This window comes from Mobula birostris, chromosome X (genome assembly GCF_030028105.1).
Source record: "Mobula birostris isolate sMobBir1 chromosome X, sMobBir1.hap1, whole genome shotgun sequence".
Lineage (NCBI taxonomy): Eukaryota > Metazoa > Chordata > Chondrichthyes > Myliobatiformes > Myliobatidae > Mobula > Mobula birostris.
Window position 1 is genome coordinate 37,666,351 of NC_092402.1, and position 144,179 is coordinate 37,810,529.

The window sequence follows — 144,179 nt, forward strand, 5'->3', positions numbered from 1 at the left end:
CATCCACCTTATTACGAATGCTCCTTGCATTGACACACAAAGCCTTCAGGCGCTCCTTTACAACTCTCTTAGCCCTTATACAATTATGTTGAAAAGTGGCCCTTTTTAATGCTTGCCCTGGATTTGTCGGCCTGCCACTTTTACTCTTCTCCTTAGTACTTTTTGCTTCTACCCTCACTTTACACCCCCCTGTCTCTCTGCACTGGTTCCCATCCCCCTGTTGTGAACTAACCTCCTCACACCTAGCCTCTTTAATTTGATTCCCACCCCCCAACCATTCTAGTTTAAAGTCACCTCAGTAGCCCTCGCTAATCTCCCTGCCAGGATATTGGTCCCCCTAGGATTCAAGTGTAACCCGTCCTTTTTGTACAGGTCACGCCTGCGCCAAAAGAGGTCCCAATGATCCAAGAACTTGAATCCCTGCCCCCTGCTCCAATCCCTCAGCCACGCATTTATCCTCCACCTCATCGCATTCCTACTCTCACTGTCGCGTGGCACAGGCAGTAATCCCGAGATTACTATCTTTGCGGTCCTTTTTCTCAACTCCCTTCCTAGCTCCCTATATTCTCCTTTCAGGACCTCATCCCTTTTCCTACCTATGTCATTGGTACCTATATGTACCACGACCTCTGGCTCCTCACCCTCCCACTTCAGGATATCTTGGACACGATCAGAAATATCCCGGACCCTGGCACCAGGGAGGCAGACTACCATCCGGGTCTCTGGACTGCGTCCACAGAATCGCCTATCTGACCCCCTTACTATTGAGTCCCCTATCACAACTGCCCTCCTCTTCCTTGCCCTACCCTTCTGAGCTACAGGGCCAGACTCTGTGCCAGAGGCACGGCCACTGTCACTTCCCCCGGGTAAGCTGTCCCCCCCAACAGTACTCAAACAGGAGTACCTATTGTTAAGGGGTACAGCCATCGGGGTACTCCCTATTACCTGACTCTTCCCCTTCCCCCTCCTAACCGTGACCCACTTGTCTGCCTCCCATGGCCCCTTGTACTTCTTCCTCTCCTCCCCCACCTTCTTGCTTTGACTTCTCATCTTCTTTTCCGGTCCTGATGAAGGGTCTCGGCCCGAAATGTCAACAGATTACTCTTTTCTATAGATGCTGCCTGACTTGCCTCCAGCATTTTGTGTGTTTTGATTGGATTTTCAACATCTACAGATATCTTCGTGCCATATAATCATATTTCTTCATTCAGGCTTCCACTTTATTTTTTTTGAAATTGTGCATAGTTTCCCATGTGCAATAGTGAAGAAATTTGGAACTCACATTGCCCGCATGCACAGCTGTTTGCATGCTGTGCTTCTATGAAATCCTTCTGAGGCTGCAAAGCAAGAACTAATACTGTCCGACTGCACAATACATTCCTACCTGCCTTTCAACACACACTGGAATTTACAGCCCTTGATCTCAAGTTTGTGCATAACCATTTATTGCTGTGAAGGATAAATTAGAATTCTCATCTTTAAACATACTTTTTAGAATATCAACTTGAGTTCATAAAGTAGCAGTCTTATATTATGTTCCAATACCACAGCATGACGGTACAGTACAGTATAGTACGGGCAAACAGATTAGTGCAAGCACAAATGTTCTATCAGGTAAAACCATCCTGTAGTCCTCAAGGCCAGAGATACACAAGAGGAATGAAGATTAAAAGATAAAATGATAGCACTCTATGTATCCCATGCTTCCAATGTTGCAAGGGAAAAGATTAAGATGTGGTATTGATCTGCTTTCAAAACCACCCCCTCAGAAAGCGTATGGGATCACTGACTTACCTTAGAGTGCTGTTCTCTGAGCTCTGTACCATTTAAACGTATCCTCCTGCTGAGAGACTAATTATCGAATTTGTGTTTGAAGCTGCCAGTTTCTCAATACTTTCCAGAACCTCGTGTGGTAAGTACGCGTGGCCGTAACTTGTGGCACATTTGTGCAATAGGAGAAGCCCACAGTACACAAGGCATGAATATTTTAAGAATAAAATTCAGGCAATATCCTTTTCAGTTTATATGTTATATGCAGTTTATCAAAATGGTATCAGATGAAAGAAATTTAAAATTTCCTGATTAAATTAGCAACATTAAAATCTATTTTTAGAGCAAAAGCTTTGGTTGTTTGTTTTCATTTTCTTTGTCTATTAGTTGTGCATTGGTAATCAGAAACCACCCCAAGATAAATACAAAGACCATTAGAAAGAGAACAATGCATTTTATTACAAATAACAGCCCAAGAGCAGAGAAAAATGAAATTTTTAACATACCTGAGATGGACCATTAACACTGGAATGTTACTTCAAATATCAAAATGTCATTAATTAACACCCTACTTAACTACTCCTGCTGGGTTTGAAATTTTGATAGAACAATGACAGTAAAATGCTCTTGCTATCCTTTTTAGCCCACAAAGGCCATGAAGTTAGCTTTCAATTCACTGAGTTATGTGGTCACTCATTATTCTGGGAAATTCTTTCCAATCAACAAGCACATAGAAGAATATGGAATCCTGTTAAAAAAAACAGCAATGCAAGAAGGCACATGGAGAGAAACCAATTCAAAAAACAATTGAGATTCATTTATATAACTATCTGAGTTGTCTCAAGTAATAATAACTTAATAGGTTATCACCAGTCATAGACTGAAGCTTTCAATAGACTGGTGTTTAGTTACATCTGATAGCATTGTCCAGGAATAGTTTACTTAGCCAGTCACTGTATTTTGATGGCTGTCATATTTTCACCACAACTACAGAAAACACAAGTTAATTCCTTTCTAAATGTGTCCCTGTTGCAAACTGCAAGGTCTGCAGTGCCAAGTCAACTCTAAAGAATAAATTATGTGAAGCCTCTAATCGTAGAACAGCTGGCGCTGAACGTAATCAATATCTTGATCATAACACTTCAAAACAGCCTATGCAGTTAAATAACACTTCAATCCTATTAGCTGAAGATACTTCCATAATTAATAGAACAATACGATGAACAGTAAACAGATGAGGCAGCAAGAAAATCAGTAAAGGAATGCAAATCATTTTGAAGGTTAACCCATCAAAAGTGCTGACAGACCTTAAAAAAGTTAAGAGCAGGCTGCGTTTAACTTAAGAATGACTGTAGCTCACATCTCGGTCAAGCTTGGTAACAGTATTGGCAAGATTGATTTTATAATTTATCTTTCACTCAATGCATTTATTTCTCTGAAAAAAATTACCTCGCTTTTATTGGACAAAGTTGTTAGTTCTGATTTTTCTGATCTTTTAGCAATCTATATTTTCTGAGTAAATTGACCTCTATTTGCTTCTCAATAGACTCTTTCCTAATAGATCAAAACAAGAAAAAACGTACTGATAAAGAAGCCAAACTGTGTAACCTTTATAGAAATTAATCATCTCTTCTCACCAATTAGGATACCCAATTCATAAAACCATTCTTTAATCTAGTCACCCTTCATCTACAGGGAGGCATGTAGATATCCAGACCACCTAATATTCTTCATCTGCCTATTGATTTGGTTGACATCTTATCTCCAATTTAACAGTTCATATGGCACAATCATTGTTTGTTTTGAAGTGAGGATTGTACTCTGTTGTAACACTTTGTCTTTAGTTCATGCTCATGAGAGTGGACTTCAGGCAAGTATGCATCTATAGAAATAAAACACTTTCCACGTATTATACTGACCTACATAACAGTACTGGTCACTTACAAGATAGGTTTTACTGTTCTAATTAGCTGGAGAATTAATTTCTCTTGACTGCATGAAACCTTATAGTTAATTATTTCCTCATAGAGTCATAGAGCACTACAGCCCATCTAGTCTGTGTTGAACTATTAATCTACTTAGTCCCATTGTCTTGCACCGGGACCATACCCCTCCCATCCAATAATCTATCTTAAATGTTGAAATGGAGCTTGCATGCACCACTTATGCTGGCAGCTCATTCCACTCTCTCACAACCCTCTGAGTAAAGAAGCTCCCACTCATGTTCCCCTTAAACATTTCACCTTTCACCCTTAACCCATGGCCTCTGGTTCTCCCACATGAGGTCCTGTGAAGTAATAATGCCCAGGAACCTCAACCCAACCTCAGTGGAAAAAGCCTGCTTTCATTTAGCCTATCTATATACCTCATAATTTTGTATACCTCTCTCAAATCCCCCCTCATTCTCCTACTCTCCAGGGAATAAAGTTCTAACATATCCAACCTTTCCCTATATCTCAGGTCCTCAAGTCCCAGCAACATCCTTGTAAACTTTCTCTGCACTCTTTCAATCTTATTGATAGCTTTCCTTCAGATCGTTGACCTAATTGTGTATACTTGGTAGGGAGTGAAGGTAATTTTATTGGCAGCACAGTGTAATGCTGCATCCTCACAACTCTGGTGAGCCAGGTGCAGTCCTGAATTTGGATGCTGTCTTTATGGAGTCTGCATGCAATTTCTGTAATTGTGTATGTTTCTTCTCTGATTTGCTCCCATTCATAAAGACATAGATTGGTAGCTTAAGTAGCAATTATAAATTATGTGCTAGGTCCCATCCGCAAGCTTCCTCTGTGACAGGAGGCAGGATGTGAGACTGAGCACGTCTCCACATCCCGCTCAGCCAGCACTACCGTGCTACAGGGCTTTCTCCCGTCTCTTATTTTTGCCATACACCAATTAGTGTGCCTCCAGTGATTGTGGTTGACACCATTGACATTGGACTCCAGGTGTGATGAATCCAAGTACCACCAGGAAGTAAACAGGCTAGTGTCCTGGTGCAGTCACGATAACTTGGAGCTGAATGCCCCCAAAGCCATGGACATGTATATATTGACTTCAGGAGAAATGTGTCTCCTCTCACACTATACAAAAACTACAGCAAACTGTCAGGTCAACTGTAAAGGTCATTGGCTGCAGTCTACCATCACTGCAGGACTTGTATGCACCTAGGACAAAGAAACGGGGAGGAAAGAGCATTGTGGACACTACCCAACCTGCAAACTGTCTTCTCCAAAAGCTCCCTTCGGAAAGCACCATCCGGTGATTGAAACAAAAACTTCATCTTAAAAGTTTCTTCCCCTGACAGTTAATCTGATCAATCATTCTAGTCAGCCCCACCCCACCCCTGTCTCTGCATTACACCATAAACACTTTAAACTACTTTCTATAATGCTTACATTGTAAATACAGGTTGGTATTTATGTATTTACGCACATCTTATTCCACATCCATACTTTAACTTCTAACTTTATATTTTATATAATTCTTTATTCTTTATGATTGTTGAATGCCGTTTTTTTGTTGTATGTCGAACTAACACACCACAGCGCATTCCTAATACATGTAAATGCAATGTATATGGCGAAAAAAGTTGATCCCTGATCCTTACTTCTGGAGCAGGGTAATCAGGGTGCAGTTGGTGATAACGGGAGAGATACACTGGAGATTACAGGCAGATAATTTAGGAGATCGGATCAGTAGGGGGTGACTGCGCCTGTCTGTTAATGGAGTAACTGCAATTTTGTGTTGCTCTTAGTTTTGTTTCTCTCCCCCTAGTTTAAACTTAGAATTTAAAATTTTTAATTGCTGATTCTTGAGGGGGAACAATATGTCTATGTCTACAAGGAGTGGGAAGAACTTGTCTGAACCTAGTGATAAAGGTAATGGGAAAGGAAAGATGCCAAAGAAAAGATCTGATGAAATGCCACCATGGGCTGAAGATATGGTCTGGACACTGCATTCAATTAAAGATCAGAATGGATCAATCAACTGGAAGAGAATAGTAATGAAATGAAGTCATTTCTGGGAAAACTCAAGATGTTGCATACGAAGAGGAATTGAAGATAACTAAGCAAAAATTGTCTGAAGCTACAACTCGTTTGGAGAGATATCAAAATAAGATTATAGACCTGGAAACTAGGTCTCGCTGGAGAAATATACAAATTGTTGGACTCCAAGAAGGGGTTGAAGATGGAGATTTAACTGCTTACTCATACTTTATTTCCTACTATATTATCAAAGCCACCTACTATAGAAAGAGCACACAGAGCTTTTACGTCGAAATTTAAAGATCCAAATAGACCAAGGTCTGTTTTGGTCTGTTTTCATCATTTTAAAATAAAAGATCAAATAATGCGACAGGCAAGAAAACAGGGAGATTTATGGAATCTGAGCTCCGTTTTTATTATGATTAACTGAGGGAGGTAATGGAATAAAGATCAAGACTTACTCTGGTAATGAAACAGGCATATGATAAGAAACTGTTTCCTTCTTTGTGTTACCCAACAAGAATTAAAGTTTTTGCTTCTAACTCTCCTCCTTGTACATTTTTTGATCCAAAAGCTGCATTGGAGTTCGTTCAAACTATACCTGCCGCCGTTACCGAATGAATTGTCTGAAATTGGTTATTTGTATATTCTTGGCATTTCGGAAGGAAGATTTATGAAGGTTACTTGGATATATTATTAAAGAAGATAAGGAGAGTCATTCGTTATTGCATATTATTGGTTTTTTCGGAAAGAAGATTTATGGTTCAAGTATGACTGTTTAAATCGTTACTCAGACATTCGACTTGAGAAAAAGAAGATAAAGAGACGTCCCTTTAACCTAATATTTGATTTGATGCCTTTTTTTGTTTCTTTCTTAATTAATTAATTAGTAGTTTTTCCTACTAATGGGGCTTTTTTAAAATATATTTAGGGGAGGGCTTAATTACTTATGTTATTATTAATTGGTATTTTTGGAAATTCAGTATGGTTTAATATGCTATTAATTTTTTTTCTGCTTTATTATAGCGTCTTATAATTGAATTTAAAGTTTTTTTAGAGGCATAATGTTAAACCTAAAAAAAAGCACTGGTTTTTCTCTTTAAGAGATAACATTATTGTGCTGGAATGTAAACACTTTGCTGAGACTTTATTGTTCCTTTCACAAGGTCAGTCATTTTTTTTAAACTGGAGGGAGGGAGAGATAATCCTTTTAAAAATGTTTCTCCTGAACAGATAGGACAGTCCCCAGCTTTGCATTCTATTTAGTCTGCTTGCCTTTTTCGGGCTTTTGGGAGGGGGAGGGGTTAGATTTAGGAATTTTTCCCCATTGGGTGGTTCTTGAGCATGCGTATTTTTTATGTGGTTGTATTCTTCATCACCGCCATTTTTGATCATCCCTTATTGGTATGTGCTCTGTGCATGTGTAAAGTAGAATAAAATTATAATATGGTATTTAAATGGATTAATGTAATAAGTTGGAATGTACGTGGTTGGAATCATCCTATCTAACGAAAAAAGACTTTTAAGATTATTAACTGATTCCAACCTGATACAATTTTTGCTCAAGGGACACATATCAGGGCGGGAGATCAAAATAGATTTTTTGGATGGTGGAAAGGTTTGCAGTTCCACTCCACTTTTCAGAGTAAGACTAAAGGCGCGTCCAGCTTTATTAAATGTAATATATTTACTCAAGAGGATATTGAGTCAGATTCTAATGGTGTCATAAGGTCACGGCTGGGAACGGACCCAAGTGCAAGACACAGACACTGACTAGGATACAGGGCGATGGCAAGGACATGGACAGAAAAACCAGGAACCTGGAACAGGACTGAACAAGAGAGCTAGGAGCCTGGGCTTGGATTCTGAGCCAGAGACTGGACAAGGACCCAGTACCTGGGTCTTGCCTCTGACTCGGACACCATAAATAGGCAAGGACGAGGCTTGGCAGGCAGGCAGGATGAGGCTGAAGTCTTCAGGCTAGAAGCTAGAGGCTAGAGACTTGGCTTGGCTTGGCAAGAGGCTCAAGGCTAGAGACTTGGCTTGGATTGGCAGAAGGCTAGAGGCTAGAGACTTGGCTTGGCTTGGTGAGGCCAGAGGCTGGAGGCAGGAGACTTGAGGTGAGGCTGGAGGCTGGAGGCAGGAGACTTGAGGCGAGGAGAGGCTGGAGGCAGGAGACTTGAGGCGAGGCTGGAGGCTGGAGACTGGAGACTTGAGGCGAGGCTGGAGGCTGGAGACTTGAGGCGAGGCTGGAGGCTGGAGGCTGGAGACTTGAGGCTGGAGATTTGAGGCGAGGTGAGGTGAGGTGAGGCCGGAAGCTGGAGACTTGAGGCGAGGTGAGGCCGGAGGCTGGAGGCCGGAGACTTGAGGTGAGGCTGGAGGCCGGAGACTTGAGGCGAGGTGAGGCCGGAGGCTGGAGGCCGGAGACTTGAGGTGAGGCTGGAGGCCGGAGACTTGAGGCAAGGCTTGGCAGGCTTCTCCTGGGCAGGGCGTGGATCACCACCCGACAGAGGCAAGGGACAGGAAGGGACAGAACCAACCCCAGGTAACGGCAAGACGGCCTGGCTTTCCCGACGGAGGCAAGGGACAGGAAGGGAGCTAGGTACAGGGTGGCTCCAGGACCAGACAGCAAGACAAGGCAAGGCTACTGGCAAAGCAAGGCAAGACGAGAACTTCAGGCGAGGCAAGAGTTACTGGCAAGACAAGGCAGGGCCTCAGGCGAGGAAACAGAAGGCAGAGGAAGGGATACAAGGAGTAAGGACAAGAGCAGTCCAGCAACCACGCCCTGGTCTCTGGAGGTATTTATCCAGCCAGCCCCAACTAGCATCAGCTGCCTCAATTAGCTCAACAAGGACAGAAACAGGGTAGATAGGAAAACCTGGAGCAAGGGTCGATGGACCGGACCGTGAACCGGAATACAGACTTCACGGACCGGACTATGACAAATGGTGGACTTTTAGTTGTTAAAGAAGTGATCTGTATTAGAAAAGTTGTTTTGGTTAATTCGTATGGTCCTAATTTACATGATCCTTCTTTTTTTAAAAAGATATTTGCTTTACTGCCTGATTTAAATGAATATATGTTGATAATGGGTAGGGATTTTAACTGTTGTTTAAATCCTTTGATGGATAAGAGCTTAGCCAATCAGCGGCTTCCAAATCATTCTGCGTCACTTATCAACTCCTTTTTGAGCGAGTTTGGATTGATTGAATTCTGGAGGTATCTACACCCTGATAACAGAAAATATTCTTTCTTTTCACATGTTTATAAAAAATATTCGAGGATCGATTATATTATAATTGATCCTCGCTTCTTGCCTAGTGTTAAAAATTGTGAATATGATGCTATTGCTATATCTGATCATGCGCCTTTGAACTTGTCTTTTGAATTTGATGATGTCATTCTGGCTTGTCCACCCTGGCGCATATCTCACACATTATTACAAAATTCTGACTTTGGCAGTTTTATTAAAAATCACATAAAATGATTTTATCTTTTTAATGATCTAGGGGGTGGATCTAAATTAATTATATGGGATACATTTAAAGCATTTTTACGTGGTCAGATCATTTCTTATTCAGCTAAGCTTAAAAACAGACTAAGGGATCAGTAGGAGTATACTAATAGCTTTCACAGACTCAATGGGCCACTCAACATCCTATTGAGCTCTGGATATTGGAGCTTGATTTTGCACTTGCTGGACCTACTTTCTCCTTTCCTCCTTTGGAACAGAGTTCTAGAGGGCTTCTTGACCCTCTAAATACTGCAAAACAGAACAAATAATTATCTTAAGTATAGCATGAGGTTAAAAAACACCAATGCCAATTTGGTTGATTTACAATTTATGGTGCATATTATTCCAGGAGTTTATCCAAATATGGTAAAGAGAGGACCCAGGGTTTGCTTTGGAGAGAGGACTCTGACAAATGAGGCAATGTGCAGGTCGAGGTGACACATGTGAATGTGGAGTGTGATTTATGATTCATTGATATTGTTAATCGGCAGGTGAACTGAGTGGATTAATGAAGCTGTATCAGAGACAAGCTCTGTGATTTGTAGAACATGGCATTAGGATACATTCAGTGACCCTGACCACACATATAAAATAATTAAACTTATTTTTACAGCACTGAATTCTGGATATTGGGGCTTGATTTTGCACTTGCTGGAGCTACTTTCTCATTTTCTCCTTTCCAATAGAGCTCTCTTGGGATTCCTGACTCCCTGTAGATAGAGGGTAACTCTTCTGCATTGTACACCTAAAAAAAAGCTCCAGAACAACCTTGAATCTTGTCTTGTTTCACATTGTGTCACACTTCATTTTTTCTAAGGTCATGTTCATTTTCAGCATCTCTGCTACAGCCATCGCCCATTGTCTCTTTACAAGGTCCAGGCTGACTGTAAATGGCGCTAGCAAGCTATGATTTTCTTCCTCATGGGTTGGTCCTCGCTGAAAACAGAAATCAATACATTTAACAGTCAGCATCAAGCTGGTCTGCTGGCTGCATTGCAATTAACAGGCACAATGAAACCAAGCTTACAGGTCCTCATGTTGATTTCAAGGGGCTTTCTAATTTAGCCAAAGTTTTGTACAATGGACAAGCAGAAGATTTCTTCTCAGTTAAGTGTTGGGTGGCTCTTCTTTCTGCAACATCAGTATTTGATTACTTTGCAGGAAATTGCTTTACAGGAAATTGCTTTGCTTCACGTTTGACAGACTCTTTGTTGATGTTGATCAACTACATAGGTACACCTTGCACCAGTGAAGGATCAGATAGGACCTGTTACATGTTTTGTTAGCTTTTTGCAGTGTCCTGATCAATAAGCTATTGTTTTAGCCATTAAAAGGCAACTTTAATTTAAACCAGAGGTATATCAGAACATGCTAATGAAAGAACCTACTCTAAACGATTTGGTTAAAGATGCTTGTTTCAGATGAATGAACTGGAACTAACATCTGTGCAAGCAATTTCATCTCTTTGAACTAAAATTGCCCTTTGAAAGTCAGATTTCTGAAACAACATGTTCAAGTAGGTTCAATTACATGGGACTGATTTTCACAGGGATTACGGGAGCACAGTGGATGACTACTTCATTTGCCTAATTTTTCATTTTCACAATATTGCAGGTGATAAAGTTTATCTGTTCATCTTTCAGCAAGAATTAAAGTGAATTTAAGCCTTTTGCAGTGTGATAGATATTCACTTTTCAGGGTCCACAAGGCTTATTGCTAATCTCAGCTTTCTAGCACAGCAGCATGACCTTTCCAAAAGGTCAGAGTTGTTTGTGACAAAGTTAAATTTCTAACAAATATTCCTTGTTCAGCTTCTTTTTATAAACAAGAGCCTGTCTTCAGTTCTTAATGTAAATTAAAAGCAGCAATCAGTTTGAAGTTAAAAGAACATCTTTGCAAACAGCATTGTTAGAGAGCATAGGTTGCTGGTCCACATCAGGAGACTGGCTGCTCAAGAGATGTGGCTTGCAAAGAGAAGTGACCATGACAATTCTGGGACTGCATTAGCTAAACACAAGAAAATGGGGTTTATGTCACTTTGCACTTCCCACAATAGTTAGGATATTTGTGTACTCATAGAGTCAGCCCTCACAGCATTAATATAAGGTGTTTGGGCTCTCTGTCCCAAGAAGTTTTTAGACCAGTGGTTCCCAACCTTGGTTAATGGTATTGGTCCATGGCAAACAAAAAATTGGGAACCCCTGTTTTAGACCATCTGTGTGAATTACATTGTCCCAGTAAAGGTACCTAAGAAACATCACATGCGAATAATGTCAACCAGTAGCAAAATATTAGAAAGCATTGGGATTGTTAGGAATGACAAGGACAATGACAGAAAGACAGTATGACAGAAGGAAGAACTAGAATTCATTCCTCAACCTTCAGTTTCTGTGACAGATTGCTCATTCATCCGCAACTCATTGGTATGTTCTTTTTGTTCATAAGAGTTTAACCTGTGTTTGGAAACCCTTTGTAGTTTATAAATCTTCTGTAATTTGGAAATCTTTTATAAATCAGAAAACCTCTGAGAGTGTTAAATGTGTGTTAAGAACTATTTGCCTAAATTTAAAGGTGTATCATTAAAAATAAAATAAACCGTGTTTAATCTATTTCGTTAGCTAAAAGTATCACCTCCTTGATAGGGGGCGGGGGACCCACCACACAACCAGTGGGTATTGGCAGCTAGACCTTGCCACAGAGACTAGATGGGGAACTAAGCTGGTCTTTGAAGAGAAGGTGGGTGCAGTATAACATCCCTATAGTGAGGCTACCTGTAAATATTTATATCGGATAGAGCTTAAAATTTTCTTTTGAAGATAGAGCTTTGCAGAGTGAACACAATAACATCACAGCAGGTTGTATGCAAATATCAAAAGTCAATATGAGTTCAGCATCAAGCAATCAGCCTTTATCAGTAAATAGATTTATTATTTTGCAAAATGGGATAATTGTGCAAGAAAATATTACCAGATTGAAATTGAGAATGTAGGAATGACAGAAAACTGTTTAGCCCCTTGAATTTCAGAATGAAATTTTGACTGATCTGTGACTTGCCCTGATCTTGATATCTTTGGTGAATGAAGATCCTTCAGTCTCAGATTTAAAAGTAACATCTGATCTCACATCAAATGCTGAGCGTGTAGAGGAGAGTTACAAGGATGTTGCCTGGATTGGAGGGTGTACCTGATGAGAATAGGTTGAGTGTAATTAGCTTTTTCTCCTTGGAGTGACGGAGGATGAGAGGTGACTTGATCAAGGTGTATAAGATGATGAGGGGCATTAATCGTGTGGATAGCCAGAGGCTTTTTCCAATGGCTGAGATGGCTAACACAGTGGGGGCATAGTTTTAAGGTGCTTGGAAATAGGTACTGAGGGGATGTCAGGGGTAAGTTTTTCACACAGAGTAGTGGGTGCGTGGAATGCACTGTCAGCAGCGGTGATGGAAGTGGATAAAATAGGGTCTCTTAAGAGCCTCTTAGATAGGTACATGGAGCTTAGAAAAATAGAGGGCTATTTGCTAGGGAAATTCTAGGCAGTCTCCAGAGTAGGTTACATGGTCAGCACAACATTGTGGGCTGAAGTGGCCTGTAATATGCTGTAAATTTCTATGTTCTCTGTAAGTTCTTAAATGCCATTTGGTATGAGGGTTTCTACCACTGTCTGCATGTAGAAATAGTTCCTAACTGATTCCTGAAATTTTTACTGATAATTTATTAGTCCATACCCTCTAGACCTGGAGTCCCAAATGAGCAGAAATAATTTCTCCTCATCTGGCTTTTTCCCTTTAGCTTTCCAAAAATTTTGAGAAAATCACACTCAAATCTCCAAAATTCCGCTAAATGCAACCTAATTTATTTAGGGCACAGGAACAGGCCTGTTGGCCTAATTGTTTTGCTGAACTAATTAAACTAGTAATTAAATGCCTAACTAAATCACTGCCGACAGAATACCCACATCCTTCCTTTCCCTGCACATCCGCGCTGATCTAAGAGCCCCTTGTGTCTTATCTTTGCTCCCACTACCACTCCCAGTAGCACATTCCAGACACCCGTCACCAAAAAAGAACTTGCCCTGCATGTCTTCTTTAAACTTACTCTCCTCACCTTAACTGCATGACCTCTATTATTAGACATTTCAACTCGAGTAACAGCTAAAGGCTATCTGCTTTATCAACGCCTCACATAATTATATAAACCGCTATCAAGTTTACCCTCATTAAATTTATCTTTGTAATTTAACAAGGCATCATTCCAGTAAATCTATGTTGCTTGGGAGGAAGCTTAATTAGCATGACAATCACATAATACTAGCTATGATTTTATAGATATTAAAATGTTGGATTCTTTGAAAGGTTAGGTAGAGTTACTTATGCCAATGTAAAGACAGCCATTCATTCACTCCTTGTTGAATAGAATGCCTAGTATTTACATCAAAGGTATAAAGGTTTACTTGGAACTGATATATGGGATTGTTCATTGATACATGAATTTTACATATCCTATAATTTATACAGAATCAAATCAGAATCAGATTTAATATCACTGGCACATGTTGAAATTTTTTGTTTGGTGACAGCAGTACAATGTAATAATAAATAAATAAATAAATGTACTGTAGGCCTCCACACCAGATGGTGATACAACCAGTTAGAACGTTCTCCATGGTACATCTGTAGAAATTGTTCTTTGGTGACATACCAGTTCTCCTCTCTGTAACACAACCTTCTTGAAGGTTGTCAAATTATAGCATCTCTGAGGACCTCTTCCCATATATGATAGATGGTGTTGCAAATTTGTCACTGAAGTTGGATTGTTTTAGCATATTAATAGAGATGTCATTTACAACCAAGCCTTTGTTGTTTATCACTTGCAATTTGACTTTATTGACACCATCAACTGAAGGGGTCTCTGGACCATCTTCTCAAATTGACTCCCAGTAGAAACCCGCCTCACAATGGCTTGTAACTCGTGATCTTAACCAACACAGCTGGACAAAAGATCCAATCTTAGTGCAGATTGGCATTAAGCAAGGCAGCTTGATTGCTTAATTCACAATCTCTCTTGCTATACTTCTAAACCACTTCCTGTTGTAATGGAAAAGATTAACATGAAACCATTCTATCTCTGATACTTCCACTCCAGATTCAAGATCATTGCAACCCCAGTTATTGAGGTGAATTGCACAAATACACTTGTCCATTGAAACATCCGCAGAATATAGGGCCTCTACTCAGTATGTCCTCATGAAAAAACACAGCCCAATGACAATAAAGGGTCCACTCTGATCTCATGGAAAACATAGGCTGCTTCCCATATCTTGGGAGCTAACTACAAAGGAATGTACAATAGACATCATTGATGAAACTTACCATCACCATTAGCACAGCAGCAGGGCCTGTGACTATCTGAGGAGAGTGAAGATGAATAGCTCAAACTTAGAATAAAGTTTATGTCCTGTTGGACAGTATTGATCCCTTTCTTGTTGTGTTCCTCAGAGATATGGATACACATAGTAGTTACTTCAAGCACTAGAGATGTACCACCAAGGAAATCACTGCAAAATTTCTCAATTTTGGGTATTGTTATGTCAAGAGACCACTGGAAAGATAGAGTAAAAAATTCAAAGGTATTCCCAACTACCATTGGATACGATTCCCATTAGTATTCATGATTGTTAAAAATGGAGAGAGAACAATTGCATCAGCATTGAGAACCTGACGCGCATTGGGTTCACAGAGAAGATGAGTGACAACTACAGGAGGATGTCAGTTCCCAAATCATTGCCATTCCATTCATATCCATTACCACCCATCCCAAAGTCTGCATGTCTCATATTGATCTCACCTGCTATCTTAAATCCACAGAACTAGAACAGAAAAATAGTCATCCTCAATCTTGGGAAGAGAGGATTGCCATCAAATCATTGCCTTTACTACAGACTCACATAAGTACTTTGAAGCAATGGAGAATGAAGGGAGATCTGAAAGATGTATACAAAATTATGGGGGGTATAGACAGGGTGAATGCATGCAGGCTTTTCCCCTTCAGGTTGGACAAGATTAGAGCTAGAGATCAAAGGTTTAGGGTGAAAGGTGAAATATTTAAGGGGAATCTGAGGGTGAGCTTCTTCACTCAGAAGGCGGTTCAAGTGTGAAATGAGCTCCAGTGGAAGTGATAGATGCGGATTTGATTGTTACATTTAAGAGAAGTTTGCATAGGTACATAGATAAGAGAGGTATGGAAGGCTATGGTCTGGGTGCAGGTAAATAGGACTTGGTAGAAAACTAGGTCAGCAGAGACTAGATGGGTGAAGGGACTGTTTCTATGTGGTAATGCTCTATAACTAAATCATTTTTATGAACTATACAACTTCAAAGCGGAGTGAAGTCAAGTCTGTCATGGTGCAGCTGGTTTGTGGACAAAAGCTCTCACAAACAATAGTCAGATTGTTAGTTTTATTGATGTTGATTGAGAGTTGAATATTAGCTGGGACACTATTTGGCCTTTCTTCAAAACACAGCCCCAAGTCGATACTGTAATTGAGTGTCAGAATGGATTGCAGCTCTGTGCAGATCTCCTGAATTAGACAAACACACAGCATCTTCAATTGTTAGTGCCCACTGCCACTGGTCGAGCAATCAAAATTCAGAATGGAACAGGTAGGTAGTATTTCAAGAAAGAAGCCTGCCTCTATGGTTTTGCAATAACATCCAAGCAGGAAATTAGATTTGATTAATTCAAACCAGCTAATTACCACCACATCAGTGTACACTTAGTCATTAACAAAATGAAGGATGGTGTCATCAAATGTGCTAACGTTAAGAATGAATTTTAAAAAGCTTGTTTCATTGGTTGTTATTTATCCAAATCTTTTAAAAGAGCTTTTATTCTTCTAGAATTTTATTCTGACAATGTTCCATTTATTTTTCTACCTGGCCTACAAAGCTCTTTCATCAAGATAACTTGTGTGAATGCTGGATAAATTATTTCAAATTATTTTGGATTATATTGTGTTCCTTAATTAATACCAACACCAGCGGTACCATACACCAAGCATAGACTTATTAAATTGTGAATATTTCTTAATAATTTCATTGAAATTCCAACATATTCACAGAATAAGGACAGGTCACAGCCCCAAGAGCTGGTATTGCCCTGCAATAAGATTATGGCTGAACTGTTAACTAATTCCACATGCATACAGTATCTCTGTGCCCTCTGGCTTGCAGCAGTCAAACAATATCAGATCTAAACTTAATTGAGTTATCATCTGCAATGGGTGAAAGGTTCTAATGTAATCCATCATTAGCATGCATAAGCCTCTCTCAAGTTTTGTCCAGAATTACTCTGATTTGATCCGTTAATCTTCCATTCTCCTACTTGTCGACAATGATTTTCACCAGCAACGATGCCAATTCATTTCTAACTCCAAACATCAAAACATGCTTAAATTTTTGATCCTTAATTATACATGCTCAGATTGTAAAGTTTTTCCTCATAATTGAACTCTGCATCCCATGGCATATCTCCACTACACACTTCAAGGCCAATGCCACTTCTATAAATCCAATCAGTTCTTTTGAAGGTACAGTTTCCATACGTGAGCTAACTAAGCTTTGGTACAGCTGTAGTAAACCTTTTCCCCACCATCTGACGTTTCAGTTCTCTAGATGTGAAACCTTACATTGCAATAGTATTTTTGATCCTCTTTATTCACTTGGCCACTATACTTTAGTGATTAGCAGTTAACTTCTCTCTCCGCAAATGATGCCTGAGTATTTCTAGTATCTGCAATTGTACATTTCAATGATCTTTTCTCATGGCCTCTAACTCTCTTTGAAACTTTACAATTCGAGACTTCAAAATAAAATCATGACAAGAATGATTAAGCTGCAAATTCAATGTCTTCAAGAACAATTTTTGTTGAGAGGAATTTGCCTGTTCCAAAATCCAAAGATTTGAGTTTACCAGATTATTTCTTATTTTTTTTCTTTAAAACTCATTCTCTGAAAATAAAATGACCAGATTTGACACAGTGAGGACAGCTTTAGACAAAATTATGTTATGTTTACTCCAGATATATATTAAAATTTTAAGAATAAGTAGCAAGGCAAAATATTAACCTTCAATCTGCATTTAGAAAATCTATTGGTTAAAAATTGGAAGCTATAATCTGATTCACGTGGTTTCATTTACGTGATACAGATCCAATCAAATGTTTGTGAGGTTTCCCCTGGTACTAATGCAGTTGATAGCTGGCCCTAATCAAAGGGATGACAGAGAAAAAGGTATTTCAGTGATAACAAGTACATACAGGTAAAGTGATAATGGAATGTGATATGGGCAAATCTGCAACGGTGCACTCTGAAGTAAATTTGGCAGCATGGACATAGTTCTGTATATTTACTGCACTGTATTAATTGTTTGTTTTACAAAAGGCCATTATTATAGTTGTTGATACTTTCTAATGTATTGTCCCTGAACAGGAGCATATTTTATCAAATCTTAACAGAGGGAGAATGGCCTGGTCAAGCAATTAAGACCATAAGTGCATAAGACTTAGGAACAGAATTAGGCTATTGGGCCCATTGAGTCTTCTCCACCATACTATCATGGCTGATTTATTATCCCTTTCAGCCCCATTCTTCTGCCTTCTCCCCGTAACATTTGATGCCCTGAGTAATCAAGATCTTGCTATTTAAATACACCCAGTGATTAGGCCTCCATAACCATCTGTGGCAATGAATTCCAAAGATTCACCACCTTCAGGCTAAAGAAATTCCTCCACAACTCTGTTCTAAATGGATGTCCCTTTGGTCCTAAACTCCCCCACTGTACAAAACATCCTCTCCATATCCATTCCATCTAGGCCTTTCATTATTCAATAGGTTTCAATGAGATTCTCCATTCATTCTAAACTCTAGTGAGCATAGGCCCAGGGCCATCAAATGCAACTCATACGTTAACCCTTTCATTCCCAGTTATTTTTGTGAACTTCCTCTGTACCTTCTCCAATTCCAGCACATCTTTCCTGAGATAAGGAGCCCAAAACCGTCCACAATACTCCAAGTGCGGTCAGACCAATTACTTATAAAACCTCAGCATCACATCCTTGCTCTTATATTCTATTCCTCTCGAAATTAATGCTGACATTGCTTTTGCCTTCCTTACCATTAACTCAACCTACAAGTTAACCTTTAGGGAATCCTGCACAAGGAATCCCAAGTCCCTTTGCACCTCAGATTTTTGAATTTTCTCCCAATTTAGAAGATAGCGTATGCCTTTATTCCTTCTACCAAAGTGCATGACCATACACTTCACTACACTATATTCCACTTGCCACTTTTTTGCCTATTCTTCTAATCTGTCTAAGTCTTTCTGCAAACTTCCTGCTTCCGAAACACTACCTGCCCCTTTACCTATCTTTGTATTGTCTGCAAACTTGGCCACAGAGCCATCATCCAAATCATTGACATATAATGTGAAAAGAAGCAGTCCAAACACCGACCCCTGCAGAACACCCCTAGTCACTGGCAGGCAATCACAATAGGCCCTCTTTTAACCTACATTTTGCCTTCTGCCAGTCAGCCAATCTTCTATCCATGTTCGTATCTTTCCTGTAATACCATGGGCTCTTACCTTGTTATGCAGCCTCATGTGTGGCACCTTATCAAAGGCCTTCTGTGAATCCAGGTAAACAACATCCACTGACTCTCCTTTGATTATCCTGCCTGTTATTTCCTCAAAGAATTGCAACAGACTGTCAGGCAAGATTTCCCTTAAGAAGCCATGCTGACTTTTGCCTACTTTATCATGTGCCTCCAAGTACCCTGAAACCTCGTCCTTATGGAGGATATTCAATCTGGCCCAGGTCACTTATCTACCTTCAGACATCTCAGCAACCATCTCATTAGTAATAGCAACTTCTGTCCCCTGACACTCTTGAATTTCTGGCATATTGCTTAGTGTCTTCCACAGTGAAGATTAATGCAAAATACTTATTAAGTTTGTCTGCCAGTTCTCTGTGCCCCATTGGTACCTTGCCAGTGTCATTTTCCAGTGGTTCAATATCTGCTCTCACCACTCTTTTACTCTTGAAATACAGTATCTGTATATAGTTGGATTTTCTGTGGATAACTGGGAAGATGAAACGTGCAGGTATATTTTTGGCTCGCTTACCTGCACATTTAATCTTTTCCCTGCTTATGGCTCTTTCAGTTGCCCTCTGTTGGTTTTTAAAAGCTTCCCAATCCTCGAACTTCCCACTGATTTTTGCTATATTATACACCCTCTCTTTTGCTTTTATGCTGTCTTTGACTTCCTTTGTCAGCCACAGTTGCCTCATCTTACCTTTAGAATACTTCTTCAACTTTGGGATGTGTCTATCCTGCATCTTCCCAGTTGCCCCCAGAAACTCCAGCTATTGCTGTTCCGCCGTCATCCCTGAGAGTATCCCCCTTCCAATCAAATTTGGGCAGCTCCTCTCTGATGCCTCTGTAATTCCACTGTAATACTGATACATCTGACTTTATCTTGTCCCTCTCAAACTGTCGTGTGGATTCTTTCATATTAGGATATTAGGATCATATTCTTATCCACTTTTATATTCGTTAAAAGCGCCAATACTTCCTCTTCTATAATTATCATAGTTTCCATAACTTCCCTACCTGTTTCCCTTACCTTACACAATTCAATATCCTTCTCCTTAGTGAATACAGAAGAAAAGAAATTGTTTAAAATCTCCCCCATTTCTTTTGGTTCCACACATAGCCGTCCACTCTGATTCTCTAGGGGACCAATTTTATCCCTTACTATCCTTTTGCTATTAATATAACTGTAGAAACCCATTGGATTTGTTTTCACCTTACTTGCCAAAGCAACCTCGTATCTTCTTTTTGCTTTTCTAATTTCTTTCTTAAGATTCTTTTTACATTCTTTATATTCCTCGAGCACCTCATTTGCTCCATGCTGCCTATATTTATTGTAGATATCTCTCTTTTTCCAAACCAAGTTTCCAATATCCCTTGAAATCATGGCTCTCTCAAACTTTTAACTTTTCCTTTCAACCTTTCCTTTCAACCTAACAGGAACATAAAGATTCCGTACCCTCAAAATTTCACCTTTAAATGACCTCCATTTCTCTATTACATCCTTCCAATAAAACAAATTGTCCCAATCCACTCCTTCTAAATCCTTTTGCATCTCCTTAAAGTTAGACTTTCTCCAATCAAAAATCTCAACCCTGGGTCCAGACCTATCCTTCTCCATAATTATATTGAAATTAATGTCATTGTGGTCACTGGAACCGAAGTGCTCCCCAACACGTACCTCCATCACCTGACCTATCTCATTCCCTAACAGGAGATCCAACACTGCAGCTTCTCTAGTTGGTACCTCTATGGATTGCTGTAAAAAACTATCCTGCACACATTTTACAAACTCCTAACCATCCAGCCATTTTACAGTATGGGCTTCCCAGTCTATGTGTGGAAAATTAAAGTCTCCCACAATCACACCCTTGTGCTTACTACAAATACCTGCTATCTCCTTACAAATTTGCTCCTCCACTTCTCGGTCTTCATTAGGTTGTCTATAATACACTCCTATCAGTGTTACTACACCTTTCCCATTCCTCAATTCCACCCACATAGCCTCCCTAGACGAGCCCTCTAATCTATCCTGCTAGAGCACCGCTGTAATATTTTCTCTGACAAGCAATACAATACCTCCCCTCTTGTCCCTCCGATTCTATCACACCTGAAGCAATGAAATCCAGGAATATTTAGTTGCCAATCACACCCCTCCTGCAACCATGTTTCACTAATAGCTACAACATCATATTTCCAGGTATCAATCCATACTCTAAGCTCATCCACCCTTCTTACAATACTCCTAGCATTAAAATAGTTGCATTTAAGAAACTCTCCACCTCTTACTCTCTGTTTATCACTAACGGTGCAAACAACTTTACTCTCTCCTTTTTCTTCCTTCTCCCCTACATCTGTTCCTACACTCTGGTTTCCCTCCCCCCTTGTATCTAGTTTAAATCCACTGGTGCCTCTCTAGCAAACCTACCTGCAAAAATATTTGTCCCCCTCCAGTTCAGATGTAAACCGTCCCACCGGAACAGGTCCCACCTTCCCTGGAAAACTGCCCAATTATCTATAAATCTGAAGCCCTCCCTCCTGCACCATGTCTTCAGCCATGTGTTGATCTGCGCTATCTTACTATTTCTAAACCCGCCTGCACGTGGCACTAGTAACAATCCTGAGATTGCTACCCTGGAGGTCCTGTCCTTTAACTTGGCGCCTAACTCCCTAAACTCACCTTTCAGAACCTCCTCACTCTTCCTACCCACGTCATTGGCCACAACATCTGGCTGCTCACCCTCCCTCTTGAGAATACTGAGAACTTGATCCGAGATATCGTGGACCTTGGCACCAGGGAGGCAACAGACCATCCGGGATTCTTGATCTCTCCCACAGAACCTCTTATCTGTCCCCCTAACTATCAAATCCCCAATCACGACTGCTCTCCTCTTTTCGCTCCTTCCCTTCTGAGCTGAGGGTCCCGTCTCGGTGCCAGAGACGCAACCACTGCAACTTGTCCCTGGTAGGTCATCCCCATCAACAGTACCCAAAATGATATACTTCTTATTGGTGGGAACGGCCACAAGGATGCTCTGCTCATTCTGTCTATTCCCCTTCCCTCTCCTGACAGTCACCCAGCTACCTGTCTCCTGACTCTTAGGGGTGACTATCTCTCTGTAACTCCTGTTTATCTCTGCCTCTGCATCCCGAATGATCCAAAGTTCATCCAGCTCCAACTCCAGTTCCCTAACTCAGTTTGTCAGGAGCTGCAACTGGATGCACCTTTTACAGGTGTAGTCATCAGGGATGATTGTGCTGGCCCTGACTTCCCACATACTGCAAACGGAGCACTCAACTGCCCTAACTGCTGCCTCCATTACCTACTCCTAAGGTAATTATATTACTTAAAGGAACTTACCCGGCTTGGAGTGAAGCCCGGCCTCAGCCTCTGCTTGCCGAAACCTCTCGAGCCAAAGCCTTCCTACTCTGTCTCCCACTACTCCGTCGCCCGCTCCATTAATCTGCTCACTTTTTAACTCTCGCGCTGCCTCACGATCTGACTTTCACACGCTTGCGCAGTCGTGCCCCGTTCAACTGCCGAAGAGGGGGCTCTTTGACAATAGATGCTGCCTGACTTGCTGAGTTCCTCTAGCATCCTGTGTGTGTTACACACACATCCCAAATCTGATGTTCTACTTGGCAGTATCGATCTCTACTCTCCTTCTTTGTCTCTGAGGCTTGCTGTACTTACATCAAGGCCACAAAGTACTGGAGAGTGAAGCAACTACCAGCTGTGCTATTGTGCCACTCTTTATTTTGAATCAGAACATATTTCTCAACTAGGTTAATAGAATGCCTGGAGCTGAGGTGGGCCATTTATCCCCTCAGCTGTGCCCCATGTTTCAACTCAATTATATTGCTCAACTTTATTAATTCATCTTTGCTTCTTACCATTAGATACTGTTACCCAAAGTAATTACAATATTCCTGACAAAAATTTTATTGCAATCATGTGCTAATCTTACATTTTAATAAATATATATTAATGAAAGTAGTGACATTTGTAAAGTAACCAAAATACTTTCATTGCTTCACTAATTGTATCTGTCCCATGAATCCACTTTTTCCAGTTATCTCTTATCCAGTGGAGTTAGCTCCAACTCCACTGAGGTTTTGGAAAGTAATCAGGGTCAAATCATTCCCCAGTGAAAGAAAAGTGTAGTGCACCATTGAAGGATATTCCCCAAGTCCCTGTCTGCCGCCTGCCAAAGGGAAAAGTGGCATTTCTCATAGGAGCAGATTTGATGTTAAGTCAGCCAGATTTGATGTTAAGTCAGACAGTCAAACAAGAACAATCCTAGGCTACCAAATGTTGTAATGACAAGCATTTTAGCCCTCCCCTCCCCCACGTAATTTTGTACAATCTACTAAATGAAATAGTAAAGCATCAAGATGTATATTTTATTTATTTCCTTGGTTCACTCTCATTCTGAATGAATTAATTCTTCCAGTGCTGTTTCATTTTTACATATTGTGTATAATTATGTCCATATAAAATCATGCAGTTACACAAGGTGCTCATTGTCAGAATTATACTCACTGAGGATTGCTATACAATTTTATGACTCTAGTACCAAATGCCTTCAAAAATTAATGATGAAGCTGAGCTACAGTTACAAAGCCAAAGTTAGGGGAAATGCAGGAGAGGAAGTTTATATTCAAAAGGCATATTCTGATGTATATGGTATTGGTCATAAAAGGTTAATTGCTGTCACAAGGTTCTGAGGATTGATGGATCTCTGGATTGAAAAATTGTAAATGCTTTTAGGTGCAATCTGGAGGAGCCATACAAGTTCATCAAAACTGTTGGAGCTCTTGAGATTTGCAGTGATTCATTGACCAATGGTCAGAGGACCTAGGTAGTACAAACACAAAAGAACAATCAGACATAATATTCCAATCTGTCCTATTGCTCCTTTGTTACTTGACCATCATTTGGACACTTTAATCACTTGATTTAGCATGTGATTAAAAGGGACACTGAAGAACAAATAAGTAGGCAGACTTTGGAAAGGTGTAAAAATGTTCTATGTTTTAACAGTGCCTTTTATCTTCAGTGAAAACAGCAGTTTGGCAAGCATCATGTTGTAAGAAAGTGATTAAGGTGTTCTTGAGATTATATTCTGATGGAAAATTCTGAAAATATTCTGGCTATTAATATTAACAAAGATTAATGGAGTTGAATGAGGAGATGTTTGAGCTGGAAAGTACATGTGTTGGAAATCTGAGCCCAAAACATACAAGTATGGAAGTTCAGTTCAAGGGATATTGAAAGATGGATGCGATGTTTCAGAGTGAGGACCTTTCATCAGAACTGAGGAGTATTGGGGGATATCAGGTAGGGGGATTGGTGATTGGCTGGGTGGGATCTGATGAGGCTTTCAGAAATAGATGGTTGATACCAATGAAGAAGAAATAGCTGGCTTGGATAGATGGTCAAAGCAGAGTCAAGTATGTAAATAACTTAAAGAGGACTGACCCAAGCTGGAGTCTCAGCATTAACTTGGGACGTGCTAAGGGAGATGTCTTTTAAGATAGATGAAGTAGCCCTCATACCCATCAATGAAAGCCATCTTGAACAATTGTGCACAATCTGAATTGTGTAGACGTAACTGAAAGTTACAGAAGACGCCTTCAGAAATAGAATCCACATCCATGTCCATATCTAATGTCCTTAGAGCATTAAATAACAGTGGATCTTGAATGAGAAATCAAAGATTTCTTTTAAGAAAAATTCCTATTAAGTCCCTGATTTTCGATCACATTTCCATCACATTTTTCTTTTGAGAAATTCACACAGTCTGGAAGAGGACAGGTAACATCAATTGTCTATTTCAGTTATTAAAAAAATCTAGTCAAACTAACCATTTCCTTATGCTAAGTTATGGCTGTCTATAATTGTCTGAAATCTGCATTGTGGCTGTGCTGTTTTATTTCAGTATAGAACCATCAACAAAGAGCATTCTCAGTCAAACAATTTCTGTTGGATTTGCAATTAGGGCACAGAAATAAAGTAATAATTTTCCAGCCTACAATGCAATGGAAATACTTAACAAGAAATATCTTCAAACCAGTAATTTTCATCGCAAATTCATGTCTAAGGATGAAAAATGGTACCTCAAAATGTTGCTAAAACTTGATGCAAAAGACAAGTCTGCTATTCCAAGAAAGGAGAGAACAAAGATCTTCTGACATAACTGCACCTGAGGACAGCAAATATCAGAAGTAGCAGTAATGATAATTATGGCAATCAGAAGTTAGAAAACATTAGGCTTAATTACATGTCAATTTTATAAATCAGAATATTTCTACTGGGTGTTGGACGAGGTACCCTTCAAATTTGTTTTTGGTTATGGATGGCTACAGTGGACGAGTATAGAATTGAGCTGATTCTTTCTTTGTGCTGTGAATTTGCAAGGCAACTTTTATTGTATAGATGTGTTATTGACATTGATGTTGGAAGTCAACTGGGAACAAAAGGAACTAGCATTTGTTTAGGGTGGCTTTCCAAATGGGCAAATATGACATAAATTTCAAGGCACAAGAGATGGCCAGTTACCTACACAGCTGACCAACAGCCCATCCAAGACGGACAACCATGCAGAAATGGGAATAAACCCTTCAGAGTAAATCTTGAATACAATGGGTGAGGGAAAGTTTGCAATCTCCTTTCCATCTTTCCTGTTATTTCTTCCTGAGGTTGCTAATATTGATTGAACACGATCGTCTACCACTGTTGCTGCTACAGCAACATTGAATTTTTGTAACATATTTAATACTCTTCTGTAACAATTTTAATATTGTGTGACAAAATACCAAGTTATCAGAAGATTGAGGCCGATAAGAAAGACAATGGGGGAACATTCAGAAATGTTAATGGGAGACGAAAGAGATTAGTGAAAGGAGACACAGTTCTGAGTATTGTCAGAGACCGGTTGCTTTGAACCTGAACTGTTTGAAGTTTGATGGACAGGCGATACCCCAGCAGGGGGAATAAAAGGATCAGGTGGAGAAGTGTACCCAGCAGTGAGATTGACAAGCCAGCCTGCCAGCATTAAGGCCCCGCCCATGGACTCACAGGTTTATCCCATTTGCGCAGTGACTCGGCGTATGTCCAGAAAGGCTGCCGAAGTGAATTTAGCTGAGACGTTTCTACCAGCCTTTTACCAGGGGGAGGTAGAAAGTGAAAAGAAGGAGCGTAGTGAAACAGGAGGAAGTGAGGGAGTTGAGGCTGACTTAGCATTAGCAAGGAAGGAACTTGTACAGGGACAGGAGCGAGACGAGGAGCTGATGGTTTCGGCGGAGACAGCTCTCTCTGAAGCAGAATTAAAAAGGGAGCCAGTGGGCTATTGTGTGGAGGAGGGAGTACTAAGGAAGAAATGGAGACCAAGTACCGTGCCCGCAGATGAGGAATGGGAGGTGGTGCCAAAAATTTATGGGGATGAGATTCTTAACCTGGCCCACAAGATACCCCTCGGTGGACATTTTGGGGGGAGGAAAGCAGTCGGCGGAATCATGAAAGAGTTTTACTGGCTGCACAGGAGGAAGGATGTTATTGACTATTGCAGACATGAGTTAACACAGTTAGAGGCTATTAACATGTCAAAAGCTCACCACGATCAGAAAACAGATCTAGCTGGTGATATCATGAAAATTAATGAGGCTAGGGTGCCACCTGATAAGGGGAGGACCCATTTTGAAAAGATAAGTGTGGTGCTGACCAGATGGGAGAACTCTATTGTGTTGACCAACTTTGCTGATGAGTTCTCTCACTTAATCCCCGAACAAAGTGACCCGCTAAGAGAGCTAATTAAACGGCACGCACACGTAGGTTCAGATGTCCCGAGGCGATGCAAAGAGCCGGGACATGGGATTGTTGTCACATCAGGTCAGCCTAGTGAGTAACACCCCTATAGGATGATTAATTCAGTGACAAAAGGGCTAAAGAACACAGAAGTGTATATTGGCGATGTAGTGGTCTGGAGTGACACGTGGGAGGAGCTGTTTAAAAAGCTGTTTGAAGCCAGCCTGACAGTGAACCTCGCAAAAAGTGAATTCGGCCACGGAAAAATCACTTATCTGGGATTTGTGGTAAGACAGGGGCAGCTGGCTCCGATGCAAGTTAGGGTGTGGGCTATCTCTGACGTCCCAACCCCGACAGACAAGAGAGTCCTGAGAAGGTTCTTGGAGATGGGGGGGGGGGGTATAGGAAGTTTTGCAAGAACTTTGCAGATATTACCCACCCTCTTACTAAGCACTTGTCAAAGAATGCTAAGTTGGTATGGGACGACCCTTGTTATCTTGGTCCAGGACGAAAACCACTAAGAAGTTACACTGATCACAACTCATTAGTGTTTTGGCCACTATGAAGTTTGCTAAGTTGGAGCCTGGTCTTAGAGGATTACTAAAGTAACACATATAAAAGGAACGGAAAATGTGATTGCTGACTGTCTGTCAAGGTGTTGGCAACTTAAAATTCTCTGTATTTTAGCCAAATGGCTGATGAACATGTATATTTGTGTGTATCTAATAATGTATTCACATCTATAATTTTTACCCCAGTAAAAATCCTTTGAAGGATAGGGGTATGTGACAAAATACCAAGTTATCAGAAGATTGAGGCCAATAAGAAAGACAATGGGGGAACATTCAGAAATGTTAATGGGAGATGAAAGAGATTAACGAAAGGAGACACAGTTCCGAGTATTGTCAGAGACCGGTTGCTTTGAACCTGAACTGTTTGAAGTTTGATGGACAGGCAATACCCCAGCAGGGGGAATAAAAGGATCAGGTTCGCTAAGGCAACAGGCACACCACGACACCACGAGATAACGAGACCCTGGAAAAGCAGTGTGCCCCCACAAGTTATTGGGAGTTTTGGAGGTCTGGTCGCGGGACCAACCATAGACGCACAGGGTGAGAAGGTACGATCGGCGGGAACCTGGTGTGTGTGTCCACCCTTGCCTGGGTGCCGGGTTCACCACAAAAGAATGATCGTATCCAGAACGGAGGGATCACAGTCAGTGACCTCAGAAGACATTACAAAGGGCTTGCGCCGAAAGCTAACTGCGAGGAATATCAAAGGTCTGTTGAATCCGATTTGAATATCAGCATTCTCTCTCTCTCTCTCTCTCCTCAACGGCACAACAGCGATTACTGCGAACTGAACTGAACTGAACTGAACTGAACTCTGTGTCACTTGAGATTGATCATTTTACCCCTAGACTGCGATAGAGCTTGATTGATCCTATTATCCTAGTTCTGTGTACGTGTGTGTTTTATCATTGCTAATCTGTTGCATTTATATCTTTACTATTAGAGTACTGTGTTACTTATTTCTTTAATAAAACTTTCTTAGTTCCAGTAATCCAGACTCCAACTAAGTGGTCCATTTCTGCTGGTTTGGCAACCCAGTTACGGGGTACGTAACAATTGGAAAAGGTGGCTGAAGTGTATTATCAAACAAAATCTGACATTATACTGAAAGAGAGAAAGAACAAGTGCTACAATGTTAGGGAGGGCAGCATTATGGTCTCATAAATATAACAATTTTCAAGGCCAGGAAGCAGATGTGAGAATTTTACAACTGAGACATGTTGAACTAAAAGGTAATACTTCCAATCAGTGACATGTAAAAGGGAACTGCAAGATTGATAAAGTGGAGGCAGTTTTTGATTACGTTTTCCTAAAACAGTGTAGAATTAATGAGTAGATTGAAGAGATAGCCAGGAATACACCAGATTTTTTGTCTATGCATGTTAGAGTTGTCACCTGCAGCTGAGAAAGGCAGCAACAAGGTCTTCTTAGGAGATAAAGACAAGAAGGCAAGATCCATCCCATTTAGCTTATGGAAAAGATAGTTTGAAAACTAAAGAGAAATACAACAATTGCTTTTGTGAGTTTTTGGTCTGAATTTTGACATTGAAGTGTTATATGCTGTGAAATACAGCAGATAGAAGCAAATCAGTTTAATATGAGCTATTGTTTACTTACAAAGTTGTCATTTTAAATATACCTCTATGCAGAAATAGAGTATCAAAATTGAAATAATAGTGAATAAAGAACATATTGCAACAGCCTTCCTGATACTTTGAAAATGTAATCTTGGGGCTGTGGGAAATAATGAGTTTACTACCAAAGTGATGTGCCAAAGTTGTTAATATCTGTCAGTTTTGGCAGAAAAAGTCACTCATTGAAAGCTATTAATTTTGCTCAGGGTCCCTCAGGTTTTAAAATCAAATACTCAGGCAGCTGCTCTGACTGGTTCAGTCACAAGAAAAGCATTTTATTGTGGCAGTTTGCTCATTAAGATTTCATTGTTTCAGTGTCAATGCTAATTAAACTTTTAAACATCTTGCAGTGGGTTTCTAGGGGAAACAGAGACCTGTGAAGTCAGTGACTGCAATTAATCAAAACAGTTCATCAATCCATGAGGAAGGAGTGGGTGGACAGCAAAATAAAGTCATGCAAAACATCCAGGAGCACTTGCCTTTGGGAATTTTATTCAGCAACAATCAAGCTCCTGAAGGAAATTAGTGGGTTGTGGAGGGTCCAGGTGCAGGGCATCTACCTGAAATATTGACAATTCTTTTCATCCCTCAAATGCTGCTCAGCCCATTGAATTCCTTCAGCAGATTGTTTGTTGCTCCAGATTCCAACATTTGCAGTCTTGCACGTGTCCAGGAAATACTTTTAATTCATTCCTTTGATGTAATCCCATCCTGAATGATTAAAATGTACAAAAGATTGGGAAGAGAACTGGAGCAATAATATAGCCTTTCTTTACTCCTGTTTGCAATGAGATTGTGTCAATGTTCAAGATCAAAGCTTGTATATGTAGAATGATAACGCCTTCCTGATAAGAGTCAAATTTGTGAAGGATTCTCCACAATGTCACTTGGCTAATGGAGTCCAAAGCTCCTGAGAGGTCAAGAAAATACCTGCGTGGCAATTGGTTCTGCATTTCTCTCCACATGTTGTACATTGGAATAGTCATCTCCAGAGGCACAGGCACAGGTGAAGGTTTCATTAGCAGATGGGCTGAGGCAAGAAAGGGAAACCCATCTCTGTAATTCTTTCCAGAATGTCTATTCTCTCACAAACAAGATTCCTGCCATCTCTGTCCTTACTTAGATGACGTCATTCACAACTGGCTTTGGCTGAGACATGCCTCACCACTGAATAGTATTTGTCTATAGCAACTCCTTAACTACAAAGTTAAGATCAGCATGACTTAATATTATTCTAGATCCAGTTCATATTTCTCCAGTCCTACCTCCCTTCTGAACCCTCTAATCCTCTAACTCTGAACATATTATCTAGTATGAAATACTCAGAATTCATTTTCTCCCAGAAAGTTCATTGCTTAAGCAGGGAAAAAATCTACAGATGGTAGTAATCTGAAACAAAAACAAAAACAGAAAATACTGGAAGTGCTCAACAGGTCAGAGAACATCTGTGGAAAGGGAAGGAGAAATATGTAAATGTTAGGATCGTTCCCTGCATGATTCTGAAGCAGCTTTGATGTACCTCCTTTTGAAGAGATCCAGCTTTTCTTAAAGTGGTGTTGGGCTCGCTGAAATGAAACTTACCACTTAGAATAAGGAAAAGTATGTGAGCAAAACTTGATGTGTTTACTGCAAATACATAATCTGATAGTCAGGGGGTGCATCCTAGATTGCTGAGAGAAATGTGGAGAAAATGATCATAATTGTCCACTAGATGTAGGGAAGTCCAAGGACTGGAAAATGACAAATGTCACACCCTTATTCAAAATGAGGTATAAGGACATCACTGACAATTATAGATCTACACAAAATGCTGGAGGACCTCAGCAGGTCAGGCAGCATCTATGGAAAGCAATAAAGAGTTGATCTTTCAGGCCGAGACCCTTCATCAGACTGAATTCGTCCTGTTTCTTACTGTGTTACTCTGGATTTCCCGTGTCCACAGAACCTCTTGTGCTTTTCAAGTACAAATCCAATACTTTAATTGTGGTACAAGAAAGCCTCAAGCAATCATAATGAAAAAGTGGTCAGTTTAAACATTTTGAGTTAGTACAGAAGAGCCATGATGGATATGTTATAAAGAAATTGTGCTTGATGTCATTTATTTGGATTTTCAGAAGGCATTTGATGAAGTCCCAGAAAAGATGAGTTAATAATATTGAGGAGATAACAGACAGAATTAAAAGAAAAATACTTAAGTCAGAAAGCAGAAAGCCACAGTGGATATTTGTTTTTTGAGACTGGTGGCTATTAGTGATATTTCCCAAAAGTCAGTAATTTTTAATATATCTTAATGATTTAGATGAGTCATACAGGATAATATTTTGAACTTTGCTAATGACACCACACATGGAAGTGGTTGTGAACAGTGACGAGGGTAGTCATAGGCTGCAGGAGGACATGCATTGACTGGCAAGGTTAGGTAGATAGATGGCAAAATGGGCAACCACGTGAGCACAGGGCATTAAATTTAAGTTATTGGACAAACAACTAGCTTGGACTTATTAGATCAAACTTCAGTCAATGAGCATATTTTTCACGCCTCATTATTGTTACTAATAGCTTGCCCCTCACAGAAATAAATTATAGGGCCTGTAGTTGCCAAATATGACTCAATGTTCCCTTATGCATAAGGTTATGACCTTTGCCATTTTCCAGTCATTGGGCACTTCCTTTGCATCAAGAGTGGATCAGAAGATTAAGATAAGCCCCTCTACAACCTCTGAACCATTGATACAGAAGTATGAATCTGAATCCCAATGAGGCAGCAGGGCAATTTAAGTTCAAGTAATTAAATAAGTCTACAATTTAAAAAAGTTGGTTCCAATAACAGTAATTAAACCATCTCTCCTCAGCTCGTCTAATGTACATGTTGACTCTTAACTGACTCCCCATTGTAAGGGTGATTAGAGACAGTCAATTAATGGCAAGATACTTGAAACCCCCACATCCTGTGGATAAATAGAACAAATATGGAACTTAATACAAAGAATTGTGGAGTGATTTTGTTAGAAAGGAGAGATGGAAGAGATTAAGTGAGTGTCATGGTCCGGATCGAGGTCCCTTTAAATTTACCTTGTTTATGTTACAATCCGAACCGTTGATTCCCTGTTTTCCCGTGTCTTTCGACTTTGGTGATTAGAGGCAATTAACACTCGACTGAACCGGTAGTTTATAGTCTCCGGCTTTCAGCCGTTCAGCACGGGATCGTCTGCAAAGTCATCAAAGGTACGGTGTGCCGATGCCATCTGGCTGGAGCAAGCCTAGTCTCTGCTGAAGCGAGTGCCGGTAATTCACCTTTTCCTCACCAGAGCAACCCTGTCCAGTTACTTCGCCAAAGCGAGCCTGTAAAGTTTCCTCACTGAGGTGGGTCCGTCAGTTAACCCGCCGGAGGGAATCAAGAACCGCTGTCTACTGTTCCCGGGCCAAGTCGAGAGCTCGCCACTACCCGGAGGCTCCAAGTCAAGTCCTGGCTCCAGTGGCATTCAAATTCCAAGTCAAGTCCCGGGCCTGGCGGCATCCAAGTACCGAGTCAAGTCCTGGCCTTGGCGACATCCACGTTCCGAGTCAAGTCTTGGCCCTGGCCGCATTCTAGCACCAAGTCAAGTCCTGGCCCTGGCGACATTCTAGCACCGAGTCAAGCCCTGGCCCTGGCGGCATTCTAGCACCAAGTCAAGTCTTGGCCCTGGTGGCATTCTAGCACAAAGTCAAGTCCTGGCCCTGGCGGCTTCCCAGTTCTGAGTCCAGTCCTGTCCCTGGTGGTCTGTGATTCCTGTCCTACCCCCTTGTCTGAATCCCTTCTCTGCCCCTCTCGCCTTTAGCCCTCGTCTGCAGCCCCCGCCTGCACTTCGGTCTAGTTCCATCACCGGAGCTAGATAGGTACTGTCTGGTGTTCATTCGTGTTGGTCTTGTCTTGTCTTGTCCTCGCCTCCGTGGGGTAAGTCAGGCCGTCTTGCCGTTGCTCCGTGGGGAGTCGTGTCTTGTCTTGTCTGGTCCTCGCTTCCGTGGGGGAAGTCAGGCCATCTTGCCGATGCTCCGCGGGGAGTCATGTCTTGTCTTGTCTTGTCCTTGCCTCTGTGGGGTAGGTCAGGCCGTCTTGCCATTGCCCCGTGGGGGGTCATGTTCTGTCTTGTCTTGTTCTTCCCTCCCTGGGGTAAGACAGGCCGTCTTGCCGTTGCCCCGCGGAGGGTCATGAGTCCCAGCCCTATGTCTTGTACCCAAGGAGGGGTCCCGGCTCTCTGTTCTGTGTGTGAGTCCTGGCCCTATGTCCTGTACCCAAGGAGGGGTCCCGGCTCTGTGTTCTGTGTATGTGTCCATAGTTCCATGTACCTGCTCTCCCGAGATCGAGGCTCTGTGTTCCCATGTTCCTCCTCTCCCTAGCCCATGTCATGTCCATGCCTGGTTCTGGGGTCCGAGCCTGAGGCAAGACCCAGGTACTGGGTCCTTGCCCAGTCTCGGGCTCAGAGTCCATACCCTAGCCTCTTCATGTTTCCAACAGTTCTGGGAGGCAATTCCGAGTCCTAGCCCAGACCCTTGGTCCCAGCCTAGTCGTAGTCCTCAGTCCTTGTCCAGCTCGCTACTCCTGCTCCTACCTAGCTCTCCTGATATCAAACAATAAACTAAATTTAATTAACCTCACAAGATGTGTCTTGCATTTGGGTCTACCCTTGCTCCCTATGCCCCCACCATTGTGACAGTGAGATAGTTCTAAATGGTGTGCAAGAACAGAGAGCTCTGAATACACCTACACATAAATCTTTGAGAGTGCCATGACACTTTGAGAGACTACAAGGAGGTTGTTGTCCACTGGTTAGACACAATTGTCGCATCACATCCTTCTGAGCCATGATAACACTATAATTTGAGGTTCACCCTTTCACTAAACGCAGTACAACACTGAGGAGATTATCAGTTTGCCCTGTGGATATGAATGAACTAAATAGCAATTGGCAATAGTGCATTAATAAGTGGCTGCTGTGTGTAATTCAAAACAGAAAAAAAACTTGACTTTTTCAGTAAGTAAATAATTTTTTATTATTTTTTTCCATGCATTGATACATTAGAGAGCAACAATTTTGTCACACTACAGGTTAGAGTGAACATATATTCTGTTTAAATGATTTTCCAGTGATCTTAAATTGGACAAAGCATGAATTAGCAATCAGAACAATACAACTATTTCATAGATAGTGGCAGGAAAATTCAAGAGCATGGAAGTGGCATTTCTGATGTAAGTTTTGGTGTGCAAACTAGATTATTTGAGGAATAGTGGAGTCACTTCTCCAAGGTTTGAATATTTCTGCAAATCCTTGAGATCATTTCTTGAAGCATTCAAATCACTGTTCTGTTTGCTGGCCTATTTCCTGTATCACAAAAGTCATTGCATTTTAATGTGTATAAATTAAATTTCTTCAGTTTTATATGAAACCCAAAGTTCCAGTTGAACTTCTTATTTAAATACAAATTTCTTCTGGTTTGTTGATGTACTTCTCCTTATTTTTTCCCATTTTCTCCTCACAGCATTGGTTGAAGCTCCAAATTTTAATAAGATTTCCATTGATATTGTTGCAATAGTACTGAACAAATCTGATGATTCTCCTATTCCTCAAGGACATAAAATAGTGGCAGGTAATTTTTTTGTTTTGTTTTAAAAGACGGGGTAACTGAACAGTATACAGGCACCAAAACACAAATATGCTCCAATAATGATGGGTAGCAGTTGGTACATTAACAGATTTGGGAAAGAATATCTGTTTCTATATTTGACAGATTCTCAAGATCAGAGCATCCATTGGCCTAAGTTTCAATTATTCTTCTGAAAATTATTTTTTTAAGTAATTTGTAAGTTGCATATTTCTGAAGGCTCACTGAGATTGGAGGCATGCTAATTGGGACAGTTTTAAGGAAAGTTGATAAAAGAAGATATTTTCTTTTGTAGTCTAAGTTCCTAATCCTCTCATTTACTCATTTTCAGAGGTTTTACTCAAGGTTCGTTATTTTAAAAACATGATTTAGAAGTGATACTGCCTGGAAATTCAATAGTTACTCTTACTTTCAGTGCTGCACTTAAGGTGGTTATTTTTTTTCAGAACCAGAGTGTACATGCATTGAGTTCCAAATTGAATGACGCCAATCCAGAAATTCAACCAGGCACATCACTATCACTGAATGCGTTTGAACAAATGAGATACATGTGTATAACTCACTGTCATTCTCTGGGCAATACTCATTGAGAACATTATCATGAAATAGTAATCCTTGTGGTTTGATATACACCATTCTTTGAGCAGTTTTATATTAAGCAGGGCTTTATAGCATTGCCCGTGGGTTAAGGGGTCCTCCCCGACCAGATCCAAACCTAGCACTGTGAACTTAAAATAGCAAGGATCCAATCAATTTATTTACTTACCTGATCTCTTCCAGGCCTTCCCAATCACCAACCACCTCTTCATGGTACCCAGTTTTCATAAACACATCACACTTGTCCTATACATGTTGATTTTGAAACCTCTTCTGAACATGTGCCTCTGAATCACCAGCCTTCCCCAACTCACCTCATTCACGTTAATCCCCCTGTCTGCCTGAAAACAAAGCCCCCACCACCACAGATGGCTAGCAACAAGACCTTGCTCTAATCCCTCATTACACTCCCTCTCTGCTCTTGCCGCTTCACACTTAGCTATGGTCTTGGACTTATTCAAGCTCCCTTAAAAGAACTTACATAATACTGTATTCAATCACACTAAACAACTTAAGGACTGAGTGGTACTGAGCTTACAAGCAGGGGGCCCACATCCAAACTGATCCTTGGTGCATTATCCCATTGTAGGCTCCAGTGAATTGCTAGGCCTGTATTCTTCTGATACACTCAGAAAAATAAACCAGGTCAATTTTCCAACATCAGCCCTAGCAAAAATTTAGAACCAAAGCTCACCTGTCTAAGACAGTATCTAAACTGAAATGTACACAATGCCCTCAAGGCTTCTATAAATCTGTTAAGGACAAAAGGATAGCTTGGGGGAAATTTGGTCCCCCTAAGTGTCAGTGTGATCATCTCTGTGTGGTGAAAGCACAGCCTTAAATGAATACTTCTTGTCTGTATTTACCATGAAGAAGGACATTGAAGACGGGGAGTTCAGAAGAAGGAACAATGATATGCTGAAGCATATCAACACTATGAAGAAGGTGGTGTTGGTAGTCTTGAAGTGCATGAAAATGGGGCTCGGCCAGGTTTATCCTAGGGTGTTATTGGTAGCAAGGTAGGAGATTGTTGGGGCTTCGGCAAAATTTTTTAATATTTTTGTTAGCTACAGTTGAGGTTCAAGAAGACTGGATTATAGATAATATAAGAAGGCAACACAAATAAACCAGGCATGCCAGTGAGCCTTACATCACTGTTGGGAAAGTTAATGGAAAGGATTCTAAGAGATGGGATTTATTTGCAGGAAAAGTAACGACTAATTATAGAATAGTTATCAAGGTTTTGTGCATGGGAAATCATGCGTGGTGACCAATGTGATTGGCAAGGCCTTTGAGAAGGTCCATCATGGTAGGTTTGTCCAGAAGGCTAGGACACATGGAATCCAAGGTGAACTAAGAAATTGAAGTCAAAGTCGAGTTTATTGTCGTAATCACAAGTACAAGTATGCACAGGTGCAATGATAAACTTACTTGCAGTAGCATCACAGGCACATAGTATCATGTAACAACATTCACAAAGTATAAACATAAATTAAGCACGATTTTACAAGAGAAATCACAATTAGAACAATGTCCATTTTAGTGCAAAGTGATCAAAACGTTTGTGGTGTTGCTAAAGTCCAGTGATTCAGGCTGTGCAGATTGGTTCATAAACAGAGTGATTGAAGGGAAATAGCTGTTCTTGAACTTGGTGATATAAAATTTTGGGCTTCTGTACTCATTTCCCAATGGTAGCTATGAGAAGATGGTGGTGATCTTTGATGATAGATGTTGCCTTCTTGAAACAGCACCTCCTGTAGATACTACCGATGGTGGCACCAATATAGTCAACAGAGGCCACTTTTGGATTAAATTGGACACAAAATTGTCTTGGTGCTATGAGGCAGAGGGTAGTGGTGGAGAGTTGTTTTTCAGATTGGAAGCTATAATGAGTGGTGTGCCACATGGATTGATGCTGTGTCTTTTGGTTGTTTGTCATGTATGTTAATAATTTACATGACAGTTTTTTTTATTATTTATTAAGATACAGTGCGGAATAGGCCCTTCAACTTCTCCAGTATTATGTTTATGAATATTTATTTGCTTCATTTCCTCCTGTACAAAACTACATGGTTTTGAAATTACTTTTTTGAATACATAATGTTCCAGGTCCTCAGATCCTACAACTCGGAGTACTGCAAATTTCTCAGCAGTTATACTGCGCCCACTTGTACCAGTCCTAGGTTAAGCCCACAACAACCTAGCAAATTCATTCATCTGAAATCACAGAAATACTGCAAGAGAGGGGAGAAGTACAACTTTATACTTTCTGAATTTCATTGTTAGGTGTACCTCACTGAGTTCCTTTTAGTACATGCAATTGTTTTCAAACATTTCTTATGTTTTAGCTTTTTAACCATTAAAAACATTCTGTGTTTGGTATTGAATACCTTCAAATATTGTTAAACATTGTAGAAAAGGGCATTCTGTGGTGAGGTTTATCTCTTCTAATAGGAAAGGCTCTGTACTGCAGCAGGCTGAGGCAATCATCAGATTGGAGTCTGAAGACTGACTCCAAATAGGAAAAAAAAGACAACCTATTAGAGATTTTGCATGAATTTCTATAGGATGAAAGGTTTCTTTAAAAATTAATTTATCTTCTAAGACCTAGGCATCTGTGATAAGACTGGTATTCTTACCCATCCCTAAATGCTCCAAAGAAACGGAGATGAAAATACTTCCAAAGTGCTGTTGCGTTGGGAGTTTGGGTCACTGTTTAAATCAATTTGAACACTTCACTAAACATACACATAAATGAAATATTGCTTTAAAGACATGAGTAAACTCAGTAGAATAAATTAATGTACATTTTCTTTTGAAAATATTGCTTTCATCCATTTAATTTCCTGTAAAACTAATTTCCGCTTCAATGACAACCTGAGGCATTGCCTAATGGATATTGTCAGTCTGTAGCTTCACTCCTATTATTACTTCTGTTCAAATATAATGCAGGCACATATTTCTGGTAAGTTTTCAAATATTCACTATTTGTGAAAAAAATTAATTTCGTTTTCTTCTCTAAACCTCACAGAGAAGTCATCCAATTGATGAATTTGGTGTTTGATACTCTTCCTAGTTTCCCTGTTTGCTTTAGAACATACTGTAAGTCATAGAAACAGAGACCAGAAAATCCCTGGAGTGTGCTCTGACGCTCAAAAAGTTGATGGCTGATTACCTCAAAACCACTTTCTTTTCTGAACACATGCTTCATTGTCTAAATTTAATCCATCTTAGCCTTGACACTCAACAACAAAATATCACATCACTCAGGGATATAGAAATACAATGATTTACAAACCTTTGCAAAAATAATATTTTCCTCATCTTGACCCTAAATGGCTAACACGTTATCCAGATCTGTGCCCTTGGTTTTGGATTGTCCACCTAGAGGAAGTAACTTCTGAACTTCTTTGCAGTCAATTCTCCTCAGACTCTTTTATGATTAATGAGATAGCCTCTCACTTTCTCAAATCCAGTGAGTATAGAGCAAATTGAATCAATGCTAAAACATGGAGACCAAAACTGTACACTGTGTTCCGAATAAGATTTTATCAAAGCTGCGTAAGATCTCAGCAAGACTTTTTGAGTTTTGTAATCCAGCTTTCTTGCAGTAAATGCCAACAAATTACTTGCCTCCCTAATTGTTTGAAGAAGCTGATTGTTTACTTGCAGCACTTCCAAGAACCTGCACTGTCATAGTCCATTATAAATGAATAATTATTAGTCTCTTATCATTTAAAAAGAGTTCTATTTTTCTCAACTCTATGATAGTTAAGTTCCTTGAAACTCAATTCCATAACGCTATTTTTTCAATGTGATGCAAATAAGTATCATTTTGTTTTAGTGAAATACAATAATCAACATTTCTGAGATATTTCAACTCACTCTAGAAATGTGATCAGGCATCCCTGTTGGGATTTCTGTGTCAGTCACATGTGGATAAGGTCATTCTCTGTGCTGTATGTTCTTGGAAATTTGGAGAGGAACTTAACTTGTTATTGTTCCAAGACCAAGCATTAATGGGCTCTCCAGACACAGTCATGCCCTAGTGTTGCAGAGGTGCATTTTGAATTGACTTAACCAAATACATTAGTCACTTCTCCTCCTTGTGCTCTCCCTATAAAACACAGCATTCAATGTCATCTCCCAGTCTTGTCCCAGACTCCTCACTATTCACCTTCACAACCTGAAATTCCAATCCTTCTGTCCTTTCCTGACCTCTTGGCCCTCTGACCCACAACTATCCGATCTTGTCAACCCCTGACTCCACCCCCACCCCCCCGAACCATTAACTCAATGATCCTCTCAACCCCTCATCCATAAACCACCATTTCCTGATTACGTAGTCTTCATGTCCACTCAAAACCTGACTCCCATGAACTCCACCCCCATCCGCACCACCACAACACCCGCTCCCCCTGCCGTACGCACCAAGGATCTTGATGGAAGCCCCGATAACCACCTCCCAATCAATGCCCTTATGCAGGCCTGGTTAACTGATGCAGGGTTTTAGCCTCCTATTTCAACAATGTCTTTGCCCCCCACAGATGCCGCTTGCCCCACTGAGTTCCTCCAGCAAGATGCCCTGTTGCTCTAGATCAGTTCAGACCCTTATTACCCACATTAATCACTGCAGAATCCACCTGACTCCGGGCCAATTACCCGTTTATTCCTTTCTATTTGGATGGAGTCTGATGTTTCCAGCTGCAAGAGGAACTCACTCAGTCCCTTGACCTTGCTCCACCATTTAATAAGAATGTGGCTCCAATTGTAACTTCAACTCCAGATCCCCATCTATTTGTGTTAACCTTTCACCCCCTTTGTTATCAAGGATCAATCAATTTTACCCTTAAAAAGTTTCAAATACTCTGCTTCTAACTCCCCTTGAAGAAGCAAGGTCCAAAGATTCATGATTCTCTGAGAGAAAAGTTTTGCTTCATGTTAAATTGACTTATTTGGCTGCAACAGTAGTGTAGTGATTAGTGTGACACTATTATAGCTCGGCGCATCAGACCCGGAGTTCAATTCTGGCGTGCTCTTTAAGAAAGCTTGCACGTTCTTCCCATGAGTGAGTGGGTTTGCTCCGGGTGCTCCGGTTTCCTCCCACATTCCAAAGACATACTGGTTAGCTGGTTAATTGGTCATTGTAAATTCTCCTGTGATTAGGCTAGTGTTAAATAGGTGGGCTGCGGGGTGGTGCGGCTCATTGGGCTGGAAGGGCCTGTTCCACACTGTATCTCTAAATTCATAAATAACGATGCATGCATTTGGATTTAGTTTCTTCTCCAGATCTAAAATATCAGCAAGGTGTTATATTGAAGGATTTTTGCATTGAATATATTAAAATATCAAAGATAGTTTCACAGTTTCCATCTTTACCTTATTCAGAGATGATTTTTTTTTATTATTAAGGAGATCTCCTCTTCTCCTTTGCCATTATAAGCCAAGCTTTGGAGTAGGAAGAAGCGTAGATTAGAGTGGGCCAACAAAGTGACCTCACTTCTGTTGCCATTGCTGCCTCTGCTGCCAAGCTGCTGACTGACTCTCGCAGCTTCCACCTCTTAGTTTCCTGCAGTTTAGTAAAGGAAAGGTACAAGTGGGAAGATGAAAGAGGGAAAAGATAGAAATAAATGTAGAAGGAAATCATAGGAAGGGTGCAGAGGAGATTTACAAGGATGTTGCCTGGATTGGGGATCATGCCTTATGAAAACAGGCTGAGTGAACCTGGCCTTTTCTCCTTGGAGCGACGGAAGATGAGAGGTGACCTGATAGAGGTGTATAAGGTGATTGTGTGGATCAGTATAAGATGGGGATGTGCTTTGATCGTGTGGATAGTCAGAGGCTTTTTCCCAGGGCTGAAATGGTTGCTACAAGAGGACACAGGTTTAAGGTGCCTGGGAGTAGTTACAGAGGAGATGTCAGGGGTAAGTGTTTTACGCAGAGAGTGGTGAGTGCATGGAATGGGCTGCCGGCAACAGTGTTGGAGGCGGATACGATAGGGTTTTTTGAGAGACTTTTGGATAGGCACATGGAGCTTAGAAAAATAGAAGGCGATGGGTAACCCTCATAATTTCTAAGGTAGGGACATGTTCGGCACAGCTTTGTGGGCCGAAGGGCCTGTATTGTGCTGTAGGTTTTCTATTTTTGTATGTTTCTATGAAAGAAACAAATGTTGAAGGACACGGCAGGAAATCTTTAAAAAACAGGATAAAAGAGAAGTGAGAGGTACTGGTAAATAGGAAAGGAATAAACTGAAGAGGACAAAGTATAACAGTCACAGTCAAAGTGAAAGAAATAGGATTTGAGTCTGTGTGTTGGCTAGTGATTTTATATAGAACATCAATGGCAATTTAATCAGATATTGATTGTAGCAAAATATACAAAGCTCTGCTCTGAAGGGTTATACTCATTTACAGTAATATATTTTCTTCTGAGGTAAGCACTGATACAGTTTTAGTGTAGTTTTTGTGAACAATATGTTTGATGCAAACATTGGGTCTTCAATATGAGAGGAGCATTAGGAGCACAGAAACGTGTGGCATTGTATTGGCTAATCATGTCCATAGTAGTCTGACAAAGAGATAATGAGCCAAACCCACATGCCAGCTCTTGGTCCTCAGCCATACAGATGAAGACTCAAAATACATTTCAATTATAGTGAAGAATTCTGCCTTTGTCACCCTACAGGCACTGAATTCCCCACTTCTCACACTTCTGGGGTGAAAATAATATACCTCAAATTACCTCTTCCTAGAGATGCTGCCTGGCCTGCTGCGTTCACCAGCAACTTTGATGTGTGTTGCTTGAATTTCCAGCATCTGCAGAATTCCTGTTGTTTACCTCAAAGTCTATCAGTTATTCGTTATGCTAATATACACTCTACTGTAATAATTCTCACTGCTGATGGTATGAAGTCCCTTCTTTCCACTCCACCTCTGCGCTATTGTTTCCTAGATCTAAATTTAGTGTCCAAGTTTCCATGGACAGCAACCCCAGCCTATCTAATCTAACTTCATAACATTTGTTACACTTTCACAACTATTCTCTGCACTCTCTTTGGTGCTAATATCCCTATTATAGTAACCAAAATATTCCTCGGTCAATAGTTCCTATATGACTTTCATGCTCTTAAAATTTCAGCTTAAGCTAACAAAACCCTACTGAGTTTTACTAATTACACTTTTTACCTCTCCAGTAACCTTCTGGAATCAATGAACACACATTCTAAAGCCTCTGTGTTTGCCTGAACATCTTGATATACTATCAGTTATGTGTATTATCTTGTACCTTTCCAGTTTAAATTCATACATCACATTTCATCCCACTGACCAATCCATTGATACCTTCCTGCATTGTACAACTTACTTCCCCATCATCAGCCTTCGCAGAAATTTGATCATCAGGAATCTGCATTCAAAACTAGACCATTGATACGTACCACAGAAGGGATGCAATCTAACAGTAATCAATTTAGATAATATCGCAACAATCTTCTAGTCATTTAAACAACCCTCAACCTCTACCAATTTCTGAAACAATTTTGCATCCAGCGTTCCAAGAATCCCATGGGATTTTATTTTTCTGACTAATTTATCATATGGGATCTTAGCAAAACCATACTAAAATCCTTGTAGATTGTCAACAGCACAATATTCAACTCTCTGTTACCTCCTCAAACAATAATTCATTAGTTAGACATGACCTTCCTTCATGAAATCCATGCTGACATTCACGGTCAATCTATGCCTACCTAAACAATGATGTTGTCATCCAAGATATTTACCAGAGCACTGCACATTCAAGATATTTAGCATTGTCATTGTGTCCTCCAATTTATCTAACAATCTCTTTGACCCCCTACCATCAGGCAGGTGGTACTGTAGCAATAGCACAAGGACTGTTACAATGGGAAAGAGCTACTGAACTACCACCACCACCCAGGTCTCACTACCTATGAAGCACCAGTAGTGTTATACTCTTCACTTTTTTTAATTTGTGTTGTAAATGCACCTTATTATTTGTTAATTTATTTGTGGTAATATTACTTTACGTGTTGTGTGTGAGTTGTATGTACTGGGTTGTGCACCTTGGTCTAGAGGAATATTGTTTTGTCTGGCAGGGTACATGTTCTGTATACAGATGAAATGACAATAAACTTAAACTCGAACTTGAACTTGAATGTTTTCCTTTCCTCATTTTGAAACATTTTACCCACAACTGATATTAGGCTGATTGTGTTAGGGTGCAGAGGAGATTTGCAAGGACGTTGCCTGGATTGGGGAGCATGCCTTATGAGAATAGGTTGAGTGAACTCGGCCTTTTCTCCATGGAGCGATGGAGGATGAGAGGTGATCTGATAGAGGTGTACAAGATAATGAGAGGCATTGATCGTGTGGATAGTCAGAGGCTTTTTCCCAGGGCTGAAATGGCTAGTACGAGAGGGCACAGTTTTAGGGTGCTTGGAAGTAGGTACAGAGGAGATGTCAGGGGTAAGTTTTTTTACGCAGAGAGTGGTGAGTGTGTGGAATGGGCTGCCGGTGATGGTGGTGGAGGCGGATATGATAGGGTCTTTAAGAGACTCCTGGACAGGTACATGGAGCTCAGAAAAATAGAGGGATATGGGTAACCCTAGGTAATTTCTAAGGTAAGGACATATTCGGCACAGCTTTGTGGGCCAAAAGGCCTGTATTATGCGGTTGGTTTTCTATGTTTCTAACAGCAAACATTTTCTTCTTTTTTAAATGGTGGTACCACATTAACATTATTCAACTTCACAGCTGGACTCAGAGAGGATTGAAAAATGATGGTCATATCATTCTTCTTTGCTTCTCTTAACATTATATCTGGGCCTGGAATTATGTACTTTTAAAGACATTAAATTAGTATTCCCTCTGTGTCCACATTTATCTGTTTATTGACCTCTTTAAATATTTGCATTGCTCTTTCTTTTTGAAAACGAACACAATCTATTTAGTGAGAGCCATACCCATGTCTCCACAGATTTTCTTTTTAGTCTCAAATCAATGCCTTTCTTCATTTTGTATTCCTTTATGAGGGTGGCTGCTCATTATGTGACGTGTTGTATGATGTGGGTGATTATGGTCTTTCATCTGTTCATGACCATGATTGGGCTTGACAATTTTTTCTACAGAAGTTGTTTGACATTGCCTTCTTCTAGACAGTGTCTTTACAAGACGGGCAGCCCTCCTATTATCAATACTGTTCATAGATTGTCTGCCTGGCGTCAGTTGTCACATAACCAGAACGTGATGTGCTCCAGTTGCTCATATGACCATCCACCACCTGCTCCAATGGCTTCATGTGACCCTGATTAGGGGGTGGGGGGCTAAGCGGGTGCTACACCTCGCCCAAGGGTGACCTGCAGGCTGGCAGAGGGAAGGAGCACCTTACACCTCCTTTGGTAGAGACCTATCTCCCCCCTGCCACCCAATTCTCCTCATGAAATATCTTCCACTGACAAGAGACTTGCAATGGATTACATCTTGTTCCAGATGAGATGGCTTTATTTTCCTAGTCAAAATTAGTTTGGGGTGAATAATTAAATCTATTTGAACTATCCTGTTCTCGTTACTACCATCTTTTCTCATTATTGCCACCAGGGAGGAGGTACAGGAGCCTGAAGATCAACACTCAATGTTTTAAGAACAGCTTCTTCCCCTTCATCATCAGATTTCTGAATGATTCACCAACACTACCTAAATGTTCCTCCTTTGCACTATTTGTTTATATATATTATTGTAACTTATAGTAACTTTTTATGTCTTGCACTGTACTGCTGCCACAGAACAACACATTTCACAACATACACCAATGTTAATAATAATGATGATGATAATAATAATAATAATAATAATAACAACAATAATAATGAAGTTATTATTTAGAAATGTTATTCTACTTTCACACAGAGGGTGATTAGAGAGTGGAATGTGCTGCCTGAAGAGGTGATGGAGGCAGATACTTTCAAACCCTTTAAGAAATATTTGGGTAAGTACATGAATCACTGAGGCACAGATAGCTGTAGACCTATTGTGCATAAATGGGATTGGTGTAGATAGGTTCAACAGACAGCATAGACATGTTAGGCCAATGGGCCTGTTTCTGTGTTGTAAGATTCTATGACTATATCAAGCATTATCATACATTATAAGCACTTTCCATATTGTGCCTTACATGAGGAATAGTTACCAATAGGTTCCGTCACTAGTGAAATCAGGAGCATTATCACAAATGACTGAAACCGAACTTGAATGACCATTAATTCCTTCACATATACACTGGTCAATTTTGCTGCACGGGGCTTCATAAGGTTACAAGTCCAATTTAACTTAAATAAGCTTATTCTAGGCCACTACAAACTGGTGGACAGCATTGCTTTGTCTTCATTTTTTTTTGCTTTTCATTGATGGAAATGCCACAGGTACAATCAACCCCATTGAAAGTTTGCAGAATGAAACCAATATGGATTCAGTTTCAAATTAATACAGCAAAACTAATCCAAACTCTTGCATTGTATAACTATAGATTTGTTTTCATTTCAGTAAAGGCCTTTAAAAATATTTTATTTTTCTCTCTTACAATGTTGACTTACAGCTCAATAGGGCTGCCATTGGTCAATTTGGCTACCCTGGATGGAAAAGTCTCTTTAGTGAATTCCGCCCTGTGATTTGCTCAGGCTACAGCAGAGCCACCCCTTTTCAGATCACTTGTCAAATTTATGAGTGTCAATAGAGTTATTCAACTCAATGCATCCTCACCATCTCCAAGACTAAGCCCCAGTTTGTGCCCTTTCTCCAATTCCTCTTTGAAAATTGTAATTAAATCTGCCTTTTCAGCTCTTTCTGGCATCACATTCTGTGGAGTGAGAAAAAAGCAATACATTAAGAAAAATGTTTTCCTTAAGTCATCGCTGGTTTCTGGTCAAGATGGCACCAGCAAACAACGATTCCTCTGGCGACATCTTACAGATAGCCAATCTTTTCAATTATTTCACTTTTTATATGCCTTCTGCTTGCTCCTTTTGGTTGATGGTGTCTTGGAGACTGTCGGAGCCTGTGACATGCGTTTTGGAGTTTGATCAAGTGATCTGCTGTCCCCGGAGAAGATCGTGGGAACGGGCAGCCTTGTGCAGAAGACCAGAGACAAGGCGCAAGGCCATTATTGACTCCATTTTGAAGTGTCGAAGAAGACTGAAGCATCAAGACGAATGCAGAGGAGATCAACGGTCACTCTCCATGGAGGCTATGGCTCGGCGGCATTTGGAAGGCTACAGATCGGCTGCATGACAGTTGCTCTTTGCAGAAGGGCTGAGTTTGAGTGACTGCTCTCCTCATTTCTGACAGGAGGATGTTTTTGAAATTCTGAGATTTATGTGATTATTGGACTGCAGTTTATATTGCTTTCGTTCAGTTTTCTGTGTTTTCTTTGTTGTTGCTTGGGCTTCTGGGTGGGCGATGTGTTGGTTTTTGTGTGAGGGAGCAGCAAGGGATTTGGGGTCTAATGTTCTTGTTGGCGTTCCAGTCTGGGCAATCGGTTGTTTTTTATGTGTGGGAGAGGGGGTTGGGGTTTGGTGCTGGAGGGGCTGCTCTTTTTTGCGGGGGAGGAGGATAGGGATTTGATGCTATTGCTGTTTTTTTGTGGGGGGGTTGGGTGTTTGGGGTTTTTAATGTTTTGGCTGCAGTCTTCTGGGTGGGCAACCTGTTGTTTTTTGCTTGAAGAAGGGGTTGGGTTTGGTGTTCCAACTGCTGTTTACCGTGTGGGCAGTCTGCCAGATTTTTGTGTGAGGGAGGGGGTGGGGGGTTGTGATTTGTGAGTTTTGTTTCTTTTTCCTTTTTGTGCGGGGGGGGGGTTGATGTCTTTTTTTAACAACTCCCGTATTTTTTCTGTATTTCATGGCTATCTGGAGAAGACGAATGTCGGAGTTGGTAAGTACATGCATACTTCGACAATAAAAAGAACCTTTAAACCTTTGAACCTTTGGTTCATTGCCAATTAGTTTAGATTTGTGTCCTCCATTTACCAAACCTGGTATGACTGGAATATTTGTCTTTATATTATCCAATAACATCCTTCACAATTTTGAAAACTTCAAACAGACACTCTTTTAGCCTTCTCTGTTCTAAGGAAAGCAACCTCACATTCTCAGACCTCAGGACACCATTGTGATAAATCTATTCAGCACTTTCTCAGAGGAAAGTGACATTCTCACTAAAGATAGGCAACCAGAACCAACTTGAATATTCTTATTGGATTCTTTAAAGATTTGGTCTAACCTTCATAACATAAGCAATGATGGATGTTTATGTCAATTATGTTTCAATTAGTTGACCAGTTTAAAAAAAATAGCTCTGGATAGGGCACAATGTGATGCTGGTTTGTTACGGTTAAATTACAACAGTAATATGGGTTTTAAAGACCTTTTCATTTTACCGCAGATCACAAAGAACATTGAACACATGAAAAACTAGAGGCCACAATTGAAAATGAAGGTGTAATTGACTTTTCTCCCTAACAATGGGATGCTAAAGTCAGTTTTAAGCTTGGACTCTCAGGCAGTTGAGATAGGCTAACTTGGCATAGGATAAACATCAATCCTAGGACCCTCTCCATCAGTGTAACTCAGACTGATGACAGATGATACTTTCATTAATGAATTCACTAGATGAACTCTACTGAGTAGCTTTACTCAAGACTCGAACCTGAAGTAAACTTGGTTAAAACTCGATTGGGCTGCTCTAGAAAGACAACGGATCCCTCTTCCATGTTTATGCTCAATTTAGGCTAAGTTAGTATTTTGGCTCTGAAGCATGAACAAAACACGAGCTCATATCTTTCCTTTAACTTAAAACATTGTAATCACATGATTTTGCAAGCAAAATCAGCTGCAACTAAGTGTATATAACGCTAAAGCAGCTCAATCCACTTCAGTTAGAGTCTTAAGTCTCAGATATTTTATAGATCACCTTCAGAAAAGGTTACATTTCTAAATGAGGCGATCAGAATTCATTTTTCTCAGTTTGGCGGGTAAATTGTCCTCCATTCGTGAACCGGTAGGTTGCAAGCCATATGCCCTCTGTGGCAGATCCCCCGTTGATTGAGTGATGGATTCAGAATTGGCATTGAAGGCCTTCAGAGGGAGTCTTTCCTCAGCACAGGAATTGTTGGCAATTGAACTTATCCGCTGCACTTTTAAAGGGAGGTCCCCGGTGCTGCAGGCTTTTTCTCCTATATCTGCAGTCATTCTGAGAACTTTCTTCTGCAGCTCATCCTTGCAGGTGCTCATCTTCTGAAGCTTGGCTGGCAGTTTGCTGCCCTTTTCCTCTGGGGTATCGATGCAATCCAGACAGAAGATTCTTTCCTTTCTGTTTTTGCTGTTGCAGATGGAGGGAGTGGCGCAGAGTGAGGTAAGTGACAGCTTCTCATCCTGTTCCTTTACACTGTACGGAGAAGTGGGGACTTCAAATGTGGAGTGGAACTGGGAATAGTCCACGCGGAAAAAGCCTTCTTCCAACGACATGACTGGAAGAAACCTATGGCCCCAAAGAACCTCATCTTCTGTGTATGAGGTCCTTGCTTGGCATGTCATTCCTGCAAAGCAAAATAATAGAAAGCTTTTAAAATTTTCTAAGTAGATTAGAATTACAAAAATAGTTGACAAAATCATAAAGTCAAGAACATTGTCATAGTTAAACCTAAGTGACTGAAACTGTCTCATCATTGATCTCATTATAAAATTAAGTTTCTGGTTAGCATAGGAAAGTTCACAACATGACAAAATATGATGAATTCTGCTTTCATCTTCACCAATCATCATAGCAATCATACATACAGAATAAATACAGTCTTTAAGTTGACAAAAGATACCCAGAATTTGGCTCATATATTTTATGAATTGCAAATATATAAACACTTGGACCATATTAACTAGAACATTAAAAATTTCAGCTGGAGAATCCTAAATGGTGAACAGGTGTGTGAGAATAAACATTGCCCAGATGATTACCCATGGCTGCTGAATCAGTAACAACAGACCATAAGTTTAGCATTAGTATAAGAAGCATAATGAGAGGATTAGAAGAAATCCTTTCATGCATTACCAAAGTCAACTTAAATCAATTCAATCACAAAAGTTTGGATGGAATTAGGTAAATACATGAAGCGGGAAAATAATAGAAGAATGCAGGGGAAAAGCAGTTAAGTGAGATTGCTTCTCTGTTTATTCACATTTACATTTTGATACAAACACGAGGAGTAATGTTTATTCAACACTTCCAATATTTGATCCTTTATCAAGCAATACCAAGACAAGACATCCCCTAATTAACACATCTCCAAAATTATACGTAGGTTCCCATCCTGAGGGAGGTTCCTGAGGAGAAATTTTCCCTTCTTGATAGCAATACCCATTCTATGCTGCAGATTAAATGATAAATCAGTCTTTGTCTCTGTGTGAAAAAGTTATGGGTTCAAAATAGATTCTGCATATCCGGGCACAGACATCCAACAATGTTTAGAATCAGATTTAGTATCACTGGCATATGTCATGAAATTTGTTGTTATGTGGCAGCAGTACATTAGCAGCAGCAGCAGCAGAAAAATAAAAACTGTAAATTACAGGAAGTATATACATTAAAAAAGTTAAATTAAATTAATAGTGCAAAAAGAGAGAAAAAAAGTAGTGAGGCAGTGTTCATGGGTTCAATGTCCATCCAGAAATTTTGAAGATGTCCTGGATGCTAGGGAGGCTAGTGCCCATAATGGAGCTGAGTTCACACCTTTCTGCAGCTTATTTCAATCCTGTGCAGTGTCCCCCTCTCCCCATACCAGACGGTGATGCTCTCCATGGTACATCTTCAGAAATTTCGAGTATCTTTGGTGACATACCAAATCTCCTGAAACACCAAATGAAGTACAGTATAGTCGCAGTTGTGCTGGACCCAGGATAGATCCTCAGAGGTGTTGACACCCAGGAACTTGAAATTGCTCACTCTTTCCACAACTGATCCCCCAATGAGGACTGGTGTGTGTGCTCTTGTCTTACTCTTTCTGAAGTCCACAATCAATTCTTTGGTCTTACTGATGTTGAGTGCAAGGTTGTTTCTGCGACACCACTCAGCCAGTTGATCTATCTCACTCCCGTACGCCTCCTCATCACCATCTGAAATTCTGCCAACAATAGTTGTGTCATCAGCAAAGTTATAGATGGTGTTTGAGCTGTGCTGATCCACAGAGTCATGGGTGTGGAGAGAGTAGAGCAGTGAGCTAAGAACATACCCTTGAGTACACCAGATTGATTACCAGCAAGGTGGAGATGCTTTTTCCAATCCACACAGACTGGGGTCTTCTGGTGAGGAAATAGAGGATCCAGTTGCAGACGGAGGTACAGAGGCCCAGGTTTTAGGCATTTTGATCAGGCCTGTAGGAATTATTGTGTTAAATGCAGAGTTGTAGTCATGTTCAACATCCTGACCTAAGTGCTAGCATTGTCCAGGTGATTCAAGGCCAAATGAACAGCTAATAAGATTGCGTTTGCTGTAGACCTATTGTGGTAATAGGCAAATTGCAGTGGGTCCAGGTCCTTACTGAGATAAGAGTTGATTCTAGCCATAACTAATCTTTCAAAGCACTAAGTTAGCCTAAGATGTGAGTGCTACTGAATGGTAGTTGTTAAGGCAGCTTACCCTGCTCTTTTTAGGCACTGGTATGATTGTTGCTCTTTTGAAGTATGTGGGACTTTCTGATTGTAGCAGTGAGGGATTGAAAATGTCTTTGAACACCTCCGTCAGTTGGTTGGCACAGATTTTCCGAGCCCTACCAGGTACTCCACCGGGGCCAGTCGTATTGCGAGGGTTCGCCCTCTTGAAAGACAGCCTGATGTCGGCCTCCAAGACAGAGATCACAGGGTCACTGGATACTGCAGGAGTCCTCATAGCTGAGTTTTATTCTCCCTTTCAAAGCGTGCATAAGAGACGTAGAGCTCATTTGGGAGTGAAGCATCAGCGCCATTTATGATGCTAGGTTTCACTTTGCAGAAAATAATAGCCTGCAAACCCTGCCAGACTTGACGTGCATCTGATTCTGCCTCTAACCTCAATCGGAATCGTTCTTTTGCTCTTGAGATAGCTCTCTGTAAGTGGTACCTGGCCTTCTTGTATAGTCCTGGGTCACCAGACTTGAATGCCACAGATCTAGCCCTCAGGAGACTACAAATCTCCTGGTTCATCCGTTGCTTTTGATTCAGGTATGTACAGTATGTTCTCATAGGCACACACACACCTACACAGGTTTTAATGAAATCAGTGACAACTGTGGCGTATTCATTCTGATGAAGATGAATCCCTGAATACCGTCCAGTCCACCATCTCAAAGCAGTCCTGTAAGCACTCCTCTGTCTCCTTTGACCACACCTTCTTGGTCCCCAGCACTGGTGCTGTGGCCTTCAGTCACTGCCTATACGCTGGGAGCAGAAGTACAGCCAGATATTTGGACTTTCCAAAGTGTGGATGTGGAATGACACGGTACGTGTTCTTGATGGTAGTATAGCAGTGGTCCAGTGCGTTGGCTCCTCTGGTTCCACAAGTGGATTTTATGTTGATGATAATTATTTATTGGCTCTGTCAAGCTGACCTGGTTAAAATGCCCCAAAATAATGGGGAAAGCATCAGGGTGCGCTGTTACATGGTGCTCGATTATGTTACTCAGTTTGTCTCTAGAGCCTGTTTGGTATGAGTGTGAGGTGGAATATACATCGCTACCAAAACAATGGCTGAAAGCTCACTACATGGATTCCACTGAGGGAGCATGAAATCGAGATGAGGTGATAATTTGTATTTATATGAAAAGTGGAGACAATGGGATGCTTGAATGCTCACTGTAAAACAAAGTCACCAGTGCGACAAATCCTGCCGCACTTGTAGATCAGCTTTGCATCATAAAAGTTTAAAGGTGGATGAAATCTGTGCAAAGTCGTGCAAAAGTTTGGAAATATGGAGCTACAGTATTTATTTATATTTATTGTGTGCTTTATTATTACTATTGTTGTGTTCTTTATCTTTTGTGGGGTTTTTTTGTGCTGCATCAAATCCAGAGTAACAATTATTTCATTCTCCTTACACTGGTGAGCTGGAAATGACAATCTTGAATCTTGAATCTCAGTGGAGACCGTGTAAGGAATCTGGAGCAGCAGCTGGATGACCTTCGACTCATAAGGGAGAATGAGGGAGTCATAGATGAGAGCTACAGGGAGGTAGTCACACCTAGGCTGTCGGAAGCAGGTCGTTGGGTGACAGTCAGAGGGGGGAAAGCAAAGGTGAGCAAACAGGCAGTGCAGAGCACCCCTGTAGCCATTCCCCTGAATAATGTTTACTATCCTGGATACTGTTGGCGGGGACGACCGACCAGGTGTGAGCCACAGTGGCAGGGCCTCCAGCACTGAGTTTGACCCTGTGGTGCAGAAGGGTGGGACGGAGAAGAGGAGAGCTGTCGTCATTGGAGACTCTATAGTCAGGGGAGCAAACAGGAGATATTCTGGACGTGAGAAGGACACCCACATGGTTTGTTGCCTCCTGGGTGCCAGGGTCCGGGATGTCTCTGACCAGGTGCACGACATCCTGGTACGAGAGGGAAAGCAACCAGAAGTCGTGTTACATGTTGGGACCAATGACATAGGCAGGAAGAGGGATGAGGTCCTGAAGTGTGAGTTTCAGGAACTAGACAGAAGGCTGAAGAACAGGACCTCAAGGGTGGCGTTCTCAGGATTTCTGCCAGTGCTACGTGACAGTGATGGTAAGAATTGGAGGAGATAGCAGTTGAATGTGTGGCTGAGGAGTTGGTGCAGGGAGCAGGGTTTTAGATTTTTAGATCATTGGGATCTCTTCTGGGGAAGGTGGGACCTGTACAGATTGGATGGGTTGCACCTGAACTCGAGGGGGAGCGATATCCTTGCAGGTAGGTTCGCTAGCATGGTTCAGGAGGGTTTAAACTAATTTGCAAGCAGGATGGGACCCAGAGCGATAGAGCAGTGAAAGAAGTGCATGGAGTAAAGCCAGATCTAACATACAGTGAGGCTCTGAGGAAAGAGAAGCAGAATTAACGGCGTAAAGACAGTAAGGTAGAAGGGCTGAAATGTGTATACCTCAATGCAAGAAGCATCAGGAACAAAGGTAATGAACTGAGAGCTTGGATACATACATGGAATTATGATGTAGTGGCCATTACAGAGACTTGGCTGGCACCAGGGCAGGAATGGATTCTCAATATTCCTGGATTTCAGTGCTTTAAAAGGGATAGAGAGAGGGGAAAAAGGGGAGGAAGGGTGGCATTACTGGTCAGGGATACTATTACAGCTACAGAAGGGGTGGGTAATGTAGCAGGATCCTCCTTTGAGTCAATATGGGTGGAAGTCAGGAACAGGAAGGGAGCAGTTACTCTATTGGGGGTATTCTATAGGCCCCCTGGTAGCAGCAGAGATACAGAGGAGCAGACTGGGAGGCAGATTTTGGAAAAGTGCAAAAATAACAGAGTTGTTATCATGGGTGACTTTAACTTCCCTAATATTGATTGGCACCTGATTAGTTCCAAGGGTTTAGATGGGGTAGAGTTTGTTAAGTGTGTCCAGGACGGATTCCTGTCACAGTATGTGGACAGGTCGACCAGGGGGAATGCCATACTAGATCTAGTACTAGGTAATGAACCGGGTCAGGTCACAGATCTCTCAGTGGGTGAGCATCTGGGGGAAGTGACCACCGCTCCCTGGCCTTTAGCATTATCATGGAAAAGGATAGAATCAAAGAGGACAGGATATTTTTTAATTGGGGAAAGGCAAATTATGAGGCTATAAGGCTAGAACTTGCAGGTGTGAATTGGGATGATGTTTTTGCAGGGAAATGTACTATCGACATGTGGTCGATGTTTAGAGATCTCTTGTGGGATGTTAGGGATAAACTTGTCCCGGTGAGAAAGATAAAGAATGGTAGGGTGAAGGAACCATGGGGGACAAGTGAGGTGGAAAATCTAGTCAGGTGGAAGAAGGCAGCATACATGAGGTTTAGGAAGCAAGGATCAGATGGGTCTATTGAGGAATATAGGGAAGAAAGAAAGGAGCTTAAGAAGGGGCTGAGAAGAGCAAGAAGGGGGCATGAGAAGGCCTTGGCGAGTAAGGTAAAGGAAAACCCCAAGGCATTCTTCAATTATGTGAAGAAAAAAAGGATGACAGGAGTGAAGGTAGGACCGATTAGAGATAAAGGTGGGAAGATGTGCCTGGAGGCTGTGGAAGTGAGCGAGGTCCTCAATGAATACTTCTCTTCGGTATTCACCAATGAGAGGGAACTTAATGATGATGAGGACATTATGAATGAGGTTGATGTTCTGGAGCATGTTGATATTAAGGGAGAGGAGGTGTTGGAGTTGTTAAAATACATCAGGACAGATAAGTCCCCGGGGCCTGACGGAATATTCCCCAGGCTGCTCCACGAGGCAAGAGAAGAGATTGCTGAGACTCTGGCTGGGATCTTTATGTCCTCATTGTCCACGGGAATGGTACCGGAGGATTGGAGGGAGGCGAATGTTGTCCCCTTGTTCAAAAAAGGTAGCAGGGATAGTCCGGGTAATTATAGACCAGTGAGCCTTACGTCTGTGGTGGGAAAGCTGTTGGAAAAGATTCTTAGAGATAGGACCTATAGGCATTCAGAGAATCATGGTCTGATCAGGGACAGTCAGCATGGCTTTGTGAAGGGCAGATAGTGTCTAACAAGCCTGATAGAGTTCTTTGAGGAGGTGACCAGGCATATAGATGAGGGTAGTGCAGTGGATGTGATCTATATGGATTTTAGTAAAGCATTTGACAAGGTTCCACACGGTAGGCTTATTCAGAAAGTTAGAAGGCATGGGATCCAGGGAAGTTTGGCCAGGTGGATTCAGAATTGGCTTGCCTGCAGAAGGCAGAGGGTCGTGGTGGAGGGAGTACATTCAGATTGGAGGATTGTGACTAGTAGTGTCCCACAAGGAGCTGTTCTGGGACCTCTACTTTTCGTGATTTTTATTAACGACCTGGATGTGGGGGTAGAAGGGTGGGTTGGCAAGTTTGCAGATGACACAAAGGTTGGTGGTGTTGTAGATAGTGTAGGGGATTGTCAAAGATTGCAGAGAGACATTGATAGGATGCAGAAGTGGACTGAGAAGTGGCAGATGGAGCTCAACCTGGAGAAGTGTGAGGTGGTGCACTTTGGAAGGACAAATTCCAAAGCAGAATACAAAGTAAATGGCAGGATACTTGGTAGTGTGGAGGAGCAGAGGGATCTGGGGGTACATGTCCACAGATCCCTGAAAGTTGTCTCACAGGTGGATAGGGTAGTTAAGAAAGCTTATGGGGTGTTAGCTTTCATAAGTCGAGGGATAGAGTTTAAGAGTCGCGATGTAATGATGCATCTCTATAGAACTCTGGTTAGGCCACACTTGGAGTACTGTGTCCATTTCTGGTCACCTCACTGTAGGAAGAATGTGGAAGCATTGGAAAGGGTACAGAGGAGATTTACCAGGATGCTGCCTGGTTTAGAAAGTATGCATTATGATCAGAGATTAAGGGAGCTAGGGCTTTACTCTTTGGAGAGAAGGAGGATGAGAGGAGACATGATAGAAGTGTACAAGATAATAAGAGGAATAGATAGAGTGGATAGCCAGCGCCTCTTCCCCAGGGCACCACTGCTCAATACAAGAGGACATGGCTTTAAGGTAAGGGGTGGGAAGTTCAAGGGGGATATTAGAGGAAGGTTTTTTACTCAGAGAGTGGTTGGTGCGTGGAATGCACTGCCTGAGTCAGTGGTGGAGGCAGATACACTAGTGAAGTTTAAGAGACTACTAGACAGGTATATGGAGGAATTTAAGGTGGGGGCTTATATGGGAGGCAGGGTTTGAGGGTCGGCACAACATTGTGGGCCGAAGGGCCTGTACTGTGCTGTACTATTCTATGTTCTATGGATTTTAAATGTCAACTATAATAAGAATTGTTACTTTTCCAACTGATTTTGTACTTCAAATTTATCTTTGAATAAACCTGTATTGGGTTTGTCAAAGGACAGCTGTATACTACAAATTCTTCAACAAAAACAGGTTCAGTTGAGTATAAAGATCACAATGAAGCTCTGAAATATTATTCTGCCTTTTTCCTTTATCTAATCTGCTTTCAAATATCTGCCATAGATTTCTGCAACTTTCCATCTTTAATCCAAAGTAACAACAGGCTTTCCTTCTGACCTTATTCATTGCTGTATCATTTGATGTGTTTACATGCCACGTCATGTGTGCTTCAAAAACATTGACAGGTACTGGTTTCGCTGTCAAACATTTCATAAAAATACTCTGCAAGTATCTGCTTCATTGTACATTTCTAAAGAAGCTTTGATTCACACACGAATCACACTGCCAAGATTATCCTCTTCAGCAAAAGAAAAATATGCAGCAATCTCATTATCTGTAAAGGCAAGCAGCAAGTTAGCCAAATTAGCAAATTCTAAGAGTCCCCAATGCTGGCCATTGCTTGGTACAGCATAAATGAATTTGCCTACCATTGCTCCAGAAGGGGAATGCCTGGCGACTGATGTTATTGATGAATGATGCACAAGTGCTGCTGCTAAAATTTCCAGAATGAAGAGAAATAATCCGGAAATGGTCATGATTTTATTTTAGTCTAGTAAAAGTATATTTTCAACCACATACCACTGAAATAAATACTGTAAGTTAGCTTATATACATGGATTGATTGTATGCCCATAAAACGTACATAAGGTAACTGTCAGGAAATAATATAGTCGTGGTGGAGTTAGTGGGTGGAGATGCTGATCAGTCTTACTGCTTGGGGAAGGTAACTGTTTTTATGTCTGGTGGTCCTGTCAGGGATGTTATGTTGCCTTCTCCCTGATGGGAGTGGGAAAAGCAGTCCGTGAGCAGGCTGTGTGGGATCCTTTACAGTGTTACTGGTCCTTTTTTAGATCCTTTCTGTATATATGTCCTTGATGGCAGGTAGAACATCAGGCATATTAAACTGGTCTGCACCCTTCCATATCTCTACCAGTACTATTCTGGATTCAAAGATTTGACATGACAGCTGATGGGAAATTGCTTGAGAATAGGATATTTATAGAGTCATAATGACATATAGCACGGAAACTAGTCATTGGGCCCAACACATCCACACTGACCACTGAGCACCCATCCACACTAATTCAGTCTCCCAGTGCTTGGCCATACCATTCAGTCCCTAATTAAATCCCAAATAAAAGTGATTCAAGTGCTCATCTAGACTCTTTTTAAATACTGGCAGTGCATTCTAGGTCCATACGACTCTGGGTGAAAAAGGTTCCCCTCATATCACCTCTGAACCTCTTGCCCCATTATCCCAAACATACATCCTTATTTTGTCCATCTCTGATGATGGGAAAAGTTCTCTGCAGTCCACCCTATTTAAAGCCCTATAATTTTACATACTCTAGCTCAATCAGGCCCTCTCTTAACCTTCTCTACTCCTGAGGGAACAGACCTAGTCTCTTCAGTCTCTCCTCATAACTGAAGTACTCCATCCCAGACAATATCCTGGTGAATCTTCGCTGCATTCTCTCCAGCGCTATCACATCCTTCCCAAAATATGATGCCAACTTTTATAAATTTGGAGCACAAAAACTCTGCCAGTTGTGTTCAACGCCATAACTAATAAATCCTTGTCTGAAAATAAAATCATGGAATCACATAAATCACAAGGTGTTCATTTGGCCAATCATATCAGTACTGATTCTGAAAGTACCGTTCAGTTATCTCATCTTCTTACTCTTTCTTTCAAAAGTGCATAGTCCTTTTAAAAATATTTTCAACTTTTTGCACAACATCCTTTTAAAAACACTATTTTATGTAAAATTATATAATTTTAAATTGATATAATTTATGTTCATTCCATTTGTAATGTACTGGGCTACTGCTGCAAAAACCTAATTTTCATGGTACTTATACCTTGGGTAAGTATGCCTATGACAATATACATGAACTTGAATTTGAAAGTCACTGACCCTTCAAGCAGTACATCCCTGATAGTAATAATTCATTGTGTAAAAATAAAATCATTTTTTAATTTAAAGTATAAAGTAAAAGTATAAAGTATTTCTCTGTAAATCTGTGTCCAAACATTCAACCCAGTACACCTTCCATTTAAAATATGGAACACCTCTGCTCAATGCCTTAATCTCCTCTGTTCTAAGGAGAACAATCTTCATTTCTCTGGTCTCTCTCTATCCCTGGCACAATTCTGCAAAATCTTCTCTATAGCCCTGCAAAGGTGTTGACATCTCACCTAAAGTGATACAAAAAGAGGCCATTTGGTCCATTGCATCTACATTGGCTCCCAAAGGAACACTCTCTCTCCATATTTTCCTATATCTCTTCAACTTATTGACTCTCTCACACACCCATCAACTCTTTTTTGATTATTGTTTTCCATGAGAAATTGATGTAATGCCCTGGCTAAGTAAAGCAGGGCATGGTCTTTCTTGATGTAATCTATGGTCTTCTATCTCAACAATATTCAGTTTGATGAAGTAGAAGAGAGGGCCAAGAACACGGAACTGCTGTAGATGTGGATCCTTTCTGCAAGTGGCATGTGTTGCTGAAGTAGTTAATACAAACAAGCAGAAGAAAACACTTCATACATAATCATAATGAAATTCCTGTTCTTGTAGAAATCCATTGCTTTAAGTCCAAAACTACAGGTTTGAACTGAAACAAAATTTGAGCATGCCAGATTTTGTATACGGAGTTGTAACAAAAATTGCTGAAATGTTAACACTGCAATTAAAATTAATGGTAGAAGGGGCATCCAAAACCAAATTAAAATCCCGGTAATTAGAACCCTGACCTACTCTGAAATTATTGTTAATCTTTCCAGCTAAATTACTACAGGATATATATTTGGAATGGATCATACAAATTTGCAGCAATACCCACACACTTTTCCTTGCAATGCTAATATGCTTCGAATCATCTTCCTGTGAAAGACCCCTCTCTGGGCTTTACTTTATTTAAATGCACATCCTCTTTAAACCACCTCCCACTGCTCCCTTCCTTCTGCTGAAGCAGAGGGATGCTCGGCAGTGCTTCTTAACTTGCCTCAGTGCCAACTTGCTGTCACCAGCTGCCTCCCTGACCGGTTGTGACAAGATTTATACCCCATGTGAGATGAAGTACTTCACTGCCACCAGTGAAATGGCAAATGACAGATGAAAACAGTCTAGTGGGAATTGTGAGATGGTGGAGAGGGGCGGTTCAAACAATAAATATGTCAATGACAATCACCTCATGTTATTTCCAACAAAAGATGCATATTTGATCTTCATGGAAACACCATCATAAACTTGTTTGTCAGCATCAGTTAGCTGCATTATAAAGAAAGATTAGAAGCTCACATGCTTTTTTACTTTGTAAGTAAATGATAAACGACCTTGTGGAGGTATTAGTTGAAGGAAGATATTTGTATATTGTTTTTCCCCAGGGTTGAAATGTCTAACAATAGAGGGCATGTATTTAAGGTGAGAGGGAGGGAGGGGAAATTTCAAAGGTTCAAAGGAGGAGGGCAGGTTTCAGATGGAGGCAGACATGATAGAGGATTTTATATAGGCACATAAATATGCAGAGAATGGAGGGATATGGACCGTGTTCAGGTAGAAGGGATTAGATGTCATTTGTTTAATTAGTTCAGCACAATGACATGGGCTGAAGGACCTTTTCCTGTGCTGTACTGTTCTATATTATATATATATATGTGCTAAATCTGCCAATTTTAAAGAAAAAAAATGAATATAGAGTAAGGAGAAGTGTGTCAGAGGCAAATAATCCAATATCACTGAAGACAATGAATACCTCAATATCTTTTCCTAAATGTGCTTAACATGCAGGGTTTTCATAGAGTGATTGTACAATGGAATGGCTATGTCTTATTCTAATGACAAACAGGTAAAGTGAATTGAATTGAATTGAATTTACTTTATTTCTTACATCCTTCAAATACATGAGGAGTAAAAATCTTTATGTTACATCTCCGTCTGAATGTGCAATGTCCAATTTATAGTAATTTATAATAAATAGCATGTACAACAACATAACAGAAATATGGTTGTGTCAGCATGAATTGATCAGTCTGATGTCATGGTGGAAGAAGCTGTCCCGGAGCCTGTTGGTTCTGGCTTTTATGCTGCGGTACCACTTCCTTGATGGTAGCAGCTGGAACAGTTTGTGATTGGGGTGGCTCAGGTCCCCAATGATCCTTCGGGCCCTTTTTACACACCTGTCTTTGTAAATGTCCTGAATAGTGGGAAGTTCACATCTACAGATGTGCTGGGCTGTCCACACCACTCTCTGCAGAGTCCTGCGATTGAGGGAAGTACAGTTCCCATACCAGGCAGTGATGCAGCCAGTCAGGATGCTCTCAATTGTGCCACTACAGAAAGTTCTTGGAATATGGGGGTCCATACCAAACTTCCTCAAAGGTCTGAGGTGAAAGAGGTGCTGTTGTGCCTTTTTCACCACACATCCAGTATGTACAGACCATGTGAGATCCTCAGTGACATTTATGCCAAGGAATTTAAAGCTGTTCACCCTCTCAGTGCTGACACGAAAGGGCCATTGGCTTATATTCACAACACGCTGGAGGAACTCAGCATCTGCCGGGTATTTTGTGTTTACCATTGGTTTATATTGATGGATGACTTAGAACGGCCAGTCATAAATTAGGTTAACAAATGAGAAAAAATACGGTATACAGTATACACAGAATAGAATAATTGATCTAATTCATATTGTTCAGAATAGTAATTTCATTCGTTCACTTTGATACGTAGTGATCAACCTAAAATGACCTGATCAATAGACATTATAGAAATAAATTGCCTTGACCAGCAGCCTTGTGAAGCTGAATCTGTCATAAAAGAACATTGTGAATGATACTTTCATTAGCAGTGCTTTGGTCTACTGGTGTTCGGAAACCAGCCTGAAGCTGGGAACCCTGCAGCTTCACCATTAGAGCTTTGACTTCTTGTCAAAAATATTTATTACTTGCTGGAAGTGTGGGCCAGGAGCAGCAAGGCATGGAGGACACAAGAGATTCTCCTGATGCTGCAAATCTCGGGCAACACGCAAAATTTTCTGGATTCTGTCCCTTTCCTTCCCAGTCCTGGTGAAGGGCCTCAGCTGAAGTGTCAACTGTTTATAGGTGCTGCCTGAACTGCTGAGTTCCTTCGGCATTTTGTATACGTTGCTCAAGGTATCTAGGGCCTTGGTGAAAGTGAGATCACTTGGGAATGAGGATTAATTTTAACTGAATATTCAGCTGTGAAAGTTTGCCTGAGAGCATTCCGGAGGCTTGAGTTGAAATGGTGTTTTGGCCTATGTTGAACACAAGCAGTTAAAGCATTCTGGGAAGAGCTGCCTGAAGGCTTGTTAAGATTATCTCCTTTCACACTTATTAAATCTGTGGGTCTAGAAATATTCCTACACATCTAAATAGTGTTGTATGCCACCCTAACAGTACTTGTGAAAGATACTTGTGAGGGAACTTCAGTTCTGAGTTCCCCAGAGCAACATTATTGGGTTTTCTGTGCAACATTGTGCTAAAGCTGACCTTGACAGTCTTAGTGAGGTGTTTCATATTGATGTACTATAATTTCTCACAGTTCTTAGCATATCAAACAGAAATGTTATCTTAAATGGAGTGAATTACATTCTTCCAACAACTGGGACAGAGGAAGCTGTACACACTAAAAAAGAATAATGGTCATCGGAGATACGTCCCTTGTCCATGGAGAAAATGTAGACGTCAGGCACTCCTTACCAGAATTTGCCAGGGTGGGCATATGTGGTCTCTGATGACTGCACTTTGAGAAGCATTAAGTCCAGGCAAATGCTTGCATTGCTGTCTGATTTAATGAAAATTTACAGCATTTTCTGTGGGTGTTTTTTTTTCAGACTTTCTGGCATCTGCAGTTCTTTGCTTCTCAAATATTGTGTAATTCCTGACACTTCTCTTTGAGAATTTAGCACCTTGAAGAAGTTCTATTCCTCTCTCTCTAATATGCTTTCTGTCCATCTCTTTTAATACAATTATCTAAATGGTTTCTACTTCCTTCTTTAATAAGATCTTGACCAAAATGTGCCTCTATCGGAGGGACCTTGGGGTCCGAGTCCATAGGACACTCAAAGCTGCTGAGCAGGTTAACTCCGTGGTTAAGAAGGCATACGGTGCATTGGCCTTCATCAATTGTGGGATTGAGTTTAAGAGTCGAGAGGTAATGTTGCAGCTATATATGACCCTGGTCAGACCCCACTTGGAGTACTGTGCTCGGTTCTGGTCGCCTCACTACAGGGAGGATATGGAAACCATAGAAGGGGTGCAGAGGAGATTTACAAGGATCTGCCTGGTTTGGGGAGCATGCCTTCTTGAGTGAACTCGGCCTTTTCTCCTTGGAGTGACGGAGGATGAGAGGTGTATAAGATGATGAGAGGCATTGATCGTGTGGATAGTCAGATGCTTTTTCCCAGGGCTGAAATGGCTAGCATAAGAGGGCACGATTTTAAGGTACTTGGAAATAGGTACAGAGGAGATGTCAGGGGTAAGTTTTATACGCAAAGAGTGGTGAGAACATGGAATGGGCTGCCGGCGATGGTGATGGAAGCAGATACGATAGGATCTTTTAAGGGAGTCCTGGATGGATACATGGAGCTTAGAAAAATAGAGGGCTATGGGTAAGCCTAGGTAATTTCTAAGGTAAGGACATGTTTGGTACAGTTTTGTGGGCCAAAGGGCCTGTATACTGCTGTAGGTTTTCTATGTTTCTATCTCTTTCTTTCACATATGTCTCCAGCTCCAGCTCACTGCACACGGATTCCAACTGAAATTCCAGCTTTCATAGTTCCAATCGAAACAAAGACACAGGAATGCATTTCTCGAATCACTGTTCTTGGTGCAGCCTGAAGTTCAAACTTACTGCTTTCTGCATGCATGCTGAGCTCGTTGACTTCATTAACTTTGCCTCCAACTTTCACCCTGCCCTCAAGTTTACCTGGTCCATTTCTGACACCTCCCTCCCCTTTCTAGATCTTTCTGTCTCTATCTCTGGAGACAGCTTATCCACTGATGTCTACTATAAGCCTATGGACTCTCACAGCTATCTGGACTATTTCTCTTCTCACCCTGTCTCTTTCAAAAATACCATCCCCTTCTCGCAATTCCTCCGTCTCCGACGCATCTGCTCTCAGGATGAGACTTTTCATTCCAGGACGAGGGAGATGTCCTCCTTTTTTAAAGAAAGGGGCTTCCCTTCCTCCACCATCAACTCTGCTCTCAAATGCATCTCCCTCATTTCACGCACATCGGTTCTCACTCCATCCTCCCGTCACACCACTAGGAATAGGGTTCCCCTTGTCCTCACCTACCACCCTACCAGCCTCCGGGTCCAACATATTATTCTCCGTAACTTCCGCCACCTCCAACGGGATCCCACCACTTAGCACATCTTTCCCTCCCCCCCTCCCCGCTTTCTGCAAGGATCGCTTCCTACGCGACTCCCTTGTCCATTCGTCCCCCCCATCCCTCCCCACTGATCTCCCTCCTGGCACTTATCCTTGTAAGCGGAACAAGTGCTACACATGCCCTTACACTTCCTCCCTTACCACCATTCAGGGCCCCAAACAGTCCTTCCAGGTGAGGCGACACTTCACCTGTGAGTCGACTGGGGTGATATACTGCATCCGGTGCTCCCGATGTGGCCTTCTATATATTGGCGAGACCTGACGCAGACTGGGAGATCGTTTTGCTGAACACCTATGCTCTGTCTGCCAGAGAAAGCAGGATCTCCCAGTGGCCACACATTTTAATTCCACATCCCATTCCCATTCTGACATGTCTATCCACGGCCTCCTCTACTGTACAGATGAAGCCACACTCAGGTTGGAGGAACAACACCTTATATTCCGTTTGGGTAGCCTCAAATGTGATGGCATGAACATTGATTTCTCTAACTTCCGCTAATGCCCCACCTCCCCCTCGTACCCCATCCGTTATTTATTTTTATACACACATTCTTTCCCTCTCTCTCCTTTTTCTCCCTCTGTCCCTCTGACTATACCCCTTGCCCATCCTCTGGGTCCACCCCCCCCCCCCCCGTTTGTCTTTCTCCCCGGGCCTCCTGTCCCATGATCCTCTCATATCCCCTTTGCCAATCACCTGTCCAGCTCTTGGCTTCATCCCTCCCCCTCCTGTCTTCTCCTATCATTTTGGATCTCCCCCTCTCCCTCCCACTTTCAAATCTCTTACTAGCTCTTCCTTCAGTTAGTCCTGATGAAGGGTCTCGGCCTGAAACGTCGACTGTACCTCTTCCTAGAGATGCTGCCTGGCCTGCTGCGTTCACCAGCAACTTTGATGTGTGTTGTTCAAACTTAATGCATTAATCGTTCTTTGCAATGACATTGACTCATTTGATTTCAAGGCTCTTCTGTTGAATAGTTTCACTTTACTCTTTATCAACAGAATATTTTTATCCTTCCTTTCACACATTATAGATCACAAATTTCAACAGCTCTGGAGTTTATTTACTCCTGCTGATCTGTCCTCCCTTCACTTTCCTCTGAACTCATCTCTCCCTCAGTACAGGCCCTTCAGTCCACAATATTTTCCGAACCTTTTAACCTACTCTAAGATCAATCCAACCCTTCCCTCCCACAAAGACCTTCATTTATTTATCATCCATGTGTATATCTAAGAGTTTCTTAAACGCCCCTAACGTATCTGCCTCTACCACCACCCCGGCGGGGCATTCTACACACTCACCATTCTCTGGGTAAACAACTTACTTCTGACATCCTCCCCCCCCCCCCCCCATAGTTTCCTCCAATTACATTAAAGTGATGCCCCCTGGTATTAGTCATTTCCACCCTGGGAACAGTCTCTGGCTGCCCTCTCTATCTATACCTCTTATCATCTTGTACACCTCTATCAAGTTATCCCTCATCCTCCTTCACTCCAAAGACAAAAGCCCAAGCTCACTCAACATTTTCTCATAAGACATTCTCACTAATCAGGCAACATCCTAGTAAGTATCCTCCGTACCTTCTATAAAACTTTTACATCCTTCCTATAATGAGGCAGTCAGAACTGAACACAATATTGCAAGTGTGGTCTAACAAGGGTTTTATAAGCTGCAACATTACCTCACAACACTTGAACTCAATCCCCCTGACTAATGAAGGTCAACACACCATATGCCTTATTAATCACAACATCATCTTGCATGGCAACTTTTGGGACATGGACTTGTTGCTCCACACTGCTAAGAGTCCTGCTATTAACCCTATATTCTGCCTTTAAATTTGACCTTCCAAAGTGAATCACTTCACACTCCTCCAGGTTGATCTCCATCTGTCACTTCCCAGCCCAGCCTTACACCCTGTCAATGTCCCGTTATACCTGTGGTATCTGAGATATCGCAGACATTTGAAGAATCAAGTCCGAGGTAGAGTTCTCTGGAACAAGAACAGGCCAAAGGAATTATTCAGCATGACCCTACTTGCAGATTTTGGGAAGGACGTAGAGGCAGGTTGTCCCTTCTCAGTCACAGCCACTGCAGGAGAGTAGAAGAGAAGGGTGAGATGGCATCTCTTAACTTTTATCCACTGGATCCCTACTGCTAAGACTTCTAGGGAATTCCTGTAAACTGTGCATGGCTTCCCTAGTCCCCAAAACTGAACTGCAGTGTGCAATAAAGGATCAGCCAGTGCTGCCCACAGTCACACTTGGAAGTGTGTGGAGGAAACCACATCAGACTGTGACTGCTTAGTGCTACACATCTGCAGGCACGATCTCCAGACAAGTTCAATGATCGTCAGTAGGAATTATCCAAGATTTTGTGTTAAACGCAAACCTTCAAATTCTCTTATTATTCCAAGAACCAATCCAGCAACTATTTTCCCCATTTAGCCAGAACAAACTCCTAATTTTACATGATGAGATGCCATGTTTGGGAAAAGATGGGGGAAGGATGAGAATTAAATCAGGTACGAAGCAGAAGTGGGATGGGAAAATGAAACAAACCACCAGCTAAAATTTAAACTAAGGAGAATGGTAAAATGGCAGAAGTAGGCCTCACCTCCAGAGTCTGTATTTACATTTAGCTTGGTCTTTTGGGATGAAAATCTTCTCACTGTGAAATTAGTCTGGCTACCCTCAAACTAATTGTATTCTAAACCAGCACAAACCTGTAGTTTAAATCTTTTGGCATTTGATTATTTCCAGGCACGTAATTGCCTCTCACTCAGAGGAGCTGTAAAGATATCCGGTATGGGAAATGGAAAAAAGATGAAGACACTAATACAGTATAGAATCAGGTTTTGATATTATCTTTAAATTACTTTGTTGAGGTGAGGCAAATGGAAATTCTCCCTATCTGTTGTGTTTCAGTCTGCATGATATGTTGACACTGGTGTCCAAATAATTAGAAGGTGTTCTGTACTCAGCAATACTTGAGCAGTTCCACCAAGTTAAATTATTTTACTGTATTCTATTTGAATTTTATGTTTGAGTTAACTATCATCAGTTATACTTTAAACAGATGTGTAGCTCATTATATTTATAAGAACATTCGTAATGGAAGAGGACACTTAGCCCACTAAATCTCATCCCATGGGGTTGCTAATCTCCTAAACACAAGGGATTTCTACTGCTTTAGTGGCAGATTAATCTAACATTTATTTTTCAGTAAGTACAGAAGTCTCTCCAGATATCTGTTCGAAATAGGCTTGTCAAAAATTTCCATTTATATACTTTGATCCTAACACCTTGGTGTACTTTGATATATAGGGCCATTTTATATCTGCCATTTCATCTTCTGTATATTTATGTGACCATAAGACTATAAGACATGGGAGCAGAATTAGGCCATTCAGCCCATCGAGTCTTCTCCGCCGTTTCTTCATGGCTGACTCATTATCCCTCTCAACCTCATTCTCCGCCTTCTCCCTATAACCTTCAATGTCCTGACTAATCAAAAGCCTATCAAAAAAACGTGTCAGAAGTGCAATGTCATGATAATAGTTGGGGATTTTTAATGAAAGTGGATTGGAAAAACCAGGCCAGCACTGGACCTCAAGAGAGAGAATTTGTAGAATGTCTAAGCAATGGCTTTTTAGAACAACTAGTTGTTAAGCCCACTAGGGGATCAGCCGTGCTGGATTGGGTGTTGTGCAATGATTCGGAGGTGATAAGAGAGTTTAAGGTTAAAAAACCCTTAGGGAACAGTGATCACAATATGATCAAGATCACTTTGAAATTTGAGAAGGAGAAACTAAATTCCAATGTGTCGGTATTTCAGTGGAATAAAGGAAATTACAATGGCATAAGAGGAGAACTGGCCAAAGTTGACTGGAAAGTTACACTAGCAGGAAGAATAGCAGAGCAGCAATGGCTGGAGTTTCTGTGAAAAATGAAGAAAGTGCAAAACAGATATATTCCAAATAAGAAGAAATTTTCGCATGGAGGGTCACTACTATGGCTGACAAATGAAGTCAGAGCCAAAGTAAAAGCAAAAGAGGGAGCATACAAGGAAGCCAGAGCTAGTGGGAAGATAGAAAATTGGGGAGCTTTTAAAAACTTGCAGAAGGAAACCAAGAAGGTCATTCAGAAGGAAAAGATGAATTATGAAAGGAAGCTGGTGACTAATATCAAAGAAGGTACTACAAGTTTTTTTAAGTATATATAGGGTAAAAGAGAGTTGAGGGTAGATATAGGACTAATAGAAAATGACGCTGGAGATATTGTAATGAGAGATGCAGAGATGGCAGAGGAACTGAATGCATATTTTGCATCAATCTTCACAGTAGAAGACATCTGACATTCAAGATTGGCGGGGAAGTGAAGTGTGTGCAGTGAAAATTATGACTGAGAAGGTGCTCAGGAAGCTCAATGGTCTGAGGGTCGATAAATCTCCTGGACCTGATGGAATGCACCCTTGGGTTCTGAAGGAAGTAGCTGGAGAGATTGCGAAGGCACTAACAATGATCTTTCAAGAATCGATAGATCCTGGCATTGTATCGGATAACTGGAAAATTGCAAATGTTACTCCGCTATTTAAGAAGGGTGGGAGGCAGCAGAAAGGAAAGTATAGACATGTTAGCCTGACATCAGTGGTTGGGAATGTTGTTGGAATCGATTGTTAAGGATGAGATTATGGAGTATCTGGAGATAAATGACAAGATAGGCCAAAGTCGGCATGGTTTCCTGAAAGGAAAATCCTGCCTGACTAACCTATTGGAATTTTTTGAGGAAATTACAAGCAGGGTAGACAAAGGAGATGCAGTAGGTGTGGTGTACTTTGATTTTCAGAAGGCCTTTGACAAGGAGCCGCACATGAGGTTGCTTAGTAAGATAAGACCCCATGGAATTACAGGGAAGTTACTAGCGTGGGTGGAGCATCGGCTGATCGGCAGAAAACAGAGTGGGAATAAAGGGAGCCTATTCTAGCTGGCTGCCAGATACCAGTGGAGTTCCACAGGGGTCAGTGTTGGGACCGCTGCTTTTTACAATGTATGCCAATGATTTGGACTATGGGATTAATGGATTTGTGGCTAAATTTGCTGATGATGCAAAGATAGATGGAGGAACGGGTAGTGTTGAGGAAACAGAGAGCCTACAGAGAGACTTGGATAATTTAGGGGAATAGGCAAAGAAATGGCGAATAAAATATAATGTTGGAAAGTGTATGGTCATGCACTTTGGTGGAAGAAATAGATGGGCAGACTATTATTTAGATGGGGAGAGAATTCAAAATGCAGAGATGCAAAGGGACTTGGGAGTCCTTGTGCAGGATACCCTAAAGGTTAACCTCCAGGCTGAGTCAATGGTGAAGAAGGCGAATGCAATGTTGGCATTCATTTCTAGAGGTATATGATATAAGAGCAGGGATGTGATAATGAGGCTCTATAAGGCACTCGTGAGACCACACTTGGAGTATTGTGTGCAGTTTTGGGCTCCTTATTTTAGAAAGGATATACTGACATTGGAGAGGGTTCAGAGAATGATTCCAGGAATGAAAAGGTTACTGTATGAGAAACGTCTGGCAACTCTTGGACTGTATTCCCTGGAGTTCAGGAGAATGAGGGGTTTCTCATAGAAACATTCCGAATGTTAAAAGGCCTGAACAGTTTAGATAAGGCAAAGTTATTTCCCATGGTAGGGGAGTCTAGGACAAGAGGACACGACTTCAGGATTGAAAGACGTCCATTTAGAACAGAGATGCGAAGAAATTACTTTAGTCAGAGGGTGGTAAATCTGTGGAATTTGTTGCCACGAGTGGCTGTGGAGGCCAAGTCATTGGGTGCATTTAAGGCAGAGATAGATAGGTTCTTCATTAGCCAGGGCATCAAAGGGTATGGGGGGAAGGCAGGGGAGTGGAGATGACTGGAATAATTGGATCAGCCCATGATTGAATGGTGGAGCAGACTCAATGGGCCGAATGGCCTACTTCTGCTCCTTTATCTTATGGTTATGGTACTGTCTACAAATTTTGGGAGGATGTATCTTCCTGACTCTTTTCAAGGATTTAGTTAAATAACAACATTGCTCAAGATCAAGGAGAGCTTCCATGCCACTGTTATCAGACACTTGAATGGATCTCTTCTATGCTAAAGGTGAATTCATTTCCTCCTCTACCTCCTTGTTGCCATTGCACACTAATTATTACTCTCTCTCTATCTGATACACTACATTCTGCATTCTAGTTTTTTTATTTCCTCAAAGTGACATGACATGTCCTGCCTGGATGGTATACATGACAATAATAAACCAATTCCAATTCCAGCTCCAAGGTTCCTGATCTGGGAGTTTTAAAGTACTCATTTTCATTTCCAAATCCTTCTCTAACATTGTTTTTTTTTCTCTATCTCTGCAATCCCTTTCAAACTTACAACATTCTGCAATATCTTTGCTCCTTTAATTCTGGCGTGAGTAATGATATATTCCTCGGAGAAATAGAAATACAATGAGAAACATGTTCTATCCATGGCTAAGTAAATTAAAGATGCTATCAACTTGAAAGAAAAGGCATATTACATTGTAAAGATTAATAGTAAGCCAGAAAATTGGAAAAGTTTAGCAATAAGAAAGGTATGACTAAAACAAAAGAAGAGAAAACAGATTATGAGAGTAGCCTAATTACAAAAATATAACAAGAAATACACAAGAATGTTAAAAGGAAGAGGGTAGCTTGTACTTCACAAGATGAGGCCAAAGAATTAATGATAGGAAGTAAGAAGACAGAGGATTTTAGATATTCTCTTTTCATGTCTTCTGAACATTCTAAAAGCATTCTAACAACCACAGAAAATGAGAGAGCAAAAGCAGTACAGACAGGGTGACTAGAAGGGTTATCTTAAAGCAATGCCTATCACTGAGGGAAGGTGCCTGCGAAAATACAGAGACTAAAGGTTAACAAGTCTCCTGGAACTGATGGCCTTTGTTTGAAAATGTTAAAGGAGAGTCTACAGAGATTATAGTTGCATTTCTTCCGATGAGCTGGTGGCACTCTTTTCTACTCTGAAGAAACTCAGCTTCAGAAGAAGCTGGCCCTTGCAGAAAGCTGTACAGCAAATGACTGGGGGGCTGGAACATAAGACACTAAGACCATATGATGTAGGAGCAGAATTAGGCCATTCAGCCCATCAAGCCTGCTCCACCATTTGATCATGGTTGATCTGTTATCCCTCTCAATCCCATTTTCCTGCCTTTTCCCAATAACCCTTGACACCCTTACTAATCACAAACCTATGAGCCTCCGCTTTAAATATACTTTATGACTTGGCTTCTACACCTATCTGTGGCAATGAATTCCACAGATTCACTACCCTCTCACTAAAGGAGTTCCTCCTCATCTCTGTCCTTCCATTCTGAGGCTGCACCTTCTGGTCCTAGACTTTTCCACTGAGCATGTGAAGAAAGAGTAGGTTGAGAGGGAAGAAAAATGTGAACATGAGATCCAACTCAGAAAGCCCCTTTCAGCATGGAAGCAACTTCATTGTAACATCAATAACTCCAAACTTGATCAGACACCAGAGTAGTTAACGATTCCACACTGTTGTGACTGACTAAGACTGAGCCACACGGAAGTTGTAACTGGAAAATATAAAAATCTTTATTCACACAGCGAGCCTCCATGAGAGAGAGAGTTCAGGAGAATTCAAGAGAATTTCATTCTCCTGACTGAATGTTTTATACTTCTTCAACACAAAGATAACAAGAAATGATTAACAACAGTTTTGATTGTTATAATCACCTTCTTAACTTTAGCATTTTGAATATAGTCAGGTAAATTTACAGAACTACGTGTTTACATTGGTAGCACATTCCAACTAACAGAGTTTCCTTGAATACCCAAAGCTGGTATCCATTCCAAAAACCTCCTGAGTACCCAAAAGCCTCAGACACCCAAAATATACCCCTTTTGTTACAGTGTTGAGGGATAGCTCCATGAATGTACAACTAACAAGCAGGTTATGTGCAAAACAGATCTGTCCTGAACCGTTCATTAAGTGCGAGGCACCTATAACAAATGTGTTAATCACTGGAACATTCATCTAATGCAACACACACAAAGTGCTGGAGGTATTTCACAGGTCAGGCAGCAGCTGTGGAAAGAAACAGTCAATGTTTTGAGCCGAGATTCTTTATAGGGACTGGATCGTCCAATCCTCTCCATCGATGCTGCTTGATCTGTTGAGTTCCTCCAGCACTTCGTGTGTTACTCTGGCAGAATCTTTTGTGTTAATATTCATCTACTGTCTTCCCCTATGTAGTTGTAATGCGACAAAATCAGAGTGTCGCACACCTAATGATTTGTTTTACTACCTACAGAGTATCTGTTGGAAGTTAAATTGTGTACAGGTTTTATTTCCTGAAGGCTGGTTATGCTATCCATAATTTCATAACTACAGAATAACCATATAACCATATAACAATTACAGCATGGAAACAGGCCATCTCGGCCCTTCTAGTCCGTGCTGAACTCTTACTCTCACCTAGTCCCACCGACCTGCACTCAGCCCATAACCCTCCTTTCCTTTCTTCTCCATGTAGTTGTTCAATTTAACTTTAAACGACAACATCGAACCTGCCTCAACCACTTCTGCTGGAAGCTCGTTCCACACAGCTACCACTCTCTGAGCAAAGAAGTTCCCCCTCATGTTACCCCTAAACTTTTGCCCTTTAACTCTCAACTCATGTCCTCTTGTTTGAATCTTCCCCACTCTCAATGGAAAAACCCTACCCACGTCAACTCTATCTATCCCCCTCATAACTTTAAATACCTCTATCAAGTCCCCCCTCAACCTTCTACGTTCCAAAGAATAAAGACCCAATTTGTTCAACCTTTCTCTGTAACTTAGGTGATGAAACCCAGGTAACATTCTAGTAAATCTTCTTTGTACTCTCTCTATTTTGTTGACATCTTTCCTATAATTTGGTGACCAGAACTGTACACAATACTCCAAATTTGGCCTCACCAATACCTTGTGCAATTTCAACATTACATCCCAACTCCTATACTCAATGTTCTGATTTATAAAGGCCAGCATACCAAAAGCTTTCTTCACCACCCTATCCACATGAGATTCCACCTTCAGGGAACTATGCACCGTTATTCCTAGATCCCTCTGTTCTACTGCATTCTTCAATGCCCTACCAGTTACCATGTATGTCCTATTTTGATTAGTCCTACCAAAATGTAACACCTCACGTTTATCAGCATTAAACTCCATCTGCCATCTTTCAGCCCACTCTTCTAACTGGCCTAAATCTCTCTGCAAGCTTTGAAAACCTACTTCATTATCCACAACACCACCTATCTTAGTATCATCTGCATACTTACTCACCTAATTTACCACCCCATCATCCAGATCATTAATGTATATGACAAATAACATTGGACCCAGTACAGATCCCTGAGGCACACCACTAGTCACCGACCTCCAATCTGACAAACAGTTATCCACCACCATTCTCTGGCGTCTCCCATCGAGCCACTGCTGAATCCATTTTACTACTTCAATATTAATACCTAACAATTGAACCTTCCTAACCAGCCTTCTGTGTGGGACCTTGTCAAAGGCCTTACTGAAGTCCATATAGACAACATCCACCACTTTACCCTCATCAACTTTCCTAGTAACCTCTTCAAAAAATTCAATAAGATTTGTCAAACATGACCTTCCACGCACAAATCCATGTTGACTGTTCCTAATCAGACCCTGTCTATCCAGATAATTATATATACCATCCCTAAGAATGCTTTCCATCAATTTACCCACCACTGACGTCAAACTCACAGGCTAATAATTGCTAGGTTTGCTCTTAGAACCCTTTTTAAACAATGGAACAACATGAGCAATACGCCAATCCTCCGGCACCATCCCCGTTTCTAATGACATTCAAAATATTTCTGTCAGAGCCCCTGCTATTTCCACACTAAGAAGGAGACGAGTTATTAACTTCAAACTTTCTGCATAATCACTCAAAGAGCTGACCTGCATGTGCATGTAACGAGAGCTGTATAACTCATCTCCTTCTACCTTAGGCCACAAACTTATCAATCACCCCTGCTGTGGACACTCTCTGGAGGTCCAAGATCTGTATGCTCCACAAATGCTGGACTAAGTGTGTAAATGTAGGAGGGAACTATGTTGAAAAATAAATGTGGTAGGTTTTCTAAAATTGACTCCTTCTACCTTAGGCCACTGATTTATCAATCACCCATCGTATACAACTTGCAATTGCTTTTATATTCATATTTGTTGTTTTATATTGTTTTATTAGTTTTATTGGTTTTTTTCTTTTTTTGTGTTCTTTATTCTTATTCTGTTTTTCTATGCAGCATCAGATCTGGAGTAACAATCATTCTGTTTTCCTTTACACCTGTTTACTGAAGAGTGACAATAAACATATTGAATCATAATCTTGAATCTTTAGGCACCAAATTCCCACACTTCTTTCAGATAAGCTTGAATGACTATGGTCACTTGAGCAATTGACATAGAAAGTGCTTTATTAGCCAACAGAAATAACTTTCTATTTAGACATGGATGCCTCATCAATACCTACTGAGGTGATGTGATTTAATTCAGAGATGTATGCGCAGTAAACAACTTGCACAATTTCTGTGTGCACCTTGATTTCTAGGCTGTTCGTACGAGTTAACAGACAATCTTTTTCAGAGGTATTCTTCATTAGTAATGCCCAAATTTTGGATAAGACCATAGTTGATCAGAAAGGTCACAGTATATCTTTACAAATGGACTGCCCAGCAGATATTTAGTGCCTGCCTTTAATTCAAAGAAGTATAAGACCAGCAGTGAAGGACAGCATTGATGTAAGATGGTTCTTGCATGTTCAATGCATAATGCTGTTTTCACAGAATCTAAATGAAGGGGCAACAATGGGACCCACACAGTCTTCAACAATGATCTGGTGGGTGGATAAGTGAAGTCTATTCTCCAAAATAGTGATGGACAATTAATATTCATTTTGAAGCAACAAGGATGTTTTGGACAATTTTAAATGCCTGTTTAAATAGAAGCAGCAGTTTTATACAAAGTGATCAGCTTTTTCATACAGTCTTGCCTCAGTCGTCTTTTCCTGTGGCCATCGAGTGAAACAATGTAAAATCAGCCACCTGCCTTTGGGACCTCAGCTCCCACTGCTATATATTTTTACACTTCATTCACCGGGAATCTTTTTAAATATAAACAGGATAAGGGTATCTGGTGTCAAGACCAGCATTTACTGTAAAATCTAATTGCCTCATAATAAAATTAATGCCTCATAAAGGAGGTGGTGGTGATATACTTCCAACTTATGATTGTGTCCTTTGCTGAACAATGGACTTCAAAAGTACATTCAACCAGAGAATTACTTCTTCATGTCATTCAAGCCTAATTTTAGAAGTAGATTAATATCAATATTCTTCAAGATTCATTTTCTGGATCAATAATAAATTGCAATGCTAATCTTAGATAGGGTGCTTTGAATGCTGTATAAGTTTATTTTATAAGCAGCTGTGAAGCATAGATATGGAAAGATCCCCAGTTCAATTCTTCACCTGTGTTTGAGCTAAACTGGCTGGAGAACCAAAGAAAGTGATGGAAGAGAAAAGGTCCCTTTTCAGATTCACGCTTAGCCAGGATATGGATTATTCAGGATCAAGTGCAGGATTAGGCTCTATTATACAGTAATGTCCCTGCTATTGAATTATTTAACAGCCACCACAGTCAAGGTTCAGTGGTGCATGGGGAAGTAGTGGTGAAGCAGATAGATCTGTTGCCTCATGGTGCCAGTGACTCAGGTTCAATCCTGTCCTTCGGTGCCGCTGAGTGGAGTTCCAATGTTCTCCTTCTGACCCTGTGGGTTTACTCCATGTACTTTGGTTTTCTCCCAAACACTAAGACGTGCAGGTTGATAGGTTAATTGGCAACTGTAAATTGCACCTGGTATGTAGGCAAGTGCTAGAATCAGGAAGGAACAATAATCATACTCTTATGCAAACAATAATTATTATAATCATTATATTTTTATGATATAAATGGGATTAGTTTGAGATGTGTATAAATGAGTGCTTGCTAGCTGACATGGATTCAGTGAGCCAAAGGGCCAGTTTTAATGATGCTGATGTGATGATTCTATGACTACATATCAGGGGTAGCCACCTGGGTGAAGCATCAGGGACTAAACGATTTCCATGGGCCATGCCCTGAAAGAAGTTAGTGCTTTCTATAATAGTAATGATGAGAGAATATCAGCTCAGGGGAGAAAAAGGAATATCTCAATGGCAATCAAAAAGGCTATTTTATTTGCAGTGATTTATCCAACATTGGACCCTTCAAATGAGAATGACCAGACTAACACCAGTGACAACTCATATCAAGAGACTGGTGCAAAAGAGAACCAAACCATTTGTACAAAATTTAAATCAGCTTTGTTAAATTTTATATCTGAATAAAATAATTAGCATCAGTCAAGTACTTAATATATGCTTGAAATATTGTGCTTTTTCATAATGATAAAATTGAACCAAATTGTTAACTGAAGTGGTTGAAATTTGATCGAGTGTTCACTTATAAAGACTGACACTTGGATATTTTTGGAGGAAGCTGTCTGTCTAAATGTCATGTAAACTACATGTAGTGTTACTCATGCACAAAATATGTCCCTCTGATGTTTAGCACAGTTTATGATTTTGCACAATCAAAGCAGCATAAGGCCAGAAAGTTGATGCATGTGCACGGCTGGAACAATAATGTCTAACTGAAATAGGACATGTGTTCTTCTTTTTTACTGAGTTTAGCAAAAAGCCTGATCTCCCAGAGTTCATGAGGGAGGATCTCATTGAAACCTACCGGATAATGAAAGGCCTTGATAGTGTGGATGAGCAAAGGATGTTTACATTAGTGTGAGAGCCTAGGATCCAAAGGCACATACTCCAAATAAAGAGACATTCTTTTAAAACTGGAATGCAGAGGACAGAGGAATTCCTTCGGCTAGAGGGTGGTGAATCTGTGAAATTCTTTGCCACAGAGGATTGTGTCGGCAAATCATTGGGTGCACTTTAAGGCAGAGACTAATAGGTTCTTGATTGATAAGGGAGTTATGAGTTATGAAGAGAAGGCAGGAGAATGGGGTTGAAAAACAATCGGCTATGATTGAATGGCGGAACAGACACATTGGGTTGGATGACCTAATCCTGTTCCTCTATCTTATGGTCTTACATTTAAAAAACTAAAACTAACAAAAAGAAATGTGTGGAAGTGTTGTATTTATTGGGCTGGAACGGAGGCAAAGGATCTACATTCACTCCAGACCTCTAGTGAAGATACACTTATAGAGGGATTACTGACTCTATGATTTGTTCAGAAAATAGGACATTCCCTTTCTCCAGCGCTATCAAGTCTTATTAAAAGGAAGAGAAAACAGATCATAACTAAATGCTGTTTTCTCTGTGGCTTAATCACAAGAATTTCAAAATGGTCAGTCAACACAATGAAGCAGCAAATAGCTGATAAAAATCTTTTATTAATGTAAAATTTAATAAATGGATTTCAGTCCTTTTACCTGAAAAAAAAACAAGGGAGCAGAGTTTACAGGCACTGATGACAGATAACAGAGCTGAGCAGAATGCTTACCTCCTGTTAGCTAAAGGCAAGTAGTGGGATTTTAAGATTTCACACCAAGATTTTAGTCTTCAATGTTCCCTCTTCCAGATACTTGAGCTGTCAGAGTTCATCCAAATCATGAAATTAACTCAGTTCGAACAAATACGGAAAATTCCCTTTGAATCAGCAAAGCAGTCAGAACAATATCACTATAATGTTAACAAAGGAGGATATATATACTGGCATCCGGCTGCAAGCAAACTTTTGGTGACCCTCAGTGGGATTGCTGAACTTGAAAAGCTCTCTAATAACTAGTCTTCTCTCGTCGTTTACACATAGCTTCTGCTGCCCTGAGATGGCCAGTCACATGCTGTGGGCCATTGTATTTGTCTCAGCATGGGTCTTAGCTCAGTCTTCCCCAATGATGCAGCTAGTGTACCATCTTTTCATCATAATGCATCATGACATAGGAAGAGGACATTTTGACCCATATAATCCAGGCCAACTCACTGAGCAAACCTAACATTCCCCCACCTCACAAGTAATCTTCACAGTTTCCTATTTTTCCCACCTTCACATCAACAGTGTTTCCCCCCCTTCTCCCCCAACACACCAGATTCAACCTCCCACCTACACAACAGGAGCAATTTACTGTGGTAATTAACCCACCAAGGCACATGTCTTTGGGGTGTGAATGGGAACAAGGACACCCAAAGGCATGCAGGTTGGCATGCTAATTGCCACTCTAAGTTGCCCCCGTGACAGAAGAACATGGTAGTAGCCAGGGAGAAATGTAGGGAAAATAAATTATGGAGGAATGAGATTTCTCTGTGAGATAGCATTGACCTGATGGGCCAAGTGATTGTCCTTCTATGCTGTAAGGAAATATGAAGACTACTTTCCAGCTCATCATGCAATCCAAAGTCTCTCCTAGTGTCAGTACAATGACTTGAAATGTCAATGACCCTTTATCAAAAGTGGAAAAGAATCATGAAGTAAATATGGTTTAGGTTAGAAGAGGGGAAGAGATGGAAGGGATAAAGGAATAGTATGTGATGTGAGAAAAGCAAAGTTGACCAGTTGACACAAAACCACCCAAGAGAGGGTGATGAATTCTTGTTCATCACTTATTTTATTAATCTTGTTAATCCTGCTTAATAGGAGGAGTATAAATGGAAGATGAATAAGGACAGCAGAAGTGTGGGGGGGGGGGGAACACATGCTAGGACCGTGAGAGGCAGATCACAGCAAGTTATGGAAATCTAAAATAAACATGAATGTGAGAAACACTCAGCTGATCAGGTGACATCTGTGGAGTGAGAACAAAATGCCTTTCTGCTGCAGTGGATGACTATGAATAAGAACCTTGCCTGTCTGTGTCAGAACTGCTGGTCCTGATACATAGTCACCGAGTGGTAATGTTACTACAGTTTACTTCTCTCTCCAGAGCTGTTACTTGATCTGATGAGGATTTCCATTATTATTTTGAATTCACATATACGGTATCTCACAGTTCCAGTACATTACTTTTGCTCTTTTTACAGTCCTTATTCATCTTCCTGTATTTTCACTCCTCGGGATTGCTATTAACGAGCATTCATCACCCTCCCTAAGACAGCACCAATAGTATTTGTGTCACTTGTACAATCATGAATTCCACGCTATCACAGATATCCCCTTAGTTCCTCACAACTCTCCTTACTCTGCAATTTAAAATATAGTTTTTTCTGACTTTTCCAGTTCTGATGAACGTTCATCAACCTGAAACATGAGTTTCAGCAGAGTTGCAACAACACAGAGAACAAGATACAATTCTTCAAACTCTACTAATCAATACTGCAAATGCAACAAGGCAGCACAGAAGCATAGTAATTAAAGCCGTTGCTATACAGTTCCAGATAACCAGTTTGATTCTGGCCTTGGGTGCTTCCTGTTCACATCCCTCCTAGTGGCAGTGTGTGTGTGTTTCTTTTTTCTCAGGTTCCACACCTCGAAGACAAATTGGTCAGTTGAATGACTACGTAGTGTAAGTGGGTTTTTATATCCCTTTGCTTTTATGTTCTAGTCCTCTTGAAATGAATGCCTTCTAAAGCTTCAGTCTGTCACCTTTGCTTTTATATTCTAGACCTCTTAAGCTGAATGCTACCATTGCATTTACCTTTCTTACCACCAACTTAACTTGCAAGATAAATGTTAAGGAATTCTGCACGAGGACTTCCAAGTCCCTTTGCACTTCTGATTTTTGATTTTTTTTGCCGTTTAGAAAGTCTGCTCCTTTACTCCTTCCACCAAAGTGCATGACCGTACATTTCCCAACACTATATACCATCTGCCCATTCTCCCAATCTGTCTAAGTGCTCCTGCAGACTCCCTGCTTCCTCAATACTACCAGCACCTCCACCTAATCTTTGTATCATCTGCAAACTTGGCTGCAAAGCTATCAATTCTTTCATCAAAATCATTGACATATAACATGAAAAACATGGTCCCAACACTGACCCCTGAGAACTATCACTAGTCACCAGCAACCAACTATAAAAGGCCCCCTTTTTTCCCACTCTTTGCCTCCTTCAAGTCAGCCAATCTTCTATCCTTGCTAGTATCTTTCCTGTAATACCATGGGCTCTTATCTTGCTCAGCAGACTCATGTGCGGCACTTTCTAAAAGGGCCTTCTGAAAATCTAAGTAAACAACATCCACAGTCTCTCCTTTGTCTTTCCTGCTTGTTATTTTCTCAAAGAATTCCAATAGATTTGTCAGGCCAGATTTCCCCTGAAGGAAACCATGCTTTATTATGTGCTTCCAAGTACCCTGAAACCTAATCTTGAACAATCGACTCCAACATCTTCCCAGCCACTGAAGTCAGGCTAACTGGCCAATAATTTCCTTTCTTCTGCTTCCCTTCTTAAACAATAGCAAGACATTTGCAACTTTCCAGTCCTCCAGGACCATTCAAGAATCTAGTGTTCCTTGAAGGATCATTGCTAATACCTCCACAATCTTTTCAGCTGCTTCTTTCAGAACCCTGGAATGTAGTCTATCTGGTCCAGGTGGCTTTACTACCTTCAGAACTTATAGCTTCACAAGTATCTTCTTCTTTGTAAGAGCAATGATACTCACTTCTGCCCTCTGCTACTCTCAAATTTCTGGCATACTGCCGGTATCTTCCACAGTTGATGATAGATGCAAAATAATTCATAAGTTCATCCACCATTTCTTTGTCCCCCATTGCTAGCTCTTCAGTGTCATTTTCCAGCAGTCTGTTATCCACCCTCACCTCTCTTTTACTCTTCATATAGCTGAAAAAGATCTTTTGGTATTATCATTTATATTATTGACTAGCTTACTTTTGTATTTCATCTTTTCTTTCCTTGTGGCTTTTTTAGTTGCCTTCTGTTGGTTTTTAAAAGCTTCTCAATCCTCTAACTTCCCATTAATTTTTGTTATATTATACAGCCTCACTTTTGCTGTTATGCTGATAAGAGACAATATTACTGATGAAACCAGTCAAACATGGCTGTTGCAAAATTAGGTTAGATTAGATTCAACTTTATTGTCATTATGCTGAGTACAGATGCAAAGCCAATGAAATGCATTTAGCATCTGACCAGAAATGCAAAGAATAGTGTTATTTACAAAATAACTGCGAATAAAAAAAGTGCTACAGCACACAAATATAAAAGTACTGAGACAGTACAATACGGATACAATATGGATTGCTATTAGAAAAACCTGGCACATTGGCATTCACGTCCCATTATTTTTTGTGGTCCTTCACTGCAGTCATTGGGTTGAAATGTATTGCTAGTCAGCAGTTAGTCCCACAATAAACCATGGTACAGCTGCAGTGTGCTGACAGAATGCTGTGGACTTGTGTAGTAACCACAGCAAAGGTGCACTGCAAATGATGGTTATGTGATTAGCACCTTGTCATTCTCAATTGAAAGCATAGCTGAGACAGCTTTACAGCACTTTGCTCTATCCAATTGTAAATATCCTACTGTGAGCTATCCGGAGGATAGAACAAGCAAATGGGGCCTTTACATCTTGTGGAAAAGTGCATTTGCTAGATTTACAAAAGCTCAAATAAACCCTTCATTTTTACTCTAAACATAGCTGGCAAAGCCAGCATTGTTCATTCATTTGAACTAGGTCACTGATCATTATTTAAAACAATATAGTTAAACCTGATAGAAATCCTTGGGACATTTTCAGGAGTTCTGGAATAGAGGGAGCAGCTAAGTCAATTCAAACAAAAAACACTCTTCAACAAAATAACTTCACAATTTAACTTCCACTGTTTCTTTAAGTCCATCAAAGCTAGTCATCGGCTATGGGACATTTTGATTATGTATCATTATAACTAGATGGGAAGGACAATAAATAAATAATCATGTTAATCATGATCATGTTGAGATCAGGGAATGTAATTTACAGGAAGATGTTTCCTGCTTGGCATTGCTGCCTTGCACACCTCCACCCTTAAGTCAGCTACAGAATCATCAGCCAGGGACCACCTCTCATTGATGTTTCAGCCCTGGTACATCTCCTGGTGACAGAGCAGTGGTAGGGGCATCTCCCTGCTCCCCCCTGCTGCTTTCAATGGGGTTAGTCAGTCCCCAATTTCTGTCCTTCCTCCTCAGCCACAGGCAAATGCTGCCCTTTTCTGCCTCTTCGGACAACTCTCTGGTGGCCCTCCTGAGCCTCGCTCTAGTCACTGCCCTATCACAGAGTAACCTTGTTGTTAATGTGCTGACGAAGCCCGGGCATCCTACTTCCACACAGTAGATGATGGCCCTCCAGCCAGCATCCTTACACTCAGCTGCCAGATCTCAGTACTTCAGCCTCTTCCACTCATGGGCAGCCTCCACCCCTTCCTCCCATGGGATGGTTAACTCAGTGAGGAGGACAGTCTTGGCGGCCGTGATCCACAGCACTATGCCTGGGCAGAGAGATATGATGGTGATTTCCACGGGGAACTGTAGCTGTCTGCCGAGATCAGCCCTCATGTTCCACTCCTTTGCTGCAGAGGGGAGTCGTGAAGGACCTCTTGGGCAGATGCATTCAGCACTCATACCAGCCTGAACAAATGGGATGAGTTTTTGTCCCGCTGGGGAAAGGCTGCTTCTCACATCCTGCGTGCAGATCTCTAGCACCTCTGCCAGCTTTTTTAGGGCCTGGTCATGCTGCCATCAGTAGTGCTCTTGGGACTGGGCAGTCTTGCGTCCTGCCAGGATATGTTGGAGGTTGGCATTGGTGGTATCACACAGGGGGCAGCTACCCTCACTGCCGAATCACTGGCGAACATTTTGGGGGCAGGGCAAGTTGTCATAGGTTGCCCTGATGAGGAAGCTGAGTCTGGCTTGTGGGATCTTCCACAGGTCTGACCAGCTGAATGTCCTGTTGATGGTGCCTCCCATGTTGTCCATCTTCCCTGGTGCCCTGCCTTCACCCAGTGGTGCTCTTACTCTGTTCTTCACATTAAGTGGCCATTTCCTGTATGAACACATTGTGAAAGACAAACCCCTACTGCTTAATACACAATTCAGTTCATGTCTGTTTTATATCCATGGAGTCATCCCTCAACACTGTACCAAAAGAGTATCCTTTGGATATCTAGAGTTTTGTTTTAGAATCCTTCAGACCAGCCACTGGGTTTGAATATTCAGAAGTGTTTAGTCAGTTGTGCTTCCATTGTAAATGCATAATTCTGCAGAACTACATGTCTGTACTTAAAATGCTGAAGTTATTTCAACCATTGAATAACAGTTAATTGTTTATGTTCTTTTTGTGTGAAAAGAAATTACTGTACTGTTTGCTGTCAGGAGAGTAGAAATAGATTTTCCAAAAGATCTGCTGTGTTGAATAAAGACTTCTTGTATCTATCAACTTTTGTCTCCAGTGACTTGTCACAGTCACAGCAAAATCAAGGCGTACTCCACAATGAAGAACGTCTGGGTGATTACAAGGGCACAGGAGGCAGATGGAAATATTATGAACTGTTTATAAAGTAAAGAAATAAAATATTTTAATGACACACAGAAATAAAAACAGACTTACCAGTAGTCTCGACAATTCCTTCCAGTATTACCACAATTTCAAATTGATCATTTCTGAGAGATCGTTGAGATAGATCAAAGAATGGGCTGTTAGGATTTATTTCATGGCAAATAGTCAGAGGTGAAACAAGGAACAGTTGGTCTGCACCTGTGCCAAATCCGACGTCCAACTCACACTGATCTAAGGGCAAGAACTCGCCTTCTGGAGTCTGTCGGGACTAAACACAAGAGAGAAAAATATTGTCATTGCAGTTAATTCCTTGTAGCTTTTCCTGCTTCAAAACACTCAGTAGCCTTGGTATACCACATCAAACTGCATCCAATATATTTACCTTCATGACTGTCAGAAATAAAATTAAAATGGTCAGTTGATTTTTGTTTTAAACTTAAGATGATTTGCTTGAGTGTTACAATCCATAACTTCTGAAGCAGCCTTTTTCTAGGATCTGTATATCCTAACATGCCTTTAGTATTTAAAAGTGAGCAGAAGTTGAACAGTATGCATGGCTGTGGTTAATAGATACAGTATGTCCAATATTTTACTTACATCTAGGGTGTGGTGAAAAGGAGGGAGCATTCCTTGTAGGATCTAAAAGGAAAGAATGAGCAGGGGAACACATCTATCAAAATGGAGAAAATAAGAGGTAAGATAATCGCACAATTAGCAGGAGAGAGGGAATAGGTACTTTTTATTTGTAAATGATCAAGTAAAAAAACATCTACCTGCAAGTTCCAGTGAACTCAGGCAGGTATGCAAAGCAGGCACTGCGAAACGGTATTGACAACAACTTTGGTTGCAGTAGTTTCAGAAAATGAATGAGCGTTGCACATGCTCAAGTTAAACTTTATGCCACTTGGGACTGATGCTGTGTTCAGAGAGTAGGGGTGGAGGACGACAGACAAGAACATTGGAAGAGCATTGGAAACATTTGGAGATTAGGTGGATGGAGAAATCTTGAAGGATATGGGTTAAGGAGTTGGAAAGATCAGAGTCTTTGGGAGAAAGAGTAAGGAGGGAATGAGGCCAGGTGGAATATGGGTTTGGAGCCTATACTTCATGGGGCCAGAAGCGACATTAATGGGTCAAGCCAGATCTGGTTGGGAAGGGAACCAAAATCAACTAGAGGACTTCATTTATTGGGGTCCCAATTTGGGTGCCTCCTCTAAGATATGTGAGTCCCATAATTGCCCGATGATGGTCATTCCCCAGCGTAACTCTCCCGCCATTCTCCATAAGGAAATAATATGAGAAATAGCATTATCTCACACAGATATTTGAGAAAATGGATCACTTAATTACAATGCAAATCAAATTTTCATTGTCATTTTAAGTGTAACTAACTACTGACACAGCTAGAAATAGAGGACTTGGTGCAATTCATCTTTCATTTCTTCCTTTCTTAATTATTCCTTCATTTTTCCTATCCATTATTCTGTTTCACATTCTTAATGCATTCTGTTCATTCCGCCTTTCAGCTTCCATCATTTTTAAGTTTCATCTCAGCAGATTTCATTTTACCCCATTTGTTTTTTTTCTGCAACATCAATTTCTTTCCTTCAGACCTGATTTCAGAATCAATTAGAATGCATCCATACCACATTACTGTCATCCAATCCCGTGCTTAACCATATCACAGTGAAAAATTGATGAAAGTAAATTGTCACTATTTCTACTATTTGATGCATTTAATTCAAACCCATCGCAACCAGTTAATTTTAGATGCACTTCATCAGTATATCTATTCTAAAGAAAAACATCAAGTCAGTGTTATGTTTGAAGACATGTTTATATGTTCTATTAATATCTATCATCAAGGATTCCCACCATCTGAGTCATTCCTTCTTCTTACTATGACTGTCAGGAAGGAGGTACAGAAGACTGAAGTTCTGCATCCTAACTCTACTTCAGTAATGGAGCACTACAAATCAGCTCTTACACTACCCTAACCCTAATGCACTAATATCTTTTCTTTTCATCTCTTCATTATCTTGAATAACATGTAAAATTTACAGTACTCTGCAAAAGTCTTTAGGCACATATATATAGCTAGGGTGCCTCAGACTTTTGCATAGTGCTGTATTTGTCAATGTGGAGTGAAGTGCGAGTTTGTAAATCTGACGGGAGCAAAGGATATTGGGAATGGCGAGGGTGAGGTGCCAAGGCTGGGTGTGTGGTGCAGGTGCAGACACACCCAGCCCTGAGACACCAGACAAGGTCATTTGATTCCAAACAATTGATTTATTGATCATTACAGAATATCTCTCTGGTGCTTCCCTCTCTCTCCCCTTTTCCTTCCCCCTTTTCCAGCCATGATTCCCCTGTCCCCTTCCCATTCTCAGTCCACAATAAAGGCCCATATCAGAATCAGGATTATCATCATTCGTATATGTCATGAAAATTGTTTTTTTTGCAGCAGCAGCAGCAGTACAGTGCAATACATAAAATTACTACAGTACTGTGCAAAAGTCTTAGGCCTATACATATGTATGTATGTACCAAAGAGTTTTGCACAGTACTGTATGTATAGTTTATATTCTTTGTGTAGTCGATACTTACATGATTGTGATGTTGCTGCAAGTTTATCATTGTACCTGTTCCTCACCGTACAGGCACATGACAATATCTCAATTTGATTTAAAAAATTGTTCCCCTTGAGACATTAATTGCACTTATAATAAATCTGTTCAAATAGGCATTGAATGAAGATTGTGAGAAAGTAATAACTTCTGTTTAATGTATCATGATGGAATCCCAAAAGTTGGTTAGGAATTCAGAAATGAAATAAGTTTTCACTGTCAATCAAAACTTTTGGTTGTGGGAGTGTAGTGATTATGTTATTTGTATTGTAAAACCAATGGATAGGAATGTAGAGGCCTGATTGAATACACAAGTGTTAAACAGCTACAATTACTTAATAAAGCAGGGTGATAATGGGGTAGAATAACCTGATGGTTATGATACCAGACCTGTAACTCAGACATGTGTATGCAAATTTATCATGAAGGTAATTGAGCTGGAAACCCAACAACCAATCCCACAAAGGAAGGGTCAGAATTTGAATTCAGTTCTGAAACATTGGTGTTTGTAAAATTGACACCAAGACAACGAAACCATCAGTTTATTGTCAAAAACCCACCTGACTTAGCTTTAAGAAATAGAGTTTAATCTTCATTGCCACCTGAAAGAGCCCAGTATTTTATTCAATTCCATCAAACTCCCTCTAACTGGTTCATCAGGCAGCCCACTATCAACTTTAACCAGGGTCAGACCTCATAAAAATGGCATCCAGAAGCTGACAGTGGAAGAAACTACGTGTTCTAATTTTAAATGCAAACGAGATTTGAAAATAGCAACATCATAAATAATGAAAGTTTATGAACAACCTTTTCAGATTTGATGTAGGAAACAGTGCAGTTGTGGCATGGATATCTCAGTCTGCTGCCTCCACTACCACCCTCCAAACACCACCACCAGTGGAGGCCTGGCTTTGTTAGTTACAACCCAAAAAGTGACTTACTTCTTATGATACCTTATGATACTTGTTTTGGTGTAATGGAATTTCGTTCGCTGTCTGAAAAACCCTGAACTCCATGGAAGATTTTAAGCCCCATCTGATAGTAGTAAATAGATACACAGTGGGTATCTACAGGTACCTTCACTGTTGGTAGGTTATATTTTTTCGAGGACTAGCTACTCCCCCTATCTAGCTGCAAATACCCTTCACTTGAGTGGTGTGTTTCCCTCTCCATACCAATGAGGAGATACTTCCAGCTAATGAAGCAGTTTAAGCACAGTTTATTTTATTTTTAATGATACACTTTTAAATTAGACAGATAGTTCTCAACACACAGTTAACACTCACAGAGGTTTTCTGATTTGGAAAGGATTTCCAAATTACAAAAGCTTTATAAACTAAAAAGGATTTCCCAACACAGGTTAAACTCTTATGAACTAAAAGAACATACCAATGAGTTGCAGAGGAACAAGTCATACATCACAGGAACTGAAGGTTGAGGAATGAATTCTAGTTTTTCTTTCTGTCACCCTGTCTTTCTGTTATTCTCCTTGTCAGTCCTGACAATCCCCAATGCTTTCTAATATTAATACTGCTTTGCTACTAATTGACGTTATTTGCATGTAACCTTTCTCAGATGCCTTTGCTGGATCCAAGTTATCCACACAGATGGTTAAAAGCTTCTGACGGACAGAGATCCCAGATGCTTAAAATTAATGTTGTAAGGGCTGACTCTCTGAGTACACAAATATCCCAACCATTGATAGATAGCTATGCCTGTGATCATGTTTGATGTGCAAAGTAACCCCATCGTCTTATGTTTGGATAATGCAGACACGAATTCTCCCTTCATTTTGTAAACTACATTTCTTAGTTTCCTGCCCCCCGATGTGAACCAGCATCATTTCCTGTGCTTTGCAACAATGCTGTTTGCAAAGCTGTGCTTTTAACTTCAAGCTGATTGCTGCTTGTAATTTACATTAAGAACTGAAGACTGGTTTTTGTTTACAACAAAAAGCTGAGCAAGGAGTATTGGTTAGAAGTTTAACTTTGATAAAAACAACTCTGACCTTTTAGAAAGGTCATGCTGCTGTGCTAGAAAGCTGAGATTAGCAAAGGAGCCTTTTGGGCCCCAGAAAGTGAATAGCGGTCACATGTCAACATCCTTTTTAGAAAATGTGTTGATAACGAACACATAAAGTGACCAAAAACCCCAAACACCACTAAAGATGTTACTCATTTTAATTCACTTTATTTCTTTGTGGGTATCTCCATGGGACTATCATTAGAGCTTTAATGAATGAGTCGTTTAACTTACTGACTTCCAATCCAAAGTAATTGTTTATATTTTCAAAGGAAATAGTTTTAGAATAACTCATTCAACTACCTACCTCGTCACCACCCCTCCATCCTGTTTCTTCCAACAAATAAATCGTGGCTGACTTACATCTTAACACTAATTGTTCATATTCCAACATCACTAATCTGCCTATTTAATAAAAACCAGGAAAAGATCAAAATAATGCAGATCCCTGGAATCTAAAATAAAAGCCGAAAACAACGGAAATGTTTTGCAGGTCAAACAACATCTGTGGAAAGAGATGTAAGGTTAATACTTCATGTTGATAATCTTTCATCAGTATTGAGAGCTGTCCGAGATAAGCAAATTTTAGCAGAGAAAGGGTTGGGGAGGCAGAGCGGTGAGAAACCAAGGGAGGGTTGTAATTATTAGTAAGTGACAAGAGAAATGTCAACACGAGATGAAAGAGGGTGGAAGGTCATCAACCCGAAGCATTATTTTGCACCTCTCTTCACAGATGTTACCTGTCCTGCTGAGTATTTCCAGCATATTCCATATCCATACATGAATGAAGGAAGATTTGCAGCAGGTGCTCAAGACAAGATCTCATCAGAGCTTTGTACAGGTGCAGCAAAACTCCCATCTCTTCAAACCCATGGCTAAATTAAATACATTTTCCTGATTTATACCTTTAAATCAGTTCATTAAAACTCTCTTGCTTACTTTCAGCACACCACTGTTAAGATTGAAATTCAGAGATTAAAGTTTTATTTTATGTCCTTCTGCCATTTTGTTAATGAACTGGGATTTATTCCCTACAAGAAAACCATGTAATAAAAACAGAATAGAACATAATAGTACAGCCCAGGAACAGGTCCTTTGGCCCATGATGTTGTGCGGAACTAATTAAAAGCCTATAAAATGATTCCCTTTTGCCTAAACAAGACTATATCCCTCCATTCTCAGCATACTCATGCATATCCATGCATTCTCTGCATCTCTCTTGCATCTAAGAGATTTTTAAATGTCCCTATCATATTTGCTTCCATTACCGCATTTGGCAGCACACTCCAAGCAGCCACCACTCTCTATAAAAACTTGCCACGCACATGTCCTTTGAATTTGCCCCTTCTCATCTTAACTGTTTGCCCTCTAATATTAAACATTTCAAACCTGGAAATGGTACTATCTGTCTGTCTGTTTCCCCTCAGAATCTTATGAATTTCTATCAGATCTCCCTTCAGCCTCTATTGCTCTAGAGAAAACAACCATAGCTTGTCCAAACTCTCCTCATAATACTTGCCCTCTAATCTAAGCAGCATCCCGCAAAACATAGGAACCATGGTAGTATAGTGATTAGTGTAATGCTATTACAGCTCAGGGCATTCGGAGTTCAGAGTTCAATTCCAGCGCTGTTCTGTAAGGAGACTCTGTACATCCTCCCCTTGCAATGCATGGGTTTTCCCCAGGTGCTCTGGTTTCCTCCCACAGTCCAAAGACAGACTGGGTAGGTTAATTGGCTGTTGTAAATTGTCCTACGATTAGGCTAGGGTGAATTGGGGCCGTGGGGTTGCTGGGACAGTGTGGCTCATTGGGCCGAAGGGCCAACTCAGTATCACTAAATAAATAAATAAAAATAAACAAATCTTATTTTCACCTTTTACAAAGTCTCCACATCTTTCCTATAATGCGGCAACCAGAAATGCAGGCAATACTCCAGATGCAGTTTAACCAGAGTTTTATAACGCTGTAACATAACTTCATGACTCTAAAACTCCATACCTTGGCTAATAAAGACAAGCACCTTCTTTATCACACTGTCAACTTGTGCAGCCACTTTCAGGCAGGCATGGAATTGGACCCCAGGATCACTCTGTACATCAACACTGTTAAGAGCCCTGCCATCAAATGTATATTGTTTACTGTGTGAATAAGGATTTTGTTACCAAATTTATGAAGTTAAACATCATCATAATCATCAACAGCATAATGAATACGCCACAGTTGTCACCAACTTCATCAAGACCTGTGTGGATAAGTGGGCGCCTTCGAGAACGCACTGAGCATACACAAACCAAAATCTGTGGACAAACCAGGAGATTCGTATTCTGCTGGCCCTGGCCCTCCTTCTCTGTCACCTGGCACACTCCACCCTCACCATTCTCAACATCCTTTACTCCCGCCAGAGTTACAAACTCGCTCTCTGCTCCATGTTGACAAATACAGTACTGTGCAAAAGTTTTAGGCACCCTATTGTAATTTACCTTATTATAATTTATAGCTTTTTATTATTATGTTTTGCAATGTAATGCTGCTGCAAAACAACAAATTTCACGACATATGCTAGTGATATTCAGTCTAACTCTGATTTTGAATTATTTCATTGCAAAGTAGATCTTGTTCTAAGTTATAATATTCTAACTTGGAATCTGTAATGGATATGCAGGTATTCTATTTACGTATTCACGGTCTCAAATTTAATGAAGCAGTCGAAATACCTTCAACAAAATAACTATAGTTACCAAATAAGTCAAAATGCATTCTGCTGCCTGGTGCTGAATGTTTCAGTTCATTACATAAGACCGTATTAGAATCTGTTTATTTGTCCCATTTTGACCCAATAAACAGTGCCATTTTCATGTCTACACAGTCTTGTTTAAACCTCAAACAAGGTCAAGAGGCAAAAGTAAAGTAAAAGTTAATTTTAACAGTGAACAGGAGTTTATCTTCAAGAAGTCCTTCAGTGTTCAAAAGAATTATCAGCAGCATCTCATTTCCAGTGATAAAAGATAAGGCTGGTGCTTATTTGAAACCCCATTAGCCACTGAGAACTGGTGTCTGAACCACAGTAAACAAATCATACTGTAAACAAAGTAAATTAACTGTGAGTTAATGTTGCAGTTCTACAAAACTCTAGCTAGACCACGCTTGGAGTATTGTGTTCAATTCTGGTTGCTTCATTATATGAAGGATGTGAAAGCTTTAGAGGGCGTACAAAGGAGGTTTACCAAGATATGTCTAGGTCTGAGGACATATCTCATGAAGATAGCTTGAGCGGGCTAGGGCTTTTCTCATTGGATCGAAGGAGAATGGGAGGTGACTTGATAGAGGTGTATAAGATGATAAGAGGCACAGACTGAGTGGACAGCCAGAGGTTTGTTCCCGTGGCAGAAGGACGCATAAATTTAAGGTGATTGGAGGAAAGAATGGGGGGATGTCAGGGGGAATTTTTTTTACACAGAGAGTGGTGGGTGTGCGGAACGTTCTACCAAGAGCATTTAACAAACTCTTAGATAGGCACGTGGATGATAGAAAATGGAGGGCTATGTGGGAGGGAAGGTTTAGATTGATCTTAGAGTTGGTTAAAAGATTGGCACAACATCGTGGGCTGAAAGGCCTGTACTGTGCTGTAATGTTCTATGTTCTATGTTCATAGTTCACTCAGAAAGTAGTCTATTTAAAGAAAGAAACTGCTACATGAAAGAAATTGCTGCCATTTCACCCATTAACATGCGTAAATTTCCTTCAGAAAAAATGCGGTGAGCAGCTACATATAAAGTAGATGCATGAAATCAATCTCAGTAAATTTACAGCAGTGTTGTCTCCAGAACTGATTGACAGGGTAATTAATCATCTTTACACTGGTTGGGGGTATCTTGCACTTACAGGGAGAATGTCCAAAAAGCTGAGAATGCAATTCCTCAATCAAATATAGTCGAGACTTCCTTACGTACCCAAGTAGGTGTGCAAGAAAGGCAATGCAGCAATTTTTTGGTTAAGGGTTCCCTGTTATGAATGTTCATTGAGCTGAGAGAGGCAGGGCTAGAACTACAAGGGCCTGGATCCCTGGTAGGAGGACAGTTGGAGGTAATTATTGGTAGGGACTGAAGAGTGGGGTTAATATAGGTGACCCTATGGGATCATTGGATGGTGGGGTGGGGGCTGTGAACAAAAGAGTTAAAGGCATGTTTTTATTTTGAGCTACCTGAGGGATTGAGAGCAACATCAGAGAGCCTGGGGGCATTCTTGCAATGATGCAGACTTTGGAAGGTTGAAAGCTGAGGCGGACTTACATGGGAAGCCTCCCAATCCAGCATTGATTTGCGAAGACCTGATTATCCCAGGATTGACCAATGATACTCCAAAAGAACTATTACATGGGGAATGATCTTGGCAAATATTCTGCAAAAAAAAAGCCCTAAAAATAGCCCTTGTCTCATTGAACTCTGAAATAAAATATTTCTTTACACTGAAATCCTCAGCGACTTCATTTTGTTCATGTAACTATGCACTTTAAAATCAGGAAGTTAAATGCAAGGACTTTCCTCCTTTAACACATAATTTCTAATATCCTTTGGGCCTAGGGACATGGATTAGGAGGCTGTTAATTCCAACAATGTAGAAAATGAAAACCTTCCATTTCTATAGTAGCTTTCATATTTTAGATAATCTAAAAGCTTTTTTAGAGCCAATGGCAATGTTGAGAAATTGTCACTGTTTTAAGTTAGAACATATAGTAACAAGTTTGTGCAGTGGAAGCTCCCATAGATAGATCTTGACTAGATAATCTGTTTCTATGATTTTGACTAAGGTGTAATTTGTATATGATGAATAAAAATAAGCCCTCAGCTGCTCAATCTGGCACCTGGATTTTTTGTGACCCACTGAAAATTAGGCATTCTGTGTAATAGGGTAAATGGCACATTTATCAGTGCAACCTTCCTTTAATCTCACTTGAAGTGTCAATCTGAACTGAAAATCAAAAAGTTATAAATACTGGAAATAAAGAATTAAACATTTTAAATACTTAGCAGCAACACACACAAAATGCTGGTGGAACGCAGCAGGCCAGACAGCATCCATAGGTAGAAGCACAGTTGACATTTCGGGCCGAGACCCTTTGTCAGGACTAACTGAAAGAAGAGATAGTGAGAGATTTGAAAGTGGGTGGGAGAGGGGGAGATCCGAAATGATAGGAGAAGACAGGAGAGGGAACGATAGATCTAAGAGCTGGAAAGCTAATTGGTAAAAGGGATACAAAGCTGGAGAAGGGAGAGGATCATGGGACAGGAGGCCTAGGAAGAAAGAAAGGGGGAGAGAAGTGCCAGAGGAAGATGGAGAGCAGGCAAAGAGTTATTGTGAGAAGGACAGAGAGAGAAAAAAGAGAAAAAGGGAAAAAATAATAAATAATAAAAAATAATTAATTAAATAAACAAACAAACAAACAAATAAATAAATAAGGGATGAGGTAAGAACGGGAGGAGGGGCATTAATGGAAGTTAGATAAGTCAATGCTCCTGCCATCAGGTTGGAGGCTACCCAGACGGAATATAAGGTGTTGTTCCTCCAACCTGAGTGTGGCTTCATCTTGACAGTAGAGGAGGCCATGGATAGACATATCAGAATGGGAATGGGATGTGGAATTAAAATGTGTGGCCACTGGGAGATCCTGCTTTCTCTGGTGGACAGAGAATACTTAGCAGGTTGGGCAGCATCTGTGAAGAGAGAAATATGCTTAAGATATAGGTTTTAAGTCCATAAACATCCATCAAATTGCAAGTATTTATTGATATGTACTTCTATACATATTTCTGGAGCACAGCTTGAAATACAAGCATTTAACTCATATATAAGAATGCTAATAACTGGGCCATGATTAACATTAAAGTGAAATGACACTTACTCTCAGATTAAAGACAAAATAGGTTTGGGCAGATGTGATGCATTTTTTACAGATTATTTCTTTGCACGTGGTTGTTACAGGATTTCCTGAATTAAGTGGGCACTTTGTATTCCGTGGGGTCCTTCTAACAATTCCGTCCCAGCCAGAGCTGCCCAAAACAGGAAAGTCAGCAGATGATAAAGGGAAACACAACTGAAAACAAATAAAATGAGAGGCTCTCAAAGAAACACTTTCTGACCCAACAGAGCTTATAAATGTAGGATCGCACAGACTGAACACAACATTAGTTTTTTTCCGGCAATTTTGTCAATGTCTGCTCAGATATGAAATTTAACCTAACCTGCCAATGTTCAGTCTGAGCTGCACACTAATAATCTTTACCATAGCCATATCAGTCCAGATGCATTTTTTTAGGAAAGTGAAATCACAGACTTTCTGTGCCACACCCACTTTGCTATCGATCAAATCGATACATAATCGATCCTGTCCTGAAGAGTGTGCTGAACCAGACTGACTCAACCAAGCTGAAACCTCAAGCTTTATCTAAAATCATGTCCTGTCATGCCTAGGTTGGGTTATTGGACTCTCATGATTACCACGTAAGGGAACTATGTGCCTGCAAGAGGGCTCTCACAGAGTTGTATCTTTGCCTGCAGTGAGCCTGCAATCAGCTTGCCACAGCAAGCCTGTTTGCAGTCAAAGTCACTGAAGCTTTCATTTTCTATGCTTTGCAGACTGCTATAGGGAATATCTGTAAAAGGTCAATACATTTGCAATTGCTGACTGATGTCATGTTTACTGGGGCGTTAAGTGATGCTTTCATCTTACATCTGCACGTCCACCCTCAACAGCTTTTTGCCCCAACAGATTAAATGAGAGAGCAGCTGCTTGAGGTTGGGCGAATCCAAAAACATTCTTCAGCTGAAATGTGTGACAACCTGGTCATTGGTTGTTCATCAGTCAAACAAAGCCCGGGAGAGTCTGGCAGTCAAGGCCCGAAGGTCAAACTACTGATCGGCGAGTCCTGGGGGTTGATACCCGGTCGTCAACGAAGTCCTGAGGACAAAGCAGAAGGTCAAAGTTCAGAGCATGGTGAGTCTGGAGTTAGAAAGCTGAAGGTCAAAGACCAAAGGTGGAGACCAAAGGAATCACGAAGGCCCAGGTCACTGGGGTCAGAGGTCTATGTGAGTCCAGAAGTCAAAACCTAAATGTCAAGCCCCGGGGAGGAGACTGAAGTTGGAGGCCTGGTATCTGTGAATTTGAGAATCCAGAGCCAGGAACTAGAGGCCCAGAAGTGGCCTGCCTTGAGGTTGAAGATCTCTATATGTGTGAGTTTGTTTTGCTGTTGGTGTCTTGTTTTGTTTTTTTCTTGTTGTTGCTTGTGTTGTTCTGATGAACATTGTGGGCATGCTATATTGGTATCAGAATATGTGGTGACACTTGCAGGCTGCACTCAGCACAACCTTGTTGGTTGTTAAAGCAAACAACATGTTTCATCTCTATGTTTCAATGTACATGTGATAAATAAATCTGAGTCTGAAGCAGGGAATTCAGGTGGGGAGACCATCAGAAGGAGAGCTTCACCTAATCTCATATAAAACCTGGTTCATCTCACTCTCCTCCAATCACAATCCTCTCCAATGCCCTCCAAATGATTGCTATCCAAAACCTTATCTCCAGACAGAAGTCCTCAGCAAATGTGATTGGGAGATCACAGAAATTCTCTTGCTCTTTGCACATGAAGTACTCTTCATGTAATTTTGATCTGGTCCCTCGACTCATCATGGTCAGCATAAATATCATAGATGAAGGGCCTGTTCCTGTGTTGTCTCCCTTTCTCCCATGGTCCACTCTCCCCTCCTATCAGCTTCCTCCTTCTTCAGCGCTATACCTTTTCCACCTATCACCTCCCAACTTTTAACTTCCCCATCCACCTACCTACCCTCTCACCTGGTCTCACCCATCACTTCCAAACTTGTTCTCTTCCCCTCTCCCCAACATCTTATTCTGCCTTCATCCACTCTTTCCAGTCTTGGTGAAGGGTTTCACCCCAAAACATCAGCTCATTTTTTTCCTTTCCATAGATGCTGCCTGACCCGTTGAGTTCTTCCAGCATTTTGTGTGTGTTGCTCCTGCATTATGCTATGTTCTATTTAGTTAATAGCTGCTGTAAAACCTATTTGAAGAGTTGTTTGAACAGCTGTATCAAAGCCTATTTCTACTGTACGTGAGGATTGGAAATGAGCATTAGTTTCCTCATTAATAGATGCAAATGACACGACACTTGTTTGAAGCAGCTGTTAGGGATACAGAAATATAACCTAATGCAATTTTTGGTCAGACTTTCTTGCATTTTACCCTTTATATTTTTTTCTAAAATATAAGCAAAAGAAACAATGACAGCTTTGTAAAAGCAAAACATTTCAATGACATCCAGTTCTTATAACAACCACAAGAATCAAAAATTCTCAGGTTGAATTACAGGCATTTACTCTACCTTACATATTTCTCAGCCTTCTACAATCATTCAATTATTTCCTGAAGTACAGTGACTATGATAATGTAGGAAGTGGATAAAACCAGTGAATAGCTAGATTTAATGACCAGATAATTAGTTTTAATTATAATAACTGAAGGATAATTATTAGCCAGAGCATTAGGGCTGGTTCTTCTGCTGTTTCCCTGAAATAATTTTGCATTGACTTGTGGGAGCATGTTTGGTTTAATGTTTCATCTGAAAGGAGGCACCCTGATATTGCGACTCCCTCGCCACAATTCTCTGCAGCATCAATCTAATTTTTTTTTGTGTTCAAGTCTCTAGGGTTTACCTTGGACCCAGGAATTTCTGGCTTAGAGGCAGTAATACTAAACAGCAAGTTAAAGCCAAGAAAAGATCAAGTAAAACTGTTAAAAAGATCTAAATAAATCCTTGTCACATCCTCTGACAACTGGTCTCAGAGTGGCACCAGCAGAATACTAAGAGAAAATGATTTATCCACTTCCTTGGCTCTTGGTTCATGTGGCAGTGTGGATGCAAAGCCAAGAAAAATGAGTACACACTTGGTAATGTTGGAAAGATGAGAGTGTCTGATTCCAATGGGACATCATAAAGTACATTCTACTATAGATCATACAAACTCCAAAGACATCGAAGTCACTTCTGTAGTGCACTGTCAAATAGCAGTCAATCTGAGGCTTTTTCCTCTTTCAGGTAATGCTATCATAGGTGTCAAAGTATGAACAATGCATTGTTTCATAGTGCAAGCAATAAAAACAGAAGTATTAGCATTTGAACTCAGATCTGAAAAAGCCTTTGTTGCTATAGCTACTAAATGATTGTTCTACACAGACCTGCTGAACAAATCACAGAGAAGACCTAACCCTTAAAAAGTAAGAGATTTCAGTGAAACTTCTATCAGCACGTATTGTGAACAATTAAGTAAGTATTATGTCATGTCACTTGTATATCACAAGCTAATATACAGTCACAGAGCACTACAACACAGAGACAGGCACTTCAGCTCATCTAGTCCATGCCGACCTGTCTTTCTGCCCAGTCCCATTTACCCACACCCAGATCATAACCCTCCATAACCCTCTCATCCATGTGTCTATCGAAACTTCTGTTAGATGTTGCAATTGGACCTGCATCCATCACTTCCATTGGAATCAGACACTCTCATCTTTCCAACATTACCATGCGAGTACTCAATCCACACTAGCACTGTCCTCTAAGTGAAGAAGTTCTCCCTCAGTATCCCCTTAAATACTTCACCTTTCACCCTAAATCTATGACCTCTAGTTCTATTGTCACCCAATTTCAAGGAAAAACGCCTGCATGTGTTTGCCCTATCTATACCACTCATAATTTTGTATATCTCTATAAGAACTCTCCTCATTCTCCTACGCTCCAGGGAATGAAGTCCGAACCTATTCAACCTTTGCCTATTACTCAGGTGCTTAAGCCTCAGGAGCATCCTTATAAATTTTCTCTGCACTCATCCAAGCTTATTCATATCTTTCCTGTAGGTAGATGACCAGAACTGCACACAATACTCTAAATTCAGTCTCACCAAAAGCCCTCGTCATAGACAGCTAGGGTCATGAAGAGAGCTTTTGGCATATTAGCATTCACAAATCAGGGCACTGAGTACAGGATTTGTGCTGTCACGTTGAAGTTGTATAAGATAATGGTGAGGCTGCTGACTATTAGGAGGTCAAAAATATAATCCCATTAATGAAGCAAGAAGCAGGACGCACAGGAAAAACACTTTTACATACAAAAACTGAAGGAACTCAGTACATCAGGCAGCATCTATAGAAGGAAATGAACAGTTGACATTTTGGTTGAGAATCTTTATCTGGATTTAAGGTGAAGTACCTCGACCTGAAAAGCCAGCTGTCCATTTTGCTCCATAGCTGCTGCCTAATCTACTAAGATCCTCCAACTTTTTGTGTGTGGCTTCAGATTGCAGCATCTGCAACCTCTTTTGTCTTCAGAATATGAAAACTGGATGCCACATGCTGTTGTTCCTAGATTGGCAACCTTTTATTCATTTCAACATAAAAATCATTGGAAAAGCTGGAATTTATTGTCCTTCTCTTTTGTACCTGGAGAAAGGGTAGTGATTTTCATTCTTAACCATTTCCTGTCTTTGTAAAGGAGGCACTTCCTCCCGGTAGTTTCTGGTCGGAGCCTCGAGGATTTTTTCCAGTATTATAGAAGAATGATGTGGTGGGGTGGGGGGGATCTCATTGACACCTACCAAATATTGAAAGGCCTATATAAAGTGGATGTGGAAAGGATATTTTCTTAGTGGGATCAGGGGAAAGAGCCTCAGAATACAAGAACAGAAATAAAGAGAAATTCCTTTCACCAGAGGGTGGAGAATCTGTGGAATTCATTGCCACAGACGGCTGTGGAGGCCAAGTCATTGGGTATATTTGAAGCAGAGATTGATAGGTTCTTGATTAGTAAGATCAGCAAAGGATACGGAGAGAAGGCAGGAGAATAGTGTTGAGAGGGAAAGTAAATCAGCCATGATCAAATGGTGGAGCAGACTGGTCTAATTCTGCTCTTATGTCTTATGTTCTTATGGTCTATGGTCTAGTGATAGTACTTCCATGTCAGGGTATTGCTTTGGAAAAGGATGGGAACGTGCACATGGTCTACTGCCCTTAACCTTTGAGAAACGGCATTCAGGAGATGCTTTGCTGTGGAAGCCTTTGAGAGCTGGTGAGTGTAGCACAACTCCAGCAGCCTGGATTTGATCTTGACTCCCGGTGCTGCCTGGCTGCATGATTCCCTGCATCTACATATATGTTCCCTTGTGCTCCTGTTTCCTCCTGTGTCCCGTTTACATGCAGATTTATAGGTTAATTGGCTACTGTTGGTGACTCTTTCCGTAAGTGGGTGGCAGGAGGATCTGGGAAGGTTTTCTCTTGTGCAAAGATAGCTGATTTTTTGACTCAGAAACTGTCAAGACAACCAGAACACTAGCGACTTATCACCCACAACGTACACTGCCCTTAGAAAGGCGGCGGTGGGAAAGAGATAGTCACCCACCTCATTGCCGAACATGGATTTGCTGAGAGGGTGTGGAGAAGGATGCTAGGGTGCACGTCCCAGTTCAATCCCCAGCAACTGTGTTTCAGAGGACTCTCTGATCTACGGACTATTCCATGGAAAACACACTCAGAGACATCAAGTGCTGCTGAACGGTGATCAGCTTGGTGAAGGACATCCTTTGCTCTGCCCAAAACTTGTTGGTCTTTCAGCACAGCGAAATGTCTGTAAGGGAATGGTGCTGACTGGCACAGTCCAGGCTGCAGGAGTACGTGCTGAGGGACACAATGAAGCTCACTGCAGCCAATGTTAAGGCTTTGTGGGAAGGAATACAGTGCAGGCCTCTTCCTCTACAGCACGTGGAGGAGCAGAGATGGGTGGGGAAATCCCTCAAACAATGAAAGGGGTATCACCTCAGGAAGTCATGCGAGTGGAAGTGCTGTTTGTGTTTTTTATCTCCTTTAAGATTGTACTGCTGAATGTACTGACCACAAATGTTAAGTTTTTATTTCACACAGTTTCTTCCGTTGTGTATATCTATATATATATTTTTTTCTCTCACCCCTTGTGGGTGGTGTGCATATTGGGTCCTCTACCAGAGGCCAGGGAGCTTGAGGGTTTGATGCAGTATCCTTGGTGTTCCTAGTAATTCGCACTTCTGGACCAAGATCTCAGACATCGTTCGCAGGATTTGTTGGAGCCAGTTGGTTGTGCTGTTCAGTGTATGCTGTCCCTGCCTGCATCTTGCACCCTGCTACTATGTTCTGGATATTTTCAGCGGATACCTTGCACGGTCTGCGCCTTGGGTATAAAGTTTAATAATATTTATGTTATACAATATACAATGTAAGTATGGTATATACAATGAAATAAGTATAGTATATAAAGGAGATACTCCTTTACAACTTGGACCTTCTCCATATCCATAGAGGATTTGCCCAAACAGCACCTTTTTTCAGAAAGGCCTAATGTGTCACATAGCCAGTGAAGTCATTGTGAAGTGTCAGATACTGTAGTAATGTCACTGATGTGGAAGTTAAAATGAGCACAGAAAGCTCCCACAAACAGCAAAGTGATAACGATCAGAATTAATTAAATATTAGAAGTGTTTATTGATTTGGTCACCTGCGATTAGTTCTGTGCTTCTTTTAAAATGGAGATATGAGAATTCTTATATTCCTGTGAGAGAATAGACAGTGTCCCTAATTAACATCCAATTCAAAAGGCAGGATTCCCAATAAATAGTGTAGCACTCCTTCAGTACTTCTCTGGGATGTCAGTCCAATGTTCTTGACAAAAAAAAGTCTAGAGCAGAACTTGAATCCATAACATTCTGACAGAAGGAATATGATACTTACTGAGCCACTGCAGGCTCTTGGATGTAAATCCAGGAAAGCATTATTTTCTCAGGATACGGGATCAAAAACTTCATTATAAAACATTCCAGTAGCATATCTAAACCCATTAAGCAGGTTATCTTTTACCACCCTGTGTTCTCTGTTCTTTGCTATTCAGCATGATTTGCTTGTCCTACATATAGCGGTAAGGCAAGAAAATCAGGCGAGATTGAAATACTCAACTTATCAAACACACAGAACAAAAACACTAAACCCAGGAGATTGGTGACAGACAGACGAAGATTATTCTGTAATGTTCATGTTTCCATTCCACTGGTGTGTGAAGAATTTTTGACACACAGAACTCAACAGCTCCAGGATGTGTACAATTACTACTGGGTGGCACTTATAGGTCCTAAACCCCAGAATACAGCGCGAGAGTCAGTCTTCATCATTTGCAACAGTGCATTCAACCTCAGCACCCTCCCCTCCAGTACTTTTTGTATCACTCTATTGAATTAGGTGACCAAAACTGTACACAATCCTGTAAATGCAGCTTCACCAACGTCCTGCACGACTACTCCGATACTTGATGTCACCAATTCAAATGCCTTCCTCACCACCCTGTTGACCTGTGAGACCACTTTCAGTGAACTATGTAGCAGTATTCCTAGGTCCCTCTGTTCCACAACGCTCTTCAGGGTCTAGTCATTTGCTGTACAAGTCCTACCTTGGTTTGACTTCCCAAGATGCAACACCTTGCACTTAGCTTAACTGAAAGCTATTTGTCAACCTTCAGTCCACTTACCTAATTGATCGCGACCCTCTGTAATTTTTGATATCGTTTTTCACTGTTTACGATTATAATATCATCCGCAAACTTACAAATCGTACTGTGTACATTCTCGTCCAGATCATTTATAAAAATAACGAATTCTGGTGAAGGCAAGGGAGTTCCAGGATTTAGGGTGCAGTGACAATGAAGAACTGGCAATATATTTTCAAGTCACAATGCTGCGCAGCTTGTAGGGAAACTTCTAGGTAGTGCTACTCCCATGCTCCTGAAGCCTTTGTCCTTCCCGATGATGTACTGCAGTGTAGATTGTGGATCTGGGAGCTGCTGTAAGAGTACTCCAGGTAAGTAACAGCAGACTTTATTCAGATGGTGCACATTGCACTCTCAATCCCAGTTATGGATGGGTGGCAATCAAGTCAGCTGTTTAGTCCTGGATGAAATCAAATTTCTTGAGTACCTGGCTTGGACTGAAATAGTTTATAGCTACCATTGGGCAGGAGGTACAGAAGCCTGAAGCCCCACAACACTAAGTTCAGGAACAGGTACTTAACAACTCTCCACAAACCTAATCACCACCTCAGTATAGCATCATTATCACCATTTTGCACTGCAATGGACTTTGCTTTCTTTTTTTTGTTTAATTGTGTTCATTTTTGTATAGTTTTGTGTAACTTATGCTGTTATGTTGTTATGTTGGGGTGTATGGGGTGTCAGGGAGGGGTAGCACCTCTGGTGGGGAACATGTCGCGTCCTTTTCAGGGCGGTTAGTCCACCTTTGGTCCCCACCTGGCACTCAGCTCTCACCTGTGGCTCCCCGTAGCTGTTTGCATGCGGCAGCGGCGACACCCCGGGCAACGGCTTCGCCAAGCCGGCTAAACCAGGTGAGGGTAGCCGACGGGTCTCAAACCCTCGGTGAGATAGGGAGTTGTCTATCCCAGCATGTGAAGACAGACTCCGGCGGATTGAGCGGACGAGACCTATGGAAGGTCCAACGGTCAAGAAGGCGGTCTCTGCAAGTGTCATGGAATGTGTAAAGCAGGATTAGACACAGAAGATGTCCCAGTCATCCACTGCGCCGAGTCCCATCTCCAGCCGTCTAGACTCTGTCTTGCCACTGGATCCAGATGGGAATTGGGAAGAGAGAGTGAGGCTGACGCTGTTCAACTCTCCCTCACTTAAATCCAAATCACGCGCTAGTCTCAACACCATCATAATGGTGTCAAGATCCTCATCGACGTCAACGATGGACGAACAACCAATGTTGTTACGTTATGTTTTTCTTTTTGTATTTATATTAATTTATGTTTTCTTGCTGAATTTTCTGTCTCTGATGCTATGTTTCTGTGATGCTGCTGCAAGTAATTTTTTCATTATACCCCTGCATACACGTACTTGTTCATATGACAATAAATACTGTGTTGACTTTGATTGAAAAACAGGCAAATGAAGAAAATTCCAGCATACACCTGTCTTGTGCCTTGTAAATAGTTGAACGGTTACAGGTTTCAGGAGCTGAGTCACTCAGGGTAGTGTGCCAGCCTTTGACCTACATGGTATTAATGCAGAGGGCCTAGCTGAGTTTCTAATCAGTCTTGACCACCATGCTGTTCATTATCCGGGACAGCCAGCACCCAGGGCCATGCTCTATTCTCACTGCTGCCTTCAGGAAGGCGGTACAAGAGCCTCAGGACTCACACCGCTAGGTTCAAGAACAGTTATTACCCCTCAATCATCAGGCTCCTGAATCAAAGGGGATAACCTCACTTGGCCCATCACTGAACAGCTCCCACAACCTATGGACTCACTTTCAAGGATTCTTCATCTCATGTTCTCAATATTTATTGCATATTTAGCTATTAGTATTATTTTTTTTCTTTTTGCATTTTATTGTCCACCCAGTTGGTGCGGTCTTTCATTGATTCTATTATGGTTATTGGATTTATTGAGTATGCTGGCAAGAAAACGAATCTCAGGGTTGCATATGGTGACATATATGTACTTTGGTACTTCGTACTTTTTGAACTTTGAACTCTATAATATTAATATCACTGAATGTTAAAGGAATGTAGCTAGACAGCATGCAAGGCCAACATCAGGAGAACAATGCTAAACAAACTGCTAATTATTCTTCAGGCAGAGTATTTTCAACACTAATTCGAACATGTAACATAGAACAGACCAGTCAGCCCATGATGGCTGTGTCAACCATGATGTCAAGTAAAACTCATCCTATCTGCTTGTACCTGCCTTATATCCCTCCACCTCCAGCATGTTTCTGTGTCTGTTTAAATGCCTCATATCAGCTTCTACCATTACCACTGGCAGCACATCCACTGTGTGTGAAAAAATAATACTCCCACTCCTTCCCCACATCTCCTTCAAACCTCTGCCCCCATCTTAAAGCTACGTCACCTTTTATTTGATATTTCTACCTTGGGAAAAATGACCGATCTTTGCCTCTCTATCAGGTCTCCTCACAGCCTCCAATTCTCCAGAGAAAATGATCGAAGTTTGTCCAAGTTCTCCTTGTGCTGATACTTTCTCATCCTAACATCCAAATGAAATTCTTCTGCACCCTCTCCAATGACTCCATCTCCTTACTGTAATGAGGAAAGCAGAAAACATGCCAAATGTGGCCAGACCAAATTAAGAAGAGTTTGTGTCTGAAGTGGACTCCAGTTCAAAGTTGAGCCTTATATTATTTAGGCTTGCTGCCACACTTACTTGGTGAGGAGATAATATTGAATGCACTTGTCTCATTAGTTTCAGTCCTTCAGGACAGAGCATCAGTGTGCGTACTGCAAAAGAACTGGCTGTGAGAACTGTGGAATCATGGAACATCCCCGGCAGAGCAGCTCCATCTCCTACTCTGCCTGTCCGCTGTGGTAGATCAAGCCATAAACAGACCTGCATCCTTTGTTTACACAGCTAAGGGACCAAACATTTCATTTCAGTGGTTGCCTGGGAGACCTGAAAAGCAACATGAGCAAAGTCCACTCCGACATCTGTTGGGCATCCTCTGGTCATTGCAATTGCATCTTATAGCAACAGCTATACATCAGTAATTGGGGCAAAATAAAGTTTAAACTTGCTGAGTTGGTCATCTGAGACAACGTCAGGTGGAACTAATTCAGTGATATTGATATTATGGAGTTCAAAGTTCTGGTCAATTTTTGGCTCTTACCTATGTTAAAGGATCATTAATATAATTTCTGCTTCACAGACCTTTAAGTTCACACATTGGTAAGCTGTGTCTGACTGCATTACAACAATGATTACACTTCATTGGCTTTGAAATGTTTAAAGGAAGCCCTGAGCTCTTCATAAGTACGTATACAGTAAAAGTCTTGGGGAGCAATTTGCCTTTGGTTAGCAGTCAACTAAACACCTAAAGTTCCATGAGCTCAAGGAATGGAACATTCACAACCAATATCCCTTCATGTATTTTGAACTGACAATTAAAAATGAATTCCTCTCAGCTTCTGTCTCCTGGATAGCATCAAGTTTGAGTGTTGTAGCTGCATTCATTGAGGCAAATGGAGAATATGCTCACGTGTGTGTTATAAATAATCGTAAATTCTTGTGTGTTAGGAGACAATTTTTGTCTGGTATTATTCTGTGTCACAATTAGGAAATAACAGATTTAGAAAAAAAGTCTTTTTTCAATTACTTTACTGTGATGCGCACTCCAAATAGTACTAAGAAAGGTCATTTCAGCAAATCATTTCAAATAGTTAGAAGAGCACCTTGAATCAACTCCCCCCTCCAAGTCACTACACACTGTATCCTGACTTGGAAGTACAGTACTGTGCAGAGGTCTTAGGCACATATATGTAGTATTTGTCAATGTAGAGCAGAGAGCAAGTTTGTAAATCTGGCAGGAGCAAAGGATGTTAGGCATTGTGAGGGCGGAGCTCCGCGGGAGGGGTGTGGGACACGTGGCGGAGAAGAACTGCCAGGCCAAGGGGCGTGGCATGGGTGCAGACGTGCCCAGCCCTGAGACACCAGACAAGGTCATTTGATTCCAAACAATTGGTTTATTGATCACTACAGAATGTCTCTGATGCTTCCGCTCCCTATACTCTCCCTTCCCCTTTTCCCAACCATGATTCCCCTCCCCCTGTCCCCTTCCCACTCTCAGTCTACAACAGAGACCCATATCTGATTCAGGTTTATCATTCCTCACATATGTCATGAAATTGTTTTTTTTTTTGTGGCAGCAGTGCAGTGCAATACATAAAATTACGGCAGTACTGTGCAAAAGTCTTAGGCACCCTAGACATCTACATATGCAGTATGTGCCTAAGACTTCTGCACAGTACTGTCCATTGCCTGTCCTTCATTGTCATTCAGTCTAAATTCCAAAACTTCCTACCCAACAACCTTTACCAAAAGGACTTCAGCAATTCAAGGAGGCAATGCACAACATCTTTCTTTTTAAAGTAAATTTGAGATGTCCATTTGATGTTAGCCTTCCCAGCAACATTCACATCCTAAAAAATGAGTAAATAAACTATCCCTAAATTTGGCATGAAATAGAATATTTCTGAACGTGCAAGAGAGATCAAAGTGCTATTGACAGGGTAGCTTGGGAATTGATGTTTCTTCTGTTTGGAAATGTCTGGAATAAAGGGTTGTCCATTCAAATCAGAGCTGAGAAGTCAGCTCTGCAGGTGCAAAATTCACTGTGAGCGGGCTGTGGAGGGTCCGTCACTCCATTGAGATCTTCAAGGCAGAGTTTGATGAGCTTATTGTCATATGCACAAATATATGTGCACACAGGTGTAATAAAAAGCTTACTTGCAGCAACAGCATTGACACATAGCATCATGTAAGCAGCATTTACAAGAAAAAGCAAAAGTACATGATTTTTTTTACAAGAAACATAATTAGAACAAAAAGAATGATGTCCATTTTAGTGCAATGTTGTGAAAGTGCTCAGAGAGTTGCTAAACTGTACTGATGGGTGTTCAAGAAACAAATGGTTCAAGGAACAAATGATTCAAAGAAGTATTTGTTTTTGAACCTTGTGGTGAGGGACTTCTGTACCTCCTGCCCAATGGTAGCTGCGAGTGGATGGCATGGCCTATATAGAGTGGATCTTTGATGATAGATGTTGCATTCTGAAAGCAACATTTCCTGTACATACTACTGATGGTGAGTAGGGATGTGCATGTGATGTATTGGGCAGTGTCCACTACTTTCTGCAGATTCCTATATTCCTGTACATTCAAATTGCCTCACCAGACCCTGATGTAACCAGGCAGGTTTGATAGATTTTAAGATATTAAGGGAATCAAGTATTATTTGGTTAGAACAGGAAATTGGCACTGAGATAGAAGATCAGCCATGATGTTATTGAATCACAGAGTAGCACAAGGGTCAGAAAGGCCTATTCCAGATTTAATATTTATGCTCCTTTGAAGAACTGCCCCCCAAAATGATATTACTAATTGAAAATAAAGGGACAGGTTTATGATTTGTGGACAATGCTTTTATTTGAAAAGCAGAATGGATGTTAGTTTGAAATCACTGTTTTCTTGATGTATTGTATACTTGGAAACAGATTCTAAGAAATAAATTCTTACCCAGTTTATATTTTTTTCAGCACAGAAGATTACAATGCACAATTGGAAAGTAAATATGGAGAAGTGGAAATGGTTCAGTTCATGAGGCAATAAGAAAGTAATAGGAAATGCCATTTTTGATTAGTAGCCAGAAATGTCAATGTAAGCTTTGAAAAGGTTAAATAGGTTACATTACCTTGCCAATAAAAAGCTTAGTATCTTGTAGGTGAAATTACAGTGTCAATTCAGAGGTAACTGAACATGAATCTTATTGCAATTGTTACCATAGACTAAGTTTTCCATCTTGACCTAACATTACCTTTAATTGTTCAAAACCAAATTTGATAGAAATAGCAATGTGTCCTTGAACAAACAATGAGGAATGGCTTTCAACAATTTTGATCAGCTTTATTTCAAAGTCTTATGGAAATGATTCATTTTATGTATGTAAATAATTTGGCACAGAAAAAGTTTTAAATGTGAGTGTATCAGTCTTACAGATACAGTAAAATTGTTCAAAGTAAAACATTTTAGTTAAAAATCCTAAGTGTTTTGTTAAAAATTCTAAAATAGATTACAAGAATGTCACAAAATAAATCAAAAACAACATATAACTACTTTTGTAGATGCTATTTTATGCTTATATAGAGATCTGCATAATTTAATTTTAAATCAATGATTAATACATATTTTGTGCTGGCATTAGTTTTGAAGCTTTTCATTCATAAAAGTGAATTGAGACGTGAAACTATTTTTATGCCCTCTGCACATCTTGCCATAAAACTGATTTAACAAATATATTTCAAAATCATACACATTTTATTATAAAATGATTTATAACAAATTGAAACTAGAAATGCCAACAGAAAGTTGCAAAAACATTTTTATTAGTCTTTGATTTTTTGGATTCTGTTTGTTTAGACATATAATTATCATGCTAATCATGTTACATTCTATTATATTGACAGTGTAATGCAAACACTAATCAAATATTTATTTGTTGTTTGCTATTCATTATCATCTTCATTTAGGTTTAGGAGCTATTCTGTATTTCTGTCACACAGTAAGGGGGAGTCAAAAAAAGGGACATAGCTACAAAATAAAGGGCTGGTCCTTCAAAAATTAGGTTTGTTGAAATTTCTTCTCTCAAATGACAATGAATTCCCTGTCTCTGAGGGTGGTGGAGGACAGATAGATTATTAGGGATGCTTTTGATGAAAACTGCCAAATATATGAAAGGTCATGGGGAACTGGCACAGAAGAGGAGTTGAGACCAGGATAGCTGAGGTGTGATTAGATTGCAGGCTTCAGGGGTCTGGTGGCCTATTCCTTTTGTCTTGTGTTCTTTTAACATGCTTACCTCCTCTCTCCTAACTTGTTTTTGTCACTTTCTTAACATAACATTTTTACATTAGCTAATATTTGAAACTTTAATTAAATTACTGACACAATAATTACTTATAAGCCTTCTTCCCTTATAACTTGATTTGGAGACCGTAAGGTGCTCAATTTTCTCTACAAGTGCAGTAAATATATTTATGCCTTTGAGCAATAGAAAATAGGACTTGCTCACGGTTCTGAGGGAAGAGATCAGCCAAGTATAAATGAATTTTTTTTAAAATGCAGATGCTGGAAATTTAAAAAAAAAACAGAAAATACTGGAAAAAATTCAGCAGATCAGGCAGCGTTTGTAGAAAAAAGACAGTCAACATTTCAAGTCTGCGGTCCAACATCAGAATTGGTAGCTGGCAAAAGGTCGCAGACCCAAAATATTGACTGTTTTCTATCCACACATCCTGCATAACCTGTTGAGTTTTTCCAGCATTTTCTGTTTTTGTATCAGTCAAATATTATTTTGAATTTTGTGGCCCAGAAGTTGTACTGATTCCACCAGATTTCCACAACAGCCCTAACAGAGGTCAGCAGCCCTCTCAACCATGAATACAATACAGAGCTTCCATCTGCCCCATACATGAGATAAGTGATTGAGCTTATGTGGTGTGGTGGACCTCCACATGTCAGCTGTTCCTGCTACTGCTGCCTCTATTTAGCTGTGTGGTCATTAGTGATACACCCAATTCTGGTGCTATGTATCAGCCTTGATTTAGTGGTTGTACTCTTGTCTTCTGAGATAAGTGGTTGTAGGTTTATTTCAACTGATGTTTCAGAGCAGCTCTGAAGTCGAGTTGCATTGGTGGAAGTACCAAACAACACAAACAAAATGCTGGAGGAACTCAGCAAGTTGGGCAGCATCTATGGAAGGAGGGGAGTAAACAGCAGACATTCTGGGCTGAGACCCAAAGGGCCGAAACATCAACTGTTTACTCCACTCCATAGATCAGGGGTTCCCAGCCTGGGGTCCACAGATCCCAGGCTTAATGGCATTGGTCTATGGCATAAAAAGGTTTGGGAACCCCTGCCACAGATGTTGCCTGACTTGCTAAGTTCCAAAAACCTTTGTGTTGGTGGAAGTACTATCTGTTATATGGTACAATAAAATGTACTGTATAATGATCTGATCTGTATGAACAATTTGCAAGACAAGCTTTTTACTCTATCTTGGTACATACGACAATAATAAACCAATTCCAATGTTTGGTCCATCCATTTCAGCTGGATATATAAAACCCTGTACAATGATTAGGAAAATTCTCTAATTGCGTAATCAACATTTGTTTCTCAAATAAAGCTACCAACATTACCTCAAATGGTGGTTTGCCTCATTACTGTGTGTAGGAACTTGCAATGCATCCATTTCCTAGCGTGTTACTTTACAATACCGATTGCATTTTAGACTCTCAAGGCCTTTCGAGTGATCAGATGCTGCAACATGAGTGCACACTTATGTGGGTTTTACATGTTGATTAGCCAGGCTACTCAACTGGCCCAGTTCCCCAAACATTTCCCATGTCTCCCTTGTTTAGAGTTATCACTAGGAGAGGTAACCTACCCCTCATCGTGGCATCCCTCAGTGCCACCCTACTCCCATTGCCCCTAACTAACACCTGCTAGCAGGCACTGGAGTTCCCAGCAGTCATGGTCAAGTTACTGGCCAAAGATACACTTAGTGGCCACTTTTTTAGGTACACCTGCCCATTAATGCAAATAACTAATCAGCCAATCACATGGCAGCATTTCAATGAAAAAAAACATGCAAACATGGTTAAGGGGTTCAGTTGTGGTCAGAATGGGGGAGACTTTGACTGTGGAATGACTGTTGGTGCTAGACGGGGTGGTGTGAGTATCTCAGAAACTGCTAATCTCCTGGGATTTTCACACACAACAGTCTCTGGAGTTTACAGAGAATGGTGCGAAAAACAGAAAAACATCCAGTGAGTGGCAGTTCTGTGGACAAAAGCACCTTGTTAATGAGAGAGGTCAGAGGAAAATGGTCAGACTGGGTCAAGCTGACAGGAAGGTGACAGTAACTCAAATAACCACTCGTTACAACAATGGTGTGTAGAAGAGGGTCTCTGAACACACAACAGGTCAAACCTTGAAGTGGATGGGCTACAGCAGCAGAAGACCACGAACATACACTCAGTGGCCACTTCATTAGGCACAAAAGGTACCCTGTAAAGTAGCTATTGAGTGTATGTCCCAATAGCTCTTGTATTTGACTTGGAAATGAAGACATCTCTCACTCACATTTCAGTTGCTGGGATTTTATTTTGGGCAGTGCTTTAATTTAAATAATGATTAAAATTATGTATTGACAATGTTTAGTGCACAGCAGTGTAAAATTCTCGATATGAAATATTACTATTGCACACACCATAGCAGGAACAAAAAACTGTTAACAAATGAGTTACTGGGGTGTTATTGATGGCAATAGTAATTCTAGTCTACTGCCTTATCATTTCACTATCAATCCAGATATTCAAATACTTGTTGTATTTGAACATATTCTGATGGAGTCTATGCAGGAAGAAGCACAAGTGTTAGATTTACTTATTGTGTCCACACTGACTTTATTAACTCCTCCATTGCTGAATTGCCTTGGGAACAATATTTCTCTTGTTTGAGCTTCATTTTATATTCCAGACGGTTAATGCTAAATGCTTTCAAATTAAATTTTCAACAATCTCCACTACTGAAGGCAACAATATCTTGCAATAAAACAGGTTTGTTTTAAATGAACCAGTACAGTATAACTAATTATCTACAGAGACAAATCTAGTTAGAGTGTCTGGTTTGACTTAAACACATTTAGGAGACTATTATGGGCAAATTTGTTAATATTTGACAGCGCTTACCTTTATCACTTTGCATCTCATCTGAGCAGAGACCATATGGCTGTTTCTAAGGTTCCCTACTCGAAACATCAGGCACATTTTGCCGTCACGCTGAGAGATGACTGCGCTGTGGCTGAACATCAAAGTCTCTGCCCTTTTCTTTGGCTGGGACATTTTGATGAACATACACCCGATCAAAAAGGCATCCACAATGGAGCCAAGCAAAGACTGGAACAAGAAGAGGATGATACCCTCCGGGCATTTTTCAGTGATGTATCTGAAGCCATAACCAATAGTGGCTTCTGTTTCTATGAAGAAAAGAAAAGCTGATGGAAAATTGTAGACATTGGCCACACATGGAGTGTAGTTCTCCCCATGGGTTTGATCTATGTCTCCACGGATGTAGGCTATGATCCACCACATTGAAGCCATCACCAGCCAGGCTATTGTGTAAGTCAGAATGAAAATTAGAAGGTTCCATCTCCACTTCAGATCCACTAAAGTAGTGAACAGATCAGAAATATACCTACTTGTCTCTCCGCCTAAGTTCCCATGCTGTACGTTACATCGACCATTCTTGTCAACAAACCTTTGTCTTTTCTTTTTTATGGGAGCGTTGTAGGTAGAACCCCTGGAAGTATTGACAACTTGATAGTCTTCACCGAATTTTCGACGGAGTGCAGACATCCTTTCAGCACTAGACTGGTACCATTAATCCTTGTCCAGTGTTGTTTTATCCTTGAAGCAGCCTCAGTCTTTGTGTAATGACACAGGTCTCCTTTCAAATCTGGAAGTTGGAAAGGCACTAAATAACATTGTTTAGTTGCTAGGTAGCTTAGGATTTTTACTTTAAAAGATGTTTCCCCGTTGCTAGGGAGTTTAATGTCTCTCGACAACGAAGAGAAGTGGGGACTCTCCTCGATTCAGCTGCTTTTGTGATGATCAGAAGAGGTAGGAGGCTCGGGAGCATGTGCAGCTTTGTTACAGGAATGCTGCTGTGGTCTTGGAGACTCCCTGGGAACTGTTATCCAGCATCATCATGCTTCTAGAGATAGGAGCTGTACACGGCAGCTGACTGACCAATTGGAGCACATTACTGCCTTGCAATCATCCCTCAGAGAAGTGATGAACAGAATGAGTGAACAGAAAGAAAGAGGCAGGCAAATAAAAATGGTATAAAAATAAGATTGACAAGCAACAGTGAAACAGAATAACAGAGAAAGAGACACCAAAACACTGACAGAAATAATATCAGTGAGACCATAGATAATTTTAGCAATGCAAAGTTCAGACATTCATAACATTAATGTAATATCACTACATTAACCATTTTCCATTAAACTAATATACTAGAAAAAATCATGGTGACAATACAAATAAAAACTTATTCCAACTTAAATAATTTTAATAGTTCAAAAAGATCTTGAAAATGTTAAAATGTTGATAGAAACTAAAAAATAAAGAGGAAGAGAAATCTGAGTTTGTGCATTATAATAGCTGTATCATTTACAAAATTTCAGTTTCTCAAGGGTTACAATGAAAATGTGAATGAGATATGATGCTGCCCCCTACAGCTAAACATTACCCTGTAAAATCAAACAAAGCCAGAGCCCCAATATTACATGGTAGCACTGAGCATATTGTTTTGATCATCTACTCTCATGGTTTCGGAAAAAGCTTTAAAATTGGTTAATTTCTCCAACAAAATAGAATTGAGGAGTTCCACACATATGCAGTAAGTATCTCCTTCAGAGTAACTTACAATATCAAACTTTGCAGAAACAGCACCTTATGAATAGATACTCTGGTACCTAGCATCACCTTATGTACATACATCTCTGTATATAAGCTAATCTTATGTATTTATATTTATTGTGTAACACCCTGGGAAAGGTTTCACTGCTAATGTAATGGTTTTTCTGTACAAGCACTGCTAATGGTCTTTTTTTAGCAGCAGTGTTTGGGTTATGGCTAGAGATAACGGGGGCTTTCGAATGTGTGCTGTCCGATGAAGGGAGTGTGTTTTTCTTGTTATGTGCCTGCGACCGAGGTGATCTGGGTCTTTCGTTCGGCGAAAGATGGGGAGAGAAGATGCCAGAATGGAGAGGTCATGGACACCAGAAAGGAGTGGGGCCGGGAGTGGATGAAGCCTGTGGAAATCGATGGAGGACCAGTGGAAGGGAAACTGTGAGCTCCAACTTGTGCATATTAGACGTTTCATTAAAATGGGCCCTTTTCTTTTTGTTTTACTTTACTAACCCTTTAGTCAAATTAAGAGTTATAAAACTAAATCATTTAATTGCATATGATGTACCGTCTGTTAACTCATGGTACTGATTTGTAACAGGGTGACACATCACTCAGCATCCACACAGACAGGAGGCTTTCCACCTCAATCTCCCACGTTTGGTGGGACCAGAGATTGTCTTCCCCAGACTTACACAGCCGACAGAACCTGAGGGTTACAGTTGTGTTCTTTACACTTATTGTGCATTTTCTATGCAGCATCAGACCCAGAGTAACAATCATTTTGTTCTCTTTACACTCGTGCACTGAAGAGTGACAATAAACAATCTTGAATCTTGAATCTAATCTACACGCGACTCCAGACACAGTAATGTGGGTGACTCTTAATTGCCCTGTGATCTCAGTGATGTTCACACCTTATGATCAAATAAGTAAAACCAAATCTCATCGCAGATGTCTCATCAAAAACTATATGCAGACAGAGAAACTGATGCTGAATAACAGGTTGATATTGAGTCCCCTTGATTTTAACTCCTCATGTAGTTGCATTACAACAAACTTAGAGTGTTCAAAGGACCCCCATATTTTGTTCACATTTATGCCTTTGCTATTTTCATACATCAAGCTGGGTGCCTATATATTCATGGTTGGTCTCTGAACAAATAGCATTTTATATTTTATATGACAAAGAATGATAGTCTGGAAGTTATAGTAACGGTGAATTATTTTTTATTATAATTAGAGCAGTGACTCTGCTGATGGACTTTAATTATTTATTTGCCACATTTGCTAGCTTGTGCGTCATGAATTTTCCACAATAATTGCGGAGGTGCTTGACAACTAAGTGCTCTTCTGCTGAAAAATGGGTTGGTGCCTGCATAACTGATGAGGGAAGCACAGGAAACTGCATACTGCATCTTAATCCCAAATCTGAAGTCAGGACATGGGCTACTTTTCATGCATCTGAAATATGCCTGATTTGTCAGGCATTGGTCTCTCTGAGCCTCACCCAATTTTCTTCCATGGTATTGCATTTGTGGAAATTTTCCTAAAGCAAATATCCGATAAGTTCTCTGAAAAGCATTTAGACAAAATCATTACAATAGACTTTCTAATTCTGTACTGGTTATAATAGAACAATGGGTTGGCGATCCCCAAGGTCAGTGAAACCTGGAGCCAGATGTCTGAGGTCAGTGAGGCCCGGGATTGGAGGCCCAAGATCAATTGGCAGGTTCTGAGGTTGAAGGCCTGTGATCGGGGAGTCCTGAGGTCAAAGCTCCAAAGTCAGCGAGTCCGAAGCCCAAGGCTGGCAAGTTTGAAGGTTAAAGACCTGTTGAAGCTCCTAAGTTGGTGAGTCTGGAAGTCGGAGGCCAAATAACTGCAGGTCTGGAGCCACAGTCTGGAGGTTAAAGGTCCAGAGGTGACCTTTCCTGGGGGTTAGAAGCCCATCTGCATGTGTGGGTGGGGGTGGGAAAGGGATTTGTTTTGTTGTTGATGATTTTGTATGTTGGATGCATGTTCTACTGAACATTGTGGCCATGTGATGTTGACACCAGAATGCTGACACCTGCAGGCTGCCCCCAGCACAACCTCAGACTGTGTTGACTGTTAAGACAAACAACGTATTTCACTGTATGTTTCAATGTACACGTAATAAATAAATAAGTACATATAATTCTAAATCTGTCTAATTGGATTGGTGGAAATTGCAGGGAGGTGTGAATGGAGAGAGATCACTGAGAGATTGTAGAGAGGATTGCAGTGGAGAGGAGATCGCAAGAGGAGCAAGATGATTGTAAAGGGGTGAGAGAGGCAAGATATCCATGTGGCGGAGAAGTTGGGGACACAGAGCTCCGGAAAGCCATTATGGAGGTGATTACAGAAGAGGAGTGGAGAGGGTTAGGAGGGACATAGGGATTTTGGCAATAAGCAGATTTGAATGGTAGTGACAAGATTCTGATGAAGGATCTCAGCCCAAACCATCAACTTTTTATTCCTCTCCATAGATGCTGTCTGGCCTGCTGGGTTCCTCCAGCATTTTTGTGTGTCTTACCCTGGATTTCCAGCATCTGCAGAGTCTCTTGTATTTGTATGTTGGTCCATACTGGGATTTGCAATAATGGTATGACCAGATTTGAAATCTGTCACCAAGAATATCATATATAGCAAAATGTATAGTCACAAATATTCCTTACCAATATACCGTCATATCCAAATTTAATTTATCAGCAGCCAGTAGTGATACCGTCAGTCTTGTTGCATTCTTTATTTGTCTATCCCTCCCTGCCATTGTGATGATTACACTTCAATGTACAATTTGCTGAATTTTCAACAGCCTTTGCAGTAGACATCGCAATTATTCAAACAATTAATATATTGCATAGCAAATGTTTCCATTATTCAACACTGGTATTCATCTTCATCATCATACTGTTCATAGCTTGCCTTATCCAGAAACCCAGTGTTAAACTTTTATGAAGAATACTGCAACATTTACCCAGGCAACTGCAAAGGAACAATTTTAATTCCAGAATTAAAGAACACCACTATCTAGATTTTAAAAAATTCTCCATATGCAAAACACCAAAATCAAACGAAATTTAATTTTATTTTTAAATGTTCTTTTAACTATTGAGTCAATTGGCAATTAGTCATCTAGTCTGCCTGATACTGATTCCTCTGAACTCTCTGTAGATACAAATTGAAACTATGAAATTGTGCCTCCACCTTCTGTTTTGTGGCCTGCCCAGACATCACGGAATCATAGAAATTTGTCTCACTACAAGAGGCCACTCAGCTTATCCAGTCCATGCCAGCTGGAGGTTCTGTCTGGCTTAATCCTCTTCCCAGCTTTTAGGCCATTGCCTCATTTGTAATTGTGTATACTTCACACAAAACACATATTTTGTACGTGCTATGAAAGTTCCTGCCTCCATCAACCTTCAGCCAGTGAATTCCAGATCCTATCACGCTTGCATGAAAGCTATTTTACTCAATTCTTTTCTAATGCTGTCAGTTAGTCTGTGCCCCTTAACTACTTGCCTTTCTGCTAAGGGAAAAAGATCCCTGAATCCACACCTCGCAAAGTGCTATTTGCAGTCTGTTCATTGCTAGCCAACTCACATAAATGTAGTGGCCACCATAAGGTAGCAGATGTGGTAGTTCAATTGTAATCTGTTTTAGAACTAGTGGATCTGCCATGACTTACTCAATGTACTATTGTAAATGTATAAAGAGCAGAAATGAAGGCAAAAATTATGTGCATATATTTTTGGTGCTCGGATACAAGAACATGAAATGAATACTGTAAAGAATTTTTAGTTTCCATTCCCAGCAATTTTCAGCATTGATTTTGTTTTATATCATTGATTAGTAAGATAACTGGGTAATCTTATGTCTTTGTTTCTCTAGGGCAGAGCAGTCCCTGCCAGGGACTGTGGGATGTGGGAATATTCGGCCTGGTGGATCAGGCAACTGATAAACGACTTCACTTTGCATGAAACTGTAAAACATTTAAAACTGGGCATCATATTAGACATTGTAGTGTTTCATTCCTGCTATTTCATATCTGTTCTGGCACTCTGGGTGTCCACTGGATAAGTAAAACTCTTCAGTGCTCTTCTCTAGAAATAAGTGTAATGTTGCCTTGGGTGCACTGAAGCTTAGTGTGATAAATGGCCTATCTTTGATTTCCTTACAGCACAGTAAACGAAAGAAAAACCAAATAAGCTTCCTCACTGGAGTGAGGAGGAAATCAAAAGGCTAATTAACTCATTTCATTGTCAATCAGCTCCAAGAATCTGATTGTGAAGCATAACTGGTAAAGAAGTTTCATTTAGCTGCTTAATATAATGTGCTGTATATTAATATTATTACTCAGAAGAACCTTTTTCAGAATCATTACTTTCTATTTAGTTGAAATACTAACACAACAAGAACCAGAAAAGCACTATTAATAGAGCGAGTGCAGGAGAAACAGACAGAAGACTGAACATTGGCAAATTGGAGCTTCTTATATAACAACACTCCATAAAAACCACAAATGAATACACACATTATATTTGATTACCCGATAGCTTATTTGTGGAATATGGTTGAACAAAAAGGGGCAGACTTTTTTTTAAATGAGTGTATCCTCTTATCTCATTCATTGCTTGAAGAATATAAATTATGGAGACTAACACTCAATTAATGTCATATCTTTTTCTGATGTTTTAAGTTTTCCATTGCTGACACTAGTTATTTTAGATTATTTTGATAATTATCTGCTTAGTAGGGATAGATCATTGTGGATGGCTTTGGGCAATTCTGTGAATTTAATGTAAATATTAATTATCACTCCAGGCATGCTCGCACAAGTATGCTTGACACATTAAATTGCTCAGAGCTCACTTTATTTAATATCATGTGTTTCTTCATTCCCAGGACCTCAATAATATTGGAACAGAAGGAGAAGATTATTCGGGTGAAACACTTAAGCAGTAATAAATGTCAGTGTGTCTACTTTTGGTTGGAAGCCTTAGAAGAAAAAGGCCAGAATTTCCAGGCATTAGTGGTAGCATCATTTTAGTAAACGCAGCTTCTTGATTAACGCTTGCATTTGTTAATAAGGAATCTAAGCTAATCTATTCATCAAACTTCATCAGCTCTGAATAGAATATGTATGTAACATTTCTGAGCTGAGTAGATCATGGGATTGTACTTGTCTTATGCATACAGGGTGAAGTGTGTCACAAAAGAAACAAAAGAGAATTCAATTAGGTTAGGGTCAGGGTTACCCACACACTTAATTGTGGAGACTGATGATATTAAAGATACTAATGTATTGGCTTGTCGGTATGTCACGGGAACCTACTCTTAAAGGGGATACATGTTTATTCAGGCAGATGTTGCTATTTAATGGGTAGATACTGTACTGATGAGATGGGAATGGAAGAGTATTCATAAGGTCAAAGAATAATGCAAGGGGCCAATTCTTTTGGCAAGAGCTAATTCAAGAATTTTTAAAACTCCAGACACGGTTCAGAATCGAAATCAGAATCAGGTTTATTATCACTGATATATGATGTGAAATTTGTTGTTTTGTGGCAGCAGTACAGTGCAAAGACATAGAAATTTATAAATTTCAAAAGTAAGTAGTATAAAACAAGGAATAACAGGGTAGTAAATGATAAACACAAGAGATCCAGCGGATGCTGAAAATCCAGAATAACACACACAAAATGCTGGAGGAACAGAACAGATCAGGCAGCATCTATGGAGAGGAATAAACAGTCAATCTTTTGGGACGAGACCCTTCATCAGGGCTGGAAAGGAAGGTGGAAGAAGCCAGAAGAAGAAGCTGGGGAGAGGGGAAGGAGTACAAGCTGGATGGTTATAGGTGAAGACATGTGAGAGGAAAGGTAGGTGATAACAAGGGTTCGTGGATCGTTCAGAAATCTGCAACTTTGCTGAAGTCAAGAAAAAAGGCACCAGCACAAAACCTCCATTTGTGCCACTTTTTATAATTCAATAGCCTGGCTTTCTGTCAAAGAAGAGGCAAAAGAGAGCATTCAAGCATAGTATAATCAAACAGTGAAACAGGCATGAAGAGTTAAGTTGCTATTCTAACTTTCATAGTCAATATTACCATATTTCCTCCTTTCAGCTCTTAATAATATAGAATCTTTGTAAGGTTTAGCATCATTCAAAGCCCTACTTTTTCTTACTTTTCATTCGTCTGTAAGCTCCGTCACCTCTTTGGAGTATTCAAGTATAACAGTAATGAGATACTTTAAAGCAGAGTACAGTCATTACTTCTATAATGGGTTACATTCTTCTGCGGTGTCCAAATTAATAAAATAGAGACATCTGAAGAATCACTTTGCTTCTTTATTGCATCTGTAAGGTTTAGAAATACTAAAGGATAACCCCTAGTCTCAATTTATACAGGCTGTGTCTTCCTTTTCCTTAAGTTTGCCATTTTGTTGTTTTCTATACTGGTAAATATTTTCTTACTATGTTACAACCATGTAATTTGAAAGAGCATTTACATTCTTCTTTACCACTGACTACATCAATCTAGAACACAGCTGTGCAGCCATTCTCTGATTCAATCCCTGATCCCTATTCTAGACGCTCAGTCAAATCTTGAAGAATGCTAGGAAAGAAACTAGAACATGAACACCTGATTTATGACACATAACTTGCTCATCTTGGCTTTGACATTTGTGTATTTCTTTGATAAGTCAGGCCACAGTGAAGATTTTGAAGACTGAACTAGATAATGAACCATTGTGGTCCTCCCTCCTTCAGCAGAAGACCAGCAAACTATGACCTACAGACTGACCTTCAAGGACACTTTACAACTCATGTTATCAGTGTTATTTTTTACTTACGCAGTTTGTCTTCTTTTGCACATTGGTTGTTAGTCATCATATATATATTTTTTTGTAAAATTCTATTGTATTTCTTTTTTCCTGTACATCTGGTGGAGTAGCAATTGGATTGGAGGCACAAGAAAGAGCACATGGGGGTGTTGGTGGAGGATTCGAGGGAAACCTACCAAGAGGATTTTTTTTTAATTTCGAGAATGAATTTTTTACATAATATATACATAAATACAATAACAACATTCTATCACTTTTATTAGCTTTTAATGATTTTGTGCTTGAATGTAATGAATTAATTGCTCACTAATGAATGACATCTTTTAGTGGTTTTCTTGTGGAAGTAGAATAAATAATCTAATTCTAATGAAAACGGAGATGACAGGAACTGAGAAAATATTTTCTGAAGTATTCTGGTGTAGGTGGCAGCTAACAAATTCAATAATGATGAGTTTTTAGACAGCGCTGATGTAGGTCTGCAGAGAAATAATTTTAATTTTATTGCGAGAAGTTCAGATGTAAATTTAATTGTCTAGAATTGTTTTTAGAATTTTCATAACAGTTTCAAAATAGTTCTCTTTTCTTAATCAGATGATGACCCCTTGTGGAAAGATGTATTTTCTTCACATAAAATATCTTGGCCAGGTTTAATTTGAAACGAAGCTTTGTAGATTGGTAACTTGAAATATAGTAAGTTACTGCCAAAAATAATAGCAGTCATTCTGACATAGTACCAGTCCATTTATGATAATATATAATTGAAGCCCTTCTGGTAAACATGATTTGAGAGCTCTAGTGTCAATCTATTTATCCAATGCAATGTTTGAGAGATATTCTTCAGTGCTATCAAGTCTGTATCAAGAAACTTATGGTATGGCAGGAATTAATTTAACATTGAATAAAAATTGACCAAAAGGTATAACACAGCACATCCAATTCACAGGATTTATTTAAAGAAACAGACTTCAAGTGAAGAATCTGAGAAAGCAGTTATTTGCACACACATAAGTCAAGGACACAATTTACCTACTTTCTCAACAGATCAACTGTGGTATGACTGTCCGTAGAATTTTCTAGAGTCAATTGATAAGTGTTTATAAGAAAAATAACTTTCATTACAGAAATGTTCTGTGAAATTTGATCAATAGGTAAATCGAGCACTTACAGAAGCTACAGCCAAAACACAATCAATTGCATTAAACTGATTTATTTTTCTGTTATGAAGAGTGTAACTAGGGGCAAGCCCAAGGGACAGCAGGATTGCTCATGTGTTCAGATGGGAGCGGTTCCATTGTGCAACCAAAGAAGTAAATTGTTAGAAGATCAAAGTCAGAGAGAAACATGCAAGTTAAGAGTTAAAACTGTGTAATATTATTAAGAGTACAGAAGCTATCATATTGCACAGATTTTGCAGTATTTTATGTCTTTTTGTAGTTCTGTAGTTTTTTAAATTAAAATAAAATAGCATAAAATATAAAATATTATTTATATCGTATTTGCACTATTTACTTAGTTTTGAAAAGAGCTCTGGGTTGTGCTATTCTGTGTGTCTTGATCCAGCCAAACAGCTGAAACAAAACACAAAGAAATGACTCCATAAATTATTCTTTCTGGTATTATTGCTGGTGTCAGGTTAATTATCCTTTCAATAGGTCTCAAAAAGAATCATCTTAAATTACAAGTTCAATATTGCAGAAAATTTTGTTGAAAATTTACTAGAAGAGCTGGAAGGTTCATCTTGGTAAATAATATACAAATAAAGTGAATCAAGGAAAAATAAGCCAATAAAAACTTGGCTCTACTCACACTTTTTATTGATTTGAGTTGTACTCCATCGAACTCTAGCTGATGTAAAGCTGAGGAGGTAGATACAAAGTCCACTCAGGCCATCATTTCAGAATGTTCTGGGATTGCCTCTGGACCCAGTCAGAGAAGTTGAAGGTGTGCAGATCATCAGATGGCTGCCAATATCAGAGCTTGACCTAACCTGCTAATGATCATGAGTAGAATTTTTTTGCTTTGCCAAGACCTGGAACCACAGTTGACTCCCTGTGTTGTTCTGGAATTATCCCAGTTTTCACATAATCCCTTAAAAATGGACGAATTGGTGGAGATGGCTTTGTACACATCTTGTGAAGAATTTCGGTACTATCTCGGCCTCTGTTTGATTGAGTAATTCTGGATGCCATTTTAAAACTGCACTGCATATTGTTTGGTGAGAAACAATGTGAAATGATCAAGGAAATGAAATATGCATATAGTGAGTGTTTAGTGTCCCAATCCTTATTTCCTTCTCTGCTCTCTGCAAGCTCATAATTATTTCTGTCTCTTCATGATTCTTGAAACAAAAATATCAAAGCAAAGAACTTCTCCAAAGAATCAGGCTTTGAAAGACATGAATGTGAAAATGATAGATTGCTCCTCAGTTCCACTGTGATGTTACTATGATTTGGAATTTACAGTCAACCATTTGTTACTTGCCTTGTAGTAAACTACCCAGAAAGATCCAGTGAATATCATAAATAATTTTTTAGAAAAAAATATCAGCAAAAACAAGCCTGTTCCTCCCTCCCTCCCATGCACTTGCACAGTACTTTAACACCAGGACAGGCCTAGAGAATTGTAGGCTCAGCTCTGGCCAGTGGGCCTCAACTTCTAGACTTCCCGACTTCTGATTCGTCCTCTGGCCTCAACCTCTGGACTCCCAGACTTCCAATTCATCCTCGGGCCTCGATCGTTGGAATTGATTCCAGATCACACCAATCACTGAACACCAGGCCTCAAAATCTGGAATCGCCAACGTAGGGTAACCGAACACCAGATCTCGAACTCTAATCTCACCGATTCGCAAACCCAAGTGGGGAGGGGGGGTCCAGGATGATGATTATGATGATTATATTAATGTAACTTCATGATCAACAGTTGTGGGACCACAGTGTTACTGCTGGTAGTGATCCTGTTGGAAGCTGCTACTCAATAGTGCAATCACAATGATGAGACTGTATTGCACCACACTGCGTTCATTTTGTACATCTCTTTGCAATGATGCACATGCCAAAAAACTATGAATCAAATCCAGAGAAATATGAGGCCATGAACCAGGCAAGCTACAAATGCTCTGTTGTTTATTTACAAAAGAGTTCTGTATGGAAAGAACCAGTCAATTGCCCAGGAGAATATCCACAGTCTGTAATGCTAACTGTACTGCATAGCCGTGCCAGCACTCTCAATTTTGGTCCTGAAATTCACTGCCTTGATAAATCTCAGACTTAGCGAAAATGAGCAGTAATAGCCGTACAACACATTTAGTGTTACAATTGAGTTTGGAGTTTGAAGTGTTGCAAACTGACAGCAGTGCGAAAGTCACTGGGCCCTATAGCACAGAACCACACCCACTGGCCACCGAGTCTATTTATTGTTGACAATAAATCCATATTAACTCTATTTTTTATTCTTCTCACATTCTCAGTGACTCCCCTTCCCCCAAATTGTACCACTCACCTACACACTCAGGACAACTTACAGTGGTCAACTGAATGATCAACCTATGTGTCTTTGGAAGGTGGGAGAAAATTGAGCACCTGGAGGAAGCCCACAAGTTCACAGGGAGAACTTGCATACTCCACATAGGGATCACCATTATCATGCCTCAGAGCTCTGACTGTGATGGTCTTCATGATTCTCCTTGAGGTGTTACCTGTAAGCAGCGCCTCTGACACGATGAATATCGTATAAAAGATTTAACAAGGTTTATCACAAAAAGAAAGCTCAAAGAGAGTGAAAAAAACAGGACTGAAGACAAACAGATGAGTTTTCATGGGGAGAAAAGTCAGAGATTCAAAGAAGAAATTCCAGAAATAAAGGGGAAAAGTAGTCGAAGACATTGTTGTCAATGATAGGCCAATAAATCAGAGGAGAGAAAAGGCATAGAAGGACAGTAGGTTTCAAAGAGGTTGCACAAAGGAAGGCCAATGCCAAGAGGCACTTTATAAAAGGAAGATTTTATAAATCAGTTCCCAGAAAAGCAATCACAAGCTGATTGACACATGGAGTAACATTAGGAGAAGAAGGATAAAAGTAAGTGAATATAAATCTGGTTGATCTTCAGAAATGACAGCTACATGTTGTTTGATCATGATGATTTCCTACACTGCAGCATTTTCCAATGTGAATGTGTGACTGCTGATAAGTACACAAATCCTGTGTTCGAGTCTAATTAGGCACTGTTGTGTATTTAATATTTCAGTAGTATTTGAGTAATATTGCAAATATATTGTCTGATTAAGCATTCTTGTTCATTTTAATAATTCACTATGGGCTCTCTCTAAAAATAAGTGAATTGCATACGCCATGACACTGCCACGTGATAGGAGCGTGCCTTGCATAAAGTAAAATAAATGAACATACATGAGTTATCTCTTTGTTTTTCTTTCCATTAGTTTTTTATGGTTTGGGAGTTACTAAACATAACAGTGGTGATGAGGTATTTTTAAACTGAACACAAGATGACTACTTACTTGTTAAAGCCCAGCAAGACTTATGAGTTTAAGAGAGGCACGGCTTCAGAGCAACACATTTTCCTCGCAAAAGGAAAAACGACTGAGTAATAAAAGAAAATGGAAGAGTTTGCAGATTCATAAACAGTGAGTACCGGCTGATAATAATCATTAAAAAAAGAGCAGAAATAGCAGGCTGCATTGGAAAGATTGATGCATTTGATTATATAATAGATAACTGGATATTGTATACTGAGCAAATTGAGCAGTATTTCAAAGCAAATGAAATAGCCAATGAGAAGTGAGTGACAAATTTGCTGAGTGTATTGTGTTCAAAGACATACAGGTTGCTTTGAAGTTTAACTGCTCCAACCAAACCAGCCGAAATGAGTTTTGCTGCTATTGTGAAAGTAATGCAGGTGGTGTAGTGGCATCAGCACTGGACTTCAAGGCAGATGGTCCTGAGTTCAAACCCAGCTGGGTCCCAACCTGGGCAGCAGCAGTATGTGTGCAGAAGAAAGGGCTGGCAATCTACTTCCATACCTTGTCGTGAAAACCCTATGGACCCTATGGTCCATGAGGTCATGAAGAGTCAGACACGAATTAATGACAAAACAACAACAACAACAAATGCAGGAACACTTAGAACTGAAACTATTGTTGATTCCAGAATGCTTTTGGTTTCATGTGGAATCAAAAGGAAGCTGAGTCAATTCAGCGTATGAGGCCTAATTGAAGAAATTGTCTGAGAATTATTAGTTCGGTAATGGACTTAAAGATGCACTGAGAGATTATTAACTTGTGGAATCTTAAAAGAAAGCATTCAAAAATGGCTCCTAACTGAAGTACAACTCGTATTTAAAAGAACAGTTGAAATCACTGTATCAATAGAAATAGCAGACAAAGGCGCAACTGAGTTGTAGTCAGGAATAAAAGAGAGCGTGAATAAAATTGCAACGTCTAAATGGAAGCAGGCTTGGATGAATAAATGATGGTACTATTGTGACAGGGGCTCACATATACAAGACCAATGCAGATTTAAAGGTGAAACTTGCAGGAAATCCAACAAAGTAGGACAGACACAAAGAGCATGTTGGGCAGACAAAAATAAGTGGAAGAGAGAAAGCTAAAAATTCAAGCTGCAGTTTCAAAAAGAGCACTGAATTGCATGCTGTTGCTGAAAAATCTGATAATGATAAGAATGCCACATGACTGGGTAGCCTTGAGATTTACAATGTGAGAACTAACGATCAACAAGCAATATGGCTTCCAACAGAAGTGAATGGCAAATTAATTTAAATGGAATTGGAATGGCTCGGCTGTTTCAGTCATTCCACAAAATGAGTTTGAACAGCATTTCAAAGATATTAAACTGAAGCCTGCAGATATCCAACTAAGAACTTATACTGGAGAAAAGATAACTCCTGGAGGAATGACATCTGTAAAAGTAAAATACAACAACAGTAAAAACAACAGAGCTGGCATTGTGAGCCATGATTGGCTGAAACAACTGCATTTTGATTGGAGATCCATCCATCATTTGCATGCCACGTCCCCTGCAATAGAGAAAGGTACTGGATGATGCTACAGCCATGTTGAGGGACAGCATTGGAAAACTCAAGTATATCAAGGGTAAAGTAGTGCTGAATGAAAATGCTACACCTAAGTTTTACAAAGCCTGTTCAATTCCTTATACCGTCTGTGATAAAGTAGCTAGTGAGCTAGGTTGCATGGAATTCTTTCCAAGGTTGAGTGGAGCCCATGGGTAATGCCAGTGGTCCTAGTAGGCAAGAAGGATGGGTCTGTCAGGATCTGTGGTGATTTTAAGGTTACCATCAGCCCAGTACTGAAAGTAGATCAATACACCCTGCCCAGGATAGAGGATATCTTCGCAAACCTTTCTGGAGGGAAACACTTCAGCAATGTGGACATTCACAAAAGGCTTTAACACTATAATAGGCATATTTTTGGAGTAGCATCTGCACCTGCACTCTGACAGAAAGCTATAGACCAGATGTTGCAAGGCTGTCCAGGCACTCAGTGTTACCTGAATGACATCATTGATTTTATGACTAGAACATAAAAGCAAGAATGTAATGTTGAGACATTATAAGAACATGGTAAGGCCTCACTTGAGCATTGTGAGCAGTTTTGGGCCCCTTATCTAAGAAAGGATGTATTGACATTGGAGTGGGTTCAAAGGAGGTTCACAAAAATGATTCTAGGATTGAAATGCTTGTCGTATGAGGAGCAGTTGATGGCTTAGGATCTCTATTCACTGGAATTCAGAAGAATGAGGGGTGGCATCATTGAAACCTATCAGATGTTGAAAGACCTCAATAGAGTGGATATGGAGAGGCAGTTTCTTATGGTGAGAGAGTCTAAGACCAGAGGACACAGCTTCAGAATAGAGTGGTATCATTTAGAATGGAGATGAGGAGGAATTTCTTTATCCAGAGAGCAGTAAATCTGTGGAATTTGCTGCCACAGGGAGCTGTGGAGACCAAGTCAATGGGTATATTTGAAGCAGTGGTTGATAGATTCTTGGTTAGTCAAGGAATAAAGGGATACGGGGCGAAGGCAAAAGATTGGGGCTGAGAGGGAAAATGGATCTGCCATGATGAAATAGTGGACTCATTGGGCCAAATGGTCTAATTACCTCCTTTTTCTTACGGTCTTATGATCATATCATTGTTACCAGCAAGAATGACAAGGAACATCTCCAAAATCTCAAGACAGTGTTAAAAAGATTAAAATATTATGTGCTTAGAGAACGACGCAACAAGTGTAAATTCGTTAAACAAAACATCACATACTGTGGTCACACCACCAACGCATAAGCATTACACAAGTGTGCTGAAAACTTTCCAGCAGTGGCGGATGCTCCAAGACCAAATGATGTGTCACAGTTGCAGTTCTTTTTAAGATTTGTCAATTACTGTAATGGGTCGCTGCCCATCCTTGCCACTGTACTCCACCCCTTGAACTCATTACTACAGATCAGGAAGAAATGGCAATGGATAAAGCTGTGTGAGGTGTTTTCAAAAGGTAAACGAAATGGTGATGTCAGATATTATGACCACATCATCCAGTGAAGCTTGCCTGTGATGCCTCACCTTATGGTATAGATGCATCATGTCACATATGATGGGTTCTGGAAGTGAACACCCCATAGCCTTTGCATGATGTTTCCTTACCACTGCAGAGAAAAATTACATACAGATTGACAAGAGAGGCCCTGAGTCTAGTTTGGGGTGTAAAATGTTTTAACTAGCACTCGTGTGGAAGAGAGTTTACCCTCGTTACTGATCATCAACCACTAGTGTCCATTTTCAATCCACAGAAGGGTGTTCCACGAACAGCAGCAGCAGAGATGGGTTCTGTTTCTTGGAGGACACGATGACAAAATCAAATTCAAGAGATCAAAATCATGAAAATGCTGATGGATTGTCTCATTTACCCTTGGAAATAGAAATCCCTGAAAAACTTACAAATGAGGACACTCCTCTTGATGTACACATTCCTCCCTCATGCAAATCTAAACTCTCCCTATTACGGCAGAGATGATCTAAAGGGAAACCAGAAAAGACCCCACACTGTCTCAGGTCTACATGGCAACACAAAATGGCTGGAATGTGCAGCAGAAGTTCCAGTTCCCCATTTTTACCAGTGCCAGGATGAACTTGCCCTTGATGGGGTTTACCTTATCTGAGGATTGAGAGTTGTTGTACCATTCAAGCTGAGAGCTGAAGTGTTGGGGGAGCTACATGCTGGTCATCTAGGCAAGATCAAAATGAAAGTGTTGGCTCAAAGCTTTGTGTGGTGTCCCGGGATAAATCAGCAGATCAAGCAGTTTGCCACGCCCTGTTCTGGATGCCAACACGTCCAGAACATGCCAAGAGCAGAGACTCTCCATCTATGGGAATGGCCTGCATAGCCCTGGCAGAGGATTCATGTGGATTTTGCCAGACCATTCACGGGCACAAATCTCTTGATAGTAGTGGATGCAGCTACAAAGTGGCCAGAAGTGTTCCCAATAGCCTGCACCATAGCCTCACACACTGTTGATGTGTTGAGAAGCCTCTTCTCAAGGACTGGTGTTCCAGAACACTTAGTCAGTGACGATGGACCACAGTTTGTGGCAGAACAGTTTCAGTCATTCCTGAAAATGAGTGCAATAAGACATATTACATCTGCACCGTACCACCCAGTTACAAATGGCTGGCGAAAAAGGTTTATCCAGAGTTTAAAGAACAGACTACGAGCAATGTCAGGAGCATCAACCACACTGATACTGAATCAGAAGCTCGCCAATTTCCTCTTTGCATATCACAATGCAGCGCAGACCACAACCAACAACTCACCCGCTATGCTGTTCCTGGGTCGTCCCTTGTGCTCACGTTTGGATCTCCTCAAACCCGATCTCAGAAGGTGTATGCAGGACAAACTGCTGAGACAAATTGAAGTCTCCTCAGACAAGGAGGTTCAATTTTCACTCCTGGACAAGCAGTCCTGGTGAGCGTCTACTGAGATGATCAAAACTGGGTACTTGGAAAGATTAAGGACAGAACTGGACCGCTCTCCTACACAGTGGAAATTGAGTCTGGTGTCATCTGGAGATGACACATCGATCAGTTGAGGAGAGCAGAGTCAATTGTTAGAGAAGAAAGCCATTCAAAATAGTTGCAACGTGCAACAGAAACTCCAGTTCCCCAATTTTAACTTGCCTTTGATGGAGGTTGCCTTATGTGGAGATTGAGAATTGTTGTACCATCCAAGCTGAGAATTAAATTGTTTTGGAGGAGCTACATGCCTGTCATCAAGGAATGGTTAAATTGAAAGCATTGACTCAAAGATTTGTCTGGTGCCCTGGGATAGATCAACAGATCGAGGGGCTCAGCATGTACTATTCCGGATGCCAACATGTCCAGAAGATGCCAAGAACAGTGCCTCTCCATCTCTGGGAGTGGTTTACATTTCCCTGGCAGAGGACTTATGTGGACTTTGCTGGACCATTCATGGACACTAATTTCTCGGTTGTCGTGGATGCAGCTACAAAGTGACCAGAAGTGTTCCCAATAGCCTGCACCATAGCCTCACATGCTGTTGATGTGTTGACAAGCCTCTTCTCAAGGACTGATGTTCCAGAACACTTAGTCAGTGACGATAGATCACAGTTTGTTGTGAAACAGTTTCAGTCATTCCTGAAAATGAATGGAATAAGACATATTACATCTGCACTGTACCATGCAGCTATGAATGGCTTGGTGGACAGGTTTGCCCAGAGTTTAAAGACAGCACCTCGATCAATGTCAGCAGGACACACTACTCTGACACTGAATCATAAGCTCACCAATTTCCTCCTTGCATTTCACAATGCAGTAAACTCCAGAACCAACAACTCACCATCTAAGCTGTTCCTGGGTCATCCCTTGTGTTCATGCTTAGATCTCCTCAAACCCAATCTCAGAAGGAGTATGCAGGACGAACAGCTGAGACAAGTTTCGGGCTTCTCAAACAAGGAGGTTCAATGTTTCACTCCTGGACAAGCAGTCCTGATGAGGGACTACAGAGATGATAAAAGTAGATACTCAGAAAGATTAAGGACAAAATTAGGTCACTCTCTTACTCTGTGGAGATTGCATCTGATGTCATCTGGGGATCAGCCAAGGAGACAGAGTCAGTTGTTAGAGTAGAAATCTGTCCAGAGCTGTCAGAACCACTTCCTGCAGTTCCAGAGTCAACTCCTACAACCACCACGGAGGAGGCCCCAGAACCTGAGATTGTTTCACAGCCACAAGTCTCATACGCCCAGCGGAGTGACCACCCCCCACCCCCTGTCAGGAAAGGTCTTATCCCCATACAAGTAAGAAAGCTTCCACTGGGGTTAAATCTTTGGGCCTGAATGCGACAATTTAAAATTTGCTGTGCTGTGGATGTCTATATAGTAGTTGTATTATATAGTATACTGTGTAAATAAAATTAACTATGCTGTGGATGCCTATATTGTATACCGTGAATATATATTTATTTAGATGTTAAGATGCATTCTATATTTTCTATATTGAGTTGGAGTTTATATCTAAATAGGAAGAAGTGGTGTATATTTAATATTTCAGTAGCATTTGAGTAATACTGTAAATATTTTTCTTGATTAAGCATTCTTGTTTAAATCATTCACTACAAGTTATATGTTAAAATAAGTGAATTGCATATGTCACGAAACGACCACGTGATATGCATGTGCCTTGCTGAAAGTAAAAAAAAAATTAACGTACATGAGTTATCTCCTGTCTTCTTGTTTTTCTTTCAATTAGTTTTAATGTTTTGGAGTTACAAAATATAATAGATATTGAATGTGAAATGAAGAGAAGGAAAGAAAAGAGAAGAGCGGTAAAAAAAACATCAAAGCAGTTCCTCCTCTGAGCTTTCAAGGTTAAACAGCATGTCAGGACTCTAAATCACAACATTAAAATGGACCTTTGACATGAAATACCAGCCTGTGGTAAAATTCATTCTTACTCACGCTGCAAATCCATGACATTCAGTGAATATCAATAAGGAGTTTGACAGAATTTTCAGTTTTCTGAAATTCACAGAGAAACGTTACAAATCATCAAATCACAGCTCTTTTTTTTATCTCTTCCCTGTTATATGTTTCTCTTGGAGAAGAGTATTGGCTTTACACATTGATGATGGCAAATGCTTTGAACTCACTATAAACAGTTATCTGACATATTTATTTGCAATGGCCTCCAAATGAAAAAGCTTATTTCTGCTCACCAACTTTGTTTATGCAAGGGTCCTAATTAAAGTTTGAAGTTCAAAGTAAAATTTATTATCAGAGCACATACATGTCACCACGTATAAGCCTGAGATTCCTTTTCTGTGGGCATACTTAGCAAATCTATAAAACAGTAACTGCAAACAGGATCAATGAACAACAAACTGAGCAAGTGCAAATATAAATAAATAGCAATAAATAATGAGTATTTAATAACAAGACCAAGAGTCCTGAATGTGAGGGTGAGGCCATTGGTTGTGGAACACCAGAAGTAGAATGAGTGTAATTATCTCCTTTTGTTCAAGAGCCTGATGGTTGGGGGGTAGTAACTGTTCTTGAACCTGGTGGTGTGAGTCCTGAGGCTCTTGTACCTTCTATCTGAAGGCAGCAGCTAAAAAAGAGTATGGTCTGGGTGCCGAGGATCTTTGATGATGGATGCTGCTTCTTTATGGCAATATTTCATGTAGATGCGCTCAGTGGTTGGGAGGGCTTTATCCGTGATGTACTGAGCTGAATCCATGATCTTTTGTAGGATTTTCTGCCCAAAGGCATTGGTGTTCCCACACCAGGCCGTAATGCAGCCAGCCAGCACACTTTCCACCACACATCTATAGAAGTTTGCCAAGGTTATCGATGACACGCCAAGTCTCCCCAAACTCCTGAGGAAGTAGAGGCACTGTTGTGCTTTCTTTGCAATTATATTTATATGGTATGTCCAGAACAGATCCTCTGAGATAGTGACACCCATGAATATAAAGTTACTGACCCTCTCCACCTCTGATCTCCTGATGATTAATGGTTCATGGACCTCTGGTTTCCCGCTCCTGAAGTCTACAATCAGTTCCTTGGTCTTATTGACATTGAGTGAGAGGTTGTTGTTATGACAGCACTCAGCCAAGTTTTCAATCTCTCTCCTGTATGCTGATTCATCACCATATTTGAGGTAACCCACAACAGTGGTGTCATCAGCAAACTTGTATATGGTGTCGGAGCTGTGCTTAGCCACAGAGTCATCGGTGTAAAGCGAGTAGAGCAGGGGGTTAAGCACACAGCCCTGTGATGATCCTGTGCTGATGGAGATTGTGGAGATATTCTTGCCAATCCAGACTGACTGGGGTCTACAAGTGAGGAAATCCAGGATCTAATTGCACAAGGGGGTGTTGAAGCCCAGGTCTTGGAGTTCACTGTTTAGATTTGAGGGGATGATGGTATTAAATGCTGAGCTATAATTGACCAAGAGCATCCCGATATATGCATCTTTGCTGTCCAGATGTTCCAGGGTTGTGTGAACTGCCAATGAGATGGTATCTGCTTTAGACCTGTTGCCTCGGTAGCGGAATTGGAGCAGATCCAAGTCACCACTCAGACAGGATCTGATATGTTTCAACACCAGCTTCTCAAAACACTTCATCACTGCGGATGTAAGTGCCACTGGGCGATAGTCATTTAGACAGGTTACCACACTCTTCTAGGGCACTGGTATGATTGAAGCCTGCATGAAGCCGGTGGGTACCACACACTGCCAGAGCGGGAGGTTGAAGATACCTGGGAGTACACCAACTAGTTAGTCAGCACATTTCTTCAGTACTCGGCCAGCTACTCCATCTGGACTGGATGCTTTCCTTGGATTCACTCTCTTGAAGGCAGCCCACACATCACCTTCAGATACTGAGACCAAAGGATCATCGGGAGATATGGGGATATATGATGGTTGTGCCCTGTTCTGGTGGTCAAAGTGAGCATAGAAGGCATTGAGCTCATCTGGAAGTGAAGTTCTGCTGTCTCCTATGTCACAAGATTTAACCTTGTAAGAGGTTATGGCATTCAAACCCTGCCAAAGCTGTCAAACATCCCTCGTTGATTCCAGTTTAGTCTGGGATCTCCACTTTGCTCATGAGATCAAACCCTGTTGAGCATCCCCCGTTGATTCCACTCTAGTCTGAGATCTCCACTTCACCTGAGAGATGGCTTTCTGGAGATCATACATGCAGCTTTTGCAACATTCTTGATCTCCAGACCTGAATGCCTCTGATCTGGCTCTCAGCAGGTTCCAGGGATTCTGATTACCGAAAACCCTGAACGATTTTGTGGGGACACACTCATCCACAGCAGTTTTAATAAAGTCTGTAACGACCCTGGTGTAGTCACTCAGGCTGTCGGATGAGCTCTTGAGCACGGCCCAGTCCACTGACTCAAGGCACTCTTGTAAACGTTCCTCAGCCTCCCGTGACCACCTCTCGGTTGTCTTGATCTCTGGAGCGTTGCTCTTTAGGCTCTGTCTGTACGCAGGTGACAGGAGCACAGCCAGGAGATCCGACTTGCCAAAACGCGGTCTCAGGAAGGCATGCTAGGCATTCCTTGCCATAGCGTAGCAGAGCTCTGGTGTGTTGGGACCTCTGGTGCAAAAGGTAAAGTGCTGGTGATAACTGGGTAGGGTTTTCATCAAACTGGCCTGGTTAACCTCACTGACTATAATTTGAAATGCATCAGGATGAGCTGTTTTTTTTCTGCAGACAACATCGTGCAATTTCACGAGCGCTTGCTTATAATCAGCCGCTGGTGGTATATAAACTGTGGTCAGAACTCCCGAGACCAAAAGAATGGTCTATATTTAATCATTAGTTGTTCTCAGTCAGGGAAACAAGAGGTCAACATAAACCCCACATCTGAACACCAATGAGAATTGACTAAAAAGCACACACCTATTTCCTTACCAGAGTTCACAGATTGATCCATTTTGAAAATCGTAAAACCTTCCGGTCGTATCCCTGCATCCAGTGTGTTCGCTGTTAGTCAAGTCTCAATGCAACAAACAATTGAGATCTCCTCATCTGCCCCTGATACAACAGCCTTGCCCTGAGATCGTCGATCTTATTCACCAGCAAATGGACATTCACTAACAAGTTGCTGGGTAGAGGAGGCCTCGTCCCTCTGTGCTTCAGGCTGGTTTGAATTCCACCTCTCCTGCTGCATTTTCAGCCATGGTGTCGGCCCTTAAAGGCAGGGCACTGAACAGCTCTGCTGGAGCTCATGACTTCTGCTCCCTATTCGATTGTCAGTCATGAGATCTGAAGATCATTGATGTAATTTTGTAGCCCATTGTTAAGAGGAAGTTTACAGTTTTCAGCAAAAGTAATTCAAAAGGATTATATTTAAGAGGAAAACAGGTACAATTTTTTGCAGCCTACAGAGAGTCGCCAATGTATGCTAGTGCCATCTTGCCCTTAATTATGGTGATGACTTATTTACATGCGCCATAATGTACAAGTGCAGTATGATGTGGAGTTAAAAAAACAATCAGGCCAACTAAAACCCAATGATGTAAAGAAACACACAAACAACACAAACACACCCACACATACAGAAAGAGAGAGAGAGAGAGATGATGATGAGTGAGAAAGAGGGAAGAGGGAATGGAGAGGAGATGGAGAAAAAGAAACAGAAAGAGATAGGAAAATGAAAGAAATAAAACAAGTAAGGTAGTGATAGGCAGACATAGACAGAATGTCAATGAAGAGACAAAGGTCCTGAAGGCTTCTTGTGGACAGCTGTTGATGCTCAAGTAACATCATTAGCTAAAGAAGGCTTTGAGGTGCAAGGCAAATTCTTAACCATTGAATGGTTCTCCATCACACTTCAACATGTCAAATGAAATTTTAAAAAAAATAGAAAATAAGTGAGAACTTTTGGCACACCATTTCCCTTAGAAGACAAGAGACATTGTATATTTAGTCAAAAAGGAAAAGGAAACATTCGTGTAAGGTTTAGGGTTGGGGTTAGGATCAATCATACAAGCCCTTGAGGAGTATAAAGGAAGCAGGAAAGAACTTAAAGAAGGAATTAAGATGGCTAAAGGTGTTCATGAAATGTTGTTGGCAAGCAGGATCAAGGAGAATCTAATGCATTTTAAATATATATTCAGAAAAAAATTGGAGCAAGGGAAAGGGGTTGTAGAGCCAGAGGAAATGGCCAAAATCCTAAATTAGTACTTCTTGTTGGTATTCGCCAAGAAGAAGGACACTTCACCTAGAATATTGTGAACAGTATTTTTGCCATAATCCAGAAAGGAATATAGTAGCATTGGAGACAAACCAAAGAAGATTTACCAAGATAATATCTGGATGAGAGGGTTGTCCTATCAAGAAATGGTTGACAGTCTGGTTCTGTATTCCTTGGAGTTTAGATGAAAGAGAGTGAACTTTGTTCAAGCATAAAAGCACTTTTGACATCTTGACAGGGTGGATGTTGATATTTTCGTGAGTCTCCCACTATTGAGAGCAAAGGGACATACAGTAGCTACAAAATAAGGGAGTGATCATTTGTATCTGAGATGCATGGAAACTTCTTCTCTCAGAGGGTGGTGAATTTTGGAGCTTTCTACCTGTAGGGTGGCAGAAGCCAGATCGTTAGATATATTTAAGATGGAGATAGAAAATATTTGAAAGATCGAGTGTTATGGAGAGGAGTTGAGGCCAGTTTAAATTAACCAGGATTATATTGAAAGGTTCATGAGGCCCAGTAGGCTACTCCTGCTCTTATTTTGTTTGATTCTTATGTTCTGTGATTGGAGAAATTGGAGATACTGTAGGTAGTGGAATCTTTTAGTAAGGGGCAGCAGATGGCTTTTCCTTTGTTTCAAAGTTCAAGAAGTTGGATGCACTAATCTCCTCAGCAAGAGCTACCCACCCCAAACTTAAAAATCAGTCTGAGACTTTTAAAGCCAGTTCTCCTAATGGACTCAAATTTTTAGTGTATGTGATGAAAGTGAAATAGGTGTGTGGGGTATAATGGTGAACATTGGCCCTCTTCCAAAACATTAATATTGAATATGAAGAATGTGTGAATAAAGCTAATTAAAAACAATGTTAATTATTAAAATGTGGATGTCTCATTGGAATATAATTTGCATGCTTCACAGTACACCATCTGCTGTAAACCTTCATATACTGCTGCAATTTATTCTGACAACAGCTCATTATCAGCTTTCAATGAAATGCAAATATCACACAAAAAACACAGTAACAAATGCCAGATTGGGAATAGTACCGCAATATTAACTGTATGCCAAATCCATTATTGAACATTTTTTCTTGATGTGAACATTTAATGGATCAATCAAAAATGTCCAAAATACCACAGGTGCTAGAAAAGAAATAAAAATGCTGGAAGAGCTCAGTGGGGTTTGTGCAGAGAGGAACAGAGTTAAATGTTTCAGGTCAATTACCTTTCAGCAAGAAACAAATGCAATGACTTTTGCTCATCTTATTCACTGATAGATATTAAGGGGTAATTCAATTGTGATGTTTAAGATGTTATAACATTTGATGGGCAAAATATAAAAAGCTTACCTGTAAATGGTAGTACACTCTTATACAACATGTTATATCATTTTAATGGAGGCAGTGTCATAATCATATTAGATTAAATTGTTTTATCAGCAATGTTTAAATATGGTACATCATAAAATCTGCAACAAATTCCTTTAATGTACATTATCTGGTGTAGACTGGAAGACAACATTGGGTAAAATGCTTGAAAATGTGGCCCGCAATAAATTTCATTGAGTCTTAAAGAAGAAAAGGGAGGTGGGGGTGTGGTGCTATTTGAAGAAAGAATTCCAGAGTTTTATGCCTGAGGCAGGCTAGAGGAGGCTACTGGAATGGAGAGGGTTGCAAGAACATCGGAGGGAAAGCTGTGGTCAATGACACTACAGCTGTGGGCTCATCACCAACAATGTTGAGGGGGCCTGCAGAGAGGAGGTGGAAGAGCTTGAGGCCTAGTGACAGGCAAATAGCCTCTTCCTTAATGTCAACAAGGCGAAGGAGATGGTTATCGACTTCAGGAGAACTTGCACCACTCATAACCCCCTTTACATTGGCAGCATAGTTGTGGAAACTGCAAACTTCGAGAAGTGCACACACAACTTCCCATCGTCCCAGAACACATTTTTTTTTAAATTTCAAAATATACTTTATTCAAAATTAAATATATACAACAAACCCATTCAATAACTTTTCATCCTTTACATACGTTTCCATTATAGTCAGTACATATCCATATTTATAGCCACCCACGTGGCACTCCAGTAGTTCAGCTTAGTATCTCATTGTTGAGGGGTATACTCCTCGCCCACCGACCCCTCCCACTCCCACGGGTGAAGAAACCTATACTGTGGTCCTTCCCCACCGGGCCCTTGCGGTGGCTGCACCAAGTTTCAGTGCGTCCTCAGCACATACTCCTGCAGCCGAGAACGTGCCAGTCGGCAGCATTCTCCCACGGACATCTTCATGTGCTGGTAGATCATCAAGTTTCGGGCCGACCAAAGGGTGTCTTTCACCGAGTTGATGATCTGCCAGCAGCACCGGATGTTGGTCTCCGTGTGCGTCCCCGGGAACAGCCCGTAGATCAGAGAGTCCTCTGTTACGCAGCTGCTGGGGATAAAACGTGACACTAACCCGTCCATCCTCCTCCACACCCTCTTTGCGAACTGACAGTGTGCAAAGAGGTGGGTCACAGACTCCTCCTCACTGCAGTCCTCCCGTGGGCAGTGGGGTGCGGAGACGATGTTCCGGGCGTACAGGAGGGCTCTGACTGGGAGGGCCCCTCTCACCGCCAGCCAGGTCTGGGTGCCTGTTGGTGAGATCTGGCGATGAGGCATTTTGCCAGATGAACTGGACAGTCTGCTCAGGGAACCACCCCACTGTGTCCATCACATCCTTCTCCTGCAGTGCCTGAAGGACACTTCGTGCCGACCATTGCCTGATGGCCCTGCGGTCAAAGGCGCTCTCCTGGAAGAACTTTGCTACGTAGGACAGGTATGCCGGCAACGACCAGCTGACTGGGGCGTTGCGCGGGAGTGGGGCCAGACCCATCCTTCGTAGCCAGGGCAACAGGTAGAACCTGGGCACATAGTGGTACTTGGTGCCCACATACCTGGGTTCTACACACAACCTGGTGCAGCCAGATACGAAGCTGGCCATCAGGGTGGGGGCGACATTGGGGACATTCTTGCCCCCGTTGTCCAGGGACTTGTGCATGACCATCCGTCTCACCCGCTCCATCTTGGATCCCCAGACGAATCTGAAGACAGCCCGGGTGATTTCCGAGCTGTAGGAGCAGGGGACGGTCCAGACCTGCGCCAAGTACAGCAGCCCTGAGAGCACCTCACACCTGATGATCAGGTTCTTGCCCGTTATCGACAGGGAGCGCCCTCCCCACAGACCCAGTTTCTGTTTCACCTTGGCAGTCCGCTCCTGCCAGTTCTTGTTGCACGTCTCAGCCCCTCCGAACCAGATCCCCAACACCTTCACGTGGTCAGACCTGATGGTGAAGGGAACACTGGATCGGTCGGGCCAGTTGCCGAAGAGCATGGCTTCGCTCTTCGTGCGGTTGACCCTGGCCCCCGACGCTAGCTCGTACTGTTCGCAGATGCCAATCAACCTGCGAATTGACCTCGGATCAGAGCAGAAGACGGTGACGTCATCCATGTACAGGGAGGTTTTCACTTGGGTCCCTCCACTGCCTGGCAGCGCCACCCCTCTTATGCCCTCATCCCTCCTGATGGCTTCCGCAAAGGGTTCTATGCAGCAGACAAACAAGACAGGGGAGAGGGGACAGCCCTGCCTGACTCCAGACCTGATGGGGAAGCTAGCTGTTTCCCACCCGTTGACCTGGACTGCACTACAGATGTCTGTGTAGAGCAGTCTAATCCAATTCCGGATTCCCTCCCCAAATCCCATTTTGGAGAGCACGTCCGCCATGTACGTGTGCGATATCCTGTCGAAGGCTTTCTCCTGGTCCAAGCTGACCAGGCAGGCATCCACCCCACTGTCCTGCACGTAGGCAATGGTGTCCCTCAGCAGCACGAGGTTGTCTGAGATCTTCCTGCCCGGTACAGCACAGGTTTGGTCTGAGTGGATCACCTGTCCCAGAGCAGACTTGACCCTGTTGGCGATAGCCTTGGACAGGATCTTGTAATCCACATTCAGGAGAGAGATGGGTCTCCAATTCCTAATGTCCTCCCTTTCCCCCTTCTGCTTGTAGATGAGGGTGATGATGCCCTTCCTCATGGACTCTGACATGCTGCCGGCCAGAAGCATAGCGTTGTACACTTCCAGCAGGTCTGGGCCCATCCAGTTCCACAGAGCCGAGTACAACTCAGCCGGTAAGCCGTCGCTTCCGGGAGTCTTACCCGACCCAAAGGAACGGATGGAGCTTGTCAGCTCGTCCAGGGTCAGTGGCTGATCCAGACTCTCCTGCTTGCCGTCGTCTAAGACCTGCGTGATAGACGACAGGAAGTTGTGGGAGGCTGTAGATTCTGTGGCCTTTTCGTCGTACAGACCGGCATAGCAGGACTTGCAGATCCTCAGTATGTCGGTCTGCGAGGACGCGACTGAGCCGTCCTCTTCCTTAAGGTTGTGGATCACAGAGCTCCCCCTGTGCACCTTTTGGAAGAAGAAGCGCGAGCACATCTCGTCCTGCTCCACGGTTTGGACCCTTGATCGAAAGATGATCTTGGAGGATTCGGCGGTGAGGTGCTGGGCTTGCCGGCCCTTCACCTCTCGCAATTCCTTCCTGACATCCACCCCCTTCGACTGCAGAAGGAGAAGTTGCTGCAACTCTGCTACGCGGTCAGGAAAGCTCACCAATGCTTCTACTTTCTGAGGAGGCTGTAGGGAGCTGGACTATGCACATCTACACTCACGTTATTCTACAGACGTGCAGTAGAGAGCATCCTAACAAGCTGCATCACTGCATGGTATGGAAACAGCACTGTGGGGAATTGGAATGCTCTACAACGGGTACTCAAAACTGCCCAATGCATCAACTACTCACTATCAAGGACATATATATGGAAATGTGCCAGAAAAGGGCCAGTAACATCATGAAGGATTCTACACACCCTGCTCATGGACTGTTTGTCCCATTCCCATTAGGGAGGAGGCTACGCACATAACATTTGCACCAGAGCCACCAGATGCAAAAACAGTTACTTTCCCCAAGCAGAAAAGCTGATCAACACCTCTACTCACTAACTCCACCACTACTATATTATTTCCTGTCAGTCATCTTATGTAAAGCCTAGCGTCACTTTATGGACATACAATCAATTTATCTATAGAAGCTATCTTATATATTTATATTTATTGTGTGTTTATTACTATTATTATTGTGCTCTTTATCTTTTGTATTTTTTGGGCTGCATCAGATCCAGAGTAACAATTATTTTGTTCTCCTTACACTTGCGTACAGGAAATGTCATTAAATATTGAACAATCAAACAATCGATTACAGGCCCAGGGCCAAAGATGGGTCATGAAATCAACAGAATGAGCATAGCTTAAGGAGTGTGTCGTCCACTGCAACTATTTTCAAACTGAACTCCTACTGTCCAATCTTCTGTAATCGGAGAACTAATTAATTAATAAAGACAAAATTTTGTAATGGAGACTAGGAATCAATATGCTCAGTATTTTTTATGTATCAGTTAGAATGTTAGCCATTAATGGTAACTAAATTCAAACACATTCAATGGTGCTTTGGACTCTGAGTGCAAGATAGATTTGGAAACAGTAAGTAATCCATTTGCTCTGGTGTAGATTCAAGTGAGAACACAAGGGGATTTGTTTATCAACTCTTATCTTGCATTGTGAGTGGCAATGGATTCAACTCCTAATGCACTGCAATGGACCAAACCTCAAGACAGCAATTTGTGCAGAGCCTTGCACTACTTCAAATCCTTGTTAAATAAAGTACTTCTGAGGTATAGTCATTGCAGCAAAGTACAAATCACAGTGAAAGAACAAGGAACCACAACATCACAGTCAATAACAAGATAATCTGTCTGAGTTACAGCGACTAAAGGATAAGTATTTTCAGGCCATTGGGAAGAACTTCTTTGCTATTTGTTGAATAATGTTATGAAGGTTAAGATTAAGATTAATTTATCACGTGTACATTGAAACAATGAAACATGTAGTGAAATGCATCATTTCATATCAACAACCAACACAGTCCAAGGGTGAACTGGGGGGCGGGGCAGCCCGCAGGTGTCGCTATGCTTCCACCGCCAACGTAGCATGCCCACAACTTACTAACCATAACCCGTATGTTTTAGAATGTGGGAGAGAACCAGAGCAGCCAGAGGAAACCCACATGCTTACGGGAAGAATGTATAAACTCCTTACAGAGAGCGGTGAGAATTGAACCCCAGTCACTGGTGCTGTAAAGCGTTATGCTAATTGATAAGCTACCGTGCCTATTGGACCTTTTACAGATGTACAAGAGGACCCATTTTAATTTCTTCATCTCAGGACAACTCTGGAGGTGCCTGACTGATCTGCTTTGGGTTCTACAGCGGAACAGTAACTCATAACTTTCTGGTTTAGTGGTAAAGCTGCCACCAGTGAGCCAAGGTGAACATACCAGACAGCATCAACTCCAAAAGAATTTCAGATTACATCCTTGTAGAAACTTCTACGTGTGCAATCAACATTTAACTGTTTAATAGACAGGCTGTAAAATGAACATTAAAGTTAAAGCAATTACTAAATCCCCAAAATAATAATGGAACATATTTAAGATATTCTGTTATTAGATCCTTCACTGATGTGAGGCTAACAGGTCAGGTCTTTCTCTATCTTCCCCCTGCCTCCTCTCTTAAATGTAGTTAATACTTGCCCTCATCAAATCCATAGGAGCAATTCCAAAATCTATAGAACTCCTGAAGATGGTAACCAAAACATTCACTATCCCTAAATCCATCACTTTCAAAACTCTAGGATGTAATCAATCAGATCCTTGGGTTTTATCAGCTTGAAAACTCACTAACTTTGCTAGTACTACTTTCTGAATAATATTTACAATATTTTCTTCAGATCCTTATTCTTGTTAGACCTTTACTCTCTAACTAGACAGGTTTATGCACCTTCCCTGAAAACATAAAGTAATCATTGAGTTCTATTCCCCATTAAGAATTCTATCACTGTAACAAACCCACACTTACTCTTGGTAATTTATTCCATTTTATACACCTATAAAATCTTTCATATTTTTAATGTTTTTCCCCTACTTACGCTACCGTTCTAGCTTGTCTTTTTTTTAAAATCAACTTCTTGGCCTTCTTTTGCTGAGAATCAAAATGCTCCCAATCCACAGACCTGCTATTAATTCTGTCAAATTTACAAATTTCTTACTTGGATTTAACACTATGTTTAATTTCTCATTTCCATCATTGATGAATTATTTGTTCAAAAAGAACAACTTGTATTCAAAAACTCGTCTTTAAAACTGTAAAATTTCAAGTTCGTTTAATTATCGTTCAATCATACGTTTGTGCATAAATATTACTAAACGAACCAGCATCCCTCTGTGGCCAAGGTGAAAAACACGTTACACACAGCATACTACACATAGCACATAGCATAAATAGCTCATATAATTATGAATTCAGAAAAACATAACAGTCACAAAGGAAAAAAATATAGCCCAAGTCCCTGAGTGGCATGACTGGCTTGGCATGGTAAGTTGTCCTGGTCTAGCTTGTTCTTCCACCAAGTGAACGCTGGAGGGCAGCACCGAGCAAAAACCGGAGGGCAACACTGACAGGTATGTCATAAAACTAAACTTTAAAGAAATCTACAGATGATGGAAATCTGTAAAAAGACAGAAAATACTGGAAAAACTCAGCATGTCAACATGATCTGTGCAGAGTTACACACACAAAACGCTGGAAGAACTCAGCAAGTCAGTCAGCATCTAGGGGTAATGAAACCGATGGATTGCTCGATTGGGAGTCTGTATGGACCTAGTGGGCTGAACAGCTTCCTCAAGTGCTGTAATAAATAAATCACTATTTGTAGGAGGTTGCAGAAGCCATTTGGAATACATTGTTCCAATCTCTAGTTCACACACTAATTATAAGTAATTTCAAAAGTAAAGTCAAAAATAAAACATCAATAAACAGTCCAGTCAAGCAATATTACATTTGCCTAGATTCAGCAGTGATCCTGTAGTTCTAGAGAACAGTCATTCATTTCAACAGTGTTTCTGCTATTTTTTGGGGGGGATAATTACATGTTACATTTTACTTCTGTTCAATGCTTTAAGCCTGCGTGTACATGATAGATCCTCCTTTCAATTCAAGATCTTTAAATAGTTCCCAAGGTTGAGAAACACCCAGAGGAAATCTCACTGCAACCTTGTCTCCAGCTGCAGTCGCCATTACCAGCTGAATATTAAATGTGATTTGCAGAACCACATTTAACATTTCATTTTCCTCTATTAAAAAAAACACAAAAAGTACCCAGATAGTTTCTAATCACATTTGACTCATGCAAACTCTTTAACTTTGGGAATAATGAGCAAGGCACTAAAAACTGATTTGCACATGAGAACCTTCAGAACCCTCTAGTCACCCGCTCAGCTCTTCAACATATGGAGTGATAGCTCAGGCAAGTGCAACGATGCAGAATAGGAGGGTGAAACAGTGTTGCAGTGGTTGTAAAGAACTGGATGATACATGGACAATGCAATATTTAAACACAACACACACACGCAACGCTGGAGGAAATCAACAGGTCAGGCAGCAACTATGGAGAGTAATAAACAGTCAAACAAGCTTTTCAAAAATAAAAAAATCTGATTTTACACAAAATTTTTAAGAGCATTGAGAGATAAAGTATGCATCCATAAAATAAACATTCAAGATTGCTGTAGTTTTCAATAAAATATTTAGCATTCTTTGTATTCAATGATGGAACATGTGGTAAGTTTATTAATACAATAAAATGTAACATTTATTGTGCTCTTAAATATATAGCAAGGTGTAGGT

At 40.8% G+C, this 144,179-nt stretch overlaps 1 protein-coding gene across 1 annotated transcript; it reads right to left on the reverse strand.

The window, feature by feature from the left end:
- Positions 1 to 48,169: 48,169 nt before the first annotated feature.
- Positions 48,170 to 112,139, reverse strand: LOC140191498 (G protein-activated inward rectifier potassium channel 1-like). The gene is made up of 3 exons (XM_072248951.1): positions 111,474 to 112,139; positions 83,455 to 83,671; positions 48,170 to 48,774 (listed from the first exon to the last, which is right to left on the reverse strand). The coding sequence occupies exons 1-3, from the start codon at positions 112,137 to 112,139 to the stop codon at positions 48,170 to 48,172; spliced, it is 1,488 nt and encodes a 495-aa protein (XP_072105052.1).
- Between the last annotated feature and the right edge of the window lie 32,040 nt (positions 112,140 to 144,179).

Bases quoted from the DNA above. Each gene is read 5' to 3' on its own strand.
- LOC140191498 (XM_072248951.1), bottom strand. From the start codon at position 112,139: ATGTCTGCACTCCGTCGAAAATTCGGTGAAGACTATCAAGTTGTCAAT. The intron at 83,672-111,473 runs GTAAGCGCTGTC...TCTTGTGTTTAG, and splicing joins TGAGATGCAAAGTGATAAAG to TCCCGACAGACTCCAGAAGG. The intron at 48,775-83,454 runs GTAAGTCTGTTT...TTTGCTTTGCAG, and splicing joins AGGAATTGTCGAGACTACTG to GAATGACATGCCAAGCAAGG.